This window comes from Tenebrio molitor, chromosome 1, assembly GCF_963966145.1.
Source record: "Tenebrio molitor chromosome 1, icTenMoli1.1, whole genome shotgun sequence".
In the NCBI taxonomy this organism is placed as follows: domain Eukaryota; kingdom Metazoa; phylum Arthropoda; class Insecta; order Coleoptera; family Tenebrionidae; genus Tenebrio; species Tenebrio molitor.
The window spans coordinates 8,276,744-8,379,521 of NC_091046.1; the positions used below are offsets into that span (position 1 = coordinate 8,276,744).

A 102,778-nucleotide genomic window follows, 5' to 3' on the forward strand; every position below is an offset into this window, starting at 1 on the left:
GAGTGACAGTGACGAGATGACAAGTAAAAAAACACAACCTAACTTTTTGTAAATCAATTGTCAAATCAAATCAAGTTGTAATCTGAGACACATACGCCTCAGTTACACTACACAAATCTTTGAATTGTGAAACTGTCTAAGGTAACACTTTGTCCTATTTTATTTTGGTCAACGACTGTACCTACTGATCTTGCGTTACAACGGTACAACATTAAATCTTAGTGTGTCAAGCCAAATGTCTGTAGTACTTACCTTACAGATAGAGAAATATTTTTTGCAACATTTAACATCTCAAAGTATGTTAATATTTGTAAAAAAAAATGTATCCTTCGTTGTAGGTAGGTACTATGGCGGACAATAAATTTAGGCCGGCAAATTTCTGACATTTCAAAAAAGTCAATGCAAGCGACCATTTATTGTCATTATGACTGATTTGTCAGTTTGTCAAACTGAAGGTTTTCAAGCTGTTTGGCGTTTCCTTCGCCTTTTTCGTAACTTACAGATCATGACGCACTAGCATAACTGATTTGTAGTAGCACTTCTCTCTGATGCACGCTTCTTTTCCCAATTTTAATTTTGATCATCGCTGTCACGATGACAAGAATGACAAAAATCGAAAATGGGGTTAGTTGAACATAATGCCAGCTTCACATTTTGATGTCAACTCAATGACAGGCCGGCCTAAATTTATTGTCCGCCATAGTATACAGGGTGTTTTCGAAGTTGAGGTGTTCCTTGTAACAGGAGGTACTATACATTATTCTTAAGAATTTCAGCCTAAATCGTCTTAGTAAAATGTTTGTACCTATTAACGGAGATAATTGATTGCATATTTTTATAGTTTTCTAAAATTTTGAGTCCGGTCCTGTCTATTTCTCCGCTGTACTAGATTAATAAACTGACGGTGCCCAAGATGGAATCTTTCCGAAAATCGCTCTGCGTACTCTCTGGACGCCGCAGTTATATTCTGATAGCATTGCCCATACTTTAGCAACATATCTGTGAGCTCGTTATTTTCGTAATGATAACCCATTCCGACTAATTAGATGACAATTCTGACAGTATTTTTAATTAACGTCCATGCTCATTTGATTTTTTTTTCGTCAATTTTAGTTGCTATTAACAAATCAGCGCAAATTTGAGCAGGACCGGTTTCAAAAATTTCAAAAAAATTAACTTATTGTATCTTCATTGCCGTACACATTTTACTAAGGTGATTTTGGCTACAACTTTTTAGAACAACGCATACTATCACATGTTAAAAGAAACGCCTCAACTTCGAAAACACCCTGTATACCCCATTCTTGAAAATTTTCGCAAATTTTTTTTTGACATATTTGGGGATTTCTTTAAATTGTATATGCGCAAATTATAAAGCTTGCTTTGTTTGGTTTTATTTGGATTAATTTTGTTGTGTAAAACGTTTAAAATTTCCATTCAAGAACACCAAATGTGTTTTCATCGCCTATTGTTGTTATAACTGTGTTTAATCTGACATTAAAATTTGTTATCTGTCTATTTTGGGAAGTTTCGGATAACTGCTTGTTTTTATTTGTCGTTCTGTGTAAGGTTCATATAGGTTTGCATAAATATTCTTATAAGAGTTACCTACCTAATATATTCAAAAATTATTGCACAGTAACAGTGAGCAATTATTTTGCAAGCTTGCAAAGACAACATTCCTAATATTTTAAACCTAGGTACTCATTAAAAGACATTAAACACACTTTGCATTAAATTCTTCATAATAAATTGTTTGTTTTTAAGGCTATGTTATGAGAAGGTAATTTTTCCAGGTTAATACTCATTTTAATGCCAGTACAGGATACGTAAATATCTTATTTTGAATTTTTCGAATTATGTTTTTCAATCATTTTGGAAGTATGGTTCAATCTGCTGGGATGTATTGTGGGTTGCGTGATAACGATCAAAATTAAACTTGGAACATTCAATCTAAAATATTTAATTGATTCCATATCGAATTGCCAAAACGCGTGATTAATATAAAACGTAAATGAAACTTGTTGCATTTTTGTTTGATAATTTATTTGGTTTTGTTTTTGGCGGCGAAACGGCGCAGGTGTGCAACCTTCAACGTACGAAAGTTGGTGACCAAACCTGTGGCGCCCTCTGCGTTCTGCAACGCATGCGCAGTTTTCAAGGACTTTTAATTATGATTCCCGTTTTCGCCGTTTAATTAATTTCTTTTTGTGTTTTATTTATTTTTCGAACCGCTTTAATAGAAAAAATGTGCTTTTGAATCCATCTGTACACTTAAATCGTAATAATTCGTGCCTACATCAAGTTTCTTCTTTGCTAGGAACTAATCAACGAACGAAAAAATATCACCTGAATGACATTCATTTGATATCTGGGAGCAGTAAGGTTAGTTTTAATTGTGTCAATTTTTGTGCTTTGCAACAAATTTGTCAGTTTATTCGGCCCGTCCGTCGAAAGCGCAACATTTCTATTTTTACGAGTTATGGACGAACGAAAATAAATTGCACCGATTTAGCGCGAATTAGTGACTAATTAAATCGAGATAACGACTTCTACAATGGTAGGAAGCTGTAACTTATTTTTGGCGAAATTGTTTGTCGAAATTTTAGTTAGCATGTGTCACGATGAAATTTTATTTTTAAAATTGAGGTTGTAATAATTGTTGCAAAATTGCGTACGGATGACGCGAATCGCCAAATGATTAGTGCACCGTCATAAGCGCACCCCGCGAGCGTCAGGAGGTTCGCCTGTGCGGCCAGACGAACTCGACTTGACGGCTCTTTCGTTTTTCAGTGTTCGAAAATGGCAGTGAAGCAGAAGGTGGTGGAGTGTGTAGCCCAGTCGTCGGAGGCCCAGCTGCAGCTCATCCTGCGGACGCTGCAGGACCTGACCGCCCAAGGGCTGCAGGACAAGATGTGTGCGAACATCGTCATCAGTCTGGGAACCATCCATGTGCCTACCGAACCCAGCAATTACATGCAGTTCATATCGAGCATCAAAAGTGTTCAGGACATCCTAACAAAGGAGTGCATGAAGTATGACTTGATCTACGTCACGTTGCGGGCGCTATACCATGAAATATCCACATCGGAGAAGCCGCTCTCGCCGGCGATGTCCATCGTGCTGCAGCTGATCGAAGTCAAGTACATTCACACGGCCGTGGACTGGATCCTCCAGACCGGTTACACCGCCGAAAGCTTGAAAAGGGCGCTCCAGACTCTGTGCAACTGGTTGATGAAGTGGACTTGGACGGAGAATCTGGGACCGTTGGTTCTCGCGTTCATGCAAGGCTTAGATGTCCAAGGACACTACGATATTTTGTTTGAAGTCACCATCGCAACCATAGAGCCACTGTTCAAACTGTTGATCATGCCGGAGCACCGCAAGAGTGTGGGCCCGATCGTCATCTACATGCTGTCACAGACCCAAAGTAATCCCGTTGCCTTTCATAAAATCATCCCACACGTTACTAGTGTAGTCAAGTATTTGTATAAAGAAAAATCAGAATCTAGTCTTTCGTACTTACAAGAGATTGTAAACGTATGTGTGTGTTTAATGGAACATTTTTCTGAGTATTCGAACATGTACATAGGATTGAAAAAAGAATTAGAGCCGTACTTGCCGGCGTCGAATTACAAGCAAACGGTCAGCGGAAGGAGTTGGCTGGATGGCAACAGTTCGCTCACGCCGATTTACGCTTCTTCCGGCAAAGTCGGTCTGAACAATTTGGGTAACACTTGCTATATGAACAGCGTCCTGCAAGCTTTGTTCATGACAAAACCCTTCCGAAACGAGATCCTCCTCTACGACAAGGACATGACGCCGATTCTATCGAAGCTGCAGACTCTCTTCGCCCTGTTGCAACACTCCAAGAGATACTCCATGTCCCCCAATGATATTTCGAACTTGGCGAGGCCGCCCGGATTCCTTCCCGGACATCAACACGACAGTTCTGAATTCCTCGGGTACCTGTTGGACGTTCTTCACGAACAAGAAAAGACTGCTGCGTGCTCAAATGATTCCAAAACAGGTATGGTGCGCGCGGGGAAATTTTTCCAAGCCCGGAAGCCTTTCCATTTCGATTTATAGTAGATCCCTTTGTCGGAAAGAATTATTTTTGGGGTGGGCAGGTCTCCAGCTTTCACGGCTGATGGGTATTTAAATAAAATTATTTTTGTGGGAACTCGTCCAAACTCACATTTTACCGGATAACAATAAACGATATCTTTGTAGTGTGTTCACGGAGACAATAACAGGATGTGTTTCCACTTTTTGATGAAAATTTCAAAGATTAGAATCAAACGTTGACGAAGCGACAAGTTCGTCGTTTGGCCGTTGGCGCTGCACGATGTATGCATTTACTGTATGTATTTACTGTCATTTTGACAGGAGCTTCAACTAGTGGTCACCGCGCTTCTCAAATCACTTTTTTCAAGGTCGCGGTGGTTTGAGGCACAGATTGTATTTTAAGTAAATCTATCAATGAACGTTCGACCTGTTGCGATTGATTCGAATAAATAATTTTATTTTGTTAACGGAAAAACAATGAACTACCTAGTCAAAGTGTTAATTGTTAAAATGTGGGTTTTTAGGACTTTGTGTTTCAGTGGTCTAAATTTTACTGCACTAGAATTTTTTATTTGCACTTTGCAAATACATTTTCTTAAAATTACGAAATCACATAAATCGGTCGAGAATTTTTTTTTTTTTTGAAAATATTTAATTTAGAAGATTTCGCTTTGCAATTGTTGAAGTCGTCGATTCGATTTTGTTAGTTTGTGCGGACGGCCTCGATTCAATTTTAGTTTTTTTTTCGATTGCAGTTGCAACATTGAAACATTTTTATTTTTAACGCGCGCAGAATAGTAAACGTAAATTACCTTGTGCTAGATTCTCCGGATATATAGATTCGAAAAACAAAGCAATTCATAGCGAAGGGTTTTCTTGTCAGAAATCGAGTGCAGTTATTATTTTAGGAGAAACATCTGGTATGGCGATTGCCACATTTGCTCGATCTAAAAATGTGAAGAAAGTAGACCAGAGAACATGATTTAAATTGTAGAGGAAGTTGTGTGATTTTTAATAACGCCGATCAATCAGTGTGGAACAAATGTGTTTATTTTTGTGTGTAGGATTTTAAATAAATTCTGCGGCACTTTTCTTAGGTCAGTCACTCATTTCTGTTAAGGGGAGAACCGATTAAAACGAAATTAATGAACAATTACGTCGTTAGCTCTTGCTTTTGGATTGATGCAAATTGTAGCGCTCAATTGATGAACGTAATTGTTGTGCGAATTCTGCTAATAATTTCCGTACTGTGGAAGGCGGACTGGACTTTTAACTAATAACATTCGTCGTGTATCAATAGGGAGTAAATTAGCTTCTTGTAATTTTCGTTGTCGGAGGTAGTAATCGTGAATTACTCATCTGATTCGTCAGATGGGACTTTCAATGCTGCTGATGGAAAATGAGGAAAATTCGGGTATCAACACATTTGTTAGAGACCAGAATTTGTAATGGAAACAAATTGCTGTAATCTTTGAAAATGATGTGTATTTCTTTAACCATAAATTTACAAATATAAACGTTCAAAACTAAAAAAGTATCGGATGATAAATAAATTCTGGACAGATTCGGTGTTTGTTTAAATAATATGCGAGCAGGTATTAATAAGTTCTTCCCAAGACAGAAACAGTTTGTCTACCTTGGAAGACATTTTTATTTATTCAACACAATTGTCGTTTAATTTTATACACGCAGTACAGTAGTACTTACCTTCTTGATCAGAATTAAAATCCTTCAAAAGGCTCATTTTTAGATACCTCAAAAGAGTAGGCCCCGCTAAAAATTAGGCACATGAAAAATCACTGAAAAAGCCTCTAAATTCTATAAAAATCCATCATTCTCGAACACCGCACAATAACATTTGGATTGGACATTTTAAAAACGCTTAAAATCCACCAAAAGAAGGTTTAAAATTATCGAAAACCGATGCGAGTCGATTCATTTTACACAAGTATGGATGAATCATTTTTCTTACGTGTTGAATATGTCTTGTACTAGACGAAAAATACCCAAATACCTACATACAAAAAAAAAATGCAATAATTTTGGTCAGGTAAATAAGCGTAATGTTCATCATGACAACTAAAATAGTAAACAACTAAAAACCACAAAGGCAAATGTTTTCTTGAAAAAATAGATTTTACAGCAAGTCTCAACTGCTAGAAACTGCAGAAGCTGTTGCGAATTCCATTAAACTGCTAAACCGTTCTGAAAATATTTAGCTATATCCATACTTTTTTTTTTGTTAATAAATAAGGCCGTAACAGTTTTGTTGGTTTTCTGTAATTTACTTATAAGTTTTTACAACTAAATGAATATGTACCTGCTAGCGCATCAAACCCTGGTGTCACAATTACAAATTTTGATTTGGTTGGCTAAATAATTCGCTCTTTTATTTAAACCCAAACCAGACGCGTGATTTATGGCCTAAATGGTGTAATTTGCCAACAAAAGGATCATTCACTGGTAGCCAACCGTTTTGAAGCCTCTTATTTACAGCTTTGCCATAAAATTGACAGTTCCCATTGTCACCTAAATTTACGACAGCACAAGTAGTAAGTCTTAAATAAAAATTATTTTCAAAGTTAAAAAATCTAATTGATGTTTTTTCCGCTGATCCTTAAATAATTATAGGAAATTAATCTGAGGTCAGTATAAAAATCAGAATTTGACTTGTTAGTTGTAATTTGTTTATTATTATTATTTTTTGGCTTTGTAAGTGAAAAATTATAAAATATACCTTACCTTACCCAGGTAAAGTGTGAAAAATGTCGACAATTTTATTTAATTAGAAGTCGCGATTTCTCGCTTGCGCGTAACCGATGCCCCTTTCGGTATAATTTTTTGCAGCAGTAGCACCTTAGATCATTTTTTATAGAGTGATTTCAAATCTCTCATATTAAGCAAACGGTATTTCAAATGATGAAATAAACAAGCTTTTTATTTTTTGCTATCTGACAGTAAAAATTAGAATACAAGTTTTTTACCTAAACTGAAATATAGAACGTATCGATAGAAAAATTAAATCTGCGTCGTAATTGCCTTGTTAAATCGGTTCATCTGAAACCCTCGAAATTGTCAAATTATTAATAATTTTGTATTTTTTAACTTAATGGAATTGACATTTGACAGATGTTATTTATCATTCCGCGAAAAATATGTTTAAATACAAGTTTTTTTTTAAATTAAATTGATTAATTTAAACAACGTTTTTAATGTAGAAAATGCCATTAATCACAATTTCTCCATCGTATTAAATCATGTTACTGTCGATTTAAAAAAAAGTTGAATTTGTTTATTTTTCACCAGTGATAGAGTCGCGAGCAAAAATTGTGGTCGTCAAGGTCATTCTTTGACGCAATGGAAAGTGCTCTAACGGGCATAACCTCTAATAAATTCTATTCTGCCGTGCCAAGCTCAAAGGTCCTATCTACCAATGATACAATTTAGACTTTAGTGAAACGTAGTGCCTAGTGATCTGATACCAGTTGTAACATAGTACAGTTCTATTAAAAAAAAAAGCGTAAAAGTTGTGAGCACAATTTTGGCTATATTTTCATATTGTAAACCTATCTTTTAATTGTTGTTACTTAGAAACCTGTAACTAAACATCATGTGCCGATAGCTGCATTGTATCGATGGATTTTTCAGATTTTGAATGTGTGTAAATTTTTTGCCTTATTTATTAGGCAAGCATTACCAATTACTACAAACACAACTCAAACTTTTATTCATAAAGGAGAACGCACACTTTATATGTAATTCTAAAGACCACTCAAATGGGGATATTTTGATATCAATCGACGCGTCTTGAAATGACAAATATTTGATATCATTGCGCCAAATGTGTAACTCGATTAGAAAAAGGCAACTCTCAACAATCTGACAACAATTTAAAAATTTATAAAACGCAATTTATGTTTCACTGAATCATTATTTGTTTTTTATACCTTGACAACGAGATATATTAAGTAGGCTATAATGCCCTAGGGCGTATAAATCATAAACGCAAACTAGGAAATTTAGCAAAATCAAGTTCACAATTTATAATTTTTTTAAATGTTCACAAATTCAAATGCAGTGAAACATAAAACGTTGTATGCACCACGGGCATTACTCGATGTTTATGATCTCGGGCAACTTAAAAACTCTCGGGCCTACCGGCTCTCGACCTTTTAAACTGGTTGCCCTCGAACATAAACATCTTCATAGTGTCCTTGATACATAAATAACTACATATTTCACACATTTGACATACAAAATGTCAGTAATACGTTTTCTTGGAAACGATTAATTAATTATCCAATTTACAGTAGCCCTCAATACCTGTATGCTTTTTTTTAATAGAAGACAAGTCCCACCTCATTACTGCTATTTATTAAATAGTTAGGACAGTCTAGCTTTGAAAAGGAGTTAGGAAAATGGTTTTCTTTGCCAGACGAACCCTTTAGGACACAAATTAAAATGTTGTCAGATACGACCATTGAGCTTGGCACGGCAGTATTCGTCTTGTCAAGATCTTCTCAACCTTTTGGTCCCAGCTGGGTTGCCACCCTAGCTTCTGACACATCCATCTCTGTCAGCGAAATAATTTCTACTTTGTTTAAAAAAGATATTGGGGCGATAATTTTGAATGTTTAGAATAAAACTTAGACATTTTTTTTTATTGACGTTATATTGACATTATTTAAGCATGCAATAGCTATTTACGTTACAAGACCGGTAGTAACGTTTTTATGGACGAGCTAGTGAATTACAGGTCGAGCCCGATAGGGCGAGACTTGTAAACTAGCGAGGCCATAATGCGTCTACCGGTCGTGTGACGTACAAGATTTTTTAGTATACTGAGACAATTATTTAAAAGAAAATAAATTTAAATAAAAAAATTTGGCTTTGAAAAAGATTGCTATGCCTTGTTACTATGATAACAAACGATTCATCAAAATTCAGTCTGTCAAAGTTTTTCATGTGATTTCTTTCATTTGCGCTAACTTCCTTTAACAAAATAAATTCTCACAACCGAACCGAAGCAGAAGTCAAGTTTTCTTCCCAGACCACCTTTTGGAGAAGGTAGATAGTGCGCGATCAAACTTATTGCTCCAAAAATCATCGGGAAGATATTTCACAGAGTACAAGTTGTTCTACAATTGGAGAATACGAAATACAGTTGTTTGGATTGACAAAGGGTAATGCTTGCCTTTAGAAAACCATTTCAATGACATAAGTAATTGTACATTTAATTTTTAAATAAATAAAATCCAATAAATCTGACAAATTATTTGACATTTGCTACCGGCCGCCGTAGAAAGTAAAACGGACTAGACCATAAACATGTGTAAATCTGACAAATTATTTGACATTTGCTACCGGCCGCGGTGGAAAGTAAAACGGACTAGACCATAAACATGTGTCTACCGGACTCGTCGTCAAGCAGGTAGACACCTACTACCAGCACAGTATACTAAAAAATTTTTAATTTGTGAGAGTAGCGGGAAATTTCAAGATGCCCTTGATGACCGAGATTTAATGCTCGCGACTGTACAAATGAAAAATTATTTACCTCTCACTAAAAGGAACTTCAGAGTATACTATTACATGTCAAAATGCTGAGCTAGTGGTGAAAAAAATAGTTTCATTTGATTTGAAGCTCTAATCGTTCTATAGAAATATTCCTATTCTATTTAAAAAAAAAACACGTGAGAACTGCTGTTGTAAAAACAATCTCCGAAAATAACATTGGGAGCTTCAGAGAGCAGTGATTTTTAGGTCACAAATTGTGGCACAAGTCGATAAAATAAATTTAATATAAATGGAGACAGCCTCTGAAAAAATTACGAGTCCGTAGGACGACTCAAAAAAAAGCTTGAGTGTAATTCGGTAACACAATTTAATGAATACGGAAAAGTACGATGATGCAGACCTACTAGAATCAGACGCTTTCAAAGGTTAGGTTCCGTTTTGTCGCTGGAAAAGTTGGGGCAAACTTTTTTCGCTGTCATAATGAGAAAAACACCGCGGCTTATGGGATTTATAGTGTATGAATTAAATTGTCGATATAATAATGTGTTGATTGGTGATTTTCAGTAGTCTTTTAATTCGTGATAGGTAAAAAATTCAAATTTGACAGGTGACGGAAATAATCAGTTAAAAACAATAAAACATTTTGGAGCACTATTGTTAGTAATAAAACATAAAACAATGAAGCGTTGTTGTAAACGTTTTGTTAAAACTAATTATTAGCCGTAAACTACAGGAATTTTTATAAACGTAAAGATTAACACACAATTGAAAACGGAAATGTTGAATCACGTGCGATTCAGTTTGTACTGATATTATTAACATTATTAACATATTATTGTCATTACAAATATATTTTATTTTTGTGTCATATTAATAGGAAGACTTTTTTACATTTGAGATGAAATTAAAATTTAAAGTTCTAAGAAATTGTGCGCCATCTTTAAAGAGAAATGAGAAGCTTGGTACATATGTACTCGTATTATTGATGTAGCTCAGAGTCGATAAATAACACACTGAATAACAGCTTTGCCGTCTAATGTTGCTAGCTCTAAGGAAATTTTCCTATTTTAGGGACTTTTCAAGTTATTTAGGTACCGAGTATTTTTTTTACATTGTAGTGATTTTTAGAAGAAGAAAATTTAACCTGCCAATAATCATGATATTGGAGTTTTTTCTTTGACAGAAATAAATTTGAAGTTTGTTTAATTAGAAATGATTAGGAAATTATGAGTTAGTACGTCAGTTATTAAACCGGCATCCTATTACCATCTACATAGTAATTACTGTACCACTATGGAAATTGTATTTGGTGCGCTTGAATTTATTAGCATCGATATCAATGCAACAAAAGCGACATTGTGTTAAAATTGGACTTTAATTGGATGCTACAGGAATGTAAAACTTGTAGAAATAATTTAACAATGTTGGTAGCATCGTAGGAAAAACCAATGATGTTTGTATATTTGGATAACACCATTTATTTTTGCAGGTCAGAGCATAAGTGTGAAAATTATTAAACTAATAATTACGTTTAAAATCTTGGAATTTCGAAAATAAGGACATCAGCGAAGTGTGCTGTTGATCGAAAGTATTCCGATGTTAAATGGTGTCTAAAGAAAGGCACTCTAGTCTTTTAGTGGATTAATAGGGGCTATTCTGTATCTAGTACGTTAAAAGTAACACACCGATAAAATTTTAAAGCTCCGTCAAATCGAAAAAGCTATTCTGTATCTGCGCATCCTGTTAAAATTTTGTCGTACATACGTCAATTTTGGGAGGAAGTACGTTATTTTTATGGGTCGACGATTTCCGACCCTTAAATTAACAGACCGTTTTTTTGCCCAGTGTATCTTCATTTTTGGGTTATGTTCTGTGAGTTTTTACAATAATTATAAACTTTTCCTTTTTTAAATCAACAAGATTGGTTTCATGCAGCACTTCCCAATTTTTCCAATTAAAAATTCCCAATTAAAAATAGATATGCAGTATTTAAATGTTTATTTCATTATATACTTAAAACAATCCTTATGAAAATTATGACTAAAATTTATAATGTAGCACTGACATGCTTCTTTTTTTGGCGTTTGGCAGCACGAGTCAACACCTCATTGGCCAGCTTTATATTGGACTCGGCACCCTTCATGTTTTTCTGCGATATTTATTACATTAGTTTGGGGATGCTTGCGTTTTCTACTTCTTTCTTCTCTTCTGTTATGCGTATCAACACCCAACACATTAATGTTCACCGCAATGTCAGGCGTCTGCTCATGGATATCAAAGATACGCACTAGCACCACATCAGATAGTCAACATCGGAAACAAAAATTACACAAAAAATCCAAATACTCAAGTACTTGCCTTCCACAATTATTGCTGTCTTTTCACTAATCACTCTTGTTTACATTACGTTAACCTCACTTTTCACTTATATTCAATCCATAGACAAATGAACACACTTCGTTGAGTGTGTTCATTTGTCTATGATTCAATCCTAACACTGTCAAATATGAGTTTAATTCTCAGTGCGCAAGCGCTAAGGCTCGTTCACAATCAACTTGTCGTACCTACGTTATATTTTACCATTTTATCGGTCTACGTTATTCTGAAGTTACAGAATAGCAAATTTGTCTCCCCAATTTAAAGGTCTGTCAAAGTCCGAACTTTTAACGTATGCTTTACTTTTAACGTACTCGATACAGAATAGCCCCTAATATTCCCGAGTGGTATTCGTCCGTTTTTAGTAAAAATAATTAAAATGACATTATTTTTCCTGTAAAAATATTATGTATCTTGTTTTTGTTCCATTTTTTAGAGTAATTATCATCTTTTGTGTGCGTGTTGTACCGTGGACTATAGGCTGCTGGAAATATATCTTTATTAAAAAAAAAGGGGGGGGCACGGCATCGAGGCCAGATATATTTATCATCACAGATATTTCAAACTAGTAATAATGAATAATGATAATTCGTACGAGTATAAAAGCATTGTTTTTTTATTTCTATATATTTTTGAAGCTCCAACACTGACCACATATTGGGTGATACATATCCATAAAAATTAGTACATATCTACTTACATCATACAGCGTGATCAACAAAGACTGAGTCTGTCGGCAATTGAAAAATTGAAAATACTGGTGATTTTTGTCTAGTAATTGGCACTGACCACGCACTGATCGAATTTTTTAACTTGAGATGACATTAAAAACATTCTTGGTTATGCAGGTTATGTTTATACTATTACAAAAATGAACCTTCGTTGGTAAATTTTAAATTTGCCAAATTTCATTGTTACCAACAGACTCAGTCATTCTTGATCACTCCGTATAAGTCCTTTAATTTTTTGGTATGACAAGCATAGCCTAGTTTAGTCAATTGACTTATAAAGTCTAATGAATAGCAGACTTGTGATTTTATAAGGATATGCTTATTTTTGTGAGCAACTTGTACACAGTAGTAGAAACTTATCTCTCTATGATTTTCTAAGCATATGCTAATGCTACATTAAGTACATACATACTAGCATCTCCTTAAATTCTGCAAAATTATTTACTTCCATTTTATGAATTATAAGTATAAGCATGTTCTATTTTTCATGAATATTACCCATTATTGCTATTAGCATTATTAGAAGTGACCAACCAAGGAAATTGCTATTATTTCTAAATTTTCCACTTCACCTTTTTAGAAAGTTCGCAATATTTTAGAACACAAATAAAAATGTTTCTTTGTAAAGAAGGTTGAGATGATTTCATAGGTGTCACGGTCGGCTATAGCGCTATATTAATAGTCAAAGGTGAAGTTTACGTAGCCAAAGAAAATTGGCACAAACTATGCAATGTCGCAGTTCAGTTCATTTCAACGTACATATTTCGTTTTCAAATTAGCCATTGAACTCTGCAATTTTTTTTGTATTGTGGTCAACATTCTAGAACAAGGAAGTCGTTAGTCACAGAGATGGGTGGCGATGAGAATAATTTAAAAATATTTTCTTTCACTCATGAGCAAACTTTGCACATGTAAACTTCAGTGATTCACGTCATTATCGATATTTCTATGCAACAACTGAATTATTAAGGATGGTATTAAATTAAAATTATTCTCTTCTGAAGTATAAAGGTTTCTCATTACCTACTTATTAATATGAATCTGAGTCTCAAGATTACAAAAATCAGATTCGAACCAGCTTTAGTTTGGATGTAATAAACAATAAGTAATCTCTCGTCTAGGAATATTTTCTAATTTCCAAATTGAAAACAACAACAAACTGGTAATAAATGACTTTAAAATTACATAATATGAAAAGTGCACAAAAGATTTATGAGCTGTGCGCAACAGAAATTTCCAGTAGTTCTCCAACGGAAAATCTTCTCATTAAAAGAAATATCGCCAGGGATCAAACAAATGGAACAATTTTTATAAAATTATACAATCGCCACAATACAATCTGTAAAATTTTCTCATCTTACCATTTCTAATTTTGTTTTTATGTTAATATTTAAATAGCTATTATGCACCAAGGGAGTTACAACGATGATTACGCCCGCAGAACGATGAATCCAGCTCGAGGGCTTTAGCCCGAGAGATGGATATCGTTCGATGGGCGTAATCATTCGGTGACGCCGTGGTGCATACAAGATTTTATTTTTCACTACGTGTTCTTTAAAAAAAGACAAAGAATTGGCATCTTTGTGTACGCTTTAACTACATAAATACAACATTTGGTAGCCTATGAAACAAAAACAAATTGTTTACTTATAATTGTCAAATTTTCTTTTGTGTTGCAATTATGAATTGATGAGGGCGTTATGAATTTATTACGCCCGCTTATTCTTATTGCGCTTATGTTTACGTATTTCGTATCCTAGGAGTTATCATTCAATTATAGTAAAGTGAAAAATAAAAATACAAAAAATGAAAGGTGGAAAATTAATTTAATGTCGATCAAACTTGATAATTTTTTAGCAATTTGTTCGTAACATTGGGTGTACAAAAGCTTCATTTAATTTTTAATGGTAGATTGACTGGACTATAAAAAGGGAGACAATGCCTTTTATGTATTCTTGGTATGAACATGTTTTTTTTAATGTATGGATAATTGATTTTATTGCTTTCAACTGTCATAAATTCTAATTTTTCTCCTTTGTAAACTGCCTCCTAACTGCTCTAAAGCAAAAAATAGCAGATAACCAACCCTTGCCCTAGACAACACATTCAAAGTGACATTTCTTGAAAAATTTGTCAAAACTGTCAAAAGCAAATGCGAAATCATTTTTAAAAAATTTGGAAGCTTTAGGGACGTCGTTTCAAACAATAAAAGTTTGTGTGCAACTCATTTCTGTGCAAATTGGGCTTTTCTAATTGCCCTTGAGGCCTTAAAATCCTCGCTACGCTCGTATTTCAATCTGGCCTCTCGGGCAATTGGAAAAGCCCAATTTACACAGAACCTCGTTGCATAAATAACTATTATTGTCATATACCTAATCCCCACAATATTATTGAGATACTATTGCATCCAATTTTCGGTTGTTCGGGCTGCAACGTCCCGAAGGCGAATTATTGGCCCTATATTCTTAAATTATTAACGCTTAACCAAAAACTCTTTCTTGAACTACAGTTGAATGCAAAAAAAAGTAGACAAGTTTTCGGGTGCTTGGTCCAGTCTTCGATTTTGGTTGGCAGCTGACTACTGTATTCTTGGTTGCCTAGCCGAATGCAAAAAAATGAGAAGTTTTCGGTATTAGAAAAGCCACATTTATACAATAACATTTTGAGGAAAAACAACTACAAGAAACTGTTTTTGTCTACTTTTTTCTTTGCATTCGACTGTACGACCTGCTCTATTATAACCGGCCTGTTCAAAAGTGTAGTTTGAGTGATCTCCGCGGAGCGCTAGTAAACGGGCGCTTTTTGGGGATATTCATCTTAAGTTTTTGTCACCGAGAATTTTTCTTGTTCAAATGACATTTTGAATTTGAAGTCAAAAAACTTGTTTTTTACTGCCTTGAAATTAAATTCGTAAAAATTTTCCTTATTGTTCGTTGTTTTTGTGTTTAGTGTTGTTATTGTTCTTATATTGCGTATTGATTATTATTTTTAGTAAAGCGCCCGTTTTGTGACGCCCTCATCGGCGGAAATTGGCTCTTTCTCGGAAATATTTTCATAATGCATTTTTAATGAAATGAACAGGCCGGTCATAATACAGCAGGTCGTGGTATTTATAATTCGACCGAATGATGTGGACCAAACAATCAACATTTCCAACAAGATTGATCTACTGCTCACAGTGCACGCACAATTAACTATTTAGAGGAGTTCTTTCCAGGCCAATTGATAAGTGAAGGACTGTGGCCAAGCCTGACCTGACTTGACTCCTCTTCATTTCTTTTTGTTCATCCATTTAAAGAACCCATTGTTTGGCAATCAGATTGACAATTTGCAAGAACAGCAATAACAAATGTAGGACCCGAAATGCTGACCAATGTTTTTAATAATTTAAATAAATAGAGGAGTTCAGTGTTGTTTGCATCAAGGTGGAAATCATTTCGATCATTTTCTCCAATCATTTACTTTTATAATACATAGTGTTTTCTTACTAAGCGCGTACGTTTGTGTATTGTTAAACACAGAGTTGTGATCACAACCTTGTAGAGTCACTCGGTATTACGTCCCCTTGACTCTTAACGTCCTCGTTGTTAGTATTTTTTATTTGTTGACGGATACAATTCAACACCTTGTTGCAGATCATGTTCCGGCATCGTACAGTACCATTGTGCAGACCGCTTTCGGCGGCAGGACCGTTTCAGTGTCGAGATGTGGAGAATGCGACACGAAGAGCGAGCGCGTGGACAACTTCTGGGAGCTGCAGCTCTCCTTCCCCAACAATTCGGACAACCAATCCGTACAGACCCTCCTGGACTACTACCTCCAGCCGGAGAAGCTGAGCGGTGACAACCAGTACCACTGCGAGGTGTGCGACTGCCTGACAGACGGGGAGCGCGTGACCTGCATAGAGGAAGCGCCACCACGTCTGATCCTGACGTTGAAGCACTTCCGATACGACCAGGCCTCCCAACAGCGCACCAAGCTGCTGCAGAGTGTTAAACTTGACAATCACGTCCATCTGGACGCCGGTCAGTACGAACTGTACGCGGCCGTGGTACATTGTGGCTCAAGTGTGGACTCGGGGCACTACTACACCTTCGCCAGGGATGGAGAGGAGTGGTTTAAATTTAACGATTGTTCCGTAATGAGGACTATGTCAGACGAACTTTGCAGTTTAAAACCTCCAGAAACACCATACATTTTGTTTTACAGTAGGCAGGACTGCTCGGATCCTGAAACCCTACCAAGGACGCTTCTCTCGCCGAGGTTACAGTTACTTATAAATAAGGATCATTCAGAGTTCGAGTCAGAGAAACGAAGGGGACCGTTGAAAACGTACAATGCGAAGCAAAATCGCAACGACGAGCCCCCGCCCCCAGGTTGTGGCGGGGCCGGGTTCTCTAGTAATTCAACTAATATGTATGTATGCTAAATGTTTAAATATATATTGGATTTGGGTTAATTATAATAGTTAAATTTTTCTGTCTATATTGTAATATGTTAATTTGTAAGATAAATGATATATGCACATCGAACTGAATTTATGTGTCAGATTTATTTACCGAACTAACAAGCAGCAAGTTGATTATCTGGTTTAGGAAATATTGTGATAATATTGTAATATTTATTGATAAATTTAGTACAAGTACAATTTTAAATTGACAACGTGTATCGGTCAGAATTATATTTCTGTTTTTTCAATGAGAGGTTGGTAGACGAGTTGTGAAGATGTTGCGTATGGCACCGTCGCGGGGACCGAGTGCAGCAACCATCCGCTGACATGTGTAATGGGCCTTAATCAGTGATCATCCTGATGTGTAATACATTTTACTGTAAATACCTGTTTAGTTTTTGTCCAGACTAAAAGTAGAGCAAAAATTGTTTGAAAATATGCATATTATCTCACGGAGTATTGTTGTGTTATATTGTTGATGTTTTATTTTATTGAAAGTGTTTTGTAAAAATATCTAGGTACAGTATTTGTTACATTTTTGTACTAATAAGTGAACGACCACTTTCCGCAGCAAATTTTAGGTTTGTTTTCTCTTTGTTTTGTAGTGCATATTTCCAAGCTTGATGAGGCCAGTCAATTTTATAGTTTTACATCTTCGTGGATCTTGTAGATAACAAATTTGTTTACTGCAGGTATTATTCGTACCTTCTATCTGTACACAAATTCTACGCTTGTATATTTATAACATAAATAAATTGTTCTTTTGATAGATGCATTTGTAGAGGCTACACCTTACCAAGTGCCGCACATGTAATCTATTATTTATATTTAAATTGTTCGACTAGTTTTGTTTCAAAAATATCTTAGCGAATTAGATTTTCATTTGAAAATTTGTTTTTTCATACTCTACCATCAACACACTAACATTTCTCCGTAAATAAGGCCAATAACAAAGCATCTTTTGGAATACCGTTTTGATAACACATACGTGACTCACTGTAGGTTCTTGTATGGGTAAATAATTGTTTACAGTTTTGTCTTCTTACCAACCTTTCTCTTACAGAGCAAATACACTAGAGATTATTTACCAGCCCATACAAATGATTTAATTTATTAATTAAGTCACCCGTAATCGGTCCCTGAAACTAAAGCCGATTACTTGATCTATCTCTAGAATCGAAGTCAAATTGTTTATATTCTTTTACAACACAATTGTATTTGGTTCAATAATTCTGGACGATCATTTGAAGCGTCTCAAGGTGTGGACGAAAAAGCAAATAGACAGCTTTTTTTTTTGTTTAGAAATGATGGATCGGACATCAGAATCTTGTTTGTGACTGGGTCAAATATTTGGATACATCGAATATTCATTGATATCAGAAAACGGTCGTTTGATTTGAAATTAACACAGCTGAAAGGAGCTCTTAGAGATTCCATCTCCCAATTCTTTGTTAGATGACATCTGGTGGATTGTTAAATACCTACTACATTATTTTTACACTCATTTTTGATTATGTTCCTGGGCAGCAAGGGTTGTTGTGTGAAAAGAAACTTCATCAAGATGCAAGAGTTTGAGGCGACAAATGTGCTTAGCCATCATTGTTGCATCCTTAGACAAAAAATTCCAAGACAGAAGGAAATGAAAGTTCCTCTCCAATTGAAAAATTAACGTTTTTAGAATTTGCGTCTCTAATAGGTCTATTATTGTATGTAAATGTAGCCAAGAGCTGAAAAATGCCTATCCCGACCTAATTTCAACAGTCTGGGCGATATACATAGCTAAAATATTATTGAAGTAAAAATCACCCTACCAAAAAATTAAATAATTTTACCTTGGCGAGGAAAATCCAACGCGAATGAATTTTAGGTTGGTGACAGTGCGACAGTGGCTTTCTTTTGACAGTTTCCATAAGTTTGACGTACAATTGAACATTTTTTGTTGGATTTGTAATTTTGATTAATTAAATAGGTACGTCAATGATTATAAAATGTTAGATGATTAATTAAAAGTAACACCATCGGAATTGCAAGAATTGGCCTGCGAGGATAATGTCACTCTAAACCGAAACAAACAAAGAAATACGTTTAAATTTGGACGTTAACCTACTTGCGAAACTACTTTCACGTTATCATCAATGTAATTTTTTTTATTCGGAATCGTATTGTAATATGCACATTCCTAACCTTATACGAGGGCGGAAAGTTAACCATTCCTTTTTATCTTTACTTCCCTCTCTTGGTCAGTAATAGGCCACTTTCCACCCTATTATAAGGTTTTTCCAGTGGCGTACTTACTGAAAGTCGAAAAAACGTAGAAATGAAACTGCATCAAATTAATTGTTTATTTGCTAAAAATGTAATGATTCCGAATAAAATAGTATATAAACCTCGGTGGGAAGGAATGTGTTTCATTCTTGTCTCGAGCCTAGGTAAACTAACGGGTGTCTTTTTAAATTTGGCGTCGAAGTAGGCGTTGAACTGTCGATTGTGAATGCACTATACGGATAACGGATCACGGATCAGCTGTTTAAATCTTACGCTTTTACACGTGTGGTGCGATCTCAATCGACTCTCCAACGCCTACTTCGACGCCAAATTAAAAAAAAACGCCCTTTATCTTAGCTCTCGACAGGAATGAAAGAAACACTTCCCACCTCGGTATGTACCTAATCTACTATTTTTTTTTGGGATTTGTCAGTTTCTTAATACCTTTTTGCTAAAGGTAAAATGATTGACAATACATTTTTGTAATAAATAAGGATGAAAATAAAAAATCTATTTCTGCTTATTTTTGTAGATAAAGAGATTATAAAAACTATTTCAAAATTGATTTAACAATCTGATTATTGATGTACACCTTTCTGATAAGCTGATAAGCCGCACAATAGTGTTTCAATAATGGGTACTAAGAAATTATTTAACAATTTGTTTATTGCTGAGATACATTTTTAACGAGTAGCATTTAGCTGGAAATGGCGCTAACCTGCTATTTCACACAGAATACTGTACTGTAAAGATGAAGCTGCACAAAGGATGTGATGGTAAAAGGTAAATTAGGGCAAAAATAAGTTAAATCGTTTTGTAATAATAATAAATGTTATTTAAAGTAAAAAACAAACAGTCATAAAAAGGATTAGTCAACGAGAGTGTTCATTTACATCTTGGGACTAGCCAGCAACGAACAACAGAATTTAATAGTGTTTCTGAACTTTATTAATTAAACAAAGATAGGTTTTTAATTTTGTTCCAAAATATATTTTTTAGTTAGAGAAAAGATAATTAATCGACATAATCGTGGAACAAGTTCTGCAACCCTCAAAAAAAGTAGTAGGTACATTTCCAAAATGTAAGTGCACTTTCCTCGTAGGTTTCCCGTTGCTATAACACATTTCCTAAAAATAATTTACAGGATGTTTTTAATATTGGGCTCTAGTATAAAACTATTTTAATGTCGAGTACGATCATCATACGTGCACTTTTAGTTGAAGCGGTATTGTATAAATCAGAAGTGAAGTTTAAATTAATTCCTTTATGCACGCAAAACAATTGTCCGCTCCAACTCGTAAAGCGCAAATATGAAAACTCCTATTAAAATCGCTTTCGTTTGTTAAAAACACCCTGTAGATCCATCTAACCTATCAGTATCAACAACAATATACGATAAATGTAAGTCTTGCAAAGATGATTGTATGTATATTACTTACTAGTTACAAATTTTAGAAATCGTTTTATATAGAAAATCTTTCATTTAGGAAGAGACAATTTACATTTAACACAAAATATCGTTATTTCTTGACTATTTTTATAAATACATATTTACAAATTTGACTGGAGGATGGTGTCCGTGTTGGTTTCTATAAGCGGGGCCGTGTCAGCCCCCTTCGACACCAACATAGGCGATTTCACGTCGATGCTCCAGGGTTCCAGCAACTGGGGCCCGTTGTGTGACGGACTGGAATGATCCGGGAACTTTACAGATTTTCTTGGTCCTTTGTTGAAGATGCTCGGGGACGCCTCGTCCGTTCCGAGCGACGTGTGAGGTGCCGTCCCGGTGGGACTCTGGGTTGGTGTTGGTCTGGTTTCGTGGTAGGTGACTGGTCGTCTCGTACTTAAGTAGCTAGTGGCCGTGGGCTGGGAACTGTAATGAATATTTGGAACCTGAAAGAGGCAAACATTCATGACAAATTTTCACAAATTGTACAAACATAATATATCGGGCCTTCAAATAAATATATATTTAGAGTAGGCGTAGGCGACATTCTAATTCTGTTAACAGTGTAAAGTAATTTTTGTAGGTAACCAATTATTCTCCGGAATTACTCAGGTTACATAAAGTCCATTCACGTTGGATTTTCCTCTCAAGGTCAAATAATTAAATTTTTTGGCTCTGTAATTATGTTTTGTAAATAGTGACATGCAGGTAAACACCGTACAGGTTGGATTGAGCATTGCTAAATCGCATTATGTTGGTTAGCTGCATGTCACTATTTGCAAAACATAATTACAGAGCCAAAAAATTAAATTATTTGACCTTGAGAGGAAAATCCAACGTGAATGGACTTTAGTAAGCTTTATCCCTATTTCATATTGTCATATTCCGCGGAGGGGGAATAGGGAGAATGCACTACAAAAATTAAAAATATTTTCTAACCTAATTTTATTTCGTTAAAATGCCAGACGTTTCTTGTGTCATTTTCTACGCTGGAAAAATGTTGCAAACAATTGAATTTCCATAGGTTGCTCTAAATATAAATTTATTTGAAGGCCCGTTATTTGGCATTGTGGACCGGTGTTTAATTCGGATCAGATGCAAAAGCAGACAAATTGTCGGCTTATTTGCTAGGATTCTGTTTGCAATAAAACAGTAAACACGATCCTGCGGATCAAATACACAACACGCTATTAGATGTGAAAGGAGAGTTCTACTTCTGCAACGGTTTTAGGTAAAAAATTTTGATATAGGAATAAATAGCGTGAATGAGATAATCGAAATTTCTATTCTTATGATTCTTATTTTTTTAAGTTTATTGTAACTTTATAGGTTGTGATTGTTCGTTTTACGATAAAAAATACATTAAAACAATAATGTTATTCACGTCTGTTCTCGATGTTTTATTCTTTTTTTATGATTGTTTTATTTTAAATTTATGTGTTGCCATATTTAAGACTGCGTTATGGTTCTAGAAATTATTATCTACTTTCGAAGTTATTTAATTTGATGGTTAATAAAATACATAGATATTTTTGTATTAAGGGCGTGAAGGAGGCGATTTTGGCCCGCGGCGAAATTATAAGCACGAGGCCCGAAGGGCCGAGGGATTATAAGACGCCAAAGGGCTAAAATCGCCGTTCCCGCCCGAAATGCAAACATTATTTTTTGTGGAATCATTTAAATTCACCTTAAAGCTTTGAAAAAATAAATGACATGATTCGGGACAATCTACATAGAAGGGCACAGGCACAGGCGTGTATTAGAAATCACGACCGACATTTTGAACATTGTGTCTAATAATTGTAAGTACGGTAGTTGTACGAGTAGTTTTTGCTTTGACTTTTCCTTTCACTTAGTTTTCACTCTTAATGTTACACGTTTTTGCGGCTGTGTGTTTAAAGTGTTTTTCGGCTATTTCATTCAAAACAAGGTTTTGTAACTCGGTTTTTAAATCGTTTTTACGGATATTCATCTTTCGATTTATTAGAACTTTCAGAAGCGTCTCGTTCGGGATGGAATTAAGTTAAATTGGACTTTATGAATTTAAAATGTTTAACCACATTTTCGGTTTATTCACTTCCTGAAGATCCTGGGCCGCGTTGCACAATCATTTTATTAGTAATAATATTAGTCTTGTAACTTATAAGTTATAACTAGTAAAATTATGTTGCACAATCTCATCTCTAGTAATTTCAAGTTACAAGTTGTAAAATGAAAAATATTAGTGTATTTTACACTGATTTTACTAGTAGCTGTTGCACAATAGCAGACACAAATCAATTAATATATTAGTCTTGTAGTTTTTAATGTCAAATTTTCACAAGCAAAACGTCGCTAATAAATATTGATATCCGAATTTACAAGTTGAAACAATTTTCTTCAAAATGATAGATGACTTATTCTATGAAGCAAGCAGTGAAGACGAAGCATTTCCAAATCGAATAAGGTAGCATAGGGGTAAAATTTTTCGCCCTCGAATTAATTTTTCATTTGGAGCAATTTAGAATGCCCGCAGAAAAAATGAAATTGTTAGAACAAATAGGTTACAGGATTCAACATAATAGTTGAAGAAGTGGGGCTATTAGCTACTACTGCTAGACAATAATTATGTACCTACATATAGCTCTTCACTGGTTTGGAATGGTAGCCAATATCACACCATTTCTGATAGGCATGGGGCGAAAAAATAACAGTACCCATGTCGTGTTATAAAAAAATGTTGTTAAAATGTAGTGAATAGAACTTTATTTAATGTGTTGTGTCATGGGCAGAAAATATTCAAGAGGAAATTAGAAAGTTTTATTGAATTGCTAATTTTCATCACGATGTGGGGTTGTAGATGATATTACATATTTTAATTTATTTAAAATATTAAAAATTTCTTCCAAATCGGGTGGTTGGGGAATTGTCCCGAGAACTGATGCAGAATTTTTTTTTTTTTTTGGTTAAAATGCATAATAACAACTTGCGTTGGTCATCGCGTTTACCCCCATTTATAATTTTGGTTTGTGATTTATGGAAATAACAAATTAAATTACAAAAATTTAACGTGACAGGCCCAACATTAGATTGTGACAAGTAAAAATAAATCAAAGCTGACTACACTAGTAATTTCATTTTTTTTTCTAATAAAATTTAGCAGAATTTACAACTGTAACTAAAATAATTGTGCAACACAATCTATTGGTACTAATGACTAATAACTTGTAACTTGTATTTTGTAACTTGTAAATTCTTAAATATTGTGCAACGGGCCCCTGGTGTTTTAAGATTGTGACGTATTTCGAATTCACCCTGTATAACATACCAAGCAAAAAGTTAAAAAGTATATCAATGACCAAAATTTTAGAACCTGAAAACTACTGGTATAAAGGAGCTAAGGGATCAAAAATTACAGCAGAGTGCCCTCAATTGGCACTTTTAAGTTCACTTAAAATAATAATAATCTACTAAAGTTTTATGGAAAAAGAAAACAAAGGGTTGGATTTGATTTCTGATTCATCCAGCACATGCCGTTGTGTTTTTATTAATATTTACTGATTTATATTTACAATTTATACAGGGTCTCTATAAATGATTGTCGGGTCCAGCCAGCCATGGAAAGTTGTCAAATTTTGAATGTGCCGCTTTGTTCGGCAATTAATGAATGTCACATTTTCAGGATTTCAGGTTAGGTTGTTGGCTTTTAACCAGAGACAAGTTTCAACTGTGCTTTACTCTTGCTAACATAATGTATTTGATATTTAATATCAACACCAACAGGGGAACAATTATTGCCCCCATCGTACCGCCACACACTGTACAGGAATTGGTATGAGAACAAATCCAAACAGATAAATATTGAGAACACCTTGTCCCCGTATACCACAATACAATACTTGGTACTGCCTTTTTGTCTGCTTTAGTGCTTTCACATTTCTTGTTTTATGCTAGTGATAAATACGACCTAGACTGAATTGTCGAATATGGTATTGACTCCCATTTTTTCTTCCAATATAAATAACAGTGTTTTTCATAACAAATTAGTCTTACTGGTTTTTCAATAAAATCAAATGTATTGAACAACATAATTTACAACACTAAATAACGATAACAAATAGGTATTTTTTTATAAAATAGATTGAGAATGTCCCCCATTAACTTCTAAACACTTGACAATTCTTCATTTATTTTCAAAAATATTTTGCAGCATTTCTTAGTTAAGGGTACAGCAACACTGCTATCCACAGGTCCACACACCAATTTTCAAAACATGTAAAGGAGTCTCTACAAATTGGTGTGGATTCTCAGCACTCCAAATTATGAAATTGAGGTGATTTTCAAACTGAATACATTATTAAACACAACTTTGATAATCTGCAGGTTGGAGTTCTTGTACAACACTAATTTTATAAAGATGCAGTTGTAGCCTATTTTTAATGATTTTGTGACAAGTGCATCGTGGTACACTAGATTGTTGAGATAAACAGGCTATGGATATCTGTAGAGTCTTTTCCACCATTTCTTTCAAATCCTCGAGTATTTCATCAGATACTGGTGCTCGTCCTAATGGTTTACCCTTGCTAATTGTTCTGATTGTTAAAAATCTGTTCACAATGTTGTTCAGATATTTTGATGGAATTCATTTTTACAAACAGATAATTCCCCATTACTAAACCTTCCATTTTGAAAGTAAAAAACAACAATGAACGTGTTCTGTTCAACAGAATAAACCATTGTAAAGAAAATAAAGCTAAAATAAAACATAAAACATTAAAGCATAACCTCACAAATTTTGCCGGTGTATTTACCTCTAAAAGCGGACGTACTTGCAATTTTTATTGAAAAATACTGATTTTTGGTGTATATTAACTGTGATTAACTGCGATAAAACGAATATAAGGAAGTTAAGGAACCAAAACTCGACTGACAAGCGCAAACGAAACGTCAGTCACTAATGTCAAAAGTGACCGTGAAAACGAACTAGAATTTGGCATCAGTTTCAAAAAAGCGGAACAGTAAAATTTTTTTTCAAGGCTGGCTTGACCAGACAATCATTTATAGAGACCCTGTATATGATTTAGTAAAATTATTCTGAATGGCTTTTCGTGCGAAAATGATTGTACGAAAATTTCCAGGAGGTGATGAAACCTTGCTCTCCATTTTATACTTTTGAACGAAAAAGATGAAATCAAATTTCATCCATCGCAACAATTATTTCAAGAAATCTTCCTGGACCTTGATTCTGATTTGATTAGATGTTAACACTTTCAGCTCCCATCGAGCAACCACTTTTTTAAATATCACTTATTGCGTAAATTTTATTTTATCTACAGAACCATAACTTTTTTTTTTTTATCAGTGTGGCTCGTTGTGGAGAACCATAAATCAAAATTCTATGTTCTCACGACAGTTCAAAGAATCGAGCGTACAACCTCTAGTGGTCTAGTGCATCACAACTCATGGGATTGTCGTACTCGCCTGTGGCTCCTAGGGTAAGACTTTCTTGATATAAAAAATAGAACGTTTTTATCTATTTGGATCGTGTCACTCTTTATAACCGACAAACATGCAATCTAATTCTTATTTACAGAATTTTTCAAGTAGAAAAGTACACTTATAAACTCTGTGACGTCATTTTCGGAAAAAGAAATTATAAATAGATGCTAATGTATGTATAAAATGACTATTTAGGACCTCAATTACCATGAAAGAAGCAAAAATAATTAAAATATTCTTTGCAAGTTTGTTGAACCTGAAGGGGTGGATTGATGTATAAAGATTCATAAAAAGCATACTTTACAATTTTTTATAAATAAAATTCTTCAAAATTAATTTTATTCGTTGAGACTTGTTTTGCAGCTTTTAGAAAATTTTCCTTATTTTCAAAGATTCTGATACAGAGCTGTGTGAAGACGTTCTTATTCGTAAAGCTATCTACCCTCTTTAGAAGTGGATCAGCAAGTGATACTTTGCACACGAATCTCTTAGGTCTAAAATATAAAATATCTGTTTTAGATTGTCCAAAAGGGACTTTACCCTCTTTTAACATCTTCAGACAAATGTATTTTTTCTGAATTTAATTTAAACTACCATTAACAAACAACTCCAATAAATGTTGGTACTGTTTCCTCTCCCCACGATCAACTGATTTTAATTAATTAAGATTTCACTTTCTATTGCAACAATTACTTTTACAACTAATTAAAACGTGAGCAATTTGACAACAAGTTCGTCGACTACAAAGCTTGACTAATCTCTTTCAAGTGATTTATTTGCTTGCTTTTTTACCGACAGAGAGATCGCTTTCGCAAGCCTTTTAGGTCTAAATAACGAAGGAAGCGAAAGCTTTTTACGTGACTTACGAGTTGTGGTGAATTCCAAGATATTTCCCCTTTAAGCAAAATCGTAATGGCCACTTTTCCAACAAATTACACAAACCTAAGACCAAACTTTGTTATGCGTTACGTGCGATCTCCTCTGTTATGATGTTCTGCAGATTATTATTAACAGTCTGCAAGCAATATTCAGTAGTACATCATGCAGGAAGAGGGTTCCGTTAACTTAATTAATTTTGCCACTTGACAAGTTCGTCGCACGCAGTAAAACTGCAAGGACGGAATATTTTATCTCACCCTGTTATTCCGATCGTCCTGGGCTCTTCCTCGACCGGCTTCTAATTCTTGATACTGCGATATCACACATAGTAAGGCATATACCTGGAAAACTCGCTGGTTTATGGCGAATCAATTTTCGATAAATCTACTCACATTCAGTGCTGTAATAAAAAAGTCTATCGTTATTAACACCGCTATGCTCGGGTTAAACCGCAGCTGCAAGAAAAACCAAAGTTGAGAGACAAGTTGGACAAAAGAAGTGCTTGAACTTACAGCGTGTTCGATAAACTGATGACAAATATAAACTAGATCTTGCAAAATGAACAGAATTATGTTTACTATCCATGGGATTAATAGAAATTTGCAGTTCTGCAAAAGTCGGGGTTCAGTATGTTGGTGGAATAATTGTGAGGGATGCTTACCTTGTAAAGACCGTAAAGGAGGAGGCAGGAGGTCAGTATCCCACAAGACGATACCGACAAACTAAGAATGGTGAAGGTTATGGAAGCTGAAAATATTAAAATTTTAGTGATCGTACCTAAGGATGAATTAAATGAGGCAGAAGGAGATGTGCAGGCAAATTGTTAATAATAAGTTTCGTGTTTGTATTACCGTCAAGACCCAAACCCGCTGGCGGGTCTTTGTCGAGTTTTCAAAGGCACCCTAAATTGTTAGCGAATCTCAGTCTCGTAATCCTATGTTAACGAAAATTTACGTGACTAAGATGTAGTTGTTATTAGAATTTTAATTGATTTACGACCAGGGGAAGTGACAAAATTGAAATAATTTTTCATTTTCATTAGGCAATTTCCTTTACTCGTTTCCTCAAGATTAACAGTCTTTTACGTTTTATTAATGAAAATGTGATTTATTGAATTGACATAATTTTTATTTTAAACAAATAAATTTTTTTTTACAAAAGTACAGAAATATTAATTAAATGATACTCCTATAAAAACTATCAAAATACAAGGATGTGGCGTTGCATACGAAGTAACCTATAGGAAATATGCTTTAAAACAAGGAAACCGCATTGGTGTACGTTTTATAAAACATGATATACAGGGTGTATTTTTTAAATGTGCCGAAATTTTACCTACGAGGTTGTGGAACAACGTAGAAGACTAAAAGCAATTAAAAAAAATTGTAGCTCAAAAAATAAATGTCATTTTATTTTTTGACATAGAATTTTTTAAATATTTTTTCCGAGTTCTACATGAAGCCAGTAGCTCGTGGTTAAAATTTCTGCACAACTTTCAAAATCACCCTGTATGTAATATAATTTATTACCTATTATACGCGTAAACTATAATAAGACAGGTATTGCATTACCTTCGGGTGTTGAATCGTTACACCACCTTAAATACCGAGTTGAGTTAAGTATTTCATAAAATGAATCGTTTCACAAAAACTCACAAGAAAGTTTTTTAACCAACTGTCAGAGAGTTTTCCTCACTTATGATTAATGTTTTTGTGTCGAGTGGATTCGCAAAATTAATTTGCATCAAAAACTTTTTCTTGTTATGCAAGATGGAAAACAAAAAATTAAAACAATTTCCCAATGGTATTTCCCCAGCCACTCATTCCGGTAGGCCATTCTGTACATTCACGACGCACTGGTCACCTCGTGCCTGTTTAAAAAATAAAATTGAATTTAGAAAAGTCTAAAGAAGATGCTAAATGAAATGAAAATGCGTCATGGAGTTGTTTTAAATGATAGGTACCACTCTTGTAATTTTTTTTTTGGATTGTGGATTAATCTAACGCATAAAATAAAATGTACTTACATTCTGATGTCGTGTCGGGGTCCAAAAACGTGGCTTGTTTAACATCCGAGCAATTTGTGGACTTCGATGAACAATTCTTGAAATATTCCAGCTCCTCGTGCAAAAGGATCGAAGAATTTGCCGCCGTGATCGTGTAATAAAACTGGAACAAAAAACATATAATAAAATAACTAATTACCGAACGTGTCAGATCCTTTCAGGGCATAATGGATTTTGTCCAGTTGCGCCGTACAAAAATGCCAAATCCTTTGTAAGCTAACGAGGATAAATGGTGGTCAGTCTGTGTGGAATAAAATATAACGAAATCATGAAACAAGGATCACGGTTTTGAAAATGATAGATTTACATAGTAATTGACACTTGACCTTTGGTGGTCCCACCTCGAAAGCAAAATGGCAGCCAGGACGAGTCCCTTTAAATTTATATTACGTCGTAAGACTACTTCGTTTCGGTATGAATTTCAATATTCCGGGACTCTCTTCATTTTTATCAACGACGACAGAGGACACAGTTTACGATGTGAACAAGATTATTTTCACTAACAGTGTTTGCGTCGGGACGCGAAAACTTACGGACTAATTTCATAGCGAACCACTCAAACCGGAAGGAAAAACAAATTATTGAATTATGACAGGAATGAGACTTTCTGCAGGGCGGAAGTTTTAAATTGCCCATTATCTTTTTATTGTTCGTCTGATCGAATTCGTAAAAAATTGGCTCCCTACTACATTTTTTACATGTTACAACATTATTTGTGCGTTAGCTGCGCTCAATCAAGAATGTGACGCTAATCTGGACAAAAAGAGATTTCGCTGTCGTCTCATTTATCACCCAATTTACATGAACAAGCCTTCCTCAAGTTACCAGGGCGTAAAGCGGTCGATAGCTGTCTGCCTGTTTTGGGTATTGTAGTGAAACTTTTGTTTTATTAACGCACTGTCCCGGATCCGATGTATGAAAACATATATTGAATTATACAGAGTGTATTGGGGAAGCCAGAACCCCAGCTAATTGGTTGTCAACGAGATTAGATACAACACCACAAAAATATGAGCCTCGAGCCAATGCCATCTAGAACACCAGCCTGTGACGTCACGAGGAAGGCCAAACGTCAAAATTTGTTTACATTTTCAGAAAGTATCAAATACGGTGTTTTAATCATTCTTATGGAAGATTGAAAATTTTGAGATAAGCAAAAGCTTGGTGGCAAATGTATACAGGGTGTTATTGAAAGTTGTACAAATATTTTAACCACGAGCTACTGGCTTCACGTAGAACTCAGAAAAAATATCTAAAAAATTCTGTCAAAAAATAAAATGACATATTTTTTGAGCTACAATTTTTTTTATTGCTTTTAGTCTTCTACGTTGTCAAACAACCCCTTAGGTAAAATTTCGGCACATTTTAAGAATACACCCTGTATATCATGTTTTACAAAATGTACGTTAATGCGACGTAACATATAGGAAATATGCTTTAAAACAAGGAAACCGCATTGGTGTACGTTTTATAAAATATGATATACAGGGTGTATTTTTAAAATGTGCCGAAATTTTACCAACGAGGTTGTTTGACAACGTAGAAGACTAAAAGCAATTTAAAAAAATTGTAGCTCAAAAAATACATGTTATTTTATATTTTGACATAGAATTTTTTAGATATTTTGTCTACATGAAGCCAGTAGCTTGTAGTTAAAATATCTGTACAACTTTCAATAACACCCTGAAAAAGGATGCTAACCAAAAATTTTACTGTTTTTATTAAATTTTGGGGATTTAATTCGTTTTTCGATGAAGCCTTTACTGTGACGTCACGATCAAAAACAATTGCTGCCTAAAGGCTTTGTGTTCTAGATGGCAATGCTCGAGCCCGCTCGTTTTGCTAACGTTTTTTTACAATATGATGCGCGATCTCACCAGCACCAACATACGACTGGCACAGTCCCCACAGTTGTTGTTAATCAAATTTATTTGGGATATAAGGGTTAATTTACCTTTCTGAGATCGTATTACAGAAAAAAAGGTATTGTAGTTTCCTTTTAGACCAAAATTCTGTCGAAACTCTTTTATATTCATGGATTTTCTTTGTAGGTGTTCAGATATGAAGTAATTAACTTTGAGAGCCACTTTTTCGATTTTAAAGGATTGCATATTCATAAAATTGCAAAGAAACTTTCCGAGTTTCATTTAAGTTTATCAATTCTCAAAGTTCGCGTTATATTTAAGGAAATAGAATTCTCAGTTTTATTGTTTTTATTGATTGATCCCCTTTCGGCATTGCATTAGCAAATTAATAACTAGAATATTGATGTTTGCTTTTAGGGAAAAAATTATTTACACACAATATCGAACTCTATGAATATAAACAAAAATATTTTAACTGGATTAAAAGCATGTATGTAATGTGAAAATGTGTTTGCTTTACAGTTGGTAAACATGGTGCAGAATACATGTTTTCTAATGAGAGCCTTGAAAAACTGCTCTTTTTAAGATAGTACAAGGTGATCAAAAAGAAAACAAAACAAGTGTGCTACCTCATCTTTTCTTTTATTGAAACGTTTGTCTTAATTTGATCGTACGCCGAATTTACTTGCTATAGTTGATTTCATACAGGGTGACTTTAAAAATAAGTAATGAAAAACATATGTCACTATTTAAAATAAGAAAGTTAAATATCACCCCACTTAAACTGCTTCTTTAAAAAATAAACATTATATGGCAGTTCATGGTCCCTTAAATGCCTTTTCATTTGATATATCGCTTGTTAAAATCGGACAAGAAATAAAGTTGCTAGAGCATTTTTAAAAAAATTTGGATCATCCTGTATAAATGTTCATCAAGTGAGTTGTGCATGTGTAAAACACCTCTCTCAATAAATCTTTACTTGGTGAAAATACAGTGTGGAATAAAATGATTTACATCTAGTTACCTTTACATTACCTTTGTAAAAATACGAATTCCGCTCTACAAAAAAAAGAAAGCCTAACCTCAAAATATATATCCAAATTCCAAATGTGATTTATTGCGAAGGGATGATATGAACGCAAAGTTAAGATTGAAATTAAAAAGGAGCTAACAAAAGCAAGTCACAGCTAGTGTTGAAAGTGGCCACCAACGTTTGTTAATTCAATTTAGTAAATTGTAGCAATTGTCAATTCGATTGATGACATTTATTGACAGAACTAATAGTTCGGCACTTCGAAAAAAAAAAGTAGAGCGGTACAGGAAAATTTACATGTGCAAAAATTCCAAAGGTAACTAGATGTAAATCATTTTATTCCACACTGTACAAAGGCAAAAGCAAATAAGAGTTAGAGGTATTTTCATATTTGGTGGCGGAAACAAAAGACTGAGAAATGTCACAAAAATGTATTGTCAGTGTCAAATTTCTCATAAACGCCGTAAAAAGGAATGTCTAGGTAAATTAAAATTTTCGCTAAATAGATTGAAAAAATAAATTCTAAGGAAACCAATTTTTGTCAGTGATTCAAAAGGAAAAATTATTCTCATATAATCAAACGTATTACAAATTTTGTCTTTAGGTCGACGATGAATAACTTTCTTATTGCCAATTTGCTGCATTTCTGTGGAAATCACGAACGTCTTTGAGAAATTTGACACTGACAATACAAATTTGTGACATTTCTCAGTCTTTTGTTTCCGCCATCAAATATGAAAATATCTCTAGTGAATTACTTTTTTCTATAGCAAACGTTAAAGTGTGCTTTTATCTATTCAAATCAAAAGGACAAGTAGCACTTTAACCGGAAGGGTAGAAAAAATGCTACTTTATCATCAAGGATAGATAAAGTAATTTTTTTTTATTACCTTAACCAGGCTCATACTAACGAGATTTTATAACCTACCTGATACGATTAGTAATGATTCAAAAAAAATGTTTGAAAAAATAGAATATTAGGTATACACGATGATAAAATTTATTATCTCTTGAGCGTAAAAAACGCTCTCGAAGATAAAATACAATTTTATCGTCTTGTATAATAAAATAAATAACTATTAATTTAATCAGTAAAAAACGTAACAGTGCTTTTGAAATCAACAATGTCGAAACGGACAACAAAACTAAAAAATTATAATCAAGGTTCGCGCAGGACAAGCAACTTTGAAAGTGAAAGTAACTTTCATACCAACAGAAAATCAGATTTTCATGGCTTCAAATTGAGTATACAACGCCTTTTTTTTAACGCTGGCCATAGGGATTTACATGCTAAAAATTTAGGGTCTGTTAATGAGCTTTTTAGTAGGAATTTTTAAGTGAAATTTGGTAGGATATTAGATTAGTATTTTATAAATCAATTTCAGTTCGACCCATCGTATAAAACAAAATAATCACGGAATTAGAGCAAAAATAGGTTTATTAAATTTACCACGTGGCTTGTAGCTCCAGCAAACGTCAAACAGTAATAATTTTCAATGGACACTTTTTCAAATAAAGAAATTATTGAATAGGATAGACTTTGAAAAATGTGCAAATAAATAAAATTCTACTTCAACAATATTATAGTTATTTAAGATATAAGTGTAAAAAGTTATCCTTTATTGCACGAACGGGTTTAAAATACGACCGAGGTACGAGGGAGTATTTTAAAAGATGTGAGTGCAACAAAAGAACTTTTTACACGTATGTCTTACAACATTTTATCTACGATCGTGAGATCATCACACCGGTTTCAACATAAATTTGTATAAAATAATTCATTGGTTCAATATTTCATGAATAACCAAAGTCGTTTGAGAACCACGTCGTTTGGCAACCTAAACAATGTTTCCAACAAATTCGATTGTTGTATTCTGACAGTTCTGTGCCATAAAAGCGAGAAATCGTGCTCTAAAACTTTTAGAGAACGATTCCGTCAGTTTCTCTAAACGTCAACTTTGACAACGATTTTTAGTGCAAAAAGTGCCTACTTTTTGCGCGATCGTAGATAAAACTATCTTAATTATTTTTGAATTTTCATTTCATAAATTGTTCAAACTGTCTTTCACAGGCTGCAAGAGATTAACCAAGACGATCATAAAAATTTTATCGAACATTTTGTAACTGTCTAACGATTATAAAACCTTCTGGGCAAGAAATAATGTAACAAAATTTAATGTGCTTTTTTAAAATCAATTCCGTAATTATGTATTTTATTCTGTAGTATAAAATAAACTGAAATTGATTTATAAAATACTAATCTAATATTCTGTTAAATTTCACTTAAAAATTCCTGCTAAAAAGCTTATTAACACGATCCAAAGTTTTTGTCATGTAAATCCCTATGGCCAGCGTTAAAAAAAAGGCACTGTATGCACAGTCGTTTCACTGGTTGCTTATTTTTCCATTTCGAAAGTAACATTCTAATAAAAATACGTCCTTTTCAATGGTAAAACCCATTTTACCACTTATTTTGGGCTAATTGTTGCTTACAATTACATATTACAGTAAATGTCTGTAAACTTTGCCGAGATCGAAAAGTTGTTTTCTAGGTTAACAACACCACATCGTTGACGTTTCTTTGACATTTCAGCCGAAAATCTGCTTAACAGTGGCGTCACGTTTGGCAATAAAGCTGGTAAATTATCTTACGAATGTAAGATGTTGCTCTTGTTTTTTTTAAATACATTTTCTCCATTATTACGTAATTACAATAAAATGGACAATTATAATTCCAACGTTTAAAATTCATGAGGTATGATTTATTATAAAGTGGCGTTTAAGACCACAACTTGTCTACGCCCATGCATTGAACGCTTATTTGCATAGAACTCCGCTACGACATGACCGATAATAATTTGCACCGGCTGCTCTCATTTGTTTTCCTTTTGATCGCTTTGTATTGTGGTAGCAGGAAACAGTATTTAACACTTGATTCCAGAGACGTTTGTTGCGCTCTTCGGTGGTTTATTCTTGTTAATTCTTCAGCACAAAGGAGATTTGATTAAAAAGTCTAATAATGGGTGTATTGTATGTAGGACACTGTTGCATTCTCTCGAGATTGCATCTCAGGCTCTAACAAAGAGCTTTGGAACGAAAGTTCCAACAGAGCGTTTTGTTTAACAGTTGGTACCAGAAATTCTGAAATATATTAAAGGGAGGTATTTCTAGGTGAAATATGAAATAGTTTTACATTTAGATGATTTCTCTAAAAATAACAGTTGTAAAGGGTAGAAAAGCGGAATTATTATAACCGTTTTCGAGTCCGTACAAAGAGTATTTCCGCTCGGAAAGAATTGGAAGGAGAGCTTCCGCGTTGTAATTTCGTGCCAAAAGATAAACACACCATTATGTTCGTCTTCTGCACTTTTCAGCCGTCAGCACTTTTATTTTTGATAAAGTTGGACTTCACACCGAGAACTTTGCCAGTTTATCAGGTCTGTGTTAATAAATCAGCTTCGATGAGTTTTTCAATTATTTGCTCAAATTTTTACACTAATAGTATTATAATACAGGGTATTTCACGAGTGATAATTAGCCCGGCGGAATAGAAAATGCAACCCACAATACATTTTCGAAAAAAGCTGGATATTTTAATTTCAATAGCCGGCTTTTTTCGGAAATGTAGTGTGGGTTGCATTTTCAATTCCGTCGGGCCCATTATCACTCGTGAATTACCCTGTATAATATGTTTCTATTACATTTTTAATTAATTAAAATTATGTTTTTAATATGCAATAGCACAGTGACTAACTCACTGACCTCTTTTTTATCCTAAAAACAAATCTTTCCAAAGTTGTTATTAATTTCCTTGCACATACATTTTTTTTTATTTCCCCCAACTTATTTATGCGGTAGTATTGCCAGTAGTAAATATTCACTATTTGGCAACATAATCGTAACGAAACTGGTACAGACAGCATATGCTGCAATAAAACTCCCCACAATGTTTCTTTTTATTGTTGTATTTATTTATTGACAAGCGTGCAACATACACATAATCACAAAAAAATCATAAAAACAAAAATAAAGTGCAACAGTAGAAGGAAAAAGTTAAAATAATTATTGCAATGATAAATAAATCCAACCTTGATGCCGTGCCCTCTTTTTTAATATGCATAATACGACGCCTCCACTAGAGTGAAAGCGCTATCTTGATCAGTGAAGTTAAGCAATGTCGAAAGCGGTTAGTGTTTGGCTGGGTGATCGTCCGTGGCAGAGGTCTTGGATTTTCTCATGGGCTATGAGTCATATCTGTGCAAACGACGAATATCGATCTCAAGTAGGCGCTACAAACGGAGCGGAAAACATCTTTCTCGTCGATTTGCATATGAAGTAGTTGACGTTTTCAGTTTTCATTTACAGATATTTCACGCCTTCGCGTAGATATTTCCAAGGTCACAGCCCATGAGAGAATCCAACCCCTCTAATTTCACAACTTCATTGCTCGAAGAAACCCAAATGACAAAAGAATGAATTTCGCTAAAATTAATTTGCTGAACACCTTAATGTGTTGTCAGAAATCTGATACTGTTAAACAGATTTGCTAATTAAGTCAGATAGATTTTTTTGTCATTTGCGTTTGGATTAAAGACTTGTTTGTTCCGCTCTCTTCGCAAACAACGATATTAAAAATAAATCAGAGCTGATTAAATGTGATAATAATTATCGAGGACAGATGATTGCGTTTGGGTGCAGCAAAACGAGTCGATGGATTTAGTGTGGGCGGCCGCATTAGGCCCAATTTATTCAAATCCGCTCGTCGCTAGGTATTATGTAAAGCACCTAAACGCAAATCATTTCAGTTAACAAGGCTATTTATTATTAAAAGTGGATTATTGTCGTCATATGAATAGATTCATCAAAACACCTGGGGCTCGAAGTCATGTCGCGGTTAAAGTCTGGAACAACCGCATTACGGGGGTTAATTTTAAACCGGCTCTAGCAGACTAGGTACATTCATGTCCGGTGGGTCTTGTAATCCGCCGCGGGTTGTCATAGAAACAAGAAGCATGTTCAACTCCTGCTGATCCATCCATCACGCGGTGTACTCGCCCGCGGATTACCCAGATCTCTCCTTCAAACAATTTTTTGGGAGAGCGACGTCGATTTGCCCCGGCCTGGTGTGTGGACGATGTCAATACACTAATCTCGCCGGAATTTATGCTGGAAATGGAAATGAAAATGCGATTTCTTGGCTAAATTGCCCGATCGTGCATTCTGACTCGGGGGAGCTGACGATATTGTGTTTTACTTTTCAATTTGTTAAATGTGATGCTCCCGAGGGGCAGGTTCTTCCCTTTTCAACAACCTCGCAAAATTTTTTTCTCTGGAGCGGTCAATGCCCTCCTCTCGAATGCTTCATTGTCAAATCGGAGTGAAGACACTGTTTTCTTTTTATCAACGATCGGATGAATGCATTTGCTCCTTTGTCCGGTCTAAATGTAATTTTCACCAAGTATTGGGATTTAAAGCGATATCGATGAGACACTGCTCTCGGGACTGAAAGACGAGAATACGGGAAAATAGGATAAAAAGTCAAATTACAGGGTAGCACTTGATACGAAATTTCAGCTCTATCACTAGGAGGAAATTACCGGATGAGGTTTGCCCAGATTCGATTTCCACTTGATCTAAATGAAGTGGTTTAACCGGCCGGAATCAATTGCTTAATTGTATCTATTCCCTTCGGAGTGATAAATATTACCTCTGCTCTGCATTAATTATTAAAAAAAAAATGCCAGCCTAGGAAAAAAGAGAGGATGCCCTTTATACATAATTTATCAGGAGTGAAACACAAGACTGATAACCCGTCAGGTGATAACACCGCTTCCAACATCTCATGCACAGCATTTCATTGTCAAGACTAGTTTCTGACACGACACAACAAATTTTTCCTAAACATCTGAACAAATTTAATTCAACCCAGCGTCCTAAGGGAATCGTCCCGAATAACAAAATTTCAATAAACACATCTCTTTTAACAGCCTCAGAAGTGGTGTAAATCCTCTTTAATGTATAGAGTGGAGAACAGAGAAGTGGAGGTGCAGAACCTGTCATGTCAGATTTTGTTCTTACATTTTGTAAAATGAACGCCTCTGAAGCGTATTATTTGTGGAAGAAAACTACCGAAGGAATATGTATTTTGTCGAAGTGTGGATTGTTCAGGATGATCATTAAAAAAGGACAGTATTGTTGAAAGTGTGCAAAAAGCGCCAAGAATAAGCTTCTGATTAACTTGATGGCCGTTCCGGTTGTAAGAGCATTAGAGGGAATGTGAGAGGAGAAAATATGCGGCGACAAAGCAGAATTAATATCGGTGTACATTTTCATTATTAACATGTTTCCTTTGCTCCGGCAAAGGATAATTAAAATATAACGTTAGAGGACGAAAATTTATCGCCTTATTTAGCTTTCAGGATCACCATATTTTACAATTCTTGTGGGGGCCCTGAGCACTCGTTCTACAATACGTTTGCCTCAAGGATCGACTCGACACCAACTATCGTTTATTCTTGAGCTGTTTGAACTAGTGCTAAGAAGTCTTTACAATTCATTGTCGTCGATCGACTCGAATTTGTCTGGTTTTATCGAGGCGCATAATTCAGAATTTTTATTTTGGCTCTTGTTGCATTCCTCGCGTGTGGAATTATTTAGACGGTCCAAACTCCAGTTCTTCGTAATTACTTTTCCATCGTATATTTTATTCAGGATCTAGGGGAAGTGAAAATGAGGAACATTGGAGGCTGCTGATGTTCGGCTAATCTAGTAATGAACTATTCAATCACCGTTGGTACTTCGTTCAGGGGAAACATATTTTATTCAGATGAATATATCAGAAAGGAGCAAAGAAGGTGTGGAGGAGAAAATGACCAAGAGAGCAGAGAACACAGAGAGACAAGGATTTCCACCAAAAATTCAAATCATTTCGTCCGTAATTAAAATGTTGCTGGCGTTTATTCTCAGAATACAAAAGAAGTACAAAGTGATCAAAAAGAATAAATTAGAGCAGGCGTTGCAAGTTTATCGGTCACATCGTAGCGAAATCCTATGCAAATAAGTGTTCAATGCATGGGCGTAGACAATTTGTGGCTCAAACGCCACTTTATAATAAATCATACCTCATGAATTTTAGATGTTAGATTATTGTGCATTTTATTATTATTATCTGATATGGAGAAAATTTATAAAGAGCAACTCGTAAGAATGGGTAATTTACCAGCTTCATTGCCAAATGCGACGCCACTGGCCTTGCCATCTAGAATACAAAGCCTTAAGACAGCAATTGGTTTTGATCGTGACGTCACAGTAAAGGCTTCATCGAAAAACGAATTAAACCTCCAGAATTTAATAAAAAGAGTAAAATTTTTGGTTAGCACTCTTTGTTTTTTAGTAGAACGATGTGTTTAGGCTTTACAGTTACTACCTCGTGGAGTAAAATACCATTAATGAAGCGAAAATTGTCATTTACAAGTGAGGTTAAGTTTGTGTATTTATTGTTTTTGCGTAATTTTTACTTTGTGAATCATTTAAATAACACCAAATCACAACAAATGCTTCTTACATCTTAATTATATGTGTAGCAAATATTTTTTCAACTAAATTGTACTTACAACAACTTACAATCACGAAAATGTTGATAGGGTATAAACACGACCTGCTGTATAATAACCGGCCTGTTCATTTCATTAAAAAAGCATTGTGAAAATGTTTCCGAGAAAGAGCCAATTTTCGCCGATGAGGGCGCCACAGTACGGGCGCTTCTGAAGAATAAAAATGCGGAAAAATAGGTTTAGACATGATTTTAGAGTTAAGATTGAGCACAGTAAGTTCATATTTTCTTTCTAAAACAATACTGAATACAATTGTATTTTTGTGTTTTTGATTTTAAATTCGAATGTCATTTGAACGAGAAAAACTCTCGGTGACAAAAACTTAAGATGAATAATATCCCCAAAAAGCGTCCGCGGGGATCACTCAAATTACACTTTTGAACAGGCCGGTTATAATACAGCAGGTCGTGGGTATAAAAATACTTCCCAGGTTTCAATGTCTTTTGCGACGCTCGATGAACAGTAAATACCCTGGTATCAACTAAAATTATTACATACACTTGCCACCAAGCTTCTGCTATCTCACAATTTTTAATCTTCCATAAGAATGATTAAAACACCGTATTTGATACTTTCTGAAAATGTAAACAAATTTTGACGTTTGGCCTTCCTCGTGACGTCACACGCTGCAAACGTCAGTTTTAAAGCAAATAGTTTTCAATTTCTGCAAATTTTACGGACGTTTCCTGTAATTGTAAGCAATAATTATTCCAGAATAAGTGGTAATACTGGTAATAAAGGTTTTACTGATGAAGATACACCATTAATGAATTAATTAATAATAGATTATTTGAGAGGTAGGCCACCAATAAAACGACTGTGTATAGGATATGAAGTTTGAACAGCGAGGCCTCAGGGCGAGTTGTGTGTTTACACAGGTATTAGTTTGTTGTTATTTTCCTTTATTTACTTTACTGCACGCCGTGCGCTAATAAATGTTAATTACCTGTCTGAAGTGAATGGGATAAATAAGTAATGTATCGTACGGTGCTAGAGAAATATAACATTCTCTTTTAATATTTTGAAAAAACAAATTTAAAATAAAATATTCTGGAGTTTCTTTGTTTTGGGATAACAGGTTTATTATTTAGCGTTTTACATTTAAACTTTTAAGTGCAGAACGTTAAAATGCATAGAATTTAAAAATGCACCTGCGACACTGACTCCGACGTGGATGGCAAAATTAAATTTACATTTTACACAGTCATGCTCCATAATTTGACGTAACTACTTCACCTTCAAGCTTCTGCATCTTTCACATTGTCTATTCACTTTAGATACCACTTGATTAGATTACGCTGAAGAGCTTGCCGTTTGAACTGTGTCGACAAGTTATCTGCTTATCATAAATTGGTGATTGATTTTGTACAGTGGCAAGTTTTGGGTCTCGTACAAGCTGCGTTATCGCATCAGGAGTTGTGGAGGAAGGATACGCCCAAGAATGTTCTTACTTCTTGAAAAGAATATTTAAAATGTCAAAGGAAAATGAGTGAAACAAAATACAAAGTGATCAAAAAGAAAACAAATCAGAACAGGCGTTGCAAATTATTATCGGTCATGTCTTAGCGGAATTCTGTACAAATAAGCGTTCAGTGTAGACAATTTGTGATCTCAAGCGCTACTTTATAATACATAAATCATACCTCATGAATTTTAGACGTTGGAATTATAATTAAGCATTTTATTATTACTATCTGATAATTTGCGGCGAACTGTCAAAGAAACATCAATTTTTCAAGCCACGGTGTTGTCGTTAACCTTGAATTTTTTTTTTCAATTTCGGCAAAGGTTACGGACTTTTCCTGTAATTGTAAGCAATAATTATTCCAGAATAAGTGGTAAAATGATTTTTCCCATTGAAGGTAAAGCATTAATGATTAATCATTGATTAATTAATAATAGAGTTTTCGAGGGGTAGGCAACCAATAAAACGACTGTGTATAGCAAGTATGTATACCTACATATGTGTACGATTAAACTAAAACAAAAGGTGAGGTAGTACTTTTTGTCCAAGATTTTTTAGTATTGTTAGATATTCAACAACGTCATGAAATAATAAATCTTGAGAAAATCTTTCGTCATTATGTAGACGTCGTCGCTTTATTAAATTGTTGAGTTTATCTTGCGACGAATTCATATTTCTCAGACAAACTTTTCTGTGACATTTTAACAAAGTTTCAGTCAATAAAAACTCAAACACAAAACACTGAATGTTCTTTTCTGGTAGCTCCCGATTTTTGTTGTCGTCGAGTCTAAATTCTTGTAATTGTCTCGTAACAAATTAATTTCGTGAGATTGAGATTTCAAGCAAACAAAAGCGTAAAATTACGAAACCGTCCCTCGAGCGGATATTGTCTCAGCGGTCTGAAATAATACTCAGTAATGATTATTTGAAATCTTTTTACCTCGTGTGGCGAGCCAATATTTATGCAGCACTTACTGCAAATTGCCATTTAAGCAAACAACTCTGAATCGATATTGTTCAACAAACAACCGCTTCCGCGAGAGTAAAACTGGCAATTATTGAAAAAAAAAATCTATTCCACGAAGAAATTAATTGTCTATTATTATCTATTTTACGTTCAGTTAGGCTTTTACGTCTACCATAAAGTAGGCGAATAAAAGAGGTTTTATTGGCCGTGGGACCTTATTTGCTGGAGTATAATCGTATTGTGTGTTAAGTGGACGGTTTCAGATAACCGCCATCAAACATTTTTTGTTATTCCCGAAGGTTTATGTCGTGTCTCCCAACTGCCATAAAAATTCGAAATATGTTTTTCCGGTAGTAAAGTCCGTGTAATTTGTGAATACGGCGAAAATAGATATTTTTCGGAGAAAGGATCGGTTTAATTGAAGGGGCGGGGAATGCAATTAACGGCCAAATTTGTGAACTCAGCATGTGCACTGAAGTTGTTTGCCGTTTGTCAGTCAGTTAGTTCTTCAATCATTCTGGGAGTATTCGGAGTTAACGAATTTTTTATGCAGAGTAAAATTAAGTTTGGAAGTGACATGGCACAAAATTCAAAGCGGGAGCAATTATTTTTTGTTAAATTGTATTCTTGATGCGATGAATATAAAAAGCTTATCAAATTTGTGAACGACGAAAAAAAAAGATTTCAACAGCTTTGACTTATATCCTCACTGTCAGAGTCCTCACACTATTCAAGAACTTATAGCACTGCAATCCTTTGTAATTTTAGGTGTGCCGCTTTATATACATACATACATATTCCTACGTGACACTTGACAGATTTCCGGCGGTAAAAACTACCGCTACCTCTCTGCGATACTATTCTGTCTCATGTTACGAGGCTAGCGGCACATCCACAATTTGTGTGGTTTTTCTACGCCAACTATGATGTTATCATTTACAATATAAAGCGGCACACCTAAAATAATTAACTCTTTAGCGATTTGCATGTAAAATTTTTGGGTGGATGCGCCGGGAAAGCAAATATTTGTTTTTTTATTTTTAATTGTGGTGGAGCCGTCGGATAAATTCCATTTTATTTACTGTTTTTCTCTTCTTTTTATAAATCGAAGGGATCAACAACAGCATTCACTATTCTAAAAGTTCTGTTATTTAATTTGATATTTGCGTGTTGTTTATGATAGCTTCTACGTTCTGTAAAAGCGGAGACACATTTCCTTATTGATAAAAAGTTTGTTCAATAAATAAAGAATAAATTCCGCACCAGGAGACCAGACACAAATAAATTTCTAGCAAAGGACGAGCTGACGCTCTCCTAGATCTACCACAATCTATCAGGGAAGCTTTTAAGAAATTATATAGGCATTGAAGAGGGAATCTTCTAATGTTAAACGGTCTCTCTTCCGATTTATCAATCGGCTATTGGAAAGAAATTATTTCACCTTGTCTCTGATGAGGAAGATTTCGGCCGTTGGCAAACTTTCCCCCGAGAAAAACTATTTTATGAGTTTTATGGCGAATCGGCGACGACCTAAGTTCGCGTCTTGATCAACTTTAGTTGAATGGAACGGCGAACAAAAAGTGATTGGGCCAGATCGATGTCGATGTTTCCCCCGTCTCAGATTTTTGTCATGCAAGTCGAAATTAAGAATGTAACAGAATTAAGGAGCGAAAGGGGATAAAGTGAAGTCAACATTTATCTAGCTTTGCATCAAACGCAAAGTTCCTCGAAATACATTACGCTACATTATCTCCGATACGAAGCTCCCCAAAGACTCGTACTATCCTGTCACGTCTTTCGGTACACCGAAATGCTTAGGAAAATTAATTCCTTCACGTCATAAATGTTTGAAAGGATCGGAATCTAAATGGGCGCAATTTAGGCGCCTAAGTAGCCCGCAACAGCGGATTATGAACGTATCTCTGCACGGAATAAAATAAATTGCTCCGACACTGAAAGTGCGCCAAATGAAACATTTTTACAGTCTTGTTTGTCTTTACGGTCGGAAGAATAAGGACGACAAATTTCAGACGGAATTGCGCAATTAAGTCAATTTGTAATCTCGATTCGTCTTGTCCGAAATTAAAAATGGACCAATTACCGAAAGTCGATTAATTAATCTGGACGAAATCTAACCGACGATCAATTCAACTAAACTACTAGTTTAACTTTCAAGAGGAAGGATCAATTGTACAGAGGCGAGTTGAGTCAATAGCGGAGTGTACACAAATGCCGACCCGAACAGGAATTCGTCCTTTGTTACATTAATAAATCACCTAGATGTAGCACATAATTTGAATTACAGTTATTACGCTTGATTTCGGTACTAATTAATTAATTCGTGTTTCGAAGGATCTTTGCAAAAATCGATTCGTTCTGTAACAGACAGGGTTTGCATTTTAAAGGGCGCCGCAATTTTTCCTACGAGATTGAGGAAAAGTTTCGAGGGTTGTTAGAGATGCAGAGGACGTGGTTTATTGCGAAACAATTTGTATTGATGTGAGGTTGGAAAAACAAGCGCCATTTGAATGCAAGGACTGATTCTCTGTGGGTTTCACCAGTAATGAGATAACTTTGATCACTGAACTGCATGAGTATGACATAATTATTATTATTTCGGTGCAGACGATTACGTTCGAGGCGTATTTTCTAGAGTAATATAAAGCGACTGAATCGAAATTCAAAACAGAGAGGTCAATTCTGATCACTTTTTACATTTTTCTTCATTTATACTAAAACTACACATTGTTGAGTTTAATGAATGTCTAACTTTCTACTACAACAAACAAAATTATACTGTTGCAATGCTTGAAATAGTTGCAATAGCGGGCAAATATGTGTCCAAAGGACTTCAAGTGTGATGAAATGTTTACCATTTAAAATCCCCAGGCCTAGAAAATCTGTTTATGTGTGGATGCTTCTCTTGTCAACTTGATCTAGGTACAAACAAACAAATATCACTGTTGAATTAAATACCAAGATACCTTATTGTTTGAATCTTTTTATTTTTTATTTGAGGCGAAGGAAGACATTTTTATAAGAATCAAATTATTGTACATGTTTAAAAAACAAGAAAGAAGAGGAAGTAAACAGTAAGGAAGTAAAAAAGTTGTGTGGTGTTATGAATTTTATGTTTTAATATATACAAGGTATTTCACGAGTGATAATGAGCCGAGCGGAATAGAAAATGCAACCCACAATACATTGGAACGTAAACCTGAACAGGGAAGCGATAAATATCCGGCTTTTCCTCCTGATGTTGTATTGTTGGTTGCATTTTCTATTCCGCCGGGCTCATTATCATTCGTGAAATACCCTGTATTTATTTTAAAATACATATCTTAAATCTTTCATAGCTCCAATAGAAAATAGCCTGTGTGTTAAATATTAATTTTAGCAAAGTTATGATTCGATAGGTGATTTATTGTCCCTGACGTAGAAAACCTTGACTGTCTATCAACGAATGATAATAATTTATTGGTAGCCGCGAAAATTTGTTAAAGCATTTTTTACGTTTACGAATCAGCCAGTGAATAGTCAGTGAAGTTTTTTAGTTAAAAATTGATAAAATAACGGTAACAAAATAGTTCTGTAAAAGAATTCGTAGCTAGAAGAAATTCATAAAGTGATCATTTGCTGTTCCATTTAGCAACTGAAAGTTTATTTTCTGAGATTCTTCTATGTAAAATTCAGATATAGTTGTACATAGTTGTATGTCCCCGGATTGCGTTTACGAGAGGGATTTTTTTTTTATTTTTGACTTTACGCAAAAACTTCAGAGGAATCACATTTTTTGCTTCATTTGAAACCACCATTTATGTTATTAAAAAGTCTTTTTCAACACAGAGGAAGACTTAACATTAAAATAAAGAAAATTGCAGAAAAAATATTTTCCTTTTTTTTGAAAACAACAAACGATAATTGAAGATAAAGCTATTCTATTAACTCTGCGCCGTTTTCTGTACATAATTCAACCCTCTATCGAAGTTTAAGCTTCTGAACACCCAAGTGTGATACATAAATGTTGGGAAATTTTTCATTAAATTTTGTAATTATGTGACAAAAACCGGTCCAACACTGGATGGAATAAATTCTTTATTCTAAAGACAACATTTTAAAACAGTAATAAGTTGTTTGTCAAAAAACAAGGCCAATTGTAATAAAATTTATAACATAAAAATTAATTCTAAGTCCAAATTTTAACAGAAAATGTTAATTTAAGAACGCAGTCTATTAATACTGAGATTTTAATAACGAAAATGGGGGTTTCAGATGAAGCAAAAAATGTTATTCCTCTGAAGTTTTTGCGTAAAATCAAAAATAAAAAAAATTTCCCTCTTGTAAACTCAATCCGGGGACGTCTCCCATGCCTATTAAGTCTCCACCACCTTTACTAAGCAAGTCCACTGTATAGTCTGAGTTGAGGGGGTCGAATAATATTTTCTATATAGGAAGATATTGATTATATTATTTCCTTACATCACCACGAAGTTCCTTGGTTTGTGCGTTTTAGATCCAGAACTTTGACTATTAAATGTTATCTTTCTCTTCGATGTCATCAAGATACAATTTAATCAATTCATCGCAGCGGCTCGTTCCTGCTAAACCCATAATGAAAACAAATTTGACATTATAACAACTCAAAAAGAAAAATATTGGACTGGTTGGTATTTTGTCCATAAATTTTGAAAAAAAATTCTGTTTCTTGCGGTTAAAACATTTTCTTTTTAATGGCGACTAGCAACTACTAAACAACATTCAGATAATGTTTCATTATTAAAGTAGTCCGGTCGTCACATCGATATCATTGAATTTGTAACAAAAAGTTTACAAATCAAAAATTGAACACTTTTGGAATATAAATCCAAAGTTTTTTAAGGGCCTTACCGAGTTAAATTTTGAATAAAAGGCTTTTGAAAATGGACTGAATAATCTTATGGACAGGTGTTTCGCGGGCACATAAAAATTGAAATTGTGCAGTTAAAAATCATTGATTATATGACAAAAAACTACTGTAAAGATAGAAAATGACTTAAGGAATTCGCTGGTACCCTTAATTACCATCCTTACCGGGCATTCCAAAGAGAAAAATTGCGAAAACTAACAATAAACAGCTATTAATGCGGAAGTGTCAGTCATTGTTCAGACGACCACGTGACTCACCACCAATGCTAACGCAACGCGACCAACTCTTGAGTCAAAACAAGATCCGATTAAAAATGTCAACTTATATATTTAATGATTATTTCTTTATAAATCGATACAAATAAATCGGAAATAATTTATCATAAAATTTTAATTGTATCATTGTAGAAAAATTTTGATTGTACGAATTTAGAAATCAGTTGCTCTATTGACTAGAAACTGTGACGACCGGACTACTTTAAGGCGGATTTGAGCACTAAAAAAGCACTCCAAACACTTGACGATGGCTTGTAAGTTTTAGTCTATTCTCTAAAATAAGACAAAAGTACAGCGTCTGCTAGTGCGTTAATTTTTGTAACCTTAAATAGATCACTAAAAACTTTTAATACCTTTTTATGTCTTCTCCGTGACTTTGTAGGTAATAAATCTTGCACTACAGCGGCTGCAACCTTTGTTACATACATTGTAAGAAACATCAGCTTCTTGAAAAGGGCCAAATTTATTATTCACACCAAATAATTGCACCACAAAAATTCAAAAACTAAACCAAATTGTTTATTCATATACAGGTATCCCAGAGTTGCGAAAAAGCTCCATAACTTGTTTGTTATTAAAGATATCAACTTTTTCTTTTTTCTAGATGATAGCTACGCTTCTACTGCATATTCGGGAAATATTTCGGTATATATACAGGGTGTCCAAATATTATAAAAACACTAAAGTTATGTTTTTTTAAATGGAACCTACCCAGTTTGATTTCATTTTTCGATTCTATGCTAAATTGTGAATCAAATCTACACAGGTCGTTTTTACTTATCTGCCATCGTTTTTGATCAGTGGCGCTTTTTTTTACCAGAATTCCGAATTGCAGGGGTCCCTTCGAAAATTCGTACCTTCCAAATAGTTGCACATAAATTAAAATAATTGACGCTGTTTGATTCTTGAATGTTTGCCGCATCTGCTAAGTGTTTACTTAATAACGTGCTTAGTCGCATATGCCTACTGCGATTTTTTAAATATAACAAACTAAAAATGTCAAAAACTCATTTTTTTCAAATGGCATCCCGCATTTATTATTACACTGGTCGAAAGCTTTTTTGACAAGCTTTCCGACGGTATAGGGTTTGTATAGTCGAATGTGAAAATCTAGGGTGCTATCTTAAAATCACTAAAAATCACTAAGAGCCGGTTTCACCAACGTGAGTTAAATTTAACTACAGATTAAAATGTACGAAAACATTGTTGTCACAACAGATAACCAAAGTAACGAATCATTTTAACCTATAGTTAACTTTATCTAGCGTTGGTGAAACCCGCCCTAAAATAATTAAATGTTTAATTCTTAAACACTGTTTTGTTGGTTGATTCATCTTTATGGAGTGACCATATTGTGTGAGTATTTTTTGTTAGGCCTACTAGATTTTTGTATTGCCTTTTTAACGGAAAAATTGCACCAAATTTAGCGACTTTAGGATAGCACCCGAGATTTTCAGATTCGACTATACAAACCTTATATTGTTCAAAAGCTTGTCAAAAAAGCTTTCCACCAGTGCAATAATAAATACGGGGTGCTATTTGAAAAAAATGAGTTTTTGACATTTTTAGTTCGTTATGTTTAAAAAATCGCAGTAGGCATATGCGACTAAGCAGGTTGTTGAGTAAACACTCAGCAGATGCAGCAAACATTCAGAAATCAAACAGCGTCAATCATTTTAATTTGTGTGCAACGATTTGGAAGGTACGAATTTTCGAAGGGACCCCTGCAATTCGAAATTCTGGTAAAAAAAGCGCCACTGATCAAAAACGATGGCAGGTAAGTAAAAACGACCTGCATAAATTTGATTCATAATTTAGCATAGAGTTCAAAAATAAAATCAAACTGGGCAGTTTCCATTTAAAAAAACATAACTTTAGTGTTTTTATAATATTGGGACACTCTGTATATATACCGCAATATTTTCCGAATATGCAGTAGAAGTGTAGCTATCATCTAGAATAAATAAAAAGTTGATATCTTTAATAACAAACAAGTTATGGAGCTTTTTCGCAACTTTGGGACACGTGTATATTTACTTATTAATTTTACCATGTAACCTGATGTTCTTTAATACTTTTATTTTTTTTAACAGTTAATAAAAATGGTATTTTAAAAGTTGCAAATTTTTAAATAATTTAGTTGATTTCAGTAAATAAAAAATGTATACCAAACACGGCGTGAAAATAATTCTACTGCGATCAGAAGTTTAAAAGTACATACTCGGCTTAGGGTGTCGTACTTTTCAATGTGCTCCTTGGTCCAGTAAAAGACCTTTTTGGGTATCCTTAATAAAAACGTTAATTTTATGTACTCACAAGCGGACAAAAAGTAACTCTTTTTCGGACGCTGACCGTGGCGCTATCTGTTTAGTAAGTTATCAACGAAATCGACAAAACCTATAATTGTCCTGTCACCATAAATTATGTAAATAAGTAATTTTATTGCAAATTGTAAATTTCTAGTTTTGTTGGCAAGCTAATGACAAAGACGTACTATAAAAAATTGTTAATATGTAATAATAAATGTATCTATTTGAAAAAGGTAGATACAAAATAAATTATTTGTAATTTTTCCAATGATGTCTTTTGCTTTGTAGTTCGTGCGGTCCTCTAAAAAATTTAATGTGCACCTCTGCCAAAAAGTGCCTTTGTTCTCTTGGCTGCGCCTCGGCCAGAAAACGCAGACTCTTACACTTTTTGGCCTTGATACACAAATAACTAATTTTTTAAACAATTTTTTAAATATTATATTGTTATACAGGGTTATTCTAAATGATTGTAGTGCAAGTAGGCGTAAAAACTGAATGTAAAATTTATGGTTGCCGCTCCATATAAAAAACATCAAAATGATGTGAATAAGTGAGTACACACCTTTCACGCACAGGAGTTGAATTGGATGCAAAACAACTCAATATTTTTGGATTCAATCATTAATTTAAAAAAAATAAATAAAATTCTCATCACCGCTCTTTTCACCTAAAAAATAACAGTGACAGCGACAAAAATTGACAGTTCACTGAAAGCGGCAAAAATTTCATAACATGCGCATGGCCTGCTTCGACTACAATAATTTATAATAACCATGTATTTGTTTACTCTACAAACAGTTTGCATCGCTAGAACAATATTTAATAAAAATTTACATTTCCACCTGATGAATTTATACAGAATCGCTACAATTTTCAGTTGACATTGTTTCGAAGAGATAGAGTGGCTCAATTGAGCTGGAAATTTTATGCACAAATCACTGTACGAACCGTTATTTTTAGTTCTATTCTATTTGTGAGCCAATACGAGTAGGCATGGAATTGGAATAGTTTAATTGAGACACTTCGTCCAGTTTGATTCTTTTTTAACTGCACAGCAAACTAATTATAATGTTATTACACTTGATTCTTATCCGTTAATGTTCCATTATTCTGTAATAAACACGATTGTATCGTTCCCAAATCGTGAAATGTAATTATTGGTCCTTTTTCATATTTTCGGAGCTTAATCAGCAAGCTCGACGTCACGCGAGGCTATAATAAATTTAAGCGAATTTCGTACAATAGACACGATAAATTACGTTCTGTGAATGCAGGTCTTGTCAGTAAAGCACCTGGTACGTAATATTGTCAGCTCGCTTTTATATTATTAAAAATTTTCGCCGTCCCGTCATTTCTTCAAATATATTCACTCGCCTCCTTTTATGAGTCACTCTTTTTAATAATGATAAAGTATGTCTTACGTGTCGCAGCCCCGATCAATTTTCCAAATTTCCGAGACGAACAAACGCGAAGAAACTCATATTTCGAATAATTACAGGTGAGGGATTTTTGTGAGTGCCGACAAACGCCCCCAGATATTTTCAAACGTAATTCCAGCGAAACGCGTTAGAGCGAGCTTAGATATAATATTTCACCTTCAGATGCAGGACCCTTAATTACAAGATAGAACACTAAATACTGGCGTAATTATTACAGCTTTAAATTAAGCTCAAATTGCTGAAAGCAAAAAAGCCATCCAAGGGTGAAATCGATAATGCGGCTTCACCTCAAAATTTCCCACATAAGTGTATTTTTTCGCTGGATCCGTTGCTTCTTAATCGAATCCTCCAGCCTGATTGCAAAAAGTCCGACGTCTAGCGGGCCGCAAAAAGTCTCGGGGACGGCAAAAAGAAAGAAATACAAGGACGAGGGGCGGATGTCGGCTCATTGTAACTAATAGATCGCGAGCTTTCGCCAAAAGCTGAAGCAAAAGTGAACGTGTCGACGTTAATTTGTGATTAAGAGTAGAACAGAGATGTTATGGAATATCTGGAACTATTTAGGTTTGGATTCGCTATTATGTGGCTCGAAGCGTCTCTCCTAATTGCGTTTTCAGTCGGACTCGTAAATATTTAGGAGTTTTTTCTGGAAGAGTTCAGCTTTTACGTTTCGTTCTAAGAGTTGAAATGTTATGAAGGAAGCGGTTAATACGCTTTTAACCTAAAAACTAGGCGCATAACAAAAATCCCTGCCAATATGTGTTCCTCAAAGTGCGAACTTTGTGTGCAATTATAATTAAATTTCATGGTGAATGAGTCGATTTAACAACGCCTTTTCACGCCGATACCAAATCTGTTGCAACAACGAAACGCTCTGGGAAAATTTAATAAACTGATCCCATCACATCTCAATACGCCATCGAGCTGTCAGAGGGTTAAACAGTGGTGATAGTTGAGTAATTGAGTGTCAGTTTGAATTTTTTGCATTAATTAACAGCCGAAAGTCGTCTGGCTTGAAATGGCAAAACACCGACTTATCCTTTGAAAAATGATCCGGCGTTGAAATTACGTTGTTAAAATTGTATAACAAGACGAATATTAACGAGAGGATCAAGTTACTCGTATTTAGACGTGATTATCATTAAAACATCGTTAACAACTGCAGACGTATAATTTTTCAGCACAAGTTAAATTGGCGGGTCTTGTGATTCCACTATTCGTGCAAATTTCAGTTTAATCGAAAGTCAACAGATGTAAAAAATAAAGTCGATTTGGAACTTTGGGTTTGCCGGGATGGGTGAGGATCAGGAGCGGATTATCTTTCAGTTTTTCGGTGCACTATAGAATTCTGAGAGAATAAAGAGTTCAAATATGATTTTTGTAAACGGAAGGCTTTCACGCAGGCGAGGCATTTTTTCCGACATAGTTAAAAAAAATGTGATAGGATCTTTTGTTGCAGGTACGGCTTTGAAATGCTGCCGATGAATGGATTGGTTTCAGCTTCAGTTCGCAATTTTTAAAAGAATCGCCTGCAGTGTTCTATAATTAACTTCTTATTTATGGAGGGTTTAAAGCAGTGAGAGTCGTTAGCTTAACAGGTTTGTAAAAATGCAAAAGTTTGTTTTTGATTGTGATTATTGTTACTTTGAATTGTCTCTAATTTTTAAAATGATGCTATACCATGTATGGACCAAAATACATGCAAATACTGCTTGAAGGAGTATTCAAAGGGGTTGAAATTTAAAATATGTAAATATATGTAAATTATTTGGTTAAATTTAACATACTGAAATTTGTATGTATGTATCACTTGTCCGCTTATACGAGTAATTAAAGAGTTACTGTAGCTACTTTGATGGGGTCGTCAGTAACAGTTGTTTTAATAGACCATTTGCGAGAGAAAGCTAATTAGTAACCAAAAAAATGAAGCAAGATAACTTTGACTGCAAGCTTTTAGAGTGGTTGCTTAGCGACAGGTTGTTTACAAGAAATTCTAAAGTAGAATTTACACAAAAACAGTGACAAACAACCAGTTTCTGTAGGTACAAGAGCTGTTACAATTACATTTATTTTCCTTAATTAGGTATAGTTGCCTATCTCGAAGGTTTTGGTCAATTTCATCAACGCTAAGAAAGAGAGATAAATAAAAGAAATGTAAAAATGTGTAGCACAGTTGTGAAAAGAGGATTCAGAGAAAGCTGCGGAATAGTTAAGATTTTTTTTAAGCTGTTAAGCTCCACGACAAGTTATTGAGTTTAACGATAATGCTTTTTTCTTTAATATTTCTTTAATACATGTGTTCCATTCGCCTTATCCTAGTATAATAGTATATTATTCAATTAGCGGATAATGACGGCTGTTACTCGTGAGGATGATTTTGTATCACGAGCAGAAGGCGAGTGGCGCAATTCATCCGAGCGAGTAATAGCCATTATCCGCGAGTAGAATACTATACTTCTTCTACGACTATGAAGAGAAATTTATAAATAAGTTTCATTACTAGACAAACTGAAACTGACGTGATTTTTGAAATTATTATTAAACGGCCCGTGGTTGATGAACCCTGTTATGTAACACTTTAATAATTACACTATTATACAATTGGAGTAGAAAAATATCTTTAATTAGTTTCTCGTAAAAGCAGCATGGCTGTGATACCTCTGGATGTACAGGATGTCTCGAAAATGGCGCACTTCCGATGCACTACGTTGTAAAAGAGATTACCATAAACGTGAGAAAAATGTTTAAAAAATTCTATTGGACTTATTTGCTGATTTGGCGGTCAATTATTTCGAAAAAAATTTACTAAATTGTCATGAAAACTACATTTAATCGTATATATTATCACAAAGTACAAGATCACTCACTATCAACATCCGATTCTGCATAATAGAGAATTTAGAAGTTTAGGAAATCGTGAAAATTATCTTAAATTCACTAAGGCAACACTGCAAGGGAATGATGTACGAGTATATCTTTGTTTACATTGTACTATCATTTTTGCAATAATTGATTTTTTTGTCTGAACATTTTTTTCCATATTTTTTTCATGTACATTTAAACATCCTCGATCAGGTAGTAAGTAGTGAATGCGCCATTTTCGGGACAATCTGTATAGTCTCTGGTCTCTGTAGTGTCCTTAAAACTTGTGTAGACTTGTTTCCATCCACTACGATCTAGTTGAATTGTCGTTTGAAGTTGTTGGAATTTTTTTAGTAAATTAAACAATTCTTTTAGAAAAGTTTGCGTTATTATCTGTTTGGCTGGTGTCGTAAAATGCAGAGTTTTTAGTTGGTTCTTCGAATAAAGCGATAAATAATATCTTAATCCCTGAATTAATTAATCTGATTTGCATTATTTTGTTCTTATCCCACTCGCCTTTCTTGTAAGAATAATCTAAAGTTCGTTAAATATGTAATTACTAAAAGTAATTAATTAAAAATGCTCTTATCGAGTAAATATATACAATAAATAAATCACAGGACAGTATTTATTAACACTCATAATAGCATTTGCACAAGATTACAGTAGAGAATTTTAACATTAATTGTGTTATAAATTGTTTCGTTTAATTGTGACTGAAAATTGTTTACTTTAAAAAGCAGTTCTGGTTCTGTTGTTTGTGTAAAATGGCTAAAATGTAAATATACGATTTTACCCACATTTGTTGTCGGAAAAAAATTACTACAAAGAGCGTCTCTGATCTGCCGACTCAATATGTTATACTTTTATAATAATTATTATCGAGTGCTCTGTAATGAAAGATAATATCAGACATTAATGATCTTCAATGAATTTCGGAACAGTTGCTGTTGTATAAAGGCTATTAGATAACGACCATCTGACATTACAATTACAGAGAAGCTGGTAGCATTTAAGTGGGGTTAGCTTATTCAGCAGCAATCGCGAGCCAATTTTCCAAGCGATTTTCGGCAAAACGAAAACAAAAATTTATCTTTTGCATTTTTGTTACAAGCTTAATGAAAAGCTAACGGAGATGAATCAATTTAAATGTGTTTGCCAAAAGCACTGAAATAATATTTATTATTTTGAGACTTTCCAATATTCGTCATTACCTAAAAGTTGCCTCGTTACAGTTTTCCAACTTTAATGAGTAGTCAGCGATGAGAAGTCTCCTTAACATATTTTTATAAATATGCAGGAAAGTTTATGAAGTTCATTTTCAAATGTCCACATTTCGATTAAAATAAATACATATTTTATGACACTTAATTTGGTGTGAATTCAAATTTATGGACTTTCATTAAAACAGTTCTGAATTTTATTGAACATTCGCTGCATGTAGGTTTCTGTTGTATATTGGCAGTTTTAGCGATAAAAGTAATTGTGGCTAATATAGTCCTCTTATTGCCACCTAAAAGACTGTCATATTCGCTTTTTAGAGCTCTCAGATAATAAAATGATAATAATAGAAGTTCTAGGTGCGGTGGAAGCACGAGGTTATTTTTTCAAGCAGAGAATTATGTCATATTAAATCATTTCTCTTCAAAAATTTATCATATTTAATTAATCACTCAAATCAGTTTTGTTTGTTTACATTTATTCTAAATAAATACCAAAGAAATACATAGGATTTCTAACTTTTGAAGCTGACACTTCGAGTGACGTAAAACTGAAGCGTCAGTGTGTAAAGATGGCGCTGGGGGCGCTGTCAACTTTCAAACTTCAAATAGCAATCAGGTTATCTGATACGATATTTAAATTTTTTCTATTACTGACGACTGATGTTAGATCCAATCGTTCCAAACCTTTTATTTTCACATAATTATGCACTAATCAGTGCAACATCAAGAATTTACGAGTTTTAATTGATTCGGTAGGGAATTATTGGTTGCGGGAGCGCTTTCTTGCAACTTTAGAAAACGACTTCAACAAATCGCGGTGGATCGTAGCTAAAAGATTTACGAGCCTGATAAAATATTTATCTATTTCTGCACGTTCTGCGTTGGGCTTTTGTGCGGCTTTGGGAGCAATGTCATAATGTCGACCATCAAAGTTCTACGAGCAGGAGCGTTTCCTTTGGCCGGCGATTTTCTTATGAATATTTAAATCCTTAATGGTTTTGTCAAATGAATGAGAACCGACCTAATGAGTCGGATTAAGCGTACAAAGTCTAAGAAAATTTTGTTGGTGGAATCACCGAGAGTTTGTTGTTGCGTTTTGTTCATTCCCATTCCGGTGCTCGTGAGGGCTGTTTTCGCCCCATCATGTACATTTGTTATTACATTTCAGCAATTCTCACTCAAAACATGTTCCCCACACGCTGATCGATCCTCAACGCTATTTCGGGGTGCACACGTGCACCATTATTCTATTGAAGCCTACCACACGTTCTCGATATCACTAGAGTGTTGACCAGGGCCAATAACAAGACCAATTACTTAGTTTTTCTCTTGTTTGCTTCGCTCTAAACACTAACAGTATTTAAAAATGTGTATTATCCAATTTGCCTCCAGTCTGAAATAACTCACAAATTGTTTTCCTACCTGTCAATCACACCTAATCGAATAAACTCTGCTTTATGGACGTCGATTTTTTATTGGGTAATTTATTTCAGCTTTTAGATGTGCGATGCTTGCCCCATTTATTTTTCTTGAATATTTAATCAGGGCGTGATTTATCACCGGATAATTGCTGATCGCGCTAATGTCGTCGTGCAATTGCACCGGAGCGAGGTATTGGAAAATAAATTTGTCACCGTAGTGGTGGAAAGTCTGAATTTCTGAAAAATAATAGAACACATTACTGGAAGATATATTATCGGTGTTGTTATTTGGTATTGTGAATTATGGCGTCCGCTTTCAGATGTCATTGTTCGGTTGGTTATTAATGTAGTCTACATTTCTGGATCGAATTGAGGTTCTTGGCTGTCGGCGTGTCTTTGAAAAGAGTACAAGACCAAGAGCACAAAGGGGAAAGGAATGATCGATAATGCTTTAAATGATGCATTTGTCTCACGGTGGTTTAGAGATGTTCGGAAAAATTCACAGACCTCGGTAAAGTAAAGACATTTTCTTGTGGGGTAAAAGATATTTAGTACTTATGAGGAACATATTTTTTGTATCTACAGAAGCATTATTATCTTTTAACTTATGATAAAGAGAGGAAACTGAAAAATAGAAAAAGTACAACACAGTTTTTACGCAAAAAATATTAACTTGTCAGGGAACAAAAATATCGGGTGTTCATTTAAATTTATCCTCAAAGTAGGCGTTGAAGAGTGATCGCACCACGGATCACGGATCAGCTGTTTAAATCTAACCTCACTTTTTGTGTTGTTTGTATTTTGACTTTGCAGACCGACGAGTGGTGCGTTCACAATCGACTCTTCAACGTCAACTTTGAGGATAAATTTAAATGAACACCCGATATTTATAATTTGGGAAAATAAATATGTAAAAACTTGACAAAAATTGAAAATAAGGACAGAAATCATTGACAAAGATCTACTCATAAATAATACCTAATGTATTGGTATTTTTTTCTTTGACTGTTCTAACTAAATAATTTATTTATAGAATACAGATTAAATCAGTCAGTTGTTATTGAAATATTTTTCCACAAATTTAAATTCGCCGTATTATCTATTCATAAAATAAATTGAAAATTGTGCGATAAAGCTCTCTCGCTGTAAATGGTCCTTCATAAACTGTCACGTTTATGGAGCCACTAATGTTTATGACAAACTCTTAAAAAATGCCACTGCAGTAAAAATTTGTTTGACAGGTTTATTAAAAAAGAACAGTTGATATCTTCATAGTTGCATCCACATGTTTTGCACAATCCAGTCGAGAACGCTCGAATCTGTATATTCTGATTCGCTGGCGATCTGGAGATTTTTATCAAAATATCATATAATTCCTCCTTATAGCTTGTAGCGTCAGAAACTCCATGTTATAGGTAGTTTTACGATGCAAAATGCAATAACCCACACAACTGATAACAGAATTACGGCACATAAAATACGCTATTATTGGTTTTCCATGATTTTATCACATTTGATTGTTCCGATTTCCAGCGGAGATAAATGGACAAAGTTTAATGCAATTACACTCGCGATAATTGCTTGGAACCAAGTTGGATTATCATGTACCGGGCAAAATTCCAATTTTGCGTCTACTTTGAACCATTTTATAACACGAGGATTATTTACGGTCTTGCACGGAAAAAATCTCTCTAGTTAGGAACTCCAAACTGTCCGGTTTGATAAATGAAATATGTCAATTGCGATGACTGCGCTGCAAAAGCTGAAGCTTTCTTCTGTACGAAGTCGTTTCAGTGGCCAGATTTATGGTCACAACACGACCACCAAAAATCCGGGCGAATTGTTTTTAAATAATTGTTTTTATTTACGAGGGGAACGATAATTTATGGACGGAAAAAGTTTGTTACGATAAAATTTCCTTAATTAGGGGAGGATTAGCTGCATAAATAACAAATGTGCATTAGTGTGTCGCTGCAGGAGGTAATTATTTAGCGAAAGCTCCAAAATCGTTTATGGGGGTGATGGGACACGTTACGATCACAGCAATAGATAAATCTTCGTTGCCACTCCATTATTGGCACCTAGCTCCGTAATGAAGAGAATCACTGAGATAATTGAGGCTATTAATTTTCTAGTATCTTGGTTATTTTCCTACATAAATATTGCAGCAGATATGTAGGTCGCACCGAGGGTTTCCGACCTAATGAAACCCTCTTTTTCCCAAAACATTTATTTTTGTCTTTCAAGCTTTCACTAAGGCGTAAGGTCAAGGGTCAAGGGTGTGAAGGAATTTTTTTAATGCTCTAGTTGCAAATGATATAAGAACAATTAGCTATAAATATTGAGTTTTTTTTTTTGAAAATAATATTATAAAATTGTAGTTTGTTCCATTTCATTCTTGTAGAGCATGAAAAAATGAAAACATTTTTTCGACTGTACCAAATCCAGTCTGAAAAGAAATTTTCAATTATAATCTCCCTGGAACATGCATTATTTCAAACAATTTTTACGAGCTCAGGAATACAAATAAGCACCAGTCGCAGACGAGGAAGAATCTACAATATTGGAAGTTTTCTGGCAACAGTGATTAAAAAAAATAGCTATTTTCAATATAAGTTTCAGTATAAGTAAAGTAGTGCATTTAATCACGAATACGGAAGTTGGGCGTCTGAGCCAAAGGCGAGGACACCAACCGTACATTACACTTTGCTCACTAGTGAGAAAATATTTTTTCCTCACTAGTGATTCAATTGCCATCCTTGCTCACTGAAATTCAATGATCATGGAAAAAATGTTTTGGTCAACGGCGAAAAAACGTCCACTTGTTAATTTTTTGAAATTGATAACAATATTGTTGCCCCGAGAACCGTATAAAATGCAAAATTCTATTAGATGTTTTCTTTAGAATTAATTATAAATGACATTTTGTAATAAACCTTAGTTGGAAGCTAAGCCTGGCTTAAGAAGAAGCGAAGAAAGTTAAGCTCTAATCCGGTGCAATAAGGATTTACTGTTCGAAGTAATTTTACGTTTGGACTTGCAGCAAAAGTATCGATTATGATTTTTTGTGAATCAGTTTGTGACAATTTTGCCGGTTAAAATGGCAAGAGATGCAAGCACAAAATATTTTCCGCATTATTTTTATTGGACGTGCAGAAGCGTCTTAGTTGTGCACTTAATTAATTGAAGTAAAGATTTCGTCGGTGCCGAAGAGTTATATTAAGTGGGAACCTTTATTACAATAGAGTGCAGGAGACTTAGACATTTTAGTGGCTCCCAACACTAAACACCAGAATAAAGTGCCTTTTATAGACCATTCTCCTTAAAAGCGTGCGTTTTAGCTTTAAAATGGCTTTAGCTCCCTTCGGCATTTTAATCAAAGTTTAAATATTAGTTGCTTATTTGGGTTTTGTTGACTCTGTTGCTTCCTCGTGAATATAAATGAATTTATAATGTGCATTGTGAACGTTCGGGTTAGATCAATAGGTTGTTGGTCTGCAGAGATATTCTTACTACGAAAAATTTATCGGTTTCGGATTGTTTCCGAGATATTTCACGACTTCATAATGCCCAATAAAATTTCTGTTTGAGAGAAGAGAGAGCATCCTGAAGCGGTTAAACTGATTGCGATTATGATGAAAGATAACTTAAACAGCTGGTGAAATTATGTTTGCCTATAAGGGGAAGCAACTTCATGGTTTATTAGGCTTTTTCAGATTGCTGGAAAATATTGTTGGCGGCGGTGCCTCCAAATAAAATAATGACGGCTGTTATCTCGACGTCTTTAATAAATGGGTATAATATGAAAAAGAACGGTCACACAGAGAGGAAAACCGCATAAAAGAGTGGGTTTAATTATCGTTTGATCGCATTAATTTAAAAATTAAATAACAGGAGAGAAGTCGTTTCGGAGATAAGCAAAATAAATATTAAAATTTAAGAATATGTCTGATTGTTAGTAGAAAGAAATTGGAATGTAAATTATTATTATTAAAATTTTTCATGGATGATATATCGTTTAGTAAGACATGTAAACAAGTTACGGATGTTGCAAAAAAATACAAAATGAAGTGGCGGTGTTGAGGAAGAATAATAAATATTAGGTATTTAAATGAAACAAGTGAGCATGCTACAGGCGAATTGTGTGCATGGAAAAAAAAGCAATTAGTACTAGGGAGACAGAGAAATGAGTACAAGGCAAAGTCATTAATGTTAAGAGTAGAGAAAAAAGAAATGAAGGTGTGAGAGGTTTCGGATTCAGAAGTGGAATACGTTTTATTATGAGAGTAGTACCTCCGTGTTTAATCTGTCTCTGGATTCAATTAAATTTATTGGTGTAAAAATGGTTATTATTCGTGGCGGCATTCTTCATACATGAATATTTAAAACAATGTTGAACAAGATTATAAATTTGGTAATTCAGGGATATGGGATGAATTGATGAAAAAACTTTGCACATTAGCTAGTTTGGAGCTTGAACCAAACAGTATTTAGAAAGACCACGACGATGGATCGTGAAATTTTCATTTTATTAAAAGAACTACCGCATTTGCAGATGGTTAGTGGAAGTCGTAAAAATAAGTTCCATGACATTTAGAAGTAAATCACAAGCAGGTAGAAAATAGGTGAAGAGTTCTACAGCAATTGTACATTGTATTTGTCGAATTCTGGGTAAAATGGATAGATTTATGTTACAAAAATTATTTGGTATCATACGAGCAGAAGTATTCTTTTGAATTTGTTAAAATTAGTGTTGAAAATTTCGCCTTTTACACGCTCTTGACTTAAACCCAGTAAATGTTCATTAGAGGAAAATTTATTATCAAAATTTATACAGGGTATTTCACGAGTGATAATGAGCCCGACGGAATTGAAAATGCAACCCACAATACATTTCCAAAGTTAACCTGGATATTTTAAATATCGTATTGTTTTATTAAGAAATTAAGAATCCACGACGGCTTTGCTTCCAATAATTGTATTTGTTACAATTGACATTTACGGAAAAGTATCCGAGAATTAAAATGGATTCGAACGATGAGAAAACAGACATGATCCTGAGAATGTAATAAAAATGCTTTTACCGTTTGCGCGTTTATGCAAACAATATGTGTTTTCCCAAAAACTCTTCGTTTTCTCATAATCTCATTTAACCAAGCGAATGACGTTTATGTCAAAATTTACGAAACTGCAACTATACTAAGGACAACGTAACATTTTATCTGCACCGCCCATTTCATTTTCTTAGTTACCAATCAAATAGGTTGTTAAGACGATCTGATTTACACAGTAAAAATTTCTGACATTCGAATTGTCTTAATGACATTTTATTTTTTAGAACCTATAATACATTCATTTTTGTTTTAGACCAGAGTAGGCTATTTTATTTTTTTTAAATGTTGGTATCGGGGCTATGTCAAAATAACAAAATCAAAATTGTTCGAACTGCCAGTGTCAAATTTGACATTATTATTAAGTATTAAGGTAAATTAGTTTTAAATTTGTGCAATATTTACATTTATCACTAAATACACACATCATTGAGTCTTCGAAACTATGTAGTTAATTGGAAAATGATAATGCTTGGCTACATAGTCATGAATTTTGACAAGAAAGTGTAACCTCAAATATTATACATGATGTATATTGTCATTCAGCCACAGTCTTACCATACAACTCGCCAAATTTCCATAGCCTACTCTGGTCTAAAACAAAAGTGAATGGACTGTAAAACAATAATTGTGGACTTGACAGCAAAATTCTAACCTTAACTTTTTTACGTGGCAAATGTGATGAAAAGATGTACAGATTGAATCTGGCTTTGATTCTGATTGGTCAATTTTAGTGGGCGGAGCAGATAAAAAGTTATAACGACAATACTATAATTGTTTTACGTTTTTTAAATCAAATATCCACCTTAACTTTGGAATGTATTGTGGGTTGCATTTTCAAATCAGTTGGGCTCATTATCACTCGTGAAATACCCTGTATTTACAAAAATACAAAAGTATTTCACCATGATTTTATAAATCTGTGTAGACTGTTTGTTAGGATGAAAATTTTGCAAGAGGTGCATTTTGATTGAAACTTATTACATACAGCATTTTTGCTAATTATTAATCGTCCTTATTTTTTTCCCTCCAACACTGTACCTTGCTTTTCCCTTTTTTAGTGCTTTTTAAATTCCTTCCCCAGGTGCACATTTATTAATTTCCTTCGTACATTACAGCATTTTATGTGATTGATCATCCACATCTGTTCCCCACGCTTTATACACATTTTATTTTCTTATAACCACGAGTATTTTCATTGCCTCATGCTAAGACCTGCAAGTACTCTTCTTTTAAACCTTTTTATGTTTATATTTTAAATAAATAAATAGAGAGACCAGTTGCCTTACTAACTAATCATTTTACTGAACTAACAGATAATTAATAACTAACGATTTGTTCTTTTACGGAAACTATTTCTGGGTAAATGGCTAAGATAACCAAAAAATAGTATGAGAGTTAAATTCTGAATTAGTTTTTAATTAAATATATTAACGACAATTTCTGTTGTATGCTTCTGTAGTAATAAACTCTGGTTACAAGTTCAATTATTTAATGAAACTTTAATTACTTTAAACGTACCTGGATCGTGGAATGAGAATAATATGAAATCAGCTCCAAAGTTTATCCTTTTTTTGATAGGAATGCAATAAAAAAAAAGTTAGCTCGGTTTTTTATTTCAGACAGCTGTGTTTTACTGAGATGCATTCTTCACAATGTTTCAATTAGCAAACAGTAGAACTATAAATTGCCGTCGGCGACATTTTACTTAATTGAGTATGTATAGAAGTAGTTGCTTTCCTGTCAGGGAGACGGAGGATGAACAGCCGTAAATTTTGAAAACGGGAGCTACTTGCGAGACAATTTCCTAACTGTCACGATATTTATAGAAAAATTTTAAACGAATCCGTCCCTTCAAAAATATATCATTTACACCACACAGTTTGTTTTCCATATTCGCATTTTATCGCCGCCACCGGGAAACACGCCCCGTTAGGTGATTCATTATCAGCCAAAAGCTGCATTTTTTATAAGGGCCGAATCAGGGTCGACCCCAAATTAACACATGAAAGGAATTCTCCGGCCAATTAAATAAAATTATAGCCGAAAAAATGCAAAAAGCGTAAACTGGATATAGAATTTTATGAATTTTTATAGCTCCCCGAATTCCTTTGTGCCACAAAGGAAGTTTAACCGGGAAAATGCCACTTAAAAATGCTGTTTAAAAAAGACTTGCACATTATTTCGTTTAGCGTCAATTTATTTATGTCAACACATTCGCATCCAGACTAAAGTTAATAAAAAGGACAAGCATGCGCTTTTACGGCGCAAATCATCTGCTCGTCTTCAGATATTGCTATCTAACAGTTGTGTGTGTGTGGAAAATATCAACCGGTTTCAGAGAGAGCTTTCGGAAAAGCACTACTTTCAGTCGGTAATATCGCGTCGTCCGACGCCGATGACTGAAAGTCATGGGATTCTCTTTTTATGCCATTCACCTCATAAAAGAACAGAGTCGTTACGGTTTAGCTCATTGATTTTTATTTTTAAAAACATCGCCACAAAAGCGACACTAGACGAGGTGTATTTGGAGCACATAAAACATAAAGACTGCCGCAAAGAAACCGATATAAAACACTTAATAAACTCTTTTTAAAGCTGCTCATTGTAGAGTTAAATTGCTTCTTTTATTTACGTTTTAATGCATTCTTGCGTTTTATTTGGAGCGTTGTGCGCTTTTACGAGCTGCACGTTTATTTCTATTTTTGATATCGATTGCGCTCGGTTTTAATCCAAATATGAGCAATTTGTGTGAAATACTGTGCCAATAATAGTTCAGTCATTTAGTTGTGGTTAAATTCATATCTGCGGTATAACAATTTGTTATTAGTTATTCTCACTCAGATGCATATTCTTATTGCAGTACTCCACTTTATTGTTTATCAAAAGGCTGATGCTTAAAAAATTTTACCAATGATATTAATTTTTCGGGGTTGAAGCATCCACAGTAATCGCTAACCACAGTAATCGTTTTAGACATTCTTGTTACGTATAGATTGTTGTCGTTAAGAGTATTAAAAGGAGTAAGTATGGAAGGCTGAATAGAATAAAAGATTAATAGAAAAAAATAGAGAGTGAAAATATTCACGAAAGAATAAATAATAAAATGACAGTTTGTGGTGTGATGGAGGTGAAGAAGTTCCCTTTTGAAAATAAGAGAATAAGGAGAGAATATTAGAAGTGGATTTATTTTGACAATATGATATGGCAGAACGGAAAACAGAAAAGCAGAACGTAGGCAAAGATAGTAAAAGTGTGCCATCATTATTTCAGGCAAAGAAAATAAATCGAGTAGATATGTAAGAAAAACAATATTCATTTTTAGAACAATATTATTAGTCTTGCCAGGAAACAGTGTCAGTCTACACTATTTTCCAGATATTGCAGAATTGTCGTGATACAAGAAAATGTTGATTTAGGTGCAAGTATGGTGGCTTTTCTCTACACAAGGTAGAAGAAATTCCTAAAATAAATTAGGCTTACCTAAAATCTTAGAACTTAATAAAAGATTAAAAGCGCATTCGGGGATTTACTTCTGGGGTTTCAGTCGTTTTTGACCAGGATACTGAAATTCCGTTCTAAAAATTAAAACTTGACTTAATTATGCTGCGTAGTTACGTGAAGGTATTGATAAGTTTCTAGCCTAATGTGAAAGGAAATTGGACATTTGCGAAATAATAATATTTAAATAATATTAAATAATAAAATTATTGAGCAATCAACTCTTTGCATCGTTTTCTAGGTCTACAAATAAGATCACTAGAGCATCGATCACGATCTTTTGATACAGACCTTTCTTGAGTTTTGCAACTAGATAATAATCCGAATGGGCTAAGTCGGAAGAATATGGTGGATGATCGGTAATTTTAAAACCGATTTCCCTGAATTTTTTAGAAATTTTTGGTTCGAAGTTTTGTCAACAAAGGAACAAAGAATACCAACAATCTCCTTTGTTCGATTTTCCTTCCTGCATGTAATCAGTGAAAATTACCCCACTTTATTCCAGCAAAAGAAAACGAAGACTTTTCCGGGCGGGCTTCTGCACGCGAAACTTTTTGGGTGAAGAACCAACATGTTTTCACTCTTTTGTTATTCCTTTGATCTCTGGACCATAATGGTGAACCCAAGTCTCATCCATTGTAACTACATGATGGAACTATCTTCAAGGTGGAGGCAAATTGATCTGGATATTGTCATCCTCATGTTGATCAACATTCACGCATTTGAGTATCATCCATTTTGCTGAGCATTCACCTCAGAAAAATTTGGCCAATGCCAGGCAGTCCGGAATTTTAACAACAGCAGACACTCATGATCACCAACACAAAATTATCGGGAATTTCTCAATCACTAGGGCGATTATACCTGACAATTCCACTCAGAAAATTTCAACCAATCAGCTTGTAGTATTTTGAATCAGTGGACCAATTAGGAACGAATTACACCGATAATTTAGTATGCTCCTAAAATTATCGAAAAATTATCATTAGTAATACAACGAGAGGGTACGAAATTGCCGGAAATTTTCGATCTCATTATACGAGTATTTGTTTCGATGACAATTTCCACAAGTGAGCGTAGCGAACAAGAGGAAATTGTCTAAGAAACAAATACGAGTAAAATGAGGAGAAAAATTTCCCGCAATTTCGTACCATCGAGTTGTATTCGGCATGACAATTCCACGAAGGAAAATTTCATTTTCAAATTTTACACAATTTTTTAAATTTATACGTATTCTTATGACTCTCAAAGCGTTAGTTAACGTAGTTGAAAACAACAAAAATTTTGCTGTGGACCAAAAAAGAGTTTATCAAAATTCGAGGAAGAAGGAGAAAATTACAGCGATAATTTTAGGAAGGTGGAGATGATTACAGCGAAAATCGTACGACACTCATTAATGACCAATAGAAAAATTAGTTCACGAGCCATAACCATGGCAACAAAAAAATTTCTTGGAAATTTTTTGTAGGTAGACCAACCTAACTGTGATTAATAAGTGGAAATTTTTTGCTGTCAAAGATGTTTATTAAATTACACAATTATTATTGAACATACAGATAAAAAAATTAAAACAAATCGCTTAAAATTAAATATACAATTATTGTAATGAACATTCAGAACTACTTGAAGTTGTATTAGAATTAAGAACAACACGTGGTTCACAACACGTGGTTCAGATTACTTCTTTTTAGGATTTGTGTCGTTACGATTTTCTTACCGAATATGCCCTCGTGCATTGATTAATATCCGGAAATTTTATTCTCATGCATTTCCAAAACGTAATTAGCCCTCGTGTTCCACTCGGGCTAATTAATACGCTTTAGAAATGCATTCGAAAAAAATTCCGGAAATAATCAATGCACTAGGGATATTATAAGTGATAATTTTTCGATAATTTTAGGACCATGCTAAATTATCGGCGTAATTCGTTCCTAATTGGTCCAATGATTCAAAATACTACAAGCTGATTGGTTGAAATTTTCTGAGTGGAATTGTCATATACAGTCTGTGCATTCTTAAACTCGAACATAGGCAATTAACATTGTATTGAACGTTTTTACAGGTAAGGTAATAGTATCAACAGAAACATAAAATTATTAGGCAGAATATAGCCTAAGGGAGTCCGTTTCGGCTCAGGGACGCGAGGGTCGCGGGTTCGATTCCGACCCAGGGCGAAATTTAAATAATTAAAAAAAAAAAAAAAAAAGGGCCATATTCTGTCTCGTGATTCGGAAGTCACGGTCTATTGAGTTGGTCATCATGCCCCTCATAGATTTGTAAACCAGTCCTAGACTGTGTAACAAATTTATTTTTTTATAGATTAAAGGTGCTATTTTTATTTTAAAATACTAATTTAAAACTTGGCGATTTTTAAATATGACATGCCATGATTTTCAAATTGGACAGCATTTGTCAAAAAATTTAGCAATTTGTTGGGTTAAGTCAGCGAATTTCGGTAAATTACTGTCAAAATTATTTACGGAAAAATGAATAGTTACTCCATACAGATAAAGACAAATTTCTCTTGAAGTAAGTTTATGTAATCGCGGATACTGGATATCCTCAGCAAGTACAAATATCATCCCTACAAGACACAGTGTCATCAACAGATTTTTGCTGTTGATGAAGAAAGTAAGAGTGAAACCTGTTATGAAATACAGGAGCGTGCTAATGATCGTCGCTTTCTGTCGACCATTTGCTTCACATACGAATCTACTTTTACACTAAATAACGAACCAAATGTTCAAAACACGCGATATTGGGCTCAAGAAAACCCTCGAGTAAATATTCCTACTAGAACTCGGTACCCTCAAAAAATTCATATCTGGGCTGGGATTTTTAATAACATTTGAAATAAAGGGAAATTTAAATTCAGCAAATTATTTAGATTTATTATTAACTAAGGTAGAAACTAAACTGTAATTTTTTCAAAGAATTTATAATAAAAACTGCTTAAACTGTTAATTACTTTAATATTATAATTTAATTGTTTAATGTATCGAAATAATGGCATAATATCTATAAACTGAATGCACAGTGTTAATTGCCTATGTTCGACTTTGAGAGTGGACACCCGGTATAATCTATTAAGAGCCGTTTTGATTTCCGGAAATTATTTCGACCTGTCGAGTTCTTTTTGCGTATTAATCACCACGAACGCCAGTGAGTGGTGATTACGCTAGAAGAACGAGATAGGGAGTAATAATAATTTCTGGAAATCAAAACGGCTCGAAATTGATTCAGCTAGAAAATCGCATAAATAAAATTATTTATAAGTGTGTATTGATGAATGAATGGCGGCGTGATATGATTTCCGAAAATCTCTCTAGAGTGATTTCCCGAAATCAGTGTGTTGTGTGTGATTTCCACTAAATCATCGTCTTATTGGTTGCTAAAGTAAAAATTACAAAATTTGATTTGTTATAATTTTTTGAATGCGATTTTCGTTGTATCATCTCCACCTTCCTAAAATTATTGCTGTAATTTTCTCCTCCTTCCTGGAATTTTGATAAACTCATTTTTGATCCACAGTAAAATTTTTGTTGTTTTCAACTACGTTAACTAACGCTTTGAGAGTCATAACAATACGTATAAATTAAAAAAATTGTGTAAAATTTGAAAATGAAATTTTCCTTCGTGGAATTGTCATGCCGAATACAACTCGTTGGTACAAAATTGCGGGAAATTTTTCTCCTCATTTTACTCGTATTTGTTTCTTAGACAATTTCCACGAGTGAGCGTAGCGACAGTCGTGGAAATTGTCGTCAAAACAAATACTCGTATAATGAGATCGAAAATTTCCGGCAATTTCGTACCCTCTCGTTGTATTACTAGTGATAACTTTCTCATACCTAATTATTGGTGATATGAAAAACGCGTTCATATGAAATGTTCAGAGTCTTTGATATTAGTTTTACAACGATTCATGGTATAGATCTTCCAAAAACATACAATATTTCAGTTTTTTATGGTAAAACAGGAAGAAATTGATCTACTAATGTTGTCAACATGTTATCAAAAATTTCCTTGCCAGTTAATGAGGCCTATTCTGTAAGTAATATGTTAATTTTAAAAATCATTTTATAAAATAACAGCCATTAAAATCGCAAATCGTATTCTGTAAAACGATGTTATGTTAAAAAATTAATCGACCCTGTTAATATGTCCTGTTACTATTAAAATTTTAACCACTTCTCCTTATGTGCCTTTAAAATTTAACATCTTGTTATAAATTATTATCTGGTCGACTAAAAGAAAGATTTAGATGTCTCTGAAAGACAAAACTTTACATTACTTTTTATATTAGGTTCATACATTAAGCAGCCAAAATAATTTACAGTTGCGGAGTGCTTCATAACATGTGTCAACATTTTCGAGTTCCTTGGCCAGATCCTCATATAAATGAATAAGAAAATGGTAGAAATTATAACTTTGCAAACAATTATGATAAATAATGCTCAAAATAATTTTTTCTTCGAGGACAAAGGAAAAGAGATGCGTTTACAGATACATGGTTTAATTGAAAAGAAGAAAAAACAAATAAATATTATTAATAGGTATACGATGAAAAATGAGTTAACATTGATTTACAATTTGTCGGCGGCATATTTTATAGCTTCGACCAAGTCACTGATGGCTTCAGCTAAACTTTTCGTGGATGAAGCCAATGTTTCTTGGCTTTTTATAAGACCAACTGGATTAAAATTGTCTTGCAGCGACACTTGAGGCAATTTCCGTTTTCTTTGTCTCTCTGGTACCTGTTGTGTCATATTAGGTGCATCCATTGTTATTGGCTCTGGTTCTGTTATTTAGATAATTTAATAATATGTTTGAACATCTTCGTTATCACTTCCTTCTGCTTCTATGTCTCCCACAAGTTTAATTATATCTCCGCCTATGTTAAGTCCAGGTTCAGAAACGTTTGGTGCATCGTCAATTACAACAATACTACGTATGTCGCATGTTTAAAATTGGTTCGTCGATATCAGTCAGAGGTTTCTCCTTGACTGACCCACCAGCATTTCTTCTTCTGGTATTTGTTTTTAGATCTCCAAAGACCTTAAAAGCATATTTTTGTTGATACTATTTTGTCTGTATAATTCTTCAAGACGAATAAGTAGTAAAATACACGTTTCCACTCTTCTACTGAGGGCTTTGGACCTTCAAGATCATTATTTAATATTGCTTTTAAATTTATTCATTTGCTTTCTACTATCCCAGCTTAATTTTGTAACAGCTTTCTGTTTTCCGCCAAATTCTCCTTATTGTTCTCCAAGAAGGCAACAAGAGCTTCTAGTTGCCTGTTGTAATGCGTAGTCTTGAACGCACGCTTATTTTCTGAATCTTTTAATGATGAAAATGAAAAATATGATGACAGACGTCAAAATTAAATATCAGAACAAGGAGAGATACTATGATATGGTATGAGATAGTAAAGGAGAAACGTATTTGTATGATATGACAACATTGTCAGTGTTAACATGCGTGTTAAAAAAAATAACTATAACAGTTGCTTTAAAAATTACCTTACAGAATACACATCCATGTTAAAATTTTAACATTTCTGTTATAATTAAACTTTTAACATCCCTGTCAATTTTAACATAAAAGTTACAGAATAGGCCTCATTATTGATTTAAAAAAAGTGGATTCGAAAACAACCGAACCTTGTAACATCAAACTGTGTGCTTTTGTTTATTAGAAATGATCAAGGGTTGCTATTTATCAAAATCCCCTCATATGCAACCACCTCGGTAAAGTAATGCCAACAATTCCTTGAAGTTTTCATAGAGTGTTTTTGATCGACTACTCCCTGCGTGAACACAGGCAAAAGCATGCGATGTTATTAAAGAAAAAGGGAAAAAAACCTCTATCAGGACAATGCTCCGGGTCAAAAGAAACTATTTCACTTTGTGTACTATAAATAAATAGGTTTTTTGTGGTAATTTATTTACCTTCTTATTTTGTTCTTTTCCTTCTTTGTGTGCAGCTTTTGCTGTTCATTTCTTTTCATGTTTTAACAATATTGTCCGATATGAAATATTATCATGATTTTAATCTACAATAACAGTTTCGAAATATTTCACTCCCGCCTTTATTTTTTTGACAGTGGTACTTATTGCCAACGATATTTTTTTTTCTTTTTAAAGAAATATCTTTCAATAATTATTATTGATAATATTGTCCATTATCCACGGCCGTGAGTAATGACACATTAGTCCACGGATTGGATCAATCGCAAAGTAGCATTTTAAAATCATCGCATAGATTGTAAAGTTGCTGTAATACAATGCACTACTAATAACGGCTTTTTTTTAATTTGGCGTCGAAGTTGGCTTTGAAGAGTCGATTGTGAACGCACCACCGGATTACAACTAGTTGTTTAAATCTAACCTCACTTTTTGCGTGTTTTTAATAAATGCAGTTTGAAAAATAAATCTTTTTTAAGACGAGTGGTTTATCAGCTGTTTAAAACTTACCTCACTTTTTGCGTTGTCATATGTAATATACATCATTACACGCTCGCGGAATAATACACAACTTTCCTACGAAATCCTTTCAATCATAAATCATTAATCTTTCGGACACAGATGTTTCAATCTTGCTATGTCGCCTAACTTTTATGTAAGTTATCCGAGGGTTATTGCCATAAAACTCTGCCTCACTTTGAATACAAAACTTGTATGAAAATTGCAATACATAAAACTAGTTCTAAAATTGAATAGTGCCCACTTAAGATTCTGTCTGAAAATTTCATTTACAGGAAACTTGTTTTGTTTTGACTCGCAGTCACTAGACAAAATAAAACAACAAATTGCAAGCTTACGGAGTAAATTGTTTTAACTGCGTCGGTACCGTGGATTGATTGGTCTCAACCAGATTTGCTCAAAATGTGTTAAACCTATGAAAGCAATCTGGATTGGATCCAAGACTGTTAACTTCAGTGAAAAGCAACTTGAATTCAAAGATAAAAAATAGCAAGGATCCAGGAGGAATTGAAGGAGAATGCTGGGCTTTTATCGGATCGTTAAAACAGCTCTAATAATAGTATTTTGCAACAGAAAAAAATATTGTTGCAACGAAGCATAAACAATTACGCTTGGGGCCAGTTCTCCAACATTCGCTTATTCGATTAAGCAACGTTTGTCTGGTTTATTTAGCAAAGTTAATAATATATTTATAAATCTGGTAATTTAGGGTCGTCGCTGGAGCAAGCATTCTCCTCCAGCTCCTAAATACATATAGGAGGGAGAGTTTCTAAGTGAAGCTTTACGTCGAGTGTGTAAAATACAAACTAGTTCGGGAAATTGTTTATTTTTTTAGGTTTAAAAAATAGTTTTTGCTTAAGAAAAAGAAAGTTATGGAAAAAGCGATAAGATAAGGGTATTTTTGATTTGGCACCAAAAGTTTGAAAATAAGGACAATCAAGTAAGTTACTGTGAATTTAAGTTGAAGAATGGGCACATAAAGAACTACAAGAGTTTGCTGTATCTTTTACTTTCCCCCATTTTGACTTAATGGACGCGAGCGGAAATAGTTGAAAAGCAACTTTCACAATAACAACCACCCTTATGTGAATTCGTGTGAAAAGAAAGACAAGATTTCTAAATATTATGACGCTCTGCTTCGTTTCATAAAACCAGTTCACCAGCGTTCGCTACTGTAATATTGAGCTCTTTTATTTCAAGTTATTCCAGCTTCGTCTTGTTTGCATTTCAAACATTTTAACATTTTCAGCTTAAACGAGTATTTGACTGGTAGATAATGAGCATTTGCACCACATCTTATAAAATAACTGTCTCGAATGTGGTCCTGACGTAATTAAAATCCCATCACTTTGAATGTTAAAATTTTCGGCACTGTTGGATTCGTTGTAGCAATAATATCATCCTCGCTCCTCAAGAGTGTCATTTCGTTAATGTTAATTTCAACCCACTCATTTCCCTCAGCACAGACAAATACTTAGACTCCCACAACGCTAACTATCTACTCCCAGATGCTTACTGCCTCTCTGTTCGTAAGAGTTCACGAGGATGGCTTTCGATTGTCACAAAAATAATCTTGCAGTAATACACATCTGACGAAAGCGCTACGTCTCTGGATTTAATGGCTAAAAATTCAAAAGGAAATTTAGGTCAAGTCTCGAAATATAATATTGTTGACGCAGGGGATGCAATAATCTGGCTCAAATTGCAGACTCGGGGATTTGTAATTGCAAAATGTCAAAAGCTGGTGGTGAAATTTATTACAAGCTTTTTGGGCTCATACTAAAAATGCAAAAGTAACATTTTCTTTTTTTATTACATACTACTAATAATCGGACCCCGATTATAAACAAAAAAATAACAATTCCAAAAATTAACATTTTTCCCTATCCTCCACCCCTTTCTTTTGCTATCCTTTCCCTCCTCTTCCGTATCTCCTTCATCTGTAGCATCTTATCTCCCTTCCGTCTTCATTCAGTATTTCTCCTCGTTCCTTTCTCTCCAAAAAATAACATTTTTTATTTATTTCCCCTGCCTATTTCTTTTTCTATTCTTTCCCTCCTCTTTCATATCTCTTTCATCCATCTTATCTCCCTTCGGTCTTCATTCAGAATTTTTCCCCGTTCCTCCTTTCCTACATCTTCCTCTCTCATTTCGCTACATCCATTCCACAAGTGCTCAATTGCCTCTCCCTCTCTCCTTATAGCACATTCTTCACCTTCTTTCCTCTCCTTCCATCCAAAACCTTTTTTTTTTCTCGTTCCGTCATCTAAATTTCCCCATCATTTTTTCTTTTAAATGTGTGATAATTTACAGAGAAGGTGTAAGGGAAAGTGGCATTTGAGTGGTTTACAAAGTTTCGATCCAAAACATTTTTAGCCAAGAAGGATGACACTTCACAAAATGATGTATTTTAAAGCAATAAAGTTGCAAATCTGGATTTAAAAAATTCTAGACAAGAATTAATGTACCACGGGAGTAAAAAGAATGTTGGATAATAATTGTTAGGTGAAAGAATCTCTTGTAATGGCAAAATAATTCAAGAGATAAGGATCAGAAGTATTTTGGGTTGCATATATCAGAGAAATGATGTTTGTTTAATATTTGGTAACGACTTTGATCTGGAAGAAACAATTTCGGAAATTTGGTTTTTATGTATTGTAAGGAAGAACTCTCTAATCTGTTCTGTTACGAACCAAACGTTTACTCTCTTCAACGTCTCCAAACAGAGCAGTTGTTTACTGAACGTCCCCGAATATGTAGAAATATTTATTCATGTGCCATTAAGTGTCAGCTAAGCAGCGTCTATTTAAAGTGACAAATAAATGAACAACTCATCCTATACATCTATCTAAGCTGTTGACAAACAAATTACATAGAGAACGAGATAATCTAAGTTTAGACAAGATTTTATCGTTTTGTCGTTTCACGAGGATATTATGATAGATTATTTCGTTGAACCTCTCTAGTATCCAAAACGTGTAGAAACGCGAGATCGAATTTAAAAATTGTAGCTTTGAGGCTAGTGTCAAGATGAAATCAGCTTGTCAGTTGTGGTTATTTGAAATGTAATGCAAATTTGCTTCAGCTTGTTAATTACGGAATATATTTCAGGAAATTCTTTATTTACATAATGTAATCTATTTCAGGAATGTGACAGACGATATTAGTAAAAACGACAGATAAATCTATAATAATACCTGTCTGACGTAGGCGGACAAATACTAGATATCCCGGCATAATCCTGAATAAATATTTTGGTGTTAGGACGCCATTGGATGTCACAATTAATTTTTGTGTTGATTTTTATCAGCTGTGACATCATGTTGCTAAAAGCAACGACCAAATCTTGTCCCAAAACATAAATATTTTTACTAAATTTTTTCAAAAAAAAAAATGTAAAAAGGCTTTGGACTATTTTACAACAACTAATGCTTCATTCATTCTTTCTAGACATCTTACATCGTAGTGGGCTATGAAATTCGCCACCTACAATACACGGCATAGCAATACTATGCTAAAGGTCAGTCGAGGTGATTACTTGGTTGCCTAAAATCGAGGGGCTTGAGATAATGTAATTTAAAATAAACGAAGTGTATCAAATAATTAAAATCAAATTATTAGCTAATTCAGAAAACCTTAACTAATACTTTGAAAAACAATAAAAACTGTGGAAGTGTAAGCTGTTAAATGTCAGAATTATAAATGCAGAAGAGATTGCAAATGTATACTTATACAGTAAGTCACAGTTAACTACGATGTAATAATCATTTTATAATAACTCTGCATATGTTGTAAATTATGTTAAAATTTTAAAATATTTTTTCAAATAATAATTCATTGCGAAAAACATGTTTTATACCATTTTTATTTCTTGCTTGTGAGAAGTAAACAGAGATTAATTGAATCGAGGACATCGAACTCCACTTTCATACATCTGCCATAAATCATTATTTTCCGGAGCAAATACATTAAAGTTGAAATCCGTTTATACAAAATTTAGATCATAAATTTTGCCGTAACAGACAGTTAATTAAATAAACTGAACCGAAAAAGTGACTCGCTCATTTCACTTAAGAAAAATCTGAAATCTAAAACGCTTCAAGATTTGTCGTGGATCAGTAGACAGCTCATAAATATCGCCGTTGCCTGCTCAAATTTTAAATTTAATTTAGTAAATTCCCAAAACAGTGGTATGTGAAATATTGTCTTGTGACGTGGCCGACACAAACTCCGAAATAATAAATGGAATCCACCCTAATTAGATCCGGCTCGATTATAATTAAACTTTTCAAGCTAACCTCCGCGTAAAATTAAAATGATTCACGGCCATGCATGTCGCAAAGATTAAATTAATAATTTTCGCGTTATGCGAATGGTATTGCTCTTCTCCTATTAGCACTCCCTCGGGAAATCTTTAATACAGACGTTTTAAACTAGACGCGCTAAAAATAGACACTTTCTCAAGTTTAATTAAATTTTTTTACTGCGGTTCCGTATAAGTAATTAAGTTTTCTCTACGTGGTTCGGTACATTTCTGATATGCGTGTTCAGCGGAAATAAGAAGCGGAGTTGTGGAAACATTAGAAAAATTGCTTCGACTTTTATCGAGGGTGCCTAACGTAGGTGGGAATTTCGTGAGAAATGGAGGTTGGAATTAAATCTTTTTCTGAAAAAGCTGTGCAAATTTATCTTCGCACCCCGATAGTAAGATGTAATTATCGGGGTTAACCCGATACGGGTTGAATGCCTGAATTTCATCCGGGTCTATTTTAGAAGCATGAAATCAGGCAACGTCATACGTATGTCTTAAAAAATGTATATCAAGAGCGGTTCTGGCAAACAAAAGATTTGAGAACGTATGGCGTAACTTGAATGATCCAATCGTAAATGTCGTTATTACGATAGTCAAAAATGGTTTTGGCCGGAACGGCCTGAAACGGTTCCTATGCGAATGAGTCACCGTTGCCCACCTCTCATTAAAGTTACGCCATATGAATCTTAGTCTGTGGTTATGTGTAATAATGTAAAAAAATGCGCCACATGTTTTCGATGCGTTTGTAATACTAATTTACATATGTATAAAAAAATGGGTAATTGTTCACTTTAACTATTTCTGGAATTTTCGCGTTTTTTCTGGCTAGACAGCCTCAGGGCGTCCTCCTAGATCGTTTCCCACCATTCAAACCTTGTGCAAATGAATTTTCCTTACCCTTTAGTTATACTAAGACTTGGCGCGACCTTGACGCGACCTTGAAACACAGCAAGAGAAAAAAAAAGGCATTTGCACAAGGTTTGAATGGTGGGAAACGATCTAGGAGGACGCCCTGAGGGTGTCTAGCCAGAAAAAACGCGAAAATTCCAGAAGTAGTTAAAGTGAACAATTACCAAAAAATGATTTTTTTTTAAATATTTATTGTATCAATGTTTTATAAATCCCCACTCACGCTCACGTTCTGGAAGTTGCTATTAATGTGTTAAACTTCCAAATTAATAATTTGTTTTTTTTATTTTGTCTTGTGAGCTTTGGAATTATATTACGCGGGTAAAAGTTTCTTCAATAAACCACCAAGCTGCGTGTATTAATTTTTTTCAAGTCATTCCTTCTTCATCTGTGTACACACAAAATTTTCCCTTGGTTTTTGTTTTTTTAACGTTGTCAACAAATTTGCTTCACAGCCATCTCCTGTCCATTAGTTATAACTCTGATGCTTCTAAAATATTTTATCGGGTGTCCATTTAAATTTCTTCTCAAAGTTTGCGTTGAAGAGTCGATTGTGAACGCACCACTCGTCAGTCTGCACTATAAAAACACAAACAACGCAAAAAGTGAGGTTAGATTTAAACAGCTGCTCCGTTTGAAATCCGTGGTGCGTTCACAATCGACTCTTCAACGCCAACTTGGAGGGGAAATTTAAATGAACACCCCATACATTTGCAATTTTATCGATAGAACCAAAGACTAAAGGATTCTTGTCTGCATTTCTTGTTTGAAAAATTGTACAATTCGTTCTTTCGTAACAGATTTAATTTGAACAGAACAAGAGTTTTGTATTTAATTAAAAATCTTTTCGCGTCAGCGTAAGTTTTCGTTTGCATTGACAAGAAGTTGAAAGAAGATTGCAGAATAAATCGGACTAGAATTAACATTTTGTTGCCTATCCTGTATCAAATCAATATCGCCAGATAAACTTATTTCTCCTCTCACTTGAAATATCGCTAAGTGAAAATGAAATTGCACTTTATGTGGGTGGTAACTCGTCGGCTTTTTGGCAATTCATCGCGTTAGTAAATTAGGGTGCAAATTTAATGGCGTTGCATTTGAATGTATCCGAGCGTGAAATCGCATTCAGTGCATGTAATGCAAGAGTGATAAACTCGTCGTTTGGAGATAACATTAGAAGCTTTTAGCGCATTTATCTCATTAGCTTAATCAGGTTTCGTCACAAACAGTTTGGCAACAACGCCGAACAAGGGCTGCTTCTCAAACAATTTACCTCGTCAGGCCAAAAATTGTGTACGATTTGCCGGATCGGCAATTTAGCACGGCTCGTGCACAAGCCCCTAAATCGACAATTAGGGACGATTCTGATCGCCAGTAATGGGAAGGGATGTGGTACCTTATACGGGTTCCACTCCATCAGAGATATAAATTTTTATATTAAGGGGTATATTTGATATAGGAATTTTATCGCTGAGTGAACATAACGTTGCGGAGTCTAAAGTATTTTCTGAAAGCGTTAAACGCTGTAGCGACATCACCCTTAATGCAGCAATAAATTTGGGGTTTCCTAAATGCCAGTATTTGTCAGTGTTTTTTCGATGGAGCTTTGCGAGGGTATTATTTACTCACATTTGTTTCCCATATGTTGGGGGGCAAATGATGTGGTGGATGTTTCTGGGAAAACAAAATACATTTTAGGGCTGGATTATGCACCTCATGAAGTCATAGAGATGAAGTGAATTTCTGAAATTTATATAGTTTTAAAAAGACAAAAGCTGCAGACGATAGAGCACGAACAAAACGTTATATTTAGAATTCCATAGAAATGAAGGAAAAGAAAGGATCTGAAAATGTAAGAGGATGAGCAAGAGAATTAAATAAGTAAAGGGGAAATAGAAGATTAATGTTGAAACAACAGAAGTTAATCTCAGGTTCATAAGAGTGAATTGAGTGGAAATTATTTATTTGCGTTCTGGATGATACAGTGTGTGTTAAAGTTGTTCTTGTAGGCGGTTTATGTAGAATCGCGTTGTGCAACACTGCTATATTTGGAGCTTGTGTTGCGGATACAAAGGATAAATTGTGCATATTCATGAATTAACCAACATGACAAAGGATTATGCAATTCAAACATAAACGAATTAGATTAAATTCATACTGTATAAATAATCTAGCATATAACATGTCCCTACGGATAACAAAGTAACCAACAGTGGAAGTTTGTTATTCAAAGGCGAACAGAGTCGTTCCTGAAAAATTCATTTATCAAAAAGCATATGCGATTCATAAAAATATGGCTTCAGTCGAGCGTATTACGTATTTGAAAAATCTATTTTTAGGATCATCGAAATAAAACATTCTATCAATTAGCGAAATTGCCCCAGTATTAATGTTTCCTAAATGAAAACAGTTTGTAGCACATATACAGGCTGTTTGATGAAAAACGCCTCAACCCATAACTTTTTAATTTATTACCCGATAACAATGAACGAAAATATCAAAGATATGGTTTTACAAGCGCTACAAAACAGCCACAATAGTATATAACGGTATTAGGCCGATATGGGTTATATAACAGACATGGTTGAGGTATTGTAAAATCGAGGCGGAGCCGAGATTTTATAATCAACCGAGTCTGTTATATCCATATCGGCCGTATGTTGTTTTATAGTTTTCTTTATACCAATAATACTTAACATTTAACGATGATTTATTTGTAAGACTGACATTTCTCTTTACTTCAAAAATTAAATTTAGTTGTCATCTATGCCGTAACCGTAGCAACGGTAGCAAAAATAACGGCCTCGGTCTGATAATTTTGAATAACGGCCTAGTCTGTTATAGGTATCATATCAATCAAGCATTGAGTACTGATAAATCCTAATAACAGTATGGTATAAAGAAAAATATATTTTTTTCGACGTTATCTTCAATAGCTAACGATAGTCAACTTTTTTTTTTAAATGGACACGTAGTTTTTTAGGCTTGGTCTGGTAAGGTATTTTTTTCTGAATCTAATGATGTATTGAAAGTTATCATTTGGTTCATAGCTAACTGAAAAAAAAATTAAAAAAATTTGTGGTTCAGCTTATTATAAAATTTTTAAGAGTGCCGTGAAAAACAATCGGAATACAAAGTACGATAAATGTCATCTAAACGTCAACTTAGAACTTTTCATCTGCTTTTTTAAACTTTTTTATTTAAGTATAAAATAACAACATTGTCAGTCATGCAGAATAGCAGTCATTTGACTATTATTTTATGTTCGAGTGTAACAAAAATCGTAATTAGTCAAAAAAAAATTTAATAGAAAAAATAATAATATTTATTATTATTATTCATGTTTTCCAAGAAAATAATAATAAAACTTTTCAAGATTGCACCTGAAATTTTTCAAACTCACACTTGACATTTGTTGCTATTTGTATTCCAATTGTTTTTCACGGCACACTCGAAAATTTCATAATAAGCTGAACCACAATTAAAAATTGTTTTATTTTTTTTTTCAGTCAGCTATGGACCAAACGATAACTCTTAATACATCATTAGATTCAGAAAAAAATACTTTACCAGACTATGCCTAAAAAACTACATGTGTCCATTAAAAAAAAAAAAGTTGACTATCGTTAGCTACTGAAAATAACGCCAAAAAAATAAAATTTTATGGCTGCTTCGTAGCGCATGAAAAACCATATCCTTGGTCTTTTTGTTCATTGAAATCGGATAATAAATAAAAAAGTTATGGGTTGAGGCGTTTTTTATCAAACAGCCTGTATATTGCTCATGTAAAGCTTTTAGAAGTACTTCTTTATTTAGTCTAGTTAATAGAATTTGTCCTAGAATTTCGTGAAGTTTCCAAAAGAGTTATCGGAATCCTATTTATTAACTCAAGAAGATTTTAAAGGCTTGGTTTTTGATTTAAAGTTGTCTGATTGATAAACTAAACATGCAGGTTTCGGATTAATAACCAGAATTTTATTCACCAAAATACCGAAATATCGTTCCTTGCTGTTTGTCAAAATGAATTAGAAAAACGAATAATATTTATTTATTGACTCATTTTAAATCTGTGCTTCTCATAACCGGAATAACATAGAAAAGATGAAATGATAAACATCTAAAACTTCTGAAGAACCCCATTTTGATCAACTTTAAAAAGCACCTAGAATGGAATATTGTTTTTACGATTAAGTGGCTAAATGTATTAGGTCGTGCAAGAAATAGCACATACAGGGTGATTCACGAGTGATAATGAGCCCGATGTAACTGAAAATGCAACCCACAATACATTTCCAATGCAAAGCTGAATATTTTCCGCGCCCATATCCAGGTTTACTTTGCAAGTGTATTGTGGGTTGCAATTGCAATTCTGTCGGGCTCATTATCACTCGTGTAACACCCTGTATATCAGAGACATTGAAGTTTATTTTATGCTATATCATTGTAAATATTCTATAGTTCGAGTTTTTTCTTTACATTTACATCGGTTTGTCTGTTTTTAGCTGTTTATTTTCTTTTAATTTGTTTTATATTTCTTTTGTAGCTTTAACATTTCTACCACTTTGCTGTAAACGTATTAAAATTAATTCAAAATGCCTCTAAAACATCTGCGTTCTATCAGACATTGCTAATAACGCAGATTACAAATAAATGGTTTATTCAACGCCTACGGTTGCACATTTTGTGTTTTCAGTCGCAAAATAAAGTTCCATATGCGATGCAGACTATTGATTTCACTTCATCAAGTATGTATAATAATTCTCATCAATGTTTCACAATTTGAACCTTTTTCATGAAATGGGTACTACTTTGGAAACATTTTAGGAAAAAATGTACAAAATTACCAGCGGAAAACGTATCAGACGTTTCGCAGAAGATGACCCTTTTTAACCGACTGCTTCAGATCGATTTGTCTGATTATGTAAATTTCATGGAACGAAAGAGCCACACATGCACACAGTCAAAGCCTTGTATCCTCTGATGCACAGACTTTACTGAATTTAATCTAAAAACCAAATTAGAAAACCAGATTCAAATTACGTAAATGCTGTTGAACCCGACGATTACAATTAAATATATTTCAGGTTTAGTTCTGGGAGCCCGTGCGGATCTACCTCGCACGTGTGCACCCCTCACCTTTCGTTATTTTTATTTATTAAGCTTCCGCCTTTATTGCAGCTGCAACCGCGACAGTAATCGAAGAATGGCAATATGCGTAAAAGTTACTCCACGCAATAAAAAATTTATACGCCAGATCAATAACCACTCTGTCGAACGAGTGCGACTGAAAATAATCAAATAACAAAACAAATAAAGCATAGAGAAGAAAAAACTACATACAATACCGACGACAAGAATTGAATACCTTCATTATAGTGCCAAGAAAAAGTGTCATGCGAAGACAACATGTCTAACAAACAGGGTCTTGTTATCGAGCTGTAAAGGACAAAAGTATAAACAGAATGTCATCACTTATTGTTGTTAGGGAAATCGTCGTGTTTCGCACGGAAAGGTCAACTTAATTCACGACTGTGAAGAATGTTCTTTAATGCAGCGATAAACGCGTTAGCACCTTTGAAACGTGAAATGCAATCGGTGGCGCGCTTTGCATTTAATTGAATTTTTAGCCGTGTGAAATTTAATTACGACTTAAAATTAAATATTGATTTTAGCTTGCAATTGAGAAAAACTAAACAAATCCCATTTAGCTGTCGGTAAAGCGACGCGTTCGGCGCAAACATCGCCGCCTCTGAATGAGCATCCATTGTGAAATGTGGCGGATGCGCCGGGCGAGAATTTTGTCCCACGGGCGCTAAATTCGACAAATTACGCATCGAGCAATTTAAAGTTGGGCCTATGACGGAAGCTTGTTAGTGGTGTAAACAGCGAACACTTTGTATGGTAATAAGCTTCTGGCTGGCACTGATATCACTTGATTTATTTTACGCTACTTGTCATTTTCGTTAATGTAACGAGTTTCGATTGTCGATAAAAAATTATCCATTTTCAGCAGCTGATGTAATGAGTGGTTTATGTGATAAGAGCTTGATGTCGTGTTTTTGATCCACATTAGCCAATTAACTAGGAAAGTTGGCCCTCATTGTGAAAATCGAGTGGTGCTTTACTCGATACCATTGTAAATGGTTTTTGGGAGTTTGTTGTGCCTAATGAAACGATTAATCGATTTGTGGAAAATCACCGAAGAAAAACATGTGCGGATGTTAGCGCGTAATAACATAGAGCCTCCGGAATCAGCGCGAAATGTTACAAAGAGATTTTAATTTACATGAGAAAATGAATTATTATGTCGGTGGCGTGTTGTGCAAGAGAGACTTTTTAATTTGGGACTTGTTTAAGTTAACTTCTCGAAAAGACAATTTTTATCTAAATTTAAACGTCATTATCTACACGGAAAAGTACGAAACATGTGGGATTGTTGGAGCTGGAAAGTAATAACACTTTCGAGCAAAATGTCTCTCTGAAATAAGGTGTACTGAAATCTGTCGCTTTTCATTTAGATCTAGTAAAGTAATGGGAAGTCTCGACTTATAAAATTTGTCGCCTGGGACTAGCTTCTCCTAGTTTTTATCTGTAAAGGGAGTCTATTCCCTAAACAAGCCGCTACATATTTTATGGTTGCTGGTTTAACACACGTTATGGCTATCGTTTAAGGGCGTCACGTTTAACTCAGTAATTAACAGATTCATTAAATAAAAAATGGCAGGATTTATTGCTTAAAGCAAACTGATCAGACCTTGATAATACAATTGCATCCCAAAGGAATCAAACATTTTGCAAAAATAACTTAGCAGCGTTGAAAATACACTTGTCGTATTTACGTTACACTTTCTTTCATTTAAATATATTTTTTTAAAGATTAGGTAGGTGAAAGACCAATGTATAAATCTCACCTTCAAGAAAAGATATTATGGTTACACAGGGTGATTCAAGACTAATAATGAGCCTAATGAAATTTGTGATGCAACCAACATTACATTTGTACCCATTATGTCCATTTAAAAAATATACCTATATTTTAATTTTGCACAACATAATCAACATGCTCGACATTACATTTGTCAAATTTAATTAAAATCATTATGTAGAGTAATTAAAAAAACACAAACTAAAAAACTATGGGGGACATGTTTTGTTGGTTGCATCACCAATTTTGTTAGGCTCGTGAATCACCTTGTATATATTAAAAGGAGGCACGGCTTCCAGGCAGGATTTATTTATCATTGCGAGTATTATATCAAATAATGAACATTTCTTTGAAAGAACTATTTTTATATTATGATTTGTGCCGCATTACGCCCATTGTTTCCACGACATGAAACCAAGATGATTATTATTACTATTATTATTATTATTGTTATCACTGTTATCACTGTTATAATAAGCATGTAGCTTATGATGTTGTAGATATATTCAAAAGTTGCCGCCAGGCAGTCCAGATCATTAAGAGAAACTTTTCCCTTCTGATTAATTGCTTATTCTTCGTTACATTCTCCATCAACGTCAAGGCAGTGTTTAAAACGATCATAAAGTTGCTGTAAACGATTCACAAAATAATTAAACGATTTGTCTGAAAAATAAACGTCAGGTTGAAATTCATTTTTCGTTGAAAATAACTCCTAACTAATTTTTTACATCTTTTAATAGGAAAAAGTCACCAGGAGCTAGGTCAGGGCTATATAGTGAACTGTTGTTTTCTTCTTTTCACAAAGTAGACTTTGTAACTTGAGCTGTGTGAACGTGCGTAAATCTGTTATTTAAACTTTGCTTTTCTGTTTCTTCTAACTGAAAAGTTCCCCCTGAATTTCTTGTACAGATTTAATCTTCCCCACGAGATATTTTATTACAGATTTCCATTCAAGTTTTCAAGGTGCAAGAGATTCATCTGACATGATGGTAGTTAAGTGTTGTTTATTCGAGAATTATGAGAGCAACTGAAATGCAATTTTGTACTAGCCCTCCTGCATGTTTATCCCATGTCAACATTGCCCTCAAGTTTCTTTATATGCGAGATACACATTTCATCAGGCAGTGTTCGTAACATGAAAGGATATATAAAAATATAAATAGATTTATAGATCGAAAATAATGTAGAGATTGTGAAGCGAGTGACGAGAAGAGAGTTTCAATCATTTTCATGTAAATATAAATTGTCACTTCACAAACTACTCTAAAGTGGAACAAAATTTCAATTTTTTTTATTTTAAGGTAGATAAGTTTGTGGATTTTTGAAATTTTTGAGATATTTTAAGAATAATGCAAGAATTTGAGAAGAAGAAAAAAAGACATACATATTTAGTTTCTTTAACAGATAATATATCATATTTTAAATTTCTCAAATAAAATTTACAGCAAAATTAAATGATAAAATATGTATTACAACATAGTATAGTCAGAAAATCGAGAGGAAGATCTGTGTAAATTACAAAATTCAGGAACTAGACGGTTTTGTTACCAATAATAATCTAATTACGAACCGAGTGTGAGAAGATATTTTTCGCGCATGAGCGCATTATTTGAGGCACTCACTACCTTCAGAATGACATTTCGCGACCGCAACAGTTAAATTTCGCCCACAAGTGCCTCAAAATAATTCAAGAAGCATTCGCCTTTTTGAGCATTCTGAAAATAATTCGACTTGTTAATAATAAACTCTGGTTTACAAAAAGCCGACAAATCAGATATAATGTTCGTTTCAAAAAATATTGTATAAATTTCGATGCGCGAGGACGTAATCGGCACATTTTCGCAAATGAAATAATACGCTCATTGGCGAAAAATTTCTTCTCGCACTCGCTTCGTAATAGTTATTTACGAACCGAGTGCGAGAAGTAATTTGTCGCTCATGAGGGCATTATTTGAAGCACGAGCGATGAACCAGCGAGTGCTTCATTTTCGCGACTCGTGCTTATTTCCACAACAAGAATGGTATTCCTCAGTTCGGAAAAATGTTCGGAAATAATTCACACACTAGGGGATTATAACTGTATTATTATTTCTGAAATAATCAAGATGGATAAATTAACAAAATTTACGTCCGACAGGAATTAAAACGAGTTTTTTTTTGTCACGCACTTATTGTATTGTAGGAACTTTCTGTTTACTTAGATTATCACCAGAAAAAATTAAGAAGTTATTTTCATCAATAATTTCGAAAACTTAAATTTGATTATAGTTAACACCTAATTTAATCACCATTCAAGAAGCCTACTCTCAGCATAAAAGTAACTTCTTATTGTCCCATCAGGGTAATAACTCACAAGAACAAAAGGCTAACAATATTTCAGGCGTCAAATCTGGGACCATAAATCAACACAAAGTACTAAGATACCCCGAATAATGAATATTTTGCGTGCGGTAAAATCGTTAAGTGCAGACGACAACACCATAATTAATTTACTTAATTGCATTTGTAATGCAAATGGCGAATTGTTTTCGTTTGTAAAATAATCGCAACGACTTGTCGCACAACACACGCGTATTTCTAGAGTAGCACACCTCCAGAAATAAATTCTTTTCCCGGTATTTAACCCTAGTCTGGGTCCCACTGTGAAATACAATGAACGCCGAAGACAAAGTGTGTAACACAAGGCGAAACTCTTATTTCTTGATATTTATCTCGAGTATAATTTTCTCGCTGTTGTTCAGTAGTTTCTGTTGCCTTACAATGGAATTCCACTGTATGATATCAACTACATCTGCAAAAACTAATGTATCTTCCGACCCTGACAGACGGTATTAATGTCCGACATTCATCCCTCGACGTCCCGCGAGCGCAAACATGGACAAAACACTGAAAAAATCGCCCAAAAAAATTGAAGAAGACCGATTCTGTGATGTTTTAGGTGCAACCAAGTGTGACGCTTACAGCCCTTGTTTGGTGCCTTTTGTGATAACAAGACAAATTGGTGGAAACGGTTCGACGAATATCTATGATGTGGCACACACATAATGACTTGTTTGAAACTGATTTAGGGTGTGATAGTTTCTGCAAAGCTCTTTAACCGATATCAATCAAGAACTTATTTAAATTTTCGCCGGAGTCGCTTTGATGGCCGATAAGGGCAGCAGCGAAACTTTGATGTCTCTCTCGCATCCCAACTTAAGTGATTTTATATGGCCCATGCGAACGGAAGACCGATCAAAATTATTTGTACCTCGTGTATTACTAGGCGAATGAGAATGTGCGTCGAATAACAGGAAATGAATAATCAAAATCTCAATCAAAATTTGCATAATATGCAAAACAACGTAATGTGATTGATTTGGATTAAGCTCAGTAAACAACGCCCGATTAGTGTAAAAGTAGCGAAAGAATTTTAATTGGGGGTGGTAATTGCTACCGACCGCTAAAGTAAAAATTTGTCAATAAGTTGGTATTATTTTGACAACGTAAATTTTGAAGGGTGGGAAAGTGATGAATAACGTTCCTTTATTTTATCGGCGGTGATTTATTGAATGGCAAAGTGGCATCAAAGGAAAAACTTTTAGTAGGACGCTTTTGCGAAACTCACAAAATAACTAATTAAGAAGTCTGTTAGAATATTTTTCGATGGGTATCATATGTGACGTTTTAAAAATTAAAGAAGCAGTTTGGCTGCGAAGACTGTGTTAGCTATTGCGACGAAGCAAGTTGATTGGAACGTATTCGTAAACGTAAAACTAAAAGAAATGAACAAAAAGCACCGTCGTGTATCGTATTAAAGGGAAGATTTCTTGGGACAAAATCAAAATGTTGCTAATATACTAAGATTTTTTGACTAAACTCGGATGATTCCACCACTCGCCTCCGGCTCGTTGAATAATAAGTAGAAGAGTATTAAAAAAAAACAATCTCTGAAACTTGAATTTAATTTGATTTTTTAATATCTGATAATTCAAATTGTGTTTCGTTCAGCGGTTGCTACGCGACGCGCGACTCATTGTTTACAAACGCATCCGATTGGTGATCTGCCACTGTAGAATGAAAATACGAGGGATGTGATTGGCCGACAGCCGTGGATTCGAGTAGGTATATTCTAACACGAGGTGTGGAATCGATATTATTCTTTCATCCAACAAGAATGCATTCATTCTTTAATAATCGTGGAGAAAGTTATCGAAATGTATCGGGTGTTGAAAAATCTATTGTGAACGCATCACCGAATACAAACTCTGATCAGCTATTTAAATCTAACCTCACTTTTTGCGTTGCTTGTGTTTTTAATCTGTAGACTGACGAGTGATGCGTTCACAATCGATTCTACAACGTCATCTGTGGCGGGAAATTTAAATGAACACCCGATAACTCGGATAAGTAATCGAATATCTTTTTAAATATTCATTACAATCCATATTTTAGGATCAACCCATGTCCAAGTCTTGTTTATAATGATTGACGTTAATATTGTCATTTTTGTCCTTTTGTCAGAATTAAAATTACTAATATGCCGACAAAGAATTTTATTTTAACTTTATCAACTCTTCGTCAGAAATAAAAATTCTTTTTACGAAAAATGTAGTGGCCAATCAACTGGCTGAATCAATCTACGAGTCGATATTTGTCCAGTATGGCTTTCAATGCAATTAATTTACGACACAATTTGATTAAACGTACGGGTTTTAGTTAATGGAATTTGAAGTTTGATTATAGATAGAGCTGCAACCTTTTGGTTTACCAATCAGGAAGACCTCTCCTAAAACGAACTCTTTGTTTGATGCTGTATGCCAGCTGATGAAAGAACAATGGCGATTTAAAACGGTTTTCTCTCTGAGGAGCTACCTTTGCTGCCAGAGGCTTCGTTAATTTTCTACTGAAGACTCTTATAAAGTTAAAGCTAACAAGAAGCTCTAATTCGTTTCAACATCACATTTCAAAGAGTCGAAGACCTTAGGGCGTTGATACGCTAGTGCGAGAATAATAATTTTCACTTTTCGAAATAACAAAACCTGCAACTCGGCTGAAATTGCGCAGTTCAAAATTTATCTGAATAATGAAAGTTGACAATCAGCGAAAGTTTTTCCATTTTTCAGGAAAATTGCGTTGTTTCTAATATCGAACGAGCATCGCAACTCGAATTGAACGATATGAACCCAACGTGGGACCTATCCCTCGGGAATAAAGCATTTTCTCAATTTGGCCCTACATTAGGGTTTAGTGTATTCAGATGTGTAGAGGGCCAGAACTCAATTGTGAAGCTCTCCAAGGGTGACCGATTGTATAGTTATTGACGAGACAAAGTTTATTGTCAGTTTGTATTCAGATTTGGCGAACAAAGGGCTTTTGTTGGGAACAAAATTACCAAACAATATTACCGGATTAGTAAAAAGTGTTTTGCGATTGCTCCCAACAGAATTAGTTTTTGGAGTCACGGAATAATATTTACGAAGACGATTTATCACCACCATAAAATCGTAACAGGCCTATAAATAAGATAAAACAGAAATAAAACCGGCTTACTTGGACCGAGTGATAATTGTAATTCTATTTAGATAAATCTACTCGATTTATTTGACCGCTTTTATCACCAGTTTTAGCCGAGTCAAATTTTTGACGAAACGGAATCAAAGAGAGGACCGCGTCGGATTGTTGGCGAAGTGTTTTATTAAATTTTCGGAGAGATACTTATTAAGTTATAAATTTAAATAGAAATAACAGAAAATGCCGGTTAATCTAATTCGAGAATGCCACGAGATTATTTGTGGATTTTCGTTCCCTTTCTTTAAGGAATTTTCAAGTAAAATGAACGAAACCAGAATTATTACTGCAACTAAATTACGTTTTTCATATGGAACAAAGGCAGAACTTTGAGAAACTTTTTTTTTTAAGTTTCCCCTTATGAATTTTGTTATGTTTCAACGCACTCGCAAAATTGCTTCATTTGAAAAGTAAATGTAAAATAATGGTGGAACAAAAGTTATTATGAGGGAATAATTCAGAAGTTAATAGAAGGAAATAGAAGGAGCATCTCATTTAAGATACAGCAATTAGTTTGCCTCACTTTTATTTTCAGGAAATTATGAAATTGAACTGAAAATAATGTGGAGAATAAAGCGTGTTTGTTGATATTATAATACAAAAATTAAAAGAGAATGACAGGTTCATTATTTATTTTAATTTCAGCAGAATTAAGCTTTCATGTTATCGTATTAAATAATAATATTATTGTTAACAATAGTGAAAACAGTTGCGAGCAGAGTCACGTTCGAAACTAATATTGCTTTTGTTCATTGGTAAATAAATTTATTTTTTATCGAGTTGTTTTTTGCAAATAAAAATGGAGTAGTAAATAATAACACAGAACATGTTTATTTTATTATTATTATTACAACAGCTGTTGTAATGTTACCGTAGATGACTTATTAAACCTAGCAAATATCTTTTGTTTGATACCTCCTTAGGAAGTCTGTATCCATAGTTACCAGTGAGTGAAGGTTTCTCTTTCGTTCACTTCACTTTCGCTCACTGTCTTTCACTCACTGGTTTTCATTCACTCGTAAATTTTTCCAATTCTTTTTGATAACGTAATTTTGATTTTTTAGGTACCTCGTGACTCTTGCCTCTTCCGACATCATTAGGAACATATAACTCTTCATCATCCATTTCCACAATTTCCACAACGTGCACACAACCTTTTTATTGACGTTATAGAGACCTTTTTTTATTTTGTTGGTGTGTACTTTATTTTTTTCCATAGCAACAGATCCGTTCAAAAATAACTATTGTCCTTTTTTATTTTTTCTATTAACTCACGCTGAAATGTTTGTTATCAAATAAGTTTCAGTGCTTGGTCCTTGATAATTTTTCTTTATTCCTTACTGTTTTTGGGGGCAAAAAAAATAAAAATAGAACGTGAATTCAGAGGAAATTATCCAGGCTGCAAACATCACAATTTTGTCCCAAAAATTCCAAATCACCTGTTTGTGGATTATAGGTACAAGTAAATGAAGACCTCTGATTTTCCCATTCTAATTTGATCCGCGACACCTCCTAGAGGGTGAAAATGTCAAAAGAAGCATGTTAATCGCATAACATCGATTTGTATGATTCGTATGTTAAAATAGCCTGAACGTTTTTTGTAGTTTATTAAATTTTGAACAAATTTGATTATGTGAAAATTTCGATAGGACTACTATGTTCCACGATAATGCGACCCGTCGCAACCGAGCAATATGAATGACGCTTCAGAGTTGAAGCTGTCTGTTGCTACAATGACGATTCAATTTGCTAAAACTGGGGCACAGTTTTAGAGTCAATAGAATTACCTCTACAATGGTGGTAGCAAATTTCGAATTGGTTGATAATCGCAAAAGTTATCGACCATCAAAATTGATATTGATCTATCGTGTCTGTTCAAATATTGTTTAAATGATAAGCGTTCAAATACATTTTTTAAGTCACTGCTATTAATTCTGCAACTGATTAACTTTGCGTCAAAATGATTAAATATGTATAACATAAAGAAAACACATTTATTTTTCCAGCCGTTAGTTTTCAATAATTCTTTTACAACTGGTATCAATATGATATTTATGAATATTGATGGCCACCACATAACAGTTACAGTAAATCAGACCCTAGATTATGTCGGGCTGTGTAATTTGGAAGACGCATCGGAACAAGCTAGAATCGCTGCTTTATTCAAATATTTGTCGATGATTCCGAGCGACCTCAACTCTTCGTCTGCAGAGCGGGTAATTAGAAGTTTTTGTGTTACTTAGACTCTCCGCAAGGCCATTGTAAATAAATAGTCGCAGAGATCAAAGCTAGAGGGACGTCAAAAATGGGGTCGGGTTTTAATTAGAGAAGAGAAACTTACGGCAGTATAAAAGCCACACGCGAAGCTCCCCTTTCTGACCGACCTCCAGAAGCACCAAGAATGTAATATTGCCATTTTTCTGGTCTCCTTCACTCCATTGTTTTCTAATTCTAATAGTCGATGAGCGAGAAAATGCCGGGCTGATTGGTGTTGCTGGAAGTAACAGAATAAAACCTCACAGAAAGTTTGGAGACACAAGGCGAGGGCACAGCATTCGTTAATGTCTTCTTACGAAGGCAGAAAAATTGAAAACATTAGTCATTGATTGGTTCAAGCACAGTCATGTGTGGGTTCTGCTCGCTACATTTGTATTGGAAATTGGAATTTTCACACGTTTGAAAATGAGTGAAATATGTCTCTCGGTGATGGCATATGTGTATTTGATAGCGTTCTGCACGGAGTGGTGAAATTGCACATTTTGTCGCTCATTATTCCATTTAAATTTCTGTCACAGCTGCCAAAAAATTCAATATTCGGACTGCCCAAGTGCCCACACATGTCCAAAAGTTTTGGCGAATTTACACAGTAATCCCTAACGGTTCTTCAAGAGATAATTTATTTTAAAACGTATTTATGTAGGAGTATTTACGTTACATTTACTAATCGTGTCATTAGCAAGGTCTTTGAAATATATTGCCAGTGTAAGTGATCGTGTCAAGAAATTATTTAAGCATTACACAGGTGCATCCACGTTTGATGTTTGTAGAGTTTGCAACTGCAGCTTTGTAACGTACTCGAAATAGTGTTTCTTTGAAGGAAATGTAAATTTTTACAACTCGACACGTTCATCATTTTCTTTGCACATTGACATTTTCAGAAATAAGAGACATTGTTTATTAATAAATATTTATATCTGCTCTTGTTTATTTAAAACTAAGAACTTTTGACAGGGGTTTTACGTATATTAAGGAATGTGATAACATCAACATCGAGCTGAATTTTTATTTGAAAGTTTCTTTAAAAGTTGACGCAACTATCTGCTTGAGCTGTCCTCTATCGACTATTGAGGCGCTGAGAAAGAAAATTAAATTACTACAATACATATAATTGTAGATTGTGTTATTAGGATTAAAAGTGGTACTTTTTTGACGACCAATTTGTTTGCATTAGCGTATAGCGCTTTAAACTGACTCTAAAGGCCCGACTAATAAACTGATAAAAATTCAATTGTTCACCGAAGGGACACCAGATGAAGATGGTGATACCGACTGTTTCATTGTAATTTTACCTTAAACATATTGTACCATAAAGGTCATTTTTGTCTCATTCATAATTCTTGTCAAATCAGGTAGACATTTCGAACGAATATTCAATCCCTCATCTGCAGGGAGCGTTCTTAGTAAATTCAGATTTAATCGCAATTCTTTGGAAAATACAACAACACAATACCGCTCCCTGCATTTGGTGAATATTATCTGTAGTCGGGCCTTCAGAGTCAGATTAAACTCCTATTGCCGAGTTACTACAATTATTGCAAGTCTTTTGAAATTTTGAAATTTAAAAAATCTTCCACTTTTTTATTTTGCATTTTTTCCCAGTTGTGTGTAAACATTTTTTTAATCATGTGCCCGAAGCACAATTTCACATCTTCTTCTTACAACTTTTACATATCTGTATCATCATTTTGTGACAGATGTTGAAAAATATAATGTTTTAAATTTAATATTAATTTTTGTGTTCTCTTTTTAAAAATTACATTTATTTCCACCTTCTGAGGGGGAGATTCACGAAACTTTGCAAATTTGTAAATCGTTAACGAAACGGCAAATGCAATGCTTCAACAATGTTGGTTGTCATGGTTTTGAATTTGCAACACCTTATCGAGCCTTACCGAGTTTCGTGAATGACCCCCTAAGTAAATAACAGTTTACAGGCATTTGTGGTAACTAAGTAAATGAGTAGTTACGGGTAGAGACCTGTAATATTTTACGATGCTCATCAAAAATAATTAATCAAAACTAATTAAATGATTTTTGAAAAAGTTTATTATAAACACAAACAAATTTAACTATCAATTGCTCTTTGGATCGAATCAGTAGAGAACCGGACTTGCAGCGTTGGTAATTCCGTGCACTTGCACTTCAAGAAAATCGCCTTCAAAATCTTCATTGGGCATTAGAGCCATTCTTTCTTTTATTTATTTTTGTTGTTTATCTCAACACTATATCATCTTTTTATAAACATAAATAACAATTAAAAAACGATGTTTAAAGGCTGAAGGTGAAAATAAAAGTTTGTATCTGTACTGGGCTTACTGGGTTATGGAGACTCGTTCCTTCGTCACTCGTCCCACAAAAGCCTGCGCGCCCGTAAAGATTAATTTACTAAGCCCGTCACATAAATAACTATTACATCTAAATCATTTATACGAAATCTTTAATAGGTATAATAATTATTATCGGTCATGTTTGCCTAAGCACCATAGAATTTTAATAAGCTTGTTAATTAAAATGAGAAAAAAATGTTCTTTTTTTACCAAAAATTAATAATTTTAGAAAACGCACATGCATTTAATAATAACCATCTTTCATAAAGTTTCTAAACTAAAATCAGAATAAAAAAAGAATTTTGGCAAGTTTTCCTCGCGAAAATATATATAATAAATAAATTATTACTCAGGTACTTCAGTGAAATTCGTTAAATTCCAAAAATTTCCCTCAAAGAACTTTTTCGGAGTTTATAATCCGACTAATGTTCTTACCTTAGATTATCCTTTTTTACTTTAAACTCACTCCTTGTACATGCATAATTTAAACTCCTCCCTGCACCTTATCAAAAATGTTATACATTTAGTTTTTCAATCTTCTGAAAACACTATTAAAGATGCATTTGTTTCAAAGTACTCAGCTTTAAAAAGTTTTGCTCACCTTGCAACAAAATATTCCATCTCGGCTCTGTACTTACTCTACCAAAACATATTTTTATATCTTCTTTTACTCTGTTTAACCGTTTTTTTTTGCTAATTTTATTTCGTCACTCGAGGAAAAATTTTGGATATAATTGCTGTTACAGTTATGTCACTTTTATCTCATTTATATGACAGTGTAACCTGTTTAAGAGAGTTCATAAAACTTCATTCACCCTATTTTTGTTTATATTTATTAGGCTATTTATACGAAACTCCGCAAATGTCTATAAACTTTCATTATTCGATTCTCTTTCAACTACTTTCTTATCTGTCCTTTCCAGTACTAATGAAATTAAGAGCAAACTTAACTTTAATGACTCTCTGACCAGATCGCACCACAAACAGAAATTACAAAGCAATTAAGAACGAATTAATAATTTGCAAATTACCTATTCAAAAATAAAAAATAAAAATGTTCTAATTAGTAATTGTCCTAGCGAAAACAAAAATTACCCGTTTGTTCTCCGCAATTCAGTAGACGTAACTTTCCTGAAGGGAAACGGAATTAAAAACCAATAGAAAAAGTTAAACAAATAACTAATAACAACTTTGTTAATTAAAAATTTATTAGTCAACTACAATCTGCCTTAACGAAGCACTGTGCAAAGATATTCATAACAAAATATTTTTGAACTGTCTTAAATAATTAATTCGTAATTAATTTAAGTAGAAAACTAGCCAGTGTCTAAATGATACTACTGACAACCAAATAAATTTAGAATTGCATAATTGTTAAAAATATTAATAACAAATTATATTTGTTAGGCTGGGAGTATACATTTTCAGTTGGTGGTACAGTGTCAGAAATACTAATTAATTAGTCGATGAATTATTAAAATTACCGTATAATTTGGGAGAAGCTCGAAACGCCCTCTTCTACATGGTCGCCTTCGTCATCGGAAGACAGATCCAAGAAAAGTCTAACACGACGTAGGTCGTCATCAGGTTCTGTGCACACGTGTCTTTCAGCAAGAGCAAAGCAAGTTTCAGCCGGCGTCGAACACAAATCTGACAGGCCACTGAAACCGCTGTTGGAGGAAACTGCTATATTCAGTCCTGCTGAAACAAATTTAGCGAGCGCATGCTTACGCCGCAGGTGGTTGAAACCGAACGAGTAGGTAGTTCAACTATTTCCTAAACGTTATCTGGAGTAATCCAAGATGACCGTGATTTTGATCGGGACCCTGGCGGTCCGTCCCTTCCGTTACTTCCTGGGGGATTAAAATAATCTCCGGAACATAACCGGCGCACATCGACTGTACCGTCGATGAAGCCCTATCTAAACTGTTGCAAGATTGTAAAATTTGATAGTGGTTGATTCCTGCACAGCGAATTGGTCTGCTGTTGTGCGGGAAATGCGATAATTAATTATCGCTGCCCACGAATCGGCTTACTTATCGAGTTAAGCCGAAATAAGCCCGTGGCGCAACTGTTTGAAATTATCTTTTAATTCTCTGAGGTATTACAAGACAACGGTGACGTCAAACAGGTTAGCAGTTTCCACAATGGAAACAACGACGGGGGAAATTTCACAACAAAAATTTCCAGGGATTTTCTATTTGGAAGTCATAAGGGTTGGGTTTTATGAAACACGTCTTGAGCTGATGGTGCTTCTAATTAAGGGACCGACGGTTAATTGGAAATGTGAAATTCGTTTTCGCAGTCACGAAAATTGCAGGATAAAAGAAAAACTAAAAGTGACGATAAAAGTGAAATTCGGAATGTTCGTGCTTGCTTAATCGGTTTCAGGCAATAGTCTTGCTATAAGCTTGCTAATGATAAATCTGAAGTTGTCAAAATGTTTGCAATAATAATTTGCAGGTTATTTAGACTGTGTAATTTCTCGGTATTTATATTTCTCGATTTCCCGAAGCTCTGATTATTTTGTTAAATGAAATTGGTTTTTATTTAATTAAAATAAATTGGAATTTTGTTCCAAAAAATGGTAATTGTTACGTTTTCGTTGTATTTTTATACGCTTCTAATTTTATTGTGTTTTCGTTTTGAATCCAAAAATAATTCTCTTATTTGAAACCATTATTAATTTGAGGCGGTTCGCTAATTATTTTTCACAGGTTCACTCACCTTGTAAAAAAGAACAATTTAGATAAAAACTGTATTGTAGGTTTCGTAATAACCGATAATATGTTTATGAATTGCGTCATAAATTTTTATATGCAATTATGGATATATTTTCAAACATTGGGTCTTTATGATTTCCTTTAACATATATATGTATTTCAAAAAATCTGGTCCGCGTTCCAACTAGAACAATTTTGTTTTTCTGCTTTTTTATCATATTTTCAGCGTTAATTTTTCATTCTCGTTATTATCTCTTTTCGGTCATTTCTGCCATTTATGTATCTGAATAATCAATTGTTAGTCCAGTCTTTGAAATCGTAAATGCAAATCTTACGAAAATTTTTACTTTTAATGTTAATTCAAAATACAAAATTAAACGGGTGTAAAATATAAGGCGTCTAAATAAAAATCTGGTCAAGAGTGCTGTGAAAAATTTTACGAAGCGTGTTTAGCATAATATGTTACATTTAGCTAAGTGACAAACCACTCATCATGGCTCTTGCACTTGAAAATTCTCAAATTCTGACAGTGTTGAACAAAAAAATATTAAATAAAATTAATAGAAAATAAATTGGAATAAACCTTCTGAATAGCTAGAAAATAAGAAAAAGATAAGATTAATGTTATACAGGATGTCTCAAAATTCGCGAATTCCGAATTCAGAGCGTTGTAGGGGATCACTTCAGTAGTTCAAATATGGAAATAAAAAAAAATCGGGACCCCCCTCACAAAGATACATTGGTCTGAAGGTGCACTCTTTGAACTGCGTTTTCTTCAAATACAGGCTGAAAAGTTCATTGTTATTTATGGTGTAGATGATTGTGGAGAATAATAACGTAAAACAATTTTTTGAAGAATACCTTTACTTTGGAGTAAAAAAAATCTTAAATTTTTAAAATTTTTCACTGTGTCACTGTGGATTTGAAGGCTGCTATGTTTTGAACAAAATTAATCTTCTTCAGGAAGAGCGATTTTTCGAGCTCCACTGGGTCCTTCCCTACTACGCTCTGAATTCGGAATTCGCGAATTTTGAAACACCCTGTATGTATACATTTGAACATATACAGTCATGTTTCGAGGGAAATGTGGGCTGAACATTGAACAATATTTTCGTAGATTTTTTTGCTGCCAGAAAAAATAGCAGATTTCATTTATTTGTCAAAGTTGACATGTGATTATACAGTGTCGAACAAAATGATCTTCATCTAGTTACCCTAGTAAAAATACGATGTGCCGTTCTACAGGCAGTACCCCAACCTCAAAATATACATCAAAATTCCAAATATGATTTATCGCGAATAATAATAATAAAATACGCCTCAATAATTAAAGTGTTTTCTTGCATCGTATACCTATACATTTTAATCGTTTGTTAATTCAATTCAATAAATTGCAATAATTGCCAATTTGGTTGATAACATTTATCCACAGAACTTAAAAGTCACTTCAAAAAACAGTAGAGCGGTGCATGAAAATTTACATGGGAAAAAATTCCAAAGCTGACTAGATGATAATCATTTTGTTCCACACTCTACTTTTCAAAGCAATTTTACCGAAAAGTACCTACCTAATGATAATAAAATAACAACCACTGAATTATTAATTTTAGCCAATTTTTTTAAAATAAAATGTTAACTAATTAACTGCTTGAAGTCACATTTAAAACCCAAAAAAGAAATTGTCCCAGATTTATATGAACAAGTGAAATTGAAAGTTACTTTACAACAGTTGTCCCAGATTTACTTGAACATGACTGTACATCTAGGTATTTCAGTTCAGCTATTCAGTCAGTATACAAGGGCCAACAACAATGTTCGGAAATTCAATAAACGATAATAGAAATATAATATAATAGTCAAAGCTTTATGGTAGGTATATGGGAAGAGGGGAAATAGCCCAGCTAATTAATTACAAGGGAAGCGTTGAGAAATTTTGCAGTAAATTGACAGATATTTGTGCAGAATCATTTATCCAGGTCTCTCTTCAGGCACCGAACAATTTATTAAATTAAATTAAATAAGCAAGTAAGAAGTGTTATCGCTCGACCATAAAAATGAGTCTACGTAAAAAGTCGTTCAACACGATAATGAAACTTAATTCTTAACCTCTTGTCTTTGCATTATTAGTATTATCACACATAACCACAGATTAAGATTCGCATAACATAACTTTAAAGTTACGAATTGCAGTGCTATTGGACCGTACTAACACAGCGGCGCGGTCTAATGTGACTCATTCGTATAGGAATCGTTCTCAAATCAAAACCACTTTTGATTTTGCTGAAACTGTTAAGACACCTGCGTATTATCGAATTCATGAATACCTTTCACAAATTCAGAAAACGATCACAAACAAGTTTAGGTATTGAAATTTGGACAAGACAACGTCTGTCGGGTCAGCTAGTCTACAATAATTTTGAATCACCCAATATCATATCTTACCACATTCTAGCCATACAGGGTTATTCACGAGACGGGTACTTCTGAATGTCTTTTTCCCGCAACTCGTTATACATATTGCAATAATTTCTTGATTTCAAATTTTGAAAATAATTATAAGAAAAAATAATAGAAATATTTGTACTGCATTCATAGACTACAAAAAAGCCTATGATTCAGTACCACATTCATGGTTAATTAAAGTTCTTAAAATTTATAAAATTAATTTGGATTTGATTAACTTTTTATCCCATGTTATGACATTTTGGAAAACTACTTTAAATTTATCAATAAACAATACTAAATTAAAATCCGAGCCTATTCAAATTAAACGGGGAATTTATCAAGGAGATTCTTTAAGTCCTTTATGGTTTTGTCTAGCCATCAATCCTTTGACAAATCTATTAAATAGCACTGGATATGGTTTCAATATTAGAGTTAATAATACCACACTATCCAAATTAAATCACCTTCTTTATATGGATGACATAAAACTTTATGCATCTAAAAAGAATCACATTTTATCTTTACTAACAATAACTGAAAATATCTCAAATGATATTGGCATGAGTTTTGGTATTGATAAGTGTAAAACGCAATCAATATGTCGTGGTCATTACGAAAATTTAGAATATATAACTAAAGAAGGAGAAATCATTAAAAATTTAAATAAAGGAGAATTTTATAAATATTTAGGTATTAATCAATCAAATCATATTCAACATTCAATTATAAAAGAAAATTTAGAAAAACAATTTTATTTAAGAATTAAATCTATTTTAAAATCAAAATTAAACGATAATAATTTAATTAAAGCAGTTAATACATATGCTGTTCCATTGTTGACCTATTCTTTTGGTGTTATAAAATGGTCCAAAAGCAAGCATATCTTTTAGATATAGCTGTTCCAAATTCACACAATATAACACAGACATATAATACAAAAATTAATAAATATTTAGAACTATCCGTTGCTATGAGAAATCTTTGGTGTTTAGAAAAAATTTCGATTTTACCTTTTATAATTTCAGCAACAGGAATAGTACCGCAATCTCTTTTTAAAAATTTAAAAATTTTGGACTTAGAGAACACATTGGTGCTTGAAATTCAAAAAGGTATATTATTATACTCATCACATCGTGAGGAAATTCCTTAACATTGACACAGAACATAAAACACAAAAAAGTCAAAATGTGGAGGCGAGACGCCGGTAATTATGTTGATAAGCACTGCATTATTACTTGATAGTATTATCCGTAATAGTGTATGTACTCCGGCAAAATTGCCGTGCCGCCGGGTGGAGGTGGGATACGAAAAAATTGAATCCACGATGTCTCTTTAACGTTAAACTAAAAATTCTTTGTCAATTCGAAAAATTTGTTTTTACAATAATGACGAAAAGACTGACATGCTCGTCATTTATGGAGAGTGTGGAAAGAATGCTGTCGCCGCTGCAGCCGATGGTAGACGCTTCGAACACCTTTTACATTAAGTTAATTTGTTAATTTATTTGTTGAATTTTGATTAAATATAGGTTATCTGCCAATCTGACATATCTATCCAACTTACTTTGATTTTTAATTTAAAAGAAATAACACATTTGATTTAGTACAGGGTCGCCAGCCTCGCAACGTTAGACAAACTAGTTTTCCACTACCGCCGGTGGTGCCACCTGTCGGCGATACTAGTCTCAATCATGTTTGAAGCTTGCGGCACATTCAACTACGTCATCAACGCCTACTGCGATGGGACAATCATTTATAATGACTCTGTAGTTACTGCCATTGGTATTGTTGGTTGCGGCAAAATAAAAATTCAGCAGTACCCCTCTCGTGAATAACCCTTAGAACACCTTAGAAAACAACAATGTTAATTGTAATTGTAGTTGTGTGCATTATTCCATTATACTGTTTTCAATCAATAATATTTCGGCTTTCATAATAATAAAGGCAGTAATCTGTATGGAGCAACTGTACAAGACCCTGAAGAAACAATGTACAATTAAGTTAAATCTGACAGTAGGAGATAAAGAATGTTACATAATATGAAGGATGTAACTAACAGATGTGACCTACTTTTATTTTGACAGCTGGCGTCAATTAAAGCTCGAGTGAATCAATCTACGAATCAACTTTTGATGTTCGTGACTGACTAAGCTTTCACTTTTTTTCTTGATTAAAAAACAGATGTACATAATAAATAATGATAAAAAAACAGTTTCGGTTTATAAACATATTGTATAATGTTTTAATAATTTCTTCTGTATGCTAGGCAATTTTCGGGGAACCGCTGAGAAGATCACGCAACCTCTCTACCATGGAAGGGCGCGATAACAAAAATTAGAAAAATATTGACAAGAGCGTGTTTAGTTGTATTTGCCTCGTATTTACGAATATATTTATACTTTATTTAACTGTTGTTAGTTATTATTCGTACATATTCGTACACTTCCAAACAACGCAATGAGCGTGGTAGAAGATGAACAGCACATTTTTCTGCATAGATATTTTTCAAATATCATTTAAATTCAAACACCAGGTAATAAAATTTGACAGAAAGTCACTGGAGTGGATGACACGGGTAGCAGGTGATTCAAATTATAGGAGTAATATCAAAGGTGAATAGCTCATTAACATGAATGTTAAACTCACCAGTTTAATCAACGCTGTTTGTATTTATCTTTCCGTTAATAATTTGAGCTGTTTCGACTGTTTGACCTCAGCCATCAGAGCAATTAATAATTTTCACTAATTACCCTCCTAATCTTTTACCACCCAGGACACACAAACAAACCCTTTTTAAAATAAACTTTCTTAAGACTGGTTTAGTTAATCGACTTCTTCGCTTAAGCACCGCTTCGTAACTCGCTGATTATTATGTAACATCTTCGTCAAATAAATAATTCTCTGAAGTTGGCCCAAATATTTACGATAAGACCGTCCGTTATGAACGCCTCAAGCAAATTTGTTTGTTTTCAGAAAGGCTTATGTACCTAACATTAACAGTCCGTCTGTAAAGTTTTTTGTTTTTTTTTTTTTATGAAATTCGTTGCACTGACGTGTTGATTGCAGAGATAACAAGATTGTCGGTGAAGCATGGCGACGTAAATCATTAATATCGAAATCAGAACAAGAGGTAACGGTGCGTGGTCACATGTAAATATGACCAGATGTTTCGTTACAAATAACAACTGTTTGCGTTGGATTATCGCTAGACCTCTCATACACGGGCGTTAAAAGTCGTAAATATGAACACTTCTTTTATAACGCACGTCATTTTAATTGCTTGCCCGGCGCCTCCACCAGATTTGACAATACATTTAATTTAAGATTATCGAGTTAAAAATTAAATTTTCGTGTTCGTTTCCTGGGATATACAGGACGTCTCAGCTAAGACTTTCGAGCCTAATATCTCGGTTATTTGCCAACGGATTTTTATGAAATTTAAAATACAGATATTCAATTAGTACTTAATCATAAAATTATCTCAAGTTAAAATATGTAATTTTAACACATGTTTCCTTTATTGAAAATTAAGCGCAATTATTATTAGATTGTTA

At 34.0% G+C, this 102,778-nt stretch overlaps 2 protein-coding genes and 2 long non-coding RNA genes across 7 annotated transcripts; 1 reads left to right on the forward strand and 3 right to left on the reverse strand.

Annotated features, from left to right (window-relative positions):
* Positions 1 to 2,143: 2,143 nt before the first annotated feature.
* On the forward strand, positions 2,144 to 17,909 carry DUBAI (Deubiquitinating apoptotic inhibitor). Of its 3 annotated transcripts, none has more exons than XM_069042098.1 (3): positions 2,144 to 2,385; positions 2,794 to 4,030; positions 16,328 to 17,909. In XM_069042098.1, the coding sequence occupies exons 2-3, from the start codon at positions 2,803 to 2,805 to the stop codon at positions 17,119 to 17,121; spliced, it is 2,022 nt and encodes a 673-aa protein (XP_068898199.1). In that variant the 5' UTR covers positions 2,144 to 2,385; positions 2,794 to 2,802; the 3' UTR covers positions 17,122 to 17,909. The 3 variants fall into 3 exon arrangements, with proteins under 3 accessions (XP_068898199.1, XP_068898187.1, XP_068898197.1); XM_069042086.1 differs by lacking the exon at positions 2,144 to 2,385 and adding an exon at positions 2,411 to 2,560; XM_069042096.1 differs by lacking the exon at positions 2,144 to 2,385 and adding an exon at positions 2,585 to 2,741.
* A 2,298-nt stretch (positions 17,910 to 20,207) lies between these two features.
* Positions 20,208 to 95,738, reverse strand: LOC138125690 (uncharacterized). Of its 2 annotated transcripts, XM_069041139.1 has the most exons (9): positions 95,542 to 95,738; positions 91,792 to 91,944; positions 78,605 to 78,649; positions 29,238 to 29,379; positions 27,873 to 27,958; positions 27,724 to 27,819; positions 27,604 to 27,666; positions 27,469 to 27,552; positions 20,208 to 21,300 (listed from the first exon to the last, which is right to left on the reverse strand). In XM_069041139.1, the coding sequence occupies exons 2-9, from the start codon at positions 91,864 to 91,866 to the stop codon at positions 20,959 to 20,961; spliced, it is 933 nt and encodes a 310-aa protein (XP_068897240.1). In that variant the 5' UTR covers positions 91,867 to 91,944; positions 95,542 to 95,738; the 3' UTR covers positions 20,208 to 20,958. The 2 variants fall into 2 exon arrangements, with proteins under 2 accessions (XP_068897240.1, XP_068897249.1); XM_069041148.1 differs by lacking the exon at positions 78,605 to 78,649 and having other exon boundaries at positions 95,542 to 95,733.
* Positions 24,887 to 25,867, reverse strand: LOC138125710 (uncharacterized). Its single transcript, XR_011157511.1, has 2 exons — positions 25,645 to 25,867; positions 24,887 to 25,586 (listed from the first exon to the last, which is right to left on the reverse strand). It is a non-coding gene; the product is annotated as an uncharacterized lncRNA (long non-coding RNA).
* LOC138125703 (uncharacterized) lies at positions 46,286 to 47,935 on the reverse strand. Its single transcript, XR_011157510.1, has 3 exons — positions 47,290 to 47,935; positions 46,699 to 46,820; positions 46,286 to 46,634 (listed from the first exon to the last, which is right to left on the reverse strand). It is a non-coding gene; the product is annotated as an uncharacterized lncRNA (long non-coding RNA).
* Positions 95,739 to 102,778: the final 7,040 nt, after the last annotated feature.

Excerpts from the sequence above, each read along its gene's own strand:
- DUBAI (XM_069042086.1), top strand. Across the intron at positions 4,031-16,327 it reads CTCAAATGATTCCAAAACAG|ATCATGTTCCGGCATCGTAC; the intron begins GTATGGTGCGCG and ends ACCTTGTTGCAG.
- LOC138125690 (XM_069041139.1), bottom strand. The coding sequence starts at position 91,866 with ATGGCAATATTACATTCTTGGTGCTTCTGGAGGTCGGTCAGAAAGGGG. Across the intron at positions 27,959-29,237 it reads CCCCGACACGACATCAGAAT|CTTCCATAACCTTCACCATT; the intron begins GTAAGTACATTT and ends TAATATTTTCAG. Across the intron at positions 27,820-27,872 it reads TCCTTTACGGTCTTTACAAG|AACTGCAAATTTCTATTAAT; the intron begins GTAAGCATCCCT and ends CGACTTTTGCAG.